Below are 132887 nucleotides of genomic sequence, written 5' to 3'. Positions count from 1 at the left end.
ACAAGCATTTGCCGTTGGTTCATAGGACTTCCCCCTAGCATTACTAGACATTCCTCCACTACTATGGACATTGGGAAACAGTCCACAAGGAGGATGATGATGATGGTTACTACTGTTTCCACTACTACTTACCACTATTATCAATGGGTTTCATTATTGTTGTCATAGTTACTGTTTTGATAATGATTGTAATGACAATAAAAAAACATTGAAATTAGGTACATTTAAAATTTACATGTCCAATTAAAATCATGTAGCCTATATATTGTATATTTAAAATCTTGAATATATTGTGTGTTCCACATCCGTAGAATAATATTTTGTCTCTGCATTCTGTTCTTGACGTCAAAACGTCTCTATTAGATACAAGTATTACCTTCAGAACTGCTTTTAAAAAAACGATTAATAACCTGTTTTAGGCTCCACATTTCATTGGTTTTTGTTTGTTAAATACTCTGGCTGCATCTCCAGCAATACAAACTGGCTAGCCTGTCCGTCTGATTAATTTTTTTTTGCAGTGGACAAGATAAGAACAGCTGGCCCCGTGTTGTTTACGCTCGATGGCTTTATGGCCCATTGCACATTGATTTGCAAAAATATTCTTTCCTTCCCCTGTTTGGCTCTGGTCAAGCGGGGTCACAACCCCGTTCCCCGTGTGCTCGGAATAAATATAGACTTCCAGCAAATGAGCAGCGAACGCACGGACCTCTGTGCTGTCCCTTTGTTCCCACCCATTGCTTCCTGCTGTCCCTATATTTACATTCACCTTTTTTAGATCGCTTCGATGACAGTTGTTTCCATTTTCACGTACGGTCGGATATTTACCAAAGGCAAAGCGTCGCTCTCAAGAGGGCACAAAGGCAGTGCCCCGACTGGGAATCGAACTGGCAACCTCCGAGTTTCGAGCCCAGTTCCCTGCCCATTGCTCCAAAACTAACCATGCACAGCCAGTCTACTGATACCCTCTGTGTCTCTACTGAGAACATTATTCATATTCTTTGTGTGGGCAGTTGGTTTAAAATGAATGAATGAAAAAAGTACTTAGATGCTTTTGTTGACAAAATACCTGAAAAAAGACAAGTGGGCAGGTTTTATTTTATTTTTTGTTGTTACTTTTTTGTTAAAACCAATGAAGATTTTACTGTGCATGCTTGAAGGGAATTGATATAAGAGTCTGCCATTACAACAGGAAATTTTAAGATGAAAAAAAAAACTTCACACGTGCATGTGTGTGTGTGTGTGTGTGTGTGTGTGTGTGTGTTATGACCGGGAAAGCTGAATTGTTCCCGGTATAAATGATCATAATCACTTGCATGTCGTGTGGGGCAGGTTGTGGTCTGGTTGAGCTGAAAGGAAGGAAGATAAAGCAAGTGACACACAAGTTGTTTCCATTAAGTTTCTGCTGGAATCAGTTAATAATAATAATATTTATTTATATAGCACTCACCAAAACAAAAGTACAAAGGTTTGCCTCCCCTACTACATTTCTGCGAAAGAAAATATAATTATTTCGTTGTGCTTTGAGAGGAGACAACCAATATAGCAAATTTGCCCTCAGGAGGTGAAAGAAATCTGTTAGCTGCAGTAACAGAAAGTGCAAACGAGTCTCTGGGTCATGCTTAATCGGAATTTAATTTAATTACCAGCCTTTTCAGTGTTTCCAGTCAGAATACATTTTTTTATGCGCACAAGCAAGCATTAATCTTCTCGGGCAAGACGTAATGGGCTGCCAAGTTTATGCATTTGGCACCAATCGGGCCTCCAGATCTGTAACGGAACATTATCATTATTATTATTGTTTATCAAATTAGCACTTTCCAGTCAGCATCTTGCTGGTTGTTCGGTGCTGGGGTCTCCAAATAACCTTCCCTCGTCCTCTCCAGCCACTTTGTGATGAAAAACATGTTGTTCAGGTGTGCACCATATGGATCTGACAGGGACGTCAAGGTGTTGATTTTGGAAATCGAATTTTTTTCTTTACTCAGAGAGTCATTAATGCTTGGAACGGTTTTGCTGGAACATGTGGTTGAAGCAGAATTCAGAGACTGATGGTATTCAAGGTCAGGCTTGATACTGCACTGGATATGCTGTAGTTTTACTTGGCTATTTATTTGTTTGACTATTTATTGACCTTTACTTATTATTTATTGTGTTTGTTTTATTGTTGTTTTATTTATTCTATTGATTTTACTGTTATGAGTTTTATTGCTTTTTATTGGGTTTTATTGTTTCTCTTTATGGATTGAGTGTTTTTATCGATTGTTTGATGTTTTTTATTTATGGTTTGATTTATTTTTTATTGTTGATGGTTTTTTATATTGCCACTTCTCTAAACTTCTTTTTTTTTTATCAAGAAAAACAAAAACAAGACTAGCCTGGATCCCAGACCTCTTAAGCACCTGGAAAAGTGGAGCTACAGTTTTGGTGGATTGGTGTCCAAAATTTCGAAGAGGAATCATGCAGATGGGGCTTCACCAGGAAAGAGAATCATGGCCTCTCTCTCTCCTTCTCTCTTGGTCTCTCCCTCTCTCTACCTCTCTTCTTCTCCCTCTCTTCCTCCCTCTCTCCTTCTCTCTAACGCCCTAACTGAATGCTCCATCCACACCTGCTGCGTTTGGCTCTGGTTTGGCTGTGTTTTTTCCCCCCGTCAGCCAAAGTCAGATGCCGTTTCGCCGAATATTTCCTGTCGGGTCAGGTGCGGTGTGTGCACGGAAAAGCTGGCTTACTGGAACACAAGCCCACGCTGCAGAGAAAGAAGTGCTTGGGTTTCTCGGGGTTGCCAACTATCCATTGCCGGAATACAATATATCCCTGTGACGCACTAATGACGTGCTACTAAACCACATTCAACACCGTCAATGAGAGTCAAAGTGTGCATATTACTATTTAACTTGTTGACGGGGGAGGGGGTGGGGGTGCTGTATATATCCATCCACTTCCTAAACTGCTTATTCCTGGTCAGGGTCCGGGGGAGGGGTGAGCATGCAGTGGGTGAGAGGCAGGAACACACCCTGGACAGGTCACCAATCCATCGCAGGGCACACACACCATTCATTCACACATTCATACCTACACGAAATTTAGTCTCCGGTTCACCTACTGCATGTCTCCCTCTCTCTACCACTATCCTTCTCCCTCTTTCTTGCTCTCTCCCTCCCTTGCTCTCTCCCTCCTCTTCCTTTCTCCTTACTCCCTCTCTCTTGTCTTCTTCCTCTCCCTCTCTCTCTCTTCCTTTCTCCTCTTCCTCTCTCACCCTCTCCCTCTCTCCCTCCACCCCCCCCCCCCCCAAGCTCAAATTCTAATTAAAATGTGTTTGTACTGTGGGAGGAAACTGAAGTACGGTGCGGAACCTCCACACAGAAAGGCTCTGCGTCGGGGTTCGAACTCGCAACCTTCTTGCCGTGCCGTGACATTTCCCGAGAGTTCTCCTTCAGAAAACAACAGACATCACAAAGGCTGCTCCTGCACATGGTGCAGTTTAAATCCATTAAGTACAGTTGCAAAGACTGTGTCAAATGTCCACAAGATGCACACGAGGAGGACACTGTGTCTCTTTGTTGTTTTATTTTTTTGGTAAAATGCTCAGAGGGAATTGATTACACTGGGCAGTTGGCCGCTTTGTTCCCGTAGACGGTGTTGACGTGAAGACCTATCTTGGCTCTGCTCAGATTGCCCGGTACATGACAGGATCAGTTGTGATGCACATTTTCCACATTTTTTCCCTCCCCAAAAAACAGGAAGTTCCTGATTAGGTGTAATTAGATGGCCTCATAGCGCGCTGTCTGCCAGCCCACTCCCAGTATCTTCCCTGTCGAGGGGGCGGGTGGGAAGGGGGGGGGGGCAGCATGAGGGGGGGGCTGTTATGAATCGGCTACGATGACAGCGTACCAAACGGCCCTGCCCTTTTCCACGAAGGCCTCAGAAATCTTTCTTCTGGTCCAGGTCTGGAGTAAACAGACGCCATCGAAGCTGCCTTCAGGAAGTGAACTATGAACTTTGACCCAAGAGAGAGGAAGAGGTGATGCAAGTGCACGCAGGCCCGCTTTAGTAGCTTTTGGAGACATTTTTTTTTTAATTCTTCAAAAAATTATCCATCCATCCATCCATTATCTATACCTGCTCATCCTGGGCAGGGCTATGGGGGATGCCGAAGCCCATCCCAGCATGCATTGAGTGAGAGGCAGGAATACACCCTGGACAGGCTGCCAATCCATCGCAGGGCACACACACCATTCACTCACACACGCATACCTGCGGGCAATTTACAGTTAGCCTAACCTGCACATCTTTGGACTGTGGGAGGAAACTGGAGTACCCGAAGGAAACCCACATGGACTCGGGGAGAACACGCAAACTCCACACAGAAAGGCTCAGACCGGGATTCAAACCCAGGACCTTCTTGCTGTGTGTGAGGCGACAGTGCTACCCACTGCACCACCACAAAAATATATAATTAATAATGCATAGGCTAATCTTACTTTCAGCTGGATCAATTTCCTGTGGCACATGCTGCCTAAGACTGCTGTTCTCAAAGAAAATAATTTCTGATATTTTGTTGATAATTCCAATATTGTTTCATATGCGACTATCGAAAATATCCTTCATCACACAAATATCCTGCGTTTCCAAAACATGCACTAAAACGGAACTAATATTTACAAAACACAGACAGTGAACTGCTCCTTTAAAGACAGTTATAATGTAAAATTTCTACCCATGCGACTCCGAATTCCAGTTTTGCTATTTCTGGTCAAAACAAGACGAATATCCTATCAAGACAGAGAGAATTTCCATGTTTTTTTGTTTTTTTTTGCAGGACATGCTTCATTTTTCAACGCAGCCTCAGCGTCTGGTGACTGGGGAACAGGGCGCGGGTAGAGGGGCAGCGGAAACGCTCACGAGCCGAGAGTGCGTAAACTCTTTTGTTATAACTCGTGGAAACCGCCTGATCCCTGCTTTTTTTCGCTCCGTTTTCTTTCTTTTTTTTTAAAGGTGCGCCCCGCAACCGAGCACAACATTTCCTGTCCAGTAGCCGGACGGAGAGGAAACTCCATGTGCTTCCTGGATTCGGCGGTGGCACAGCTGGCGGGGGGTTGCCAGGGAGAAGCGGACTATCAAAAGCTTCGGGTGGGCTGCTGACCCAGCACAAAGAGGAAGGGGACTCATCCTGCAGTGCGGCGATCTCCCTATTCGCCCCGGCCAGCACAGAATCCCAGGCATGCGCCAGGCTGCGCGCGGAGGAATGTCCTCGCGGGCGCGAGATGAAAAAAAAAACTGCAAGGTGCCAAGGAGCGAAATCCCGGAATTTTTGTTTAACATAAGACAGTTTTATGGCACTGTAGGGGGAAAGGCAAAGGCAAACGACAAATGAGTCGTTGGCACAAAATGTGGCCATTCTTATTGTTTTTTTTTGTTTTGTTTGTTTTGTTTTGGTTTTTTTTTTTGGAAAAAGGGGAGACTAGGTTAATTAGCTGGAAACAAGACCGCTACTAAATTTGGTTCAAAAATAAACAATGAAACAAATCTAAAATAATTATTAAGAGGCCTTTTGCAGTTTACACATTGCAGCATACTGTTCTGTTTGACGTTTTTATTCAGCATCAGCAGTCAGACAACAGTTGAACAGCAGTCGTGCATACAAGTACAAAGAACATCATTTTCCCCCCCTGACTGTGAGTTTTACTCCTACCCCTCGCCTCCTTCTGTGTTGCTGTCGCCTGCACAGCTCGCGCATTGTTTTTCTAGCACCGCTGCTGCTGCTATGGTAAATGTGGTGCAACGGCAGACCCTCCCTCTTACCCCGCAGCCTCGTCTCTACTTAATAGGCGCGCGAAACCCCAGCTACCTTCAGAAATCTCTTTCACCACAACTGCTGCGCTAACAGTGAAGAAGACCGTTTTTTTTTTTTTTGTCGCGCGCGTTTATGGATCGCAGCTGACGGAAACTCGGGAGAGAGAGAGAGAGAGAGAGAGAGAGAGAAGGCCATTAGGAGGGCAAGTGCATTCTTTGTGACGCGAGAGTGACGTCAATGCGCGAACTGTCAGCCAAGAAACGAGGAGGAAAGCCCCGGTGTGGCCGTGGGGCATAGCCGTGCCTGGCGCATTGCTACATCAGCTGTGAAATATACTTTGGCCACGGAGGAGAGGCCAAGGGGGGGGGGGGGGGGGGGGGGGGGGGGGGGGGTGGGGGAAACTCAAAATCTGCTCCTGCTTTGCAGCAATGAACTGCGGAACAATGAGAATGGGTTTCTGAGACACTGCGGGACAGGACTGTGAGAATATAGCTTCTGTGAGCTCCCAGATTCTCTTAGACACCCTTTGGATGTTCTTTTGATACACAGGCGCAGTTTAAATGGCTGTTTAAAAGAAAAAAAAAAAGGAAAACCTTGGGCCTCTCCTTACAGCGTGACAGAGCTGTTTTGCAACGCAGATATTTGTATGAAAATTATATGTAGAGCTGCAAGCTGTAGAGTGTTCATTTCTTCATAAGCAGTTTTTTTTTTTTAGACATGCAAGTCGTTCAGAATTCGGGGGGGGGGGGGGGGGGGGGGGGGGGGGGGGGGGTGGACTGTGAGAACTGTAACTCTGCATAGACTGTAACCCTGTAGGCATACAGGGGGCATTTCTTTTTTTAAAGAACAGCTGTGAAATGATCATTTCTGGTTAATTCTATGGGGAAAATACTTAAGACTGCTAATCAGTATATCAGTATATCCCAATCGCAGCATGAAACCCCCCATCTTTATTATGTGAAATCATTTCTAAATTATTTTTTGAAAATAATTTTTATTTAATACATTTTTAATTAAATAATGTCACGTCGCTTTATGCCAATTGAATGGCACAATGAAATGCTAACTACTAACAGGTGTGGGAAAACTGACTGCTGTACTCTGAAAGCTGTACTATGAATGCTATTCTCTGCCTGCTGTATTCTGAATGCTATAGAATGCTGTACTCTGACAGCTACCATCTAAATGCTAAATGATACTCTGGGTTATACTCTGATGCCTCGGACAGACTGGCCTGTATTAAGTTTGGCAACAGTGAAGAGTCTACAAGCCGCTATTGAATGTTAGACTAAACTCAGAGAGAGTAAACCTCATAAGTTTTATTCCCCTTAAACTCATGTAAACTATTGTTATGAGTTTATGTAGGACAGAATATTTACTGAGACCTTGGTCATAGCCCTTCTTCCTGAGTCGTGGGGAGTTCAGAACAGGTCACCGACTTCAGACATCAAAACCACTTTCTTCTCATTACTAAAATCAAGAGGACGCTGCCGGTGCAGACGATGTGGGCGTTGGTATAAATGTTAGTCATTAAATGTTATTTTACTATTCATTCCAGGCATAATCGATATAAATTAGTTACTAATGAGTGACCTTTGCAGATTATGGGGTTTTTTCCTGGAAACAGGAGAAGAGCAATGAATGATTCAATGTGTTTTTGTTAATCCCATTTTGGAAAAATGCGTCACACACCAGTCAAATTGAGCTTCTCATGTACCCTTGACACAGAGGTGCGGAGGTTGGCGAGCGATGTGTAATTTTATGGTTGTTATGAAATTAGCACCGGAATTTTAGCAAATGTCAACGTCAGGGCGATGGTGGGATGGTGTAGCAGGAATTAGCATCCCACTAATCGCCATCAGCGATTCTGTTGTCATCACATACCAGAAGACTGATTACAGTGACGGTGATGTCACAGTTGTCTTGTGACATCGCCATCGCTGTCGCTGTGATGTCACAGTAAGCCTTGCTCTGATTTACCATCCGTGGCGCTGGACACAATACTTCAGTCCATGTTAGGAAATGTGCCTTGTTGTCAGTTCTGATTTTGGGGGCAGACGTTATGATCACACTCCTCAGAGAGGGGTTTGTTGCGATAATTATACTTTTATTTGTTGATCTATTTGTTAACATTATTACAAGTTGAAAAAAAAAAAAAAACAGGAAACAGATGTGCTGTTTGTGCCTCTAAGGCTTGTTGCCAAGGCAGTGTGCCAACCCCAGTCCCCAGGTTATCCCTCATAATCTTCATAATAATATTCCATTTCAGTGTCGAGTATTTTCAGCGTGTTCCGAACCCAAGATGGGCGTTCCAGGCCACTCTCAGGCCACAGGTGAGAGAGACTGGTTAACAGTGACCCCCCCCCCCCCCCCCCCCCCCCCCCCTGCCCCGTACGGTCCCGTCTTGGCGCAGGCACTGGCACCGCGCTCCGGAAAGGAGGCAGCAGCGGTTGATTATCCTTCCGCTTTTGGGACGGTCCCACCGTGGACGCACACAATAAAAGTCAGCGCACTGTGGCATTGCCCCCGGGCTCCTGCTTTGTCCGAAGTGCCCTGGCGATGTGGCACGCGCCGTCTCACCACCACATGACCTCCGCGCACGTGCATCGTGCATGCTCACGGTTCAGGGTTACAATTAATTTTTTTAGCCTGAAATTTTATCTTTTTTAAAAAAAAAAATTTTATGTATCCATTCTCTTTCTCTCTTTTTTTTGTTGACAGAAATGATATTGTTTTTTTTTTCTTTTTTTTTTTTAAATGCCTCCTGAAATCTGGAAGGCACGAAATTATAGACGAAGACGTGAGCTAGAAGGTTCTAAAAACGTGCTGCACGAGTGCACGCTCATCACTGAAAAAGAGAAAAAAATAATAAAACCGTGGTTTTAATTTATTTCATAGTTGCGACTGAACGTGAGGCAATCATCGTTACACTTGACCAGACGTTTCAAATGGTACCCACATACCCATACAGACTCTGAGCACCTATCGCCTGCCTGTGCATCATATGCAGGCAGGTAAAGTGTAACAGGACACCGTAACAGTGTCTGCCAAATAAATGTAATGTAATGTAATGTGCATGAATAAGGCTCTCTTCTCCAGCCATTACACACACACACACACATACACACACACACGTGCGCGTTCAGGTCTGGCATACCCCAGATGAACACCAGTGTGACTGCCATCTCATCTTATGTACCAGCTGGCTACACATTAAAGGAAAGGCTCCCGCAGGGCTAACCGCCATGGGTATTATGTGAGAGAGTTTTGGCATTTGCATAAAGATTCCGAGCTGCTTTCGGTCTTGCCTGTGAACGTATGGCGGGGGAAGCACCCGGCCTACAGGCGAAACTCGATGAGAAGAGCAAAAAAAAAAACAAGTAATGGAAGCCGTGTCTGTCCAAGACGACTGAGCATGCTGAACAGCGAAGGGTTAAAGGTCAGGCGGGGGGTTAGGGAACGCTACGCTTCAGGGGTCAGAGGTCAGCATTCCCGTAGGAGTCAGGACGTTCTGTACTTGAGCCGAAAATGGTTAGTTCGGCACAGAACACCCATAGTCCTCTGTTCTTGTTCAGCCTTGCGCATTTCACGGCCCAGCAGTGAATTACTATGACACCGTACTGCACAACCCAATCAAAAAGGACTCATGGATAAACAACCAAAATTTGGGTTGCTGCATAGTTACCGTGTGATGAAGGTGCAATCACTTTGAGAAATAACCACTGCTCAACCCATTAAGGTATGAGATCACAAACATGTGATTACGATGTACCTTAACTGAACATTCTAATGCTAATGATGTAACAATCACTGCTGGTACACATCTGAAAGCAATGGAGTTCTAGAACACTGACTTGGAATTTTGATCCCCCCCCCCCCCCCCCCCAAAAAACTACTCTTCAAAGGGTTAAACTAAATTGTAATATCACACAGGCACCCCCCCCCCCCCCCCCCCCCCCCCCCTCCCCCCCCCCCAGTCATCCTGCATTGGGGCTGTTTGAATCTGGGTGCCATTAAGGAGCAACTGTATGACTGCCTGGCTTGTTCTCTTGAGTCGGGTTTCAATAAAGATCTTCCAAGCCAGAAAATAACTAGGAGTCTTTGTACGTTACTCAGGATGCTCCACCGGGTTTTGGGGATAAAGCAGGAAACTCACCTTCGTTACCCCCCCCCCCCCCCCCCCCCCCCCCAGATCTTCTGCCTGCTTTTCTCTGACATCACGACACAACACATGCCATCTGTTTTTTTTTTAAATGAATAAATTCAAAAATGTGTGCTTCAATGTAATCATCTGCAGTGGGAGGTGAGGAAAATTTAAAAAACTGATCAATTAAAAATTAAAATGAATACAATTCGGATTGCGTGTGCAGTGAAACTGGGTGGTACTGTGGGCTGACAGTGTGGTATAATGGTTAGGGAACTGAACTCAGAGGTTGCAGGTTTAATTCCCTGGCATGCGGGCCACTGCTGTGCTACACAGCATTAGTGTCAATTCAACTCTTAACATACGTACAATTTAAGTTGCTTGGGATAAGGGCATCAGCTGGGTGTGTGAAATGTGCGCATGTGTGCCTGTGTATGAGGCAAGATGTGCAGTTTTGCACTGTACTCTATCTGACTTCTGTAAATTTTCGAGCTTTAGAACTCCTTTATCTCTCTCTCTGCACGCTCAGGAAGTCACCCACACACACACACACACACAGAGGCGCAGACGGAGAGCAGGCACGCGCCCGCCCCTTTACTACTCATCTGATCGCGATTTACGTCACTGGGGCAGCGCTGCGGTTGCGGTTAGCTGTTTCGAGGACTTGCATGTCGGATACCTCGCGTTTTGGCTTTTGCACGCGCATATCGGCAAGTGCTAAGTTATCAACGGTCGATCTGAATCATTTGGGTCTGTTGTCTGCTTTTTTAATTTTTTAAAAATTTATCTGCAGGCGCATCGCCCGGCTCGTTCCCACGGAAAGTCGCAGCTGTCTCCGGCCAGTTTGAGCATTGCCCATGCACGTGTGTATTGCCTACATATAGAAATTTAGTTCCAAACTGACTACAAGCATGCGCGTGCACGCGCACGCACGCACACAGAAAGATGTGAAATGAGCACTCACGTTCCCGTTTGATCATATTCTAGTGTAAGACCTGTAGACTTTTAATAACACAAGCGGCAAGACCTAATTCAGAGATTCATTATATTCCTTTGATCCTCCTCACAGAGATTCAAAAGAACGTTTTTCACTCCCTTGGAAATATATTAGGGAAATGGGGAGCCGACAACGGCCCATTGTTCATGGAACAATGCTCGTAACAGTCCAAAGCTACGAAGGAGAGAAACTGGGGAGAAAAATATTGATTTAAAAAAATAACGACCTTGTACTTTTCATGTTGCAGTATTACAGTGTGCGTGTTTCTCCCACATCACACCACACATATTGCCTGGACCTTTAAATCACGGCTATGGTTACTGCATATGGGGTGTCAGGGGGGGGCTATTAGTTATTAGAAACACTGCCATATATTCATCTATAAGGCCGTTCTTAGAAAGTCACCCATATATATATATAAGTTCAAAGTTTTTACCCACACAAAATACACATAATTTAAGATCTAATATTGGACTGCATTTCAAGGTACCTAATGTGCGGACAGAAGCCGGCAAGAGGAGTCTGTTTTATTGTGGCCCCTGGTCTTGGAATGAGCAGCAGGTTAAGCTCAAGCTTGGCACACTCATTTCCTTGGCTGCCTATAAAGAAAATCTCAGAAATCTTAATTGTTAATTGCACCTGTTTTAATACTTAATCCGTCATGTCATGCTGGTTACATGTATGTATCTCTGTCACTCTGTTTGTGTATGTATCTTTGCATGACCCCTAATAGTTGTGTCTGCTTTGTACTGTATTGTATTTTATTTTAATGTGCTGTTTCCTTGTAATATCTTTTAACTGAGCTGCCTTCTTGGCCAGGTCTCCCTTGTAAAAGAGATTCTGTCTCAGTTGGACTCTCCTGGTAAAATAAAGGTTAAATAAAATAAAATAAATAATGTTATTATATATATAAAGCAACCTCTTGGGTGCAAGAAAGCAAGATTGATTGTTGTTCTTTTTTTTTGTACTTCACAGAAAGACTTGACCCAATGGAATTCCATGGAAGCCTGTTCTTGCCTTTCCACAGTTTCCCCACAGGAATCCAAAAGCTTCGGCAATTACCCAGGAATGCTAAAATCCGGATTTCACGGTTGACGTCAGCACCCCCTGCTGCACACACACGTGTCAGACCCGTGCCGCGACGAGTCTGATTCCGCGCCGGGGCTGGGCGATAAATGAGACCCTTCCATTTTCAGTTCAAATGTAAATCGTGTGCTAGACATGAAAAGCAAAAAAGAATGCTTCTCCAGCTTACAACAGTGAGTTTTTATCCAATAAGAAAATTAAAGGACGGCTTTTTATTTGCTGACAAGTTTCAGCATTAAAACGTATGGCTCAAAGCTGTGGCACTGTGTGCATATGCCTATTTAACTTGTGGTCCCGTGAGATGTAGAATCTGTTACGGGACGGGTAACACTGACGAGAAGCGAGCTATATCTGTCAATGACGACAAAATGGTGACCTGTGGCACACCCGGTATATCACTGGGAGGAGCTGCCGCGTTCACTTACGGAAACTTCACCCAACCTCGTGTGTCACTGCTGTGGACTTAAGATGCACAACATGACCATGACAGAGCTCGAGCACGAACCACTGTTGCAAGGCAACGCGGCCCAGTTCACGAGCGCCACTGCCTGAGAGTTCTATGCAACTTTTTTTTCCTTTTGAATGCCTTCCAGACAGCCCATTAAAATGACTGTGATTGACTCTGTTTTCTGAATTGTACTATCAATGGCCTACTGACTTACTTCTGGTAGCCTAATGAAAAGCTTTCAGTTAGATATTTATCGGTAAGTAAAAGAACACGCAGTTCCAATCCGTCCAAATTCTGTTTTCCAGCTATTTTAGTTCCAGAGTTTTAGGGCGCTGTGTCTTCTCCAAGGAAAATGATTTCAAGGCATTATCCTGTCACCGTGCCCACGTGGGCTCTCAAGTTAAAAAAAAAAAAAAGAATAAAAAAAAAAGAGAAAAATGACAGAAAAGAAAACTACGATGTCTAATGACAGGATTGCATGCAAGCACTAGGGTGGTGTGATAAAGCCACGGAGCGCGCGCGGCCCCCCGTAGGAAGGAAGGAGTCACCCGGCGAGGGCGCGCGCTGACTGGAGACCCCGGTTTAACGGCCGAGCGAGGGGAGCGGCAGGCAACCTTCCAGCACAGTGGAAAGGGCGGGGGAGAGATCTGTCTTCGCTGACGGGAGCGCTAAACCACGCCAGCGCTTTGTATTTAAAGCGTTGCCGGTCTACCCTGAAATAGACATGCGCACAAACCTATTCCTGGAAGCCAGCCGCTTGAGCACGCCTGATCACCACGGCGCGTGACAAATTACCGCACACGGCTGCGCATTTTAAAACTAATAAGTGATAAAAAAAAAATGAATTCCTGCCCTACGCCCTTGAAATAAAGCTGTTTAAATCGCACAGTCTCCCCTCTGTGTGTCTGCCAACATAAAATAATTATTAACTTGATATTACGGTGACGCAGACACACGTGTGTTCAGGTCCGTGCAGGTATACCACTGTGTATGTGTCTTGACTTGTCTCGCACCGATTTAGTAGCTGAAAAGCAGTCAGGTTGCAGGGCGGACGGATGTCGATGTGTACACACACAAACGGTATCTTTCTTTCAATCTCCCTGAAGAACTACCTAGCTCGGAAGGGGGGGGCATACCCATTTTTTGCTACTGTTTTCATTATGACTGCATGCTTGTTTCCGCTGGGGAGAAATGTCTGTCTGTAGCATTAGGTAAGTTTCAGATGTTTTAAACCAAAACTGTACAGTAGCCTTGCAATATTCTTGCCGACTGGCGGTGTTGCCTGAGGCGTACAGTATTTTACAATGCTACTACGTTGCCTCGTCTTGTTTTTGGTGTCTGTAAACGTTGGTGTGAGGGAACGGATAAATGAAGGCGGTTTGTTGCCGAAAGTCCAATGGCGAAACCGAAAAAGAAAACATTTCCTTTGAGTATTAAACGAAACTAAATGTTTAATCTTCGTAGGAATAATTATCATTTTGTGAAGACATTCGTTCTGTGAAACCAGACGTAAATGTCGTTTTTATAGTTTACTGGGCATGCTTTCTTCAAAAGCTGCTGCATTATCGCACAGTATTATTTTATTGTCAGAGGAAGCGACATTTAGACGGCTTTCTCATCGGTGCAGGTTTCATTTCAACCCTGGGGAGACCACAGGAGAAAGGGAGACATGATACACACCCCACTCCGTCCCCCTAAACTTGAAAATCATTTGTCATTGTCTCGGCCATGTCTACCACCAAACCTGCGCGTATGGGTTTTCTCAATCGCGGGTCAAGGCTTTCGATGCAAACACTGCGCAGTAGAGACCGCTGAATTGATTTAAGCACTGTGATCTGAGGATGGGACGTGTGATTTAGTTCACAGGACAGCAATCTCTTGCTGAGGAGTTGCCCGAACGCTCGGCAGTTTAAACCCCATGCTAAGGTCTGCTGGCCCAACCGCGACTCAGTGTGGAGGGCAGGGGAATCGCACAACAGCACCCTGAAAAAAACAGATTGAAGCAATTAGATATGGATGTGCACCTGAATGAGAGTTACCTCTATAGCAGTGTTCGAATTACGGGCGGAATTGGACCCCCCCCCCCCCCAGAAGAGGTCAAAACAACATGTTGGGGCTTGTCGAAACATTTATATATCCTTCTTACCTGTAATTGTAAATATTATAATATATTTCCCATCAGTGATGTTACTATGTTGGTCCCTAGTGACGCCACTGATGGGAAATATATTGTAATATTTACGATTACAGGTAAGAAGGATATATAAATGTTTTGACACCCCAACCTGTTGTTTTTACCTCTTTTGGGGGGGGGGGGGGTCCAAGTCTTAATTAGGGGGGTCAGACTCAGACCCCCCCCCCAATTCTGCCCATAATTCGAACACTGCTCTATAGTAAAACGAAAATATAGCCAAAAACAGATAAGCAAAGAAACAGAAAAAAAAGACGCCCCCCCCAACCCCAACACAGGCCACTAGTGTGCCTTATTAATAAGAAGCTCTTTCTAAACTGGTATTCCTTTTCAGTGATTATTCAGTTGGTCTAATTTCTACAGATGCAAAAGTAGTTTTGAAGAGCTGTCAGATAAAACTATATGATGTATCCTTTAAAACCTTAGAGTTTTATTTTGTTCATCATTTTATTTTTTTAGCCGGTAACATACGTAATGGATGCAAATTGATAGGAAAGTTTATGCCTTGAATGGAATGTGGTATAGCTGCTTATTTTTTCTGGTAACACTGTTGTTTACCAGCAGTTTGCCAGGGGGAGTTTAAATGTAATATTTTGCAAAAAAAAATTATATTTTGCTGAGCGTGATATATGTGACTCACAGTGATAATACTGTCCATGGTTATGCTGAACTATTGAATGGTTTCTGCTGTTAGATTTAATTTGACTTTGGTTCCATCTACAGGTTGGAGTCAGTCACGACAGTCAGTCGTTTCTTATTTACTGGCCCGTTAATGCTTCTTCTCAGTGGACATTGCACTCGTGTAATGAGGAGCTCATTTGTTAGGTTCTAGCCTCGCTCGTCAGGCCCAGGGCCTTGCAGTCCTATGAGGTTGGCTAGGCTGACAATATGATTGGTAAATGGTAAATGGACTGCATTTATATAGCGCTTTTATCCAAAGCGCTTTACAATTGATGCCTCTCTTGCTCAAGGACACTTCGACACGCCCAGGGCGGGGTTTGAACCGGCAACCCTCCGACTGCCAGACAATCGGTCTTACCTCCTGAGCTATGTCGCCCCGTGATTGCTAAAAGGAGTGTCCTCTCACTAAAGAAACCATCAGAAACCTGGGATATGCTTTCGCTAATAAACCAAGGTGAAGTTACTTCTTATGACCTGCAGTCTTGTGTAGATAGGGCTCCTATGTAATTCAAGCCAACTCAACCCTCGGCCTTGCTGTCCAAGACTTGCGTGAACCAATCGGATTGCGGTCTCTTCCTTTCCAACCGCGTGGTGTCTGATTGGGTGAAGTGATGGAGACGTCTGAATCAAATTTGACAGCCATGTTTTTGAAAACAAGATTCAGATTCACTCATATTTAATGTCCCTTTCAAACGGATTTCTGCCACCCCTTAACTCGACCCAGAAGCTAAGGGGTGGCAGTTGCTATCCCCTGGAACCCAAAATGGCACCCCTGGTCCCAGGACTGAAGATAAAAGTTAGCATCTGAGCTAACTATACTCTCTGCAGTAGGCCTAGTTTGAGCCAAGCAGGCGGTTGTACAGGGTGATGCTCTCCGGTCTGTAGTGCTCCCCTGTCCCCAGTTAGACATTTGAATGAATGAATGAATGAATGAATGAATTCAATGAATCGTTGCATTTGTACAGCATTTTTCTGTATGCTCAAACTGCTTTTCAGTAATTAGGGGCGACATAGCTCAGGAGGTAAGACCGATTGTCTGGCAGTCGGAGGGTTGCCGGTTCAAACCCTGCCCTGGGCGTGTCGAAGTGTCCCTGAGCAAGACACCTAACCCCTAACTGCTCTGGCGAATGTGAGGCATCAATTGTAAAGCGCTTTGGATAAAAGCGCTATATAAATGCAGTCCATTTACCAATTAGTGGGAACTCACCTTTTACAGTTCACATTTAGCTCATGGCGAAGCTGCCATTCTCTGACTTACAATCCGTTCGTACGTCTGGATATGCATTCTGGCCTTACACCCAGCCGGCCAGCGGGGGATGGGCTCCCCCTCTGTGGCCGAGCAGGTTTATTCCCATGGGGGAGTTTTTTTTTTTCTCACCACCATCTGAGGGGTTTTCTCCCCACTGGGGAGTTAAAAAAAAAAGAAAAAAAAAAAGATTTAACCTAATTTGCTTGATTATTTCATGTGCTTGATCATTTGTTTTTTTTTTTGCCCTTCTGTTACATTTTAGAGTGCCTGTAGAAATAAAATAGATTTGATTTGAAATATATGCCGAAGCAGTCTGGGTTAAAAGTCCCTTTGCTTAAGGGCACAACAGCAGCATGTCCTCCCGGGCGGTTTAGCCCGCAAGCTCGGAGCTGCTAGCCCGCTTACATAAACATTTGCACGTCGCCTCCAAGCCGCAAACCCAGAATACCCCCCAATGACTCAGAAGGCTGTGCGTTAGGACTTTACTTTCCCTCCCCCACAGCGTGCTCTGTAATGAATGTGCTAGCATTCGTGCTGAAAACCCTGCATTCACACCGCCCCCCCCCCCCCCACCCCCTTGGTTGTCAGACATTAAAATGATGGCTGATCATATAACTGTCACAGAGTTCATGTGAGTACCCAGTCAGGATCAAAAAACGTAGTGTAATCCGAACAAAATTTGCACCATCAGAGTTGATTTAGCGCCAAACATTTAGCGGTGTATTGGAACAAATGAGAAGTCTGCGGTAGCACCGCGGGGACGAGGTAGAGGAGAGCAGCTACGCCAAGACCTAAGTATTTGCATGAAGGCGATTTGTATTCCTGTCCAGCAGGTGGCGCCAAAACCACATGACAAATGCCGCAGTGGTTCTTGAGTATGATTCAATATATCTTTGAAATGACTCATTTTCACAGTGTTTTTTTTTGCTTAGTTCCCCCTTTGGTCGCACAAACATTTATATCTAACTTAAAATGAAATACCCATATGACTGACTTGAGAGCTTCAAATGTGTAGCTTTTATTTTTCATGTTTTTTTTTTTTTCCATTTTCACTGTGGGAACAATTTAAAAAAAATGTTGTAATGAACAGTACCACAAGGTTGTAATGAGCGAATTTACTTTTTAAATGACCTTTTAAGGAGTTAAACTATTTAAACCAGTTAAACCATTCATGTGTTATTTTGATACAGTTTTAAGCATATTTTATGCATAAGGATAAAAAGCATAACAAGTAATTCGCTCTCTATTTTCACTGAAAGTTGCCACTCTCCTGCAAAATGGCAATGTGAGGTGAAATGTCAAAGTAGATTTGTTGTTTTTTGTTTAAAAAATGTTTTTCAGTTTTACTGAATCTTTTGCTGAGTGTGTGCGTTTCTAGGCAATTAATAAATAATAATATATTATATTACATTATATTATATTATAAATATATTACCTTGTTGATTAAAAAAAACCCCTGGGTGGAGAGGCAGAAAAATATTTATGTATGTATATGTTTGTCTCAATTTTTAATCACTGCATATTTTCTTTTTGTCCAGTTATAGTCTCCTGTGCTTAAATTTGAACTGGAGGGCATTTTTAAAACTATATTTAATGGAAAATAAAGAATTCTATTCTGTTATTCTATTATTATGTAATAATATGATTATAGGATTTTAATATAATCTATAATACTTTGGTATAAGCTTATTTTTCTAGTTTTTTCTATATATTCTCATGTTTTTAGTCATAAAGTCAGTTTTTATTATTGGAGATAGCTGTCATAGACACTGTACTAATGGGCTGCTTGACCAAAGACCAGAAAAAGTAAAGAACTGAGAAAAATAAATGTTGAATTTTAAATTTTAACCTTTAGACCCAGTAAAACTCAAGCAAACATCTCATTTTATTTTTGTACATACTGTAAATATTTTATTATTTACTTACCTGTATTCTGCATTTTCGGCTGATACCCTGTTTATTTATACTCTTTTAGCGATTCGGTTTTTGTATTATGAAATATATTTTACTGCCGTGTAAAAAGTTTGAGCACTACATATTTATATGCATTATGAAGTGTTTTACTGCAGTTTAAAAAGTTTAAGCATTACATGTGTATCTGTGTAATGAAATATATTTTACTGCCGTGTAAAAAGTTTAAGCATTACTTGTTTTTATGTGTTATTAAATATATTTGACACAGAACGGAGTGCTCATGACACATCAGAGTGAAAAGTTCAGAAGAGGAGTGTGAAAAAAAAATCCCTGTTCACGTTTGTGTTTATAACTGAACCCAAAGAGAATGGGTGGGAAAGAGTACATCTGCATATACATTACCTAAAGTAAAACCCTACTCATTACAAACCATGAAAATCTCACGGTGAAATGCACACAGTGTAAATTAACAGCGTCTAAATTAGTCTGCTGGGGCTATACTGAAATGTACTCTCCCCGAGTGAAATGTGCTAAATGCGAGTCTGGAAATTTTTTATTGTGGTTCTTGCTTGTTTTCCTCGGTCCTCAATGTGACGGAGGAGTTTATCTTTGCTAAATCTTTGTTTGTGGGGAAGTGCTGTTAACATTACATGTACGTTATGTATTATTTGCCAGGTGCTTTCATCCGAAGTGACGCACAATAAGTACGTGCCGAAGACCATCAGAAGAAATACAAATGCAGGTCAGGTAAAGTACAGTTCTCACGAAGTAGCGGCTATCCTTGAACATCCCATCTAGTTCACGCAGTAAAGCTTTAGCTGAGTCAAACATGAAATGAAATGAAAGTTCTTCCTGTTTTACAGAACATCACATCCCGGTGAGCTGTTGTGAGATGACTAGGGGGGGGGAATGACGGAGTGTAGCTCAGTGGGTAAGGAACTGGGCTTGTCACCGAAAGGTCGCAGGTTCGATTCCCGGGTAAGGACACTGCCGTTGTACCCTTGAGCAAGGTACTTAACCGAAATTGCTTCAGTATATATCCAGCTGTATAAATGGATACAATGTAAAAATGCTATGTGAAAGTTGTGTAAGTCGCTCTAGATAAGAGCGTCTGCTAAATGCCTGTAATGTAATGGAATGTAATGTAATGGAATATAATATGCGCTTTCGAGAGGGGTCGGACTCAGACTAGACCAGCGTCTGACGGGACGTTGTGTCGGGTCTCCATGACAGTAGAGCCGCCTGTCTCGTCAGTTTCCTCCCCCTCTCTGAATATAAAGTGCCGCTCTGTGAAACTGGAAGCTGGCCAAACCCTGTGTGGACTCTGTGCTGGTCCCAGTGGAAGACAGAAAGACCTTTCCGTTAGAAACGTATGGCCTCAACTGTACATGTGTGTGGTTGTTGAATCCAGAGTAAGACTGAATACTGTTTTGAAAACAAAAAGACTAAATTAGCTGATTAGTCTAGATATATTTTTCTTCCTGTCCCATTCATATTTTCCACTGGTCTTAAATGAATCATAAATATACCTATTTGTTGTGTTCTTCAGTCACTCTAATCAGTACATCTTCGTTTATCATCTCTGAGAAACCACATCCTCTTGTGCCTGCAAACACTTCTGCATGGAGCGGATATTCTTGGTCTACCCTGACAGGAAAGGGTTAAAACACCAAATGTCTGATTGATTTCATCTCCTTCAAACCCCTTCTCATTGCGGTTGGGTTCTTCGACGAGGAATTCTTTGCGATAGAATATTTCCATTTTTAGATGTTATTTGCCAGTGTGATCACATTTTGTTTTTTGTTAAATGCTAAACCTTTGCTCTCCATATAAGACTAGAGGCCCTTGATTATGGCTGACCTGTAGAGATGTGCACATATTTTCTTGTTTTAGAAAAAAAATGGGGCTGTACCTTTGAAATGGAAAAAAAAACAGATACTTGACTAGTCCGAGTTTTGCATGTTAATATCGTTGGTTATGTTATATATATATATATGATCATTTGCAATGGAAGATAACCAAGGACACTAAGATGCCAAACTCGGGTTAGTCAAATATCTGTTTTTTTCCATTTCAAAGGTACAATCCTGTCTTTTTTTTATATATATACATATATATATAATATATGTATATCAAATATAGTGTTTAAAGATGGGACTCACATATGGCTCTCACAGCCTGTAGAGGCCCTTATCTGAATGAACTTAAATGAAATGGATTGAAACGAAATGAAATGGATTGGAATGGAATTAATTGAAATGGAATGGAATGTAAAATGGAATGGAATGCAATTGAATGGCATGGAATGAAATGGATTGGAATCGAATGGAATGAAATGAAATGAAACGGCTTTCTCTTTTGACAGTCACAGACGTGTCTGAGGCAGTGCAGAATGCTTCTCGGGGGGTCACTACTGGGCTTCTGTGACAGTTTGGCATCCTGGACCCTGAAACCTTCCGGCTAGAGATGCCCTTGATATCCCATGATGCAGCGCTGTGGCATAAGGGGAAGGAGCTGGTCAGAATATGGAAGAAAAGGGCAGGTAAACTTTCAAACTTTTTTTACTTTCCTCTGTGGGGGGTAAAAACTAAATGCTATATACTGGAATAAGGCGGAGTTCTGCTCTTCCAAACCTTGTGTTTGGCACATTAGTGTGATCTTTGAGCAGGTTCAGCAATAACCAAAATAAAAAATTAAAGACACAGCAGCCCTCCAGTACTGGAGTTAAACTTGCAGACGCTGTGGCTCCTCCAGGACTGGAGTTAAACCTGCAGGCACTGTGGCACTGCAGGACTGGAGTTAAACCCGCAGGCCCTGTGGCGCTGCAGGACTGGAGTTAAACCCGCAGGCCCTGTGGCGCTGCAGGACTGGAGTTAAACCCGCAGGCCCTGTGGCGCTCCAGGACTGGCGTCTGACAGCTCTGGGCCCGTGGGAGTGTGTGAGCTGAATCACTTTCTCTTTCCCCGCTTTGCAGTCGCCGGCTGGCCCTCTCCCTTTTTACGAGAAAGCTGAGCGCGGCCCTCGCGCCGCTGAGATCAAGCGCCTCTGACGTCAGCGCTCTCTGCGTGGGCGGCTCAGCTCCGCTCACTGAGCCTGCTGGGTATTTCCTGTGGACACCGAGGCAGGGTCAGGTGTGCTGGGTATTTCCTGTGGACACCGAGGCAGGGTCAGGTGTGCTGGGTATTTTCTGTGGACACCGAGCGAGGGTCACATGACTTATGTGCTGTGGACTCAAAGCGCTGTGGTGGTGGCGTGTGTGTGTGTGTGCATGCATGCATACATACATGTGTGTGAGTGTTTTTTTTAAATGGGTGAACAAATTAGGGAGCAATGTCCCAGCCACCCTTTGGAAATAGAAGATAGATGTAAAAATAAGATATATATTCCTAATGCAAGAGTTGGGGCTTAAAAGACTTAATTATTTGTTTTAGGATTTATCATTTGCCTGTTTGACTCATTCTGCTCAATGCATTTGAGCACTTGGCTAAACGCAATTTGAATAGTCAGCCCGGTCAGCTGACTGTTGCAAGCAAGAAGCTTAGCCCTCATTTTCGTACCGTCCCTGAGTCCCTCTGCGTGTTAAGTGTGCCTCTCTGTGTCCTATATGTTTGTTCTGAATTTCTCAGCTTGTTCCGGAGAAGTGTAAAAGTGACTGTAGGGTGCTCTGGGCCCCTGAACGCTGCAGGTCTGTGGTGCGGCGCATGGCATGCGTGGGTGGGTTGCGGCTGCAGTTGCGCTGCGCAGCTTCCTGCAGGGCGGCGAGCAGCGGGTGATTTCCAACGCTGGGATTTAAAACGCACCGCTGCGAGAGAGAGAGAGAGAGAGAGAGAGAGAGAGAGAGAGCGGCCATTCCCACATGACTCACACACACACACATACACATACGCGCACACGCACACACATACGCGCACACACACACACACATGCATACATGCACACACACTGCACGCGTACACACACACACAGACACACACACAAACGCACACACACACGCATACATGCACAAACACACTGCGCAAGCACACGAGTACGCACACACACACATACATGCACACACATGCGCATACACACACACACACGCACACATACATGCACATCTACACACACACACACACACATACAGAGTTTGTGGTAACTTTCTTGATTACCCACTTCCACTGTATTGTGTTACCCACGCCACAGTTTTCTTTGTACCAAAGGATTATTATTTTATACAAATATAAATAAGCACAAAAGGCCAAATAAATTCATGCCCATGAATGAGAGAAGCCATTCTGAGAGAAATGCAGACGGCAAAGAACCGGCAGCTACTGTGATGTTCAGACTTTTCATTTGTAATTTTGGAACTTGACAGGAGAGGCTTTGAGTCATTCTCCATGTCAGTATTGGTCTGAGTTGTTTGAAGTGCAGAGGGGTTTGTTGTTGATTTAGACAAGCTGATGATTTTTGCCTGAGTTAGATCTGTAGAATGTGGAAGATTGAAGAGCCAGCCAGTCAGATCTGTAGAATTTCCGTACAGTGCTTTCACATCTGGTCCGCGAACAGTCATCGTCCGAACGCCATATGCATTCGACGACTCCTCCCGTCTCTGAAATGACCAATGGCTGAACCGTGTGGTACAGTGAAAGCCCCTTCCGACCACATATTTACATATTTATCTGTTCAGCAGAGCAGCCTAAGAAGGAACAAGCTTTCATGAGGCCAATGGCGTCAGTATGCTTACTGATAGCAGGGTGCTGTTAGTGCCATACTGTGGGGTGGGCGGGGGGGGGGGGGGTACATGGACCCCCCAAGGCTAGCCAGGGACCCCCCTAAGGTGCCTTCAGTGACCCCGTTGAAAACGCAGGCCACAGTGCAAATTGAGTTGCAGGCTTATATGGTTATGCGGGAGTAGTTAGTCTGGTGCGGTTGTGGTCCCGCCGGGCTTGTGTGTTTATCTCAGTGGGTCCCAGAGTGTACGTTCCAACCTGGAATTGAATAGAATCAACTCTGGAATTACACGCTGTGTCCTGTAGAGGGTGCTAGTGTCACATGTTTTGGGAGGCTGTTTGCCGTTCAAATAAACTTCAGTTAGAATGTTAGTGAATAATTTGCGCTATTAACTCTAATAACAATGCTGTTCTGGAACCGTTCTGGTCATGTTTCATTGTCTATCACAGTATAATGGACAATATATCATTGAAATCACATTCAATCAATGGAAACAACTTTTAATATTGGATGGGTTTTGTTTAATCTATACTTGCATCAGCATGTAGGAAAATAACGTAGGGGATTTTTTTGTCTTATACAATTTGTTTTGCCGTTGTTGAAGGTCTGACACTGAATAAAAGTTTCATAATGAAAGAACTATACGTACTGGGCTATAGAAAGTGGGAGGCGAAAAAACAGGTTCTGAAGATGTTATGTTATGAAACGGTGACAATGAGGCAAGATTAGTTCAGATAAACTTCGAAGGAGGATGAGATGGAGAGCGAGAAAGAGAGAGAGAAAAAGAGAGAGAGAGAGAGAGAGATAATTCACCTGTTTACCAGGGAATACCCGCGCCTGAGCGGCGTTTTGCATACTCGGCACTTTGCATTGTAAACGAGCCCTTCTCAGATTTAGATAGGAGTGGACGGGCGCCTGGCTGCTGCTGGACTCTGGCCAGTCCGCACCCGAGCCGGGCCCCCGTGTCGCGCACGTTTATTACGCGTTAACGATCGCAGAGCCGTCGCCCGGGTGCGGGTATGCCGTCCCACCAGGTCACGGCTCGACGGGGCGGCACGCTCAAAAGCGCGGGTCACACCGCTACGTGGGCACAGCCATTTACATAGATAGTTTTCGTTCTGCCGCTTGCGATGTGCACACACTTCAGGGGGAAAATGTCCCGCTCATTACTGGCGCTTGGTGACGTGTCGTGTAACGTGCTGCAGAGTGCGACGACTCTTTGTAAATCTTTAGTGTTTGCAGCGCTCTCTCTCTCCGTATCGCGTGCGGAATATCGCCGAAACCTGCTTTTCTAGAACGGATCGGCTCCGCGGAGAGGAGCGGCGAGCGCCCTGCGGCCGAGCGGCGAGCCGCCACGCGCACCCCATGAGCCCCGCGGGGCGCGAACGACCGTGAGGTCAGAGGTCGTCTGTAGTTCCGGGCCGCTTGTGATGAAAATATTGGGGGGTCATTTCATTTGAGCTTGAGTCTCCGGAATCTGTTCTGGAGATAATGCAAGTCTGATCACAATGGACCCAGCAGTGATCCACTATGATCCAGCACTGATTCCTGTCGATTCCAGCAGTGATCATGTGTGACCCAGCACTGATCACAATGTATCTCTGCGGTGATCCAATCTTATACGTTTCTCTCAGGGTAGCAGGAACTGTATGGGCCCAGCAGAGACTCTTTTTCCGTGACAGGAAATGGAAATACTCTTGATGCATCTCTGCCATCACTTGATCATTTCCCCTGTGGGGGGGGCGGGGGGGGGGGGCGGAGGAGGGGGACACCGTACTGTTAAACACCAGGGAGCTCATCTGTACTGTAAGTCAAAGTGCCACAACGACAAAAAAAGTGGCAGAATCAGCATCTGTTTTCTTGAGAAACGGCACTGAAACTCACCTCCCCCCCCAACCACTCCCCCCCCAAAAAAACCCCATGAAATATGATGATTCTGCGCTAGTTGTGTCTGTCAATCAGACCATCCAGAGGGTGGGCACCGCCCTGCCACAGTTCTGATGTGTTTCAGGAAGTGTGTCTTTATTCAGATATCGGTGTGAATTGCAGCGCAGCGCGGGCCTGGTTCTGCTTTGTGTGTGCCACGCGCCGCGAATCGAAAAACCATTCCGTTAGAGGTGATTGGACGGAGTGCGACGGCGATCGGCACGTTGTCTGTCCTAGGACCAGAGGTCCTGCGGTTCCACGTTAAGGACAGCCCTGTCGGGGTCTTGTGATTTTGGAAATTGGCCTAAATGCATTTTTTAAAATGCGCACAAACGACGTTCTTATCGCTGGTTATTCTCCTGTTGATTCTCCTGTTTTCCGCCCTCTTCCTTGGTGAAAAAGATGTAAATCTGGTCCTCTTTTAGGAGGGTGGCCTGTACAGTGTACATCACGCGACGCATGACAGGTAGATGACTGAAGTTATGCTTGTCCACACGATGATCTCACCTTTATCTGATCGCATACAGTCAGTGTGTCGCTGTAAATATTTATACATCAAACATAGGGCTTCATGGAGAGCTATGAAGTGTGTGTGTGTGTGTGTGTGTGTGCACGTGTGTATGTGTGTGCATGTGTGTGTGTGTCTTACACACTTGCTCCAAATAAATGCCCTCTTGCAAATGACTTTTGAAGATTTTTCTTAATAGGAGAGGAAGAACTGCATTCTGGGTAGAATAAAGTTACCTGTTTAGCAGTTCTGTCTAAGAAGTGCTGTCTCGCCCAGGAGTGACTTGAAAACACTGCATTGTGATTGGACAATATGTCTTGTTTGTCATGTTGCATGTCAACAACACACCATTTTATAATGGTCTGAAAGAAACCTGTTTTTTTGGTAACCTGGTTGACAGGTTCAATGTGGCATCCTCCTCTCATGAGTTTATTTAGTGTATATCAGCAGTACAGAAGGACCTGTGAGTATGTTCCAGTGCTTCTAAGCTTTTAAACCATGACTGCTGCAAAAATCTCTATGGCATGACTGCAGCATTAACAAGAATAAAAATAAATTTAAAAAAACCTTGTTTATGTTGTTCTTTTTTTTTTTGGATAATTGCTTAAAACCAGTGCCTTTGGCGTATAAACAAAGACCATTGAAGCAGAACAGAAAGGAATCTTCCTTACTTACACACAACAGTTACATGTTTACTCTTAAAACACACATAAACACACATGCACAATTGCTGTCGATATCAAGACGTTATTATAGCTGAAAGTAAAAGTACATGCTGCAGCAGTATGATCTGATGCACTCCTAGCATTAGTTTAATCCCAATCCTAGCAAAAACTCAAGTTGCATGAACAAATATCGGCAAACATTGATTTGCTTTGAGATTGAAATTCGTTGTGCTTCCATATTGGTAAAGAAACATATTTAGTAAAGACACGTTTTAACATTTTGCTGTCAACTTAGGTTTGCCGACAGATTTTCAGAAGTTCTGTTTTTGTTAATTACTGTATGGAGGGCACACGCTTTGTGCATGAATAACTTGGCTTTTTGGGTTTTATTTAGATGAACAGTACAGTACGCGCCGATCATTCTACAGTGGCCAGAGAAATATCCCGGCAACCGCTCGTGTGACATCGGGTAGCAGTGGCCGGTGACTTAGTCGGAGGAATGTTTATTTACCGTTATTCATCAACGTAGCGGAGAATCAGAGCTATGGGAGACAGGCCTACGTGTCGGGCTCAGGCTTATGACATCACCCAGCACACCAAAATGGCCCAACGAAATATACCGTGCATCCCTTCCCCTCGACGACCGCGATTGCCCTGGAAGTAAAATAAATTTCCACGAGGAAACCCCCCTGTTCTCGTCCTGCCTTTCACAGCCGCACAGAACACCCTTAGGATGTGAATCCGATAGCTTTAGCGCCGAACAGCTCACAGCTCTGTATTCACACTGCAAAAACTGACCAATTGTATGATACTCTTGTGTTAAAATGATTTTTTTTATTTTGGCAAACTGCAAAACTCTGTATGCCGCAGAGTTATCCAGCATCCCTTTAACAGTTTTTATCTGTAACTGAAGAGTGCGTATGCTTAGGCCTTTTAAAATTAAAGTCTTAGAACGGACAGGAATGGCAAAGTTTCATGTTAACTGTTTTCTTGGTGGTCCGTTACTTGCTTTTCAACAATCGCGTCATCTGCCTTTGCAAATTATTATTAACGTTTATTTTTGAGGTGAAAGCAGGCTTCTTGTGGCACGGAGAGCCAAACCGAAAAAGTTGTGCGGTCATTCTCTGGTCATATGTATTTTTTTTAGGCACCTTTTTTTCGTTTTTAAACGCGAGGATGCCGTTTCCTGTGTGCACCAGTGCAGTGCCTGGCACTGAAAGGGTTAATCATTTCCCTCTCCTGGTTTTAGTCACACGGCCGGCCTGGTTCAGGTTTCTGTCCCGGTACGTGATGCTGAATCGGTATTTTTTGGTGTGTTGTCTGGGGAGAAGTGGAACAGGTGACTCACCATTTGGCAGCCCAGTCATCGAGCGCGGCGCGAAAGAAGTCCGTTCTGTTTGTTTAGCCGCCGTCTTTCTTCTGTGTCTTTACAATTGTATTTGCATATACGTTTACACAGAAAGGTGTTCCCGAGAAATAAATAAAATTATAAGAGCAATTTAAAAAAGAATTTAAAAAAAATATATATTTTTTTTATTTCTCTGTAAACCTTGTTTTGTCAGCTGAAATACTCCATTTGCCTGTCTCGTTTGAGTTGAGTTCATCTAAAGGTTTCAGCTAGAGATCATCAACATTCTGTTGCATTGCAAACATAACTTTCAGCATAAATCAAGTAAGCCAGTTATTTTTCACATCCAAAGGTGAGGTTATTAATATAGTCACCATTTTGATTGCAGCACATATTGGTGTCATAGTTTAATTTTGTCAGTAACAATTCTGTCACCTGTTTAAAAGCTTTTTGCAGGCATTCCTAGTGCAGCACATCAGCGATTAAGCAAGAAGCGAAGCTTAGTGGTAGTTCGTTTTATGTATTGACATGACGACATGCAGTACAGTATATCACGTTAGTATATATCACAGTATGTGCAGTACTGTGCAAAAGTCTTAGGCACCCTCGATTTTTAAATATATAGTATATATTTGGTCTTAGATGTTTATTTTTTGTTTTCTGCATTAGTGTGTCAGTAGAAAAGAGCAAATTTGAGATTTCCAAACATGAAATTTCCAAAAAATGAAATTTTACAGATACATTTTTGTATTTTGTTAAATAAAGTAATATTTTAAGTAATAGACTACTTTTCATATAAAAATGTGATCATGATGATTTTCTTATAAAACTGCCGGACGGTGTACCTAAGAGAATTGGTGTAGTTTTAAAGGCGAAGGGTGGTCACACCAAACATTGGTTTTATTTAGTTTTTAACTATTTACTGCTCTTTATATTATTTTTTCGATATTTATAACCTTTTAGTTCATTATTTTTGAAAGCATCTTAGCTGTACAGCATTTTTTTTTACAGGTGCCTGAGACTTTTGCACAGTACTGTATGTGTATCATGTCATAGAAAATGATTCAAATACATTTTTTCAGGCTTTATGTTCAGGGTGCGAGCATATTTTGTAAATTTGCACCAAAATATGGCCTAGTTTAGTGAAAGAAATTATAGTCCCTTTAGGTGCTGGTTTAGGGGTTTTTTGTTGGATTTTTCTTTTACTCTCTTTTTACAACCACCCACCAGATGTGATTTTATTCAATTCGTGCTCAGGAAGAACGGATGTCTGTTCCTTGTTCATTTTTTACTGAAAGAATCACTAATTTCCATCGCGTTCTGTCAACATATCCCATGGTCCTCTTCTTCAGTTGTGGAGTGACAGTGCGAAAACAGGCAACCCGTGTTGATTTTGGTGAAAACTGTAACAGTATGCTACAGCAGGTGTTCAAGTTGAGATTTCCTTTTTTTTCATTATTCTTCTTCTTCTTTACTAATCTGAGGGGCCAGTCCAGGTGGTTTCCTGACAATGACACTGTCGAATTGCCCAGAAATAGAAAGCGCAGTTTTTGAATGAGTAAGTAACTGTTCTCGCAAAGGAAGGGTTAATTTATTTTGCAGTATCGAGAGCTCTTGCTGGGCCGTTTGAAATGCAAGCCTGCTGAGTGAGATTCATTTAGGTATATCTCAAATATTTGCTCTCTCTGTCTCATCGGATTCTGAGTGAAACTGAGCTCGGTGTATTTTAAACTGAAATTCTGTGTCTTGTCCTTCGCATGCAAAATTATATCTGAGTGCAGAGCAAAATGTGGAATCGCAAAATAAGAATGAATACAAAAAAAGGATTGTAATAATGGTGAAATATTATTAATACGTGCTTTGTTTGTGCAGTGGAATTCATTAACAAGTGTGACACATTTTACGGACCTGTTTGAAATATCAGTTTTATGAATAACTTTTTAGTCATGATTCTGAATCAGTTGCTTAGCAATCATGATTACTACGGCTAACATTTTAACACATATATTTTACAATTACATTTTTCTTTTAGAAATTTGTGCTTACACCAATAAATTAATAACAATAATTTTAAGTTCCAATTAATTGTATGGCAGGCTGCATTGCAAAGACTGACATACATCTTTGACTTTTAATATTCTGTGATAAAACAAAAATGCTTCCACACAATAATTAGCTTTCTATAAGTAGTTTTTACCTCAAATTATCCAGTAAAATCAACTGGTGTATGTAAGAAATTCTGGCTAAATGCCTTTCCTTACTATCCAGGGTACTGCTGCAGTTCCCTACCTCAGATTTGAACCTGCAAACCCAATTCAGCTCCACAAATAGCACTATAGCTCAATAGTCCTCCAGATGTTTTATTTTATTTGTTATTATTTCCAGTTGAAAGTACTTTGTTGTATTTGTAGTTTGAGAGACTGCAGACCAGCACACCTGTCCTCTAAACGCATGAAGGTGCTTCTCTAACTCACCTGTCCTCTAAACGCATACAAGTGCTTCTCTAACTCACCTGTCCTCTAAACGCATACAAGTGCTTCTCTAACTCACCTGTCCTCTAAACGCATACAGGTGCTTCTCTAACTCACCTGTCCTCTAAACGCATGCAGGTGCTTCTCTAACTCACCTGTCCTCTAAACGCATACAAGTGCTTCTCTAACTCACCTGTCCTCTAAACGCATACAAGTGCTTCTCTAACTCACCTGTCCTCTAAACGCACGCAGGTGCTTCTCTAACTCACCTGTCCTCTAAACGCATACAGGTGCTTCTCTAACTCACCTGTCCTCTAAACGCATGCAGGTGCTTCTCTAACTCACCTGTCCTCTAAACGCATACAAGTGCTTCTCTAACTCACCTGTCCTCTAAACGCATGCAGGTGCTTCTCTAACTCACCTGTCCTCTAAACGCATGCAGGTGCTTCTCTAACTCACCTGTCCTCTAAACGCATGCAGGTGCTTCTCTAACTCACCTGTCCTCTAAACGCATGCAGGTGCTTCTCTAACTCACCTGTCCTCTAAACGCATACAAGTGCTTCTCTAACTCACCTGTCCTCTAAACGCATGCAGGTGCTTCTCTAACTCACCTGTCCTCTAAACGCATGCAGGTGCTTCTCTAACTCACCTGTCCTCTAAACGCATGCAGGTGCTTCTCTAACTCACCTGTCCTCTAAACGCATGCAGGTGCTTCTCTAACTCACCTGTCCTCTAAACGCATGCAGGTGCTTCTCTAACTCACCTGTCCTCTAAACGCATGCAGGTGCTTCTCTAACTCACCTGTCCTCTAAACGCATACAGGTGCTTCTCTAACTCACCTGTCCTCTAAACGCATACAGGTGCTTCTCTAACTCACCTGTCCTCTAAACGCATACAGGTGCTTCTCTAACTCACCTGTCCTCTAAACGCATGCAGGTGCTTCTCTAACTCACCTGTCCTCTGAACGCATGCAGGTGCTTCTCTAAATCACCTGTCCTCTAAACGCATACAGGTGCTTCTCTAACTCACCTGTCCTCTAAACGCATGCAGGTGCTTCTCTAACTCACCTGCCCTCTAAACGCATGCAGGTGCTTCTCTAAATCACCTGTCTTCTAAACGCATGCAGGTGCTTCTCTAAATCACCTGTCCTCTAAACGCATACAGGTGCTTCTCTAACTCACCTGTCCTCTAAACGCATGCAGGTGCTTCTCTAACTCACCTGTCCTCTAAACGCACGCAGGTGCTTCTCTAACTCACCTGTCCTCTAAACGCATGCAGGTGCTTCTCTAACTCACCTGTCCTCTAAACGCATACAGGTGCTTCTCTAACTCACCTGTCCTCTAAACGCATGCAGGTGCTTCTCTAACTCACCTGTCCTCTAAACGCATGCAGGTGCTTCTCTAACTCACCTGTCCTCTAAACGCATACAGGTGCTTCTCTAACTCACCTGTCCTCTAAACGCACGCAGGTGCTTCTCTAACTCATAATCCTGTCGTACAAAAACGATGAACTTGTACTTGTTTGAGATGCATAGGGTTCTCATATCTCAGTACACAAGTTCGCACCCTTGTTGAAAAATGTATTTTTTCTGCCTGTTGGTAAAACATTTTTTTTTCATCTTGATTGATTTTATTGGTTTAAGTCACTGTGCTGTACGCAAGAGGGTTGCCAGGTCGTTAAAGTTAAGTTATTTAGTGAGTGGCATGGGGTGTGCACAAGATAGTTGCCAGGTAGTTAAATTTCATAAATGGTGTCTGCCATGGATCTCTTTGTCGCTATGGTTTCTGAGACACTGAAGACACATTCCTAGACTCTAATGAATATTTGTCTTTTTTTAATTAAAATTTTTTCTTAAGTTCATTTTAGCTGTTACTGTCCTTGGCAAACTGTTTTCCTTTATTAAAAAAAAGATGTAAATATCGACTTACTTATTTGTGAATCTGTATGATATAATTAATCTTTTTTTAAATTGATATATGGTAGTGAAACTATGTCAGTGGCCCAGAATTTTAGTTAAATGTTCAGCAGAGAAGAACCAATTATTTATGCATCGACTAAGCAAGCCTTACGGTGCTTGATTCTTGATCCTTCATAAAAAAAAAAAAATATGGCTCTCAATAGTATATTTCACCACCGTCAACAAACGCCTGTGCTGTGCTGAAAGAGCTCTAAGTTGTGGAGCGGGAGAGTCTGAGGGATCTGGGCCCGGCCTGTTTTTGGCGTGGTTTGCTTGCCGTGTTTGTTCTTGGCAAACTTTCCTTGTCAATGGATCAGTGAGTCACGTAACTCTGAGAGGCTCCTAGCCTGGCGGGCATGCTTCAGACGAGCCCGGCGTCTGCGCTCCTGTCTGCGCGCGCTAGCTACATCTCCACGTTTAAATTAAAATTAAAATAAAATAAATAAATAAATAAAATTTAAACAAATCATTTTTGAAATTACTATTTTGTGAAGTTTTTGGCTGGACCACAACAGCGGGGCCAGCCCTACAAACGCGAATGTCTGAGTGCCTGAGTGACCTGAGTGAGTTATGAAGTTACACCATTGGTCGGCCGGATCACGTGTGTTAGGTCCAGCCATGTACTACGTTTTAACCTGGTCTTGTTTTTTTTTATTTTTTTTATTGTAAAAGTGTTTAAGTACTAAGAGAGCAGTGGTTGGCTGTACCCACCTCGCTATCACCAGAAAGCCATTATTATTTTTTAAATTCACTTTTGCGGGTGAATTCATAACTTGTTTTTTTTAATGCAAATTGGTTGGCACTGAGTGAGCGTCCTTCACGACGCTCTTTTTGAGTAATTTCTCAATTTAAGAGTCTCGGGTGCGTTTTGGTATCTTATCTCCCCTCTCCTGCTCTGTTTTATGAACCCTCATAACCGCACGGGGAGCGGCGAGGCGGGCGGCGCACCTGTCCCACGAGCGAGTCTTATCGCGGTCGCGCGGGGGCCCGGGTGCCCCTGCCCCGTGCCCCGTCCCGTCCCCGCGCCCCGTCCCTGCGCTCTCCTGTTCCTTCTCGTCAGTCACACCTTGGCGGGGTGCGCTCTCTCTCTTTGTTGAAGCGTACTCGCCGGTCTTGTTAGACGCCTCGCTCGGGCAGTGTTCGGGAAGGGAGTCACAGTGCCGTCCCCGCCTGACGGGAAACCCGAAAGCAAAAGCTTCGCCCGGTTTTAAGAAGTCGGAGGCAGTTTTTTCCCCCGAACCGAACGTACAGTAGGTCCCGATAAAAACGGAGATTGGCGTCGTTTTAAACACGATTGTCCTGATCGGAACATTGGTGTTTTGTTTTATCATAATGCCGAGAGACGCGTTATCTTTGGGAGAGGGGTAATGTGTCAGTATTGCGGAGAGATAACAGACTAATGTGATAACGTGCTGTCTGTGTGAAAGTTGAAAGGGTCAGGATTCCTCACAAAACCATCAAATCCCTTTTGAGCCGGGCCTCAGATTGATAGGGCTGGCTACCTGCGGTCAGCCACTTCAGGAAATGGGGTCAGATGTGGGGGCAGCAAGTGCCCCTCTGGTCTTACGAAGTCCTCCGTTGGCCAGTTTCCTGCCGGCCCCGAAAAAAAGTGAAGTTGAGACGAGTTAATGTACCGTGTCATTTCTGGGAAATGAGTAACCTTACTGTGTGTGTGTGTGTGTGTGTGTGTGTGTGTGTGTGTGTGTGTGAGTGTGTGAGTGTGTGAGTGTGTGTGTGTGTGTGTGTGTGTGTGTGTGTGTGAGTGTGCGTGAGTGTGTGCGTGCGTGTACATATGTGTCTTTGTGTGAGTGTGTGTGTGTGTGTGTGTGTGTGCGTGTGTGTATGTATGTGTCTTTGTGTGTGTGTGTGTGTGTGTGTGTGTGTATGTATGTGTCTTTGTGTGAGTGTGTGTGTGTGTGTGTGTGTGTGCGTGTGTGTATGTATGTGTCTTTGTGTGTGTGTGTGCGTGTGCGTGTGTATTTTCTACATGTTTGGTGTGTTTGAATAGGTCTACATATGATGTGAATGTGTGTGTGCGCGTGTGTGTGTGTGTCTTTGTGTGAGTGTGTGTGTGTGTGTGTGTGTGTGTGTATGTATGGGTCTTTGTGTGAGTGTGTGTGTGTGTGTGTGTATGCATGTGTCTTTGTGTGTGTGTGTGTGTGTGTGTGTGTGTGTGTGTATGTATGTGTCTTTGTGTGAGTGTTAGAGTGTGTGCGTGTGCGTGTGTATTTTCTACATGTTTGGTGTGTTTGAATAGGTCTACATATGATGTGAATGTGTGTGTGTGCGCGCATGTGCGCGTGTGTGTGTGTGTCTATCTATATCAGGGAAGCCAGGACTAACTCCCTGGTGACAGAAGGACATATTTTTTCCTCAGACAGTAAAACAAAAACACAATCTTCTCCAAGACCGTATCTCCTGCACTTAAACACAGACCCACGGACACTTCCTGCCTTTCACACTTCATGACCCCGCTCTGTCCCGCTGATAGCACTGTCGTTGCCTTGTGGCTTGTCTCCACCATCTGTCTCCGTGGAGACGATTGGCGGAGAGTTACCTATAGTTTACGACTGGCTGTTTTTCTCTGGACACCCATAGAAACATTTTCACTCTCTTTTTTTTTCTGTGAGCTGGTACTTTTCCCAGGTCTATCCTCCACTTTTTGAAGGTTTAAAAAAAAATTTTTTTTTTTTAATCGAAGCACAAGAATGTAGGAAAGTTGGGGGGGGGGGGGGGCGGGATTGGGGGGGGGGGTTGGATGATTTGACTGGAGGATGACCTGGAGCCAGAAAAACCCCCGTGACTGCGGGTTATTGGTGATAGAGTGGGAACGGGGGAGCTGCTTTTTTGCCTTGCAAATGTTCATGCAAATAAGCGGCATTGTGTGATAAGCGGGGTCACGTCTGGAGTGGGAACGGGGAAGGACAAGACCCCCCCCCCCCACCCCCCCACCCTCCACCCCCCCCCCGCCTGTCTGAGCCTGCCCCACCATCCCCGCTCTCTCCCTCCACTCCCTTCAAGGAGGGCCTTTTGCTATGGAAATCTGGTATCTAAGAAATATGTGCTATTTACATAATTTGCATAAGATTGAGGCGGATAAGAAAAACAATGCAAAGTAGAAGTTGGCGAGGATTACTACTACTTCTTCTTCTTCGGTTTGTTCCTTTTTTTTTTTCCGCCCCCTTCCCCCCCCCGCCCCCGCCAGCTCTATGACTGCAACCTAGCTCCCGAGGCTGTTTTTATTGCATCAATCCAAAGCTGGAGTAAATAGATAGAAACGCCCCCCGTTCGTTTCCCCTTTTCTTTAAACTTTACGCTCTCTTTTTTTTCACGGGCCTTGTGAAACCAGCCAGCTTCTTTCACCTTCCCGACGCCATCTCTCTCTCTTTGACAGTGCAGTTTTTTTTCTTTTTTTTCTTTTTTTTTTTTTAAAGTTTTTGTTTTTTTTGTGTATAATCCAACTGCTTCATTCATTCAGCCAGCCCCGGGAGAATGAAACAGTGAAATGTTTTGAGGAAGTTGTAAAAAAGCAGGAGGGCAGGCCAGGGAAATGTGCAATAGAGGATTGCTTTGACCATTGTTTATTTTAAGGACGGGCGATTCCTCATTTTTTGCACGGGCCCTCTCGCGCCCGTCCGTTCCTTTTGCGCGCGCGGTAGCTGAGCGCTCGAGGACCGCTCACGGCGGATGGATACAGGATTGAACGGGCCGAGTGGGTGTGATGCGGCTCACACGAGTCGTGATATTTTTTTTTTCTCTCCTCTCAGTGGAAAGTTTCAGTCTCACCTGTAGAAGCAAATGTTCAGAGGTGTAAAGAACGATTTGCACATCAAAACATAACACTGCTCACTGCTGCTGAACAGCTGCCTGATTTCAAAGTATTAAAAAAAAAGGTTGGCCAGGAGATGCTTGTTAAAAGCTGTTTGTAATTGATACACATTAGTTGCATTAATATCCAGGCTTATAAAAGTGATCATTTTGATCAGTGGCGACTTATATGTTTATATTTCGTTCTGCTGTAGCCCCAGTGGAGGGTGAACCTGTCTGCTCATTAGCTGATGAACACCATGGGTCTCCATATCAGCTACATGGTGCTAGCGCCACTCTGCGCTACCAGGTCCCTGTCCTCTGAACTGTGTGGATCTCTCTCTGCTGATTCGGTAAGACTGTTATCATTCTGAATCTGAATTTTAAAAAAAAGATGAGTCATATTATTCTTCTCTCCTCTCATCTCTCTTCTTATTCTTCTCTCCTTTTCGAAGTTTGTTCTACTGAGTTCAAATGCTAAATGAGCTGTGCGATATCATGTAGAATAGTATTGTTGAGGACAGTGCAGTATAGTGTAGTGTAGAATAGTATGGTAAAGTACAAGGGTTGTCATTCTCCAGGCCTGGGATTGGCTGATGTGCATGCTGGTTTTTTTTTTTTTAGTGTGTTTCGGTCACCGATTGGCTGAATGTGTCTCACGGCTCAATTCCAAGGCCTTGATTGGCTGCTGATTGAAAGGAAGACGCAGCGGCCAGGTGACACTGCGACCCCCCAGGAGGGTAACCGGAATAGCTCTTTTTACTTCAGTCCATGTTCCAGATTTGTGAGGGCTGTTCCGGGTTTTACTGAGCGCAGTTACGCAGCTGGCTAGGTAATACTACTTCCTGTAATGTAATATAATGTAATGTAATACTACTTCCTGATACAAGGCCCTGGACTGGAGTTGCTGACACTGTGTCTAGGCAGGAGTTTGACATTCCTGTTGCAATACTATGTCATTTCACTGCGTTCAGCATCTTAAGCGAGTTTTGTGAAAATCGGTGTATAAATAAAATGTACTGAATGATGATGATGATGATGGTCAGGGCCAGCTGAATATTTTTTTGACGCAACTTACAAAGCAAGTCTGCAGAGGTGTCACCCTCACGCCCCCCACTCCCCCCCCCCACACAGTTTTTAGCACAATATTGATCATTGAGAATGATGAACATAAATTATAAATACAGTTCATTAATGTCAAAATTTTAAATTAATGTAGAATTACCTGTGTTACCTGTGAGAATTACCTGTGTGAATAATGTCATAGCTGTGACAGTTGCTTATGAGAATTAGCTTCTGTTACCTCTGATAATGAAATGTGTCACCTGTGAGGGTTACCTGTGTTGCCTGTGAGAGTGACCTATGACATCAAAGTGACCGCTCTTTCTTCCCCCTCACTGCCCCAGTTATGCAAGCTTGTGGCTGTTCGCGTACGGAGGCGCCAGACGGGCCTGCGCACCGTAGCATCTGAAGCATGGTGAGAATAATGACATAATGGAGGCCAGGCTTAGCTAGCGAGTTTGTTTACGTGAGTCACCTTTGCACAAACACACATGCTGCGTGTGAGAATGGTGGTGGTGATCGGCCAATAGGATGGGGGGGTTAGCAGTAGCCATTGTAAATACTGAGCAACAAGTTCCCACACGTTCAGAGAGAGAGAGATTAACCCGAAGACCAGCGTAGAAACAGCAGTGGTGGAAGTTAACGGCAGTAAACAGCAGTTCCATTAGCACGGCATTGAAAATGAGCTGGTTCAGTCACACTGCGCTATAGTGCTATGCATTGTATGAATGTTAGTGTTAATCAGTTTAACCTTCAGGGTCCAGGTTGAACTATGCGGTTGTTCCCTGCACTTTGACCGGTACTTCTCTCTAGGATTTTCGTCACACTTGTTCCTGGTTATGGTTATACACTTTGTTGTACGTCGCTCTGGATAAGAGCGTCTGCCAAATGCCTGTAATGTAATGTAATGTAATGTGATGATATTCTGTTTGTATTTTTTAGGAATTTAACACCTGAAATGTTCAACGCTGCATTGATTACACGTATAAATTAACAGATAACTGTTCATGTCTCTTGTTTCTTGAGGAATGTCCTCACAATTCTATTGACACGTCTTGGGATTTCTTCTGCTGCGCAGATCGCTCAGTCCAGCGTTCATCCATTTCTCTGTGATCTGGGCAATCAGTTGGCACAGTGGCCTTGACAACGCGGAGCCAAGAACCTGCTCAAAATATTCTTGACCAATAAGAGAAGGTGACTGAGAACCGTCACTGTAAGATCGCTTTATGATCTGACAGCCTGTTTCAGGGCAAATGTTATTGAAATTGTTTTGGCGCAAACTGTGTAGCCTTTAGCGTTGAAAGTTAGCATAGCCTTCAGCATTTTTTTACCCCCTGAAAATTCACTTCAAGTTTCAACTTGGTTAGTGCCTTCAACAATCAAACAAACAACCAATCGTGTTACACACGGCAGAGACCAGTTACCATGTTGATACTGTAACCTCGTGATACTGAAATCATGACACATGATGATGAAAAATGATGACTTAGATAATGGAGTTCTCATTGTCTCCACTCAGTCATCCATAAAGCACTGTTGTTTTCATAAAATATGAGATGGAAGTGGCAAAACAAACAGCCGGAATCATGTTTTTTCCCCCCTGGGCTCTTGTCTTTTGCGCACGTAGGGGCCTTGTGCTTATTGCTCCAGCGAAGTTTGCCAATGTTGAAATTATTTAAGCCCCCCCCCCCCCCCTCCAATTAATACAATGATAGACCCGTTAATAGAGTGCTGGGTGGTTCATTCGGTTAAGGCACCAGGCATGGAAGAGCCCCACAGACTCGGATCGAATCCGGACCGTGCCGTTGGGCATAATAGGGTGAAGTGTGATTGGAGGATCCGGTTGCCCAGGTTACCGGAGGGTTCAGTCGATTGCGGCACTGCATTCCATCAATGTCTAGTGACCCCTGCTGGTCGATCGGGGACACTGCACGCCGAAGCCGCCGCGTGCGAGACGTCCTCCTCAGACTCCGCCCGACGCGAGCTTCGGGGTTTTGTGCACCGCGCCGTGAAAGAGAAGCGGGCTGGCGGCACCGCGCGTTTTCGGAGGGGAACGTCTACGCCCTCCCGAGCCGCCTGTTCCAGGTCACGGTGGGAATTGGATGTGCTCAGCCTCACGTTTGGCGCCAAATTTATCAAAAAAAAAAAAAAAAGAAAAAGGTAGAAAGAAAAAAAAACGCAGACATTTGACTATCTTGTAATAAAAACTTTGTTTAAAGTCTGAACAGTGTGTTTCACTGCAGGCCAGATGAGTGTGCATTTGCCTGTTTGCCTCAGTGCAGTGTTTCTGCAGGCAGGTGAAGCTGACGCGTCTCTGGGAGCTGGGGCGCTGCTCGCCTGGCTTTCTGCTCGGGCTGAAAATGATCCGTTTTGTAACCAGTTAACATGGTGTTGCAGAAATACACACACACGCACATGTGCACTCACACACACACACACACACGCACGCACACACACACACACGCACGCACACACACACACTCACACACACATTCACACACTCACACACACAGACACACACACGCACACACAGACACACACACACGCACACACACACGTGCACTCACACACCCACACACTCACAATCACACACACACGCACACACGCACACAAATGCACGCACACACACACCCACACACTCACACGTGCACTCACACACACACACACACACATACACACACACAAACGCGCACACACACACATACACACACGCACACGCACACAAATGCACGCACACACACACCCACACACTCACACATGTGCACACATACACACACACACACGCACACGCACACACGCACACACACACACACACATACACACGCACACGCACACACACACACACAGAAACACACGCACACACGCACACACACATACACACACACAAACGCGCACACACACACACAGAAACACACGCACACACGCACACAAACGCACACACACACACATCACGTCATCCTCCCGTGTAGAGCTCGGGGAGTTCTCCTCCCAGCAACACAAACAGAGCGCAGTTTATCAGTGAGTTTATGGAAATGACTGTGGGTCAGAGGCGGCATTCATTATAGCTGGGGAACGCGCGCTGCGTTAGCTAAAGCTCGGCTATACCGAGCACGCTAGCACTCCCTGTCTTAAGCACACCGTCTAACTACACACACTTTTAGCTAACGGTTCTGTTGCGATTGCTGTTCGTAGTAACATGTGCGGTGTGCGACGTGTGTTTATGCGCGAGTTTTCTCAAATAAGGAAGGACTTGCGTCGATTTCACATCCTCATAATTACAGTGGAAAAGTTGTGTGTTAACATCCACTTACTGGATTTGTTTGTTCACGAAGCGTTTTTTTTTTTTTTTTTAACACCACGCCTCTGCGCTCTCTGCCGGATCGCCCCGAGTAGCCGGCCGCTGGTTTTGAATCCGCGGCGACGGGCGAACCTTCGCGGACGTACGGGCACCTGCCGGTCCGACCGCTGCTCTCTCCCGCGCGACAGGTCACTTTAAACGTCCGCCTCGCGGTCACACGCTCTCCCTCTCTCTCTCTCTCTCTCTCTCTATCTCTCCCTGTCTCTCTTTCTCTCTGTCTCTCTCTATCTGTCTGTCTCTCTCTCTGTCTGTCTCTTTCTCTCAATCCCTCTCTCTGTCTCTCTCTCTCTCCGTCTCTCTCTCTCTGTCTGCCTCTCTCTCTCCCTGTCTCTCTCTATCTGTCTGTCTCTCTCTCTGTCTGTCTCTTTCTCTCACTCCCTCTTTCTCTCAATCCCTCTCTCTCTCTCTCTCTCTCTCTCTTTGCCCCGAGTGCATTGCGCCAGCGCCTGTCCTAGGAAGTGACCTTCTTGTGTTCTCATTTGCCTTCCTCCCCCCCCCCCCCTCCGTTACTGATCTTTCGCTTCCTCCCTCGCTCCCTCCCTCGCTCCCTCCCTCCCTCTGTCTCTGGTCAGCTCTCGCGCCAGGCTGCGTCTGCCGGACTCATCCGTCCATCCGTCCGTTCCTCCGTCCGATCCGATCCGATCCGGTCCGGTCCGGGGCTGGGCTGGGCTGGGCTGGGCGTACCCGAGAGCGGGTTTTTTGGAGGTGACCGGTCGTAGCTTCGCTTCCCTCTTTGGCACGGCTGGGGCCTCCTGACATCACCGAGCGACACTGACGGTCCGGGGGCCACGAACGCCGTGATCCCGGCGAACAGGTAGGATAACCGTCCGTGCCGGAGACTCACCTGTGGGGGGCACGGGGAGGGGGGACTCTGCGGGGGGGGGCATCAGTGGGCCTGCTGTTTGACCCCATCAGTGTTGGAATGTGCTGTGTTATTTATTTTATTTTGTGTGGGTTTGTGTGCTACCTTGTGCCTCTGTGCTTTTTTTTTTTTTTCAAACGTAGTCTGTTTTTATGTGTTGTTTCTTGTGCCTGCGTTTTTCTCAGAAGCGAACGTCCGTTTTATCCTTTGTGCCTGTTTGTTTACTGTTATGAGTAGCCACAGTTTTGTGTCGAGTCTTTGAGTCTTCCACTTCATATACAAAATATCAAATTTTATACTATTTCATTTCATTTTGTCGTGTGTGTTGTGCTTCTGTGAAAAGAACGTAGCCTTTTGAAGTTACGTCCTGTGGACTTGGACACTCTGAACACGGCGTTCAGGGAAATGTGTTCAGCTTTGCTGTTATAAGATACCGGGCTGCCTTCTCCCGCGTGGTTGTTTTGCGGACCGACGGGCTGGTTCCTCCTGCGCTGAAGCTGACGGCTAGTGAACTCCCCCGCTGGGACACGGACAACGTGTTGTGTGTGGAGACAAATATTCCGTCCCCCACACGACAAAGCTCCTAGTGTCGAATCGGCTCTAATAGGGTTTATATGAGCTCAGTCAGGGACAGTGTGGATTCTGAGTTGGGAGTACTTTATCAGAGGTGAATGTACACTGAGCATTTTTGCTGTGTGGGTTACAGGTATTGAAGGGCGTAGATATTCAGACTGTGACGGTGCTCTGCTTTCCGTACCGTGTGGACGAATCGTCCGTGAGCTCTTCACACGTCCACTGCTCAGCAGAATGGCTGGGTGAGAGAGTTTCAACATCAGGGGATCATTCACTGACTTTCGCTGTCCGGGTGACGCATCAGAAACGGAGGTGACTCGAAGAAACGGCGTCCATTCGCGTGTTAAAATCAGTTTGAAAAGCTGTGGGAAGTTAACTTTTCGTGTGAATGACTTAAATCCCACTGCATTTTTCGCCCCCCAGTGTTTTGAGTGAGAGGCTATTGCTGAGTAGCAGAATATAGCCTCTGTAGAACAATATAACAGTGACAGTGGTCAATGATGTTAATAAACAGAGAGACGTCCATGGCGTACAGTATCAAAGCCCTGAAGTCCGTCAGTGGCAGTCATCTGTTAATAATAATAATAATAATAATAATAATAATAATAACAACAATAATAAAAACTGGAGTTATTAACTCCGGAGTTTCTGACCGGGGGTGAGGTGGCGAACGTTGGTGGGTCGGAGGGAAGCGGGCCGGTCGAGCGGTGGCCATATCCTTACCCCCGCGGCTTTCAATTCAGTGTTCTGGAAGGATTCTGTTCCTGTTAAAAGCGAAAGTGGCGACAACAAAAAAAAAAAACATGTAAAAAAAAGAAGGAAAGTAAAGTGGAGCTACACAAATGAGACCCGAAAGAAAAAAAAAACAAAACAAAAAAAAACGGTCAGATTAATTTGTCTGACGGGCAGCGAGCGTAGCTCATTTTTTCGGTTTTCATCTGTTCCTCAGAAGCTTCGGCGCTCCAGAAAAAAAAACCTCAGTTTTCCATACGAGCTGTAAACGAAGCAGGAATGTGGGTTATCCCGTTTTTTTTTTTGTGTGTGTGTGTGTGTGTGTGTTTTTTTTCCCGGCATCTTCTCAATCGTATGATTTACATGTCGGTGTGACTGACTGACGGCTCGGTGCAGCACGTGCTACACGTCGCCGTCGCGTCCGTAGCATGTAGGCTGCGTTTGTGTGTCATTTAAAGCCGCACCGTTTTGGGTATTGAATTTGTATGTCTGAGGCGTACAGCGCAGGACAGGCATGAAGATGTACTAATGCACTAATGGCTGCAGCGTTTTTCAGAAAGTAGGGAAGCGTTTCTGGGGCCTTTTTTGTGTCTGTTTGTCCCTGTTCTGCTTTTACTGACATCATTTACTGTTGTGATGGACGCTTTACTGTCTTATAAGGGGGATATTCCGTTCATGGCCTGACCTACACAGATAAGTTATAGTACATAAAGTACAAAAACGTTCAGTAATATATGGCAGTGTTCAGTACACACAAATGAACACTGATCTGGTGAGCACCCCGGGGATAAGACCCTTAACCTTTTTAAAAAGTGTGATGTGATCTTTGGTCCCACGGTGAGTCAGGATCTCTGTTAAACACCTCCCTTGCAGGACGGTACCTCCTATAGGGCAGTGTCCCCATCGCTTGGATTCCACATTTTTAATTTCACCCAAAACTTTTTTGAGACTCTTCCCCATTATTACTTTAGAAATTCTTGTACATATTTACATTGAAACTTTCCCTGTGAATATTTCCACATTTTCTTCTGTGAACTTCCACATTTGAGGAATTCCCCCATGTCTGGCAGATGCCGTTGTGGTGTGGGGTGGAATTAACTGACAACCAGAAGGACATCAGTTCAAATTCCTATCACTCCCATTGTACGCTAAAAACATGCTAAAAGTTTGCAGGTATAAATGAAAGAGACTTGTTCTCCTCTGTATTTGTGAAACGCTCTGTGGAAGCTTCACAAAGAGGTTTTGTGTTTTAGTGCCTCAGGACATGAAACCAGGAGCTTCAGACTACATGAGCCGGGAGAGGAAGGTGGGGTGCTGGGCGGGGGAGGGGGGGGGGGGGGGGGGGATTGTGGGTGCCAACGCGTCCCACACGTATGACAGGGAGCTATGACGGTCACATTAAGTCCTGCGCCCAGTTTTAAGCCTCGAACCAGGAACCGTTCAACGTCACGAGGCTGTAGTGGTATCATGCTGTGTCGTCTTAAGTGGTCTCCCCGGCCAACTGAAAACGATTCCGGAACGTTGGGGGAGATTCCGTTCTAACTGCCGTCCGGTTGTGGCGTGCTGTTATGGCAGGAGCTCTCTCGAAGCATTGGCATTGGCATTTTTGCCATGTTTGAATAAGTGTGGAATTGCAGTTTAATGCTGTCTATTTATTCATTTGTTTCTTTATTTGTGTATTTGTTGGGGGACCGATACAAAACACAGACACAAAAACAAGTGTGCAAGGCCATGTGTGTAGTATATAGCACATAGGCGAGCCTAATCTTCAATGCTCGTTTAGGCATATAAATAAAGATCTGTGAAATTTTGTTACGCGGATGAAGGATTTAAATTGTGTTGTCACATTTTTGGTTTTGTTTCACCTGTGCCTTGTCTTTGCTGTTGACGCCTCAGAGTTGTAGAAGGTGTTGTTGATTTTTTGATGGTCTGGCTTCGCCCCAAAAGGATGATGTAGCTCCATAAACTATGCAGTGTACACTGATAGTGCCTCCAGTTAAAGACACTCCCATGCTGAAATCTTTCATCATGATTCTGCACAATGTGATTATATAAGGACATTAATATGAGGTTTGAATATTGAATATCATTCCTTAAGTTAATCCTTCATTAGCATGCAGTAGTTGTTAAATCTCAGCTTATATGAGGACTTAAACATTACTAGGAGGTCTGAAGATTGAATATCATTCCTTAAGTTTGTCCTCTTTAACATGCAATAGAAAGGTTACGTGTCTGTGACCTGTCATCCTGTGGTTTTATTGCTTTGAGTTGAAGTGTTTTATAATTTAATGGAAGGTTTTAGAAATCTTTGAGATGTCTGTGTTTTTGTGACATTTTGAAAGAAACATCACTGCACACGCAGACTTACGAGCTGAAGTAAACAGTAAGCAGTGTCCTAACACAATTAAAAAGAAGTTGGAAGGTGGTTCATTTTCAGTCGACCTGACACCATTTTTGCAAATTTATGAGTTTTTTTTTTGGTAGCGGTGTGCTGTGCCTCACGGGTGCTTGGCGACACCTTCCTCTGATGCGTTTGGCTCACGGATTTTGGGGGGGGGGGGGGGGGGGGACAATTATTCCGAGGCGAAACCCGAAATTTAGGCATTCCTCTTTCCTTCTCCTCTCGGGCTCTTTCTGTTTTTTCGATTCCCGTCGATCCCGTTCGCCCGGGCGCCGTTTACGAAAAATCCGTCGCTGAGCGTGCCGCACCGACAACTTCCAAGGAGGTGTGTGGGGGGGAAATAATAAATAAATAAATAAATAAATAAATAAATAAATGGGGGGGGGGGGGGGGGGGGGGGAGGGAACGGGGAGCCTCCCACGTGCTGGCTCGCGCTTCTGCGTCATTTACGGGAAACGCGCCGGCGTTTTGGCTCAACCCCCGACGTGCCCCGACTCGCAGCCCGGGCCGGGCCGGGCCCGTGACTGAGCTCCTGCGCGGCAGGAGGACCTTCGCAACCCGAATTTCAGGATTCCCGACACGGATCCGGCTGCGGAGCCGCATACCGGGGCCCCAGACTTTCCCACGAGAAAACCTCGGAATGACGGCATTCCTGATCGGAAGGTTCTCGGGAACGGCACTGCGGGCCTGCCACACACAGGTGTGCGTTAGCGTGGGGTACGCATCGCGGTGGGAGTCATTAGCGTGGGGTACGCATCGCGGTGGGAACCATTAGCGTGGGGGTACGCACCGCGGTGGTGGGCTGGTGCTGGTCAATAAAATTATGACACCTTCCGGAAGACCCTCTCTTATTCTGTCGCTCCCCCTATCTCTCTCCTCTCCTTCTTTCCTCTCTTTCTCTGTCACTCCCCCTATCTCTCTCCTCTTATTCTTTCCTCTCTTTCATTCTCTCCTGTTTTTTTGCCTCTCTTTTTTTCCTCTCTTTCTCTTTCTCTATCTCTCCCCTCTCTCCTTCTCTCCCCTCTATCCTTCTCTCTTCTCTCTTTCTCTCTCTCCCTCCCTCTAGATGCTATAGACCGCAGTACATCATTTTTGTTCTTTTTTGTCCAACCTTTGGGTTCGGCAAGGGAAGCGACGTTGACTCAGCTAATCACTATATAATAAAACTCTTTCAAACTGTTTCCTAGTTCTGGCCCTTTTGAAAAATAAATCCTTTCAGGGTCACCTGTTGTTCACAGATGCTCATTTATTTCTTTCCCCTCTTTTTTATTTTACAAAAACAAGTCTGAATGCAACTTCCACCTGATGTGAAAAGTGGACACGGGGAAGTAGCGTTCGGGGCAGGAGTCTGGAACAGGGGGGGAGAGGAACTCTGACAGGAGTAGTTTTTGCTTTCTGCTTCAGGGATCATGGAAGTTCACCCTGCACTATGGAGGGCAAGGTCAACTCTCTTTTCTTTTTTTTCTTTCTTTCTTTCTTTCAATTCACGGCGAGCACCACCCAATCCTCCCATCATCCCCGCGGCACGAGGTGCTTTCGTAATTTCGTCTGGCACGGGCCATCCGATGTGGCCCAGTGTTCCCGTCGCTGGGGTGTGATGTAACCTCGGCGCTGTGGCTCCTCCCACTTTGGCTTCGATGCTGCCCGTACAGTACTTTCTCGTTCTATGGGATCACCCACGTTTTGCCAAACCGGTTAAAGGCTGTGGGGGGAAAAGATTTCCAGTGCACTTGTACTTTCAGTTCTTTAGCTACTTGTTATGTCAATTTGTTTAGGGGGGGGGACGGGGGACGGCGATGGATCATCTGGGACCCTTCCTTTGCTAATGCCCAGTGAGATGGTGAGCGGGACCAAAACCTCTCCATTTCTGGAAGGGTGGGGGTGCTGTGGTTAATTTTTGTGGGCCATGGTGCCCTGGTGCCCCCCCCCCCACCCCCACCCCCCTCGATGGTGGGATTAAAGAAGCAGAGGTTGGCTGCACATGCTTCTCAGGACACGCATGCTAACGTTAGCCCTTCTAAATTGATGCAGGATTCTGTGCTGATTGGACAGACCATAACAGGCCAAACTGGGAAACATGAAATAGAAAATGTGCTGAAAGTTGTTCCAGCAGAAGAAAATGAGTCACTGAAGGTGATGATTTATCGGCTTCTCTTTCTTCAGGGTTTTCACTATAAAATATCTTCTAAAATGTGTATCCTTCGAGGAATTTGAGATCATTTGATAGTTAACTGCTTAAATTATTGTCTAGAATTTAGCATGTTTCATGATCGGTACTTGAAAGGTGCACATTCTCAGGTTATGATCGTAACAGTTGATAATGTCAATATTGGGAAATGTATATTACGGTTCAAAAAGGAAAAAAAAAAAACGTGCAAGAGCAAACTGAAACAAATGTAAACAGCTCGACCATTTTCAAACATACAAAGGGTTTGCGGATGGCGTTCAGTTAGGTTTCGTTTACCCAGAAGTCTCTTCATCATTTATTTTTAAATTTTTCCTGTCAAACTTTGACACAAAAATTTTATGCTTCCCCCACATCCGTGCGAGATCCTCCCTCACCACCCCCCCCCCCCTCCCCAGTCTGTCAACTCCACCTCACCCCTTTTTTAAAAGTCCTGTTTTTCCATCTTTTCCCGTCGCGTTTCGCCAGACCTGTTCTCCCTGCACGCGGTGTCACGCAACACGCCGCGGTGTATTAATAGGGCGCCCGAGCAGGACGGGACCTGCCCGAGCCGACGCACGAATCACCTGCGAGGCGCACGGAGCGTAGCCTGCGACGGTCCGCCCCCCCCACCCCCCGCTACCCCCCCCCCCCCCCCCCCGCCCCACCTGCCCTGACTCACTGCGAGCCACACGGGGGCCTTCCTGTTTGTTTGCCGTTCCCTGAGAGTTAAACGCGAGCGGGGGGGGGGTGTTGGGGGGGGTTGGCTGTGACGTGTGTCACCCTGCTTGGGTAACGGCCAGATCCGCGTGCTTTCGCGTCCGGGGTGCCAGATCCTGCCTTTTCCTCCTCTTTCTGGGGAAATGCGACTTAAAATAAGTTCATCCGGTCTGGCTGATCATTTAAACACCAGCGGAGTGCACCGTGCACCTTGGCTCGTATGAAGGCTTTTGGAGTTGATTTAAAGCGCGGAAGATGTGCTGGGAGCGCTTTTGCTTCAAAGCTCATTTTCTCGAGGATTGGACAGATGTTTCAGAACACCTGCTTTCCACATTGTACAGGAGAATTGACTGGTCTGTGTGTACTGTGCATCCTGTGGATAGTTTATAAATATGGTTGATGTTCAGTGTTAAATTCACTCTTGCAGAGTACATTCACTCTTACAGAGTACATTTTACTGTGATGAAGTGCATTTGACTCCTCTCTGCCTCCTCTCCCATTGTAACACTGGCCATTTTCCAGTGTACCTGCTACAGACACCCGATTGGACGGTTGTATTATGATGTCAGTATGGCTGTCGATTCTAGAACTTACTGTTGCCGTGGTACTGATTCAAAAAGAGGGTTACCGGCTGTTTTCAGTGGTCCTTGTATTCCTGTTGTGATGACTGGTGCGCCGCTATGTTAGGCATGACATGCAGTGGAAACATGAAGGTTATGATTCACATTTTGAACCCGGGCAGGTCTGAATTTTTTTTTTTTCTCAGCTTTGGAACAAGATGTCGCACCCCGGGGTCCTGACTCACTGCGGTCACTAAAGGTCCCGTTCTCCAAGGGTCCAGGGGGCTCCCCTCCCCCCCCCCACACTCCCACTGTCCTCCTGGGCCTGTCCTCCCTCCATCCTCCTCCTGGGCGTCCCCCCTGGACCCTTGGAGACCACAGTGAGTCAGGACCCTGGGGTGCGACATCTTGTTCCAAAGCTGAGAAAAAACCCTGCCCGGGGTTCAAAATGTGAATCATAACCTTCATGTTTCCACTGCATGTCATGCCTAACATAGCGGTACACCAGTCATCACAATAAGAATACAAGGACCACTGAAAACAGCCGGTAACCCTCTTTTTGAATCAGTACCACGGTAACAGTAAGTTCGAGAATCGACAGCGCCGCTCTGACATCATAATGTCGGTGTGGCGCCTGTAGTTCGTTGGTCCGTCGACGTCAAAAGAGAGCTTCGCCAATTTTTTTGGGTTACGAATTTTGATTTGTAAAGTAACCGACTTCCCGCCTCTGCCTCTTTGGCGTGTCGACTCAACGCGTACTTCAGATCGGCACCCTGAACCAAAGTGGCGTACCCGAGCCCTCGTACGTACTGAATCCCTGTGTTCATTTCTCCATGTTTTTTTTCTGATGCTACAAACGCTTCAGAAGCCATCAATAGTCTTCTGCACCGACTGTAAAATAAATTAGAGTTTACAAAGCAGCTGAAGTGCACTGGGGAATAAACACAGCGTTTTGGCTCACTCTTCTTATTCCGATTGCCGCCCTTTCCTGCGTCAGTCTGACAGTTCGGGTTACTGCCACGGTGACTGGGCTGGTGAAGTGTCTTTGTGTTGGGCAGGGAGGGGGAGAGAGGTGTTGGGGGGGGGGGGGGGGGGGGGGGTTGTTCAGAATTTTGGCTCCAGTGTGCTATGTTGTCAGAAGGAGGAGACGGAGTTGGGGACAGGGAAGTTCCGGGACCCCCCCCTCCCCCCCCTCCCCCAAACGCTCACGCCCACGCCCATCGCCGCCCCCCCCCCCCCCCCCCCCTCCAGCGGACCGCACACAGGGCGTGTCTGTGCCCTACCCGTGGTCGGCATGGCTGAGATCAAAAGAGCGGGGAGGCTGAGCTCTCTCACCTCTCTGTCTGGTGAAATTTGTTTATCCCCCAGGTTTCCTTTTGCCTTGCAAATGAGGCTGGGCCTGACCTGCAGCCTATGCTGTGAAGAGAGTCCCTCTCTCTCTCTCTCTCTTTCCCTCTCCCTCTGTCTTTCTCTCTCTCCCTCTCTCTCTCTGTATCTCCCTCTCCCTCTCTCTCTCTGTATCTCCCTCTCTCTCTCCCTCTCCCCCTGTCTTTCTCTCTCTCTCCCTCTCTCTCTCTGTATCTCCCTCTCTCCCTCTCTCTCCCTCTCCCTCTGTCTTTCTCTCTCCCTCTCTCTCTCACACACCACACACACACACACTCCCTATCTCTCTCTCTCTCCTTCTCTCATACACACACTCACCCTCCCCCTTTCCCTCTCCCTCTCCTCTCTCCCTCTCCCTTCACCTCATCGCAGTCCTTCTGGAACACAGTCTGCCCTTCCTCTTTCCCCATCTCTCTCTCTCTTTCACTTTCCCTTATCGCAATCCTTCTGGAACGCAATCTGTCGTTCCTTTCTCTATCTCTCCATCTCTCTCCCACTCCCCCTCCCATCTTAGATTCAAAAATTTTTTTTTTATTGGCCGGAAATGCATCTGTAAATACTGAGTACAGCAATATGTTTAAACATTAAACTTGGGTTTCCCCTTCTCTCTCTCCTCCCCTCTCATTCCTCTCCACCACTGGCCCTCTCCCATTTTCCCTCTCTCTCCTTCTCTCTCTTTATCTCTCTCTCTCTACGCTATTGTTTGTTGTGCCTATGGGCCAGTTTATGATGGCACAGCTGACACCTGCCTCATTTCTCAATCAGCTTGTGTACAACTGCTGTACTCAATAGTAGGCGAGTAGGCTGTTTTGGACACAACCCAGCTCAGTTAACTGGGGTTATGCCGGGTTGTGGAGAGGGGAGGGGAGGGGAGGGGGGTGGCAGGTTTTCGAACTTGTGACCATGAGGCTACGGGTTCACATCCCTAGTGCCAATGCAGTTTCACCTTGTCGCTCTCTGGCCTGGTACCTGACCCAGAATGGCCTTGGTAAAAAAGGCCCTGCCTTGTAAGATGGCAGTGTTTGTAAAGTGTGGGTTGTGGGACCTCTGGGCTGGGTAATTAGCATCCGCTAACCAGATCAGCAAAGGAGCATGGGATTGGTCTCCATCAGTCCCAGGACAAGATGGCCACTCTCTGTGGTGTGGGACGGAGATCTGGATCCAGGCTGCTCCTCCAGGCTGGTAGTTTCCCAGGGTTTAAGAAGGGGGTGGGGGTGGAGGCTGGGGCAGCGGGGGCTGGGGTGGGGGGGGGGGGGGTGGTTTTATCATTTGTACTTTCTATATGAGAGCACTATGTACATTAGTCCCCACTCCTTCCGCGCCCACCTCCCTTCCCTCTCTTCTTTTCCTCAATGGCTGGCTTCCTGTTGAGCAGTCGTCACATGACTTTCCAAAGCGGCTGCCATGGCGACGCGGCCTGACGCCCTCGCTTCGTTTTGTGTTGAGTTTGGGGTACGGCGGCGTGACCTCGCATTCTTGGTGAGGCTGGCCGGCAGACGGACAGGTTGCTTGTGGAAGCGCATTAGATTTTTATTAATTCATTCTTAATGCCAGTTTAATGAGGGTTTAATGCATTTGAAGTTAATTTTATTCCTTGTTATGAGAAACTAACCAGCCAATCGCAGTTCGGTATTTTGAGGTTCAGTTGCCCGTTTGGCTCTTTCCGTGCTGGTGATTGGTTGGTTAAAAATGTACATCAGACTCATACTTGACCTTTCTTCCAGACCCAAGCAAAAGGAGGTGCCTTGTTTGGCTGCCTTTAAGATCTTTGTTGTGTTGCAGGTGTGTTTGTGTGTGTGTTTGTGTGTGTGTGTGTGTGAGAGAGAGAGAGCGTGTGTCCTGTATGACTGTTATCTCCACGGATTTCACCTGCATGGCCTGCACCTGCTCTTTATGACTCAACCTGATTGGCTGATAGACCTGCGGCGTGTCTCTGCTGTACAGTGAATGCCTGCACCACCACGCCGCCGAGGATTGTGGGAAAAAATTATATAACTGGAGGGAGCCAGGCCACCTGCTCCTGTAATTACAGTGTGTGGATACATTGTTCTACTTCTTTTACTGTTTGAGGATTGCGAAGTAGTGGATCATTTATTTAGGCTTTTACACAACATCCATTGTTGTTTGTTGACCTCTGTATCACTATCTCAGAATGCCTTTGATAAAAAGGAAAAAGGGAAGAGGAGTGTTCAGTCAGTCTTTTGAGTCTTTGTTATTTTATTTTCCGGTTATATTTCTGTTCTGCTTTAAATCAATAAGATATCTTGTCTTTTAAAAAAAAAAAAGAATGCAATGGAAATATTTTCTGTAGACCTACGTGCCATTTGCGTGTATGTGCATCTGTGTGTGCACGTGTCTGTGTGTGTGTGCATTGTTGGTATACTGTAGGCATCCGTGCGCTTTTGGAAACCGAAAATTGCCTGTGATCTTAATTTTCCTTGGCAGTGTGCATTTCCATTGCATTTAAGTGACGTTTCTTGTCTCATTTCTCGTAAGTCTTCGCTGCGCAGGCTCAGAATCTGATCAAACTTTTAAGACATGATTGTGTGCGATTAAGGCTTATTTGTTAAAGGCCCAATTTCTAAAACCGCGCTCGTTCTTGTTGCATCCCTTGAGCAGTTTTCTCATGAGAATTGTGCTTGTGTTCCTCCGTTCTCCCGGTGCTGACTGCATTTCCCCCTTAGTCATGGCGAATTGGTTAACCCATTTTTTTTTTTATCTGTTTGCTGCAGATGAGACCTTAGCAAGAAGTGGCATTGTGTGCTTGTGAAAGGAAAACTGTATGAGTGTGTCACATTTCAGAAAATTAGTCATCTGCAGGTATTGCACTTGCTATTTTAGCTTAGTCAGTGACCAAGCTACATGCAAGAAATGATAATGAATCTGAACTAGTGCCAGTCAATCTTCGTGGATCGCAGTTTCTCAGCACGTTTCCTGCACTAGTATTTCAGAAGCCAACACTGTATATAGTTTATAGTTTTGATGATCATCATCATTATCATTTTACCACCTTAATTATTTGCAATTTGGATTTACTTACTACTTAATGAAATGCATTAAAGAAAAAAATTGCGATTAGTTTAAATACAAGTTCTTTAAGCGGCGTCTGTTTCAGTGATCTTTAATGCATAGCCAAACACCCAAGCGAATATTTACCCGGAGTAATGTGCTCGGTGTAGCGGTGAGCGTGAACCCTCTCCAGCCTGGGCCCTCAGAATAATGCGTGTTTCTCAGTGAAAACGCTCGCGTTTGCCCCCCCGCTCTCAGACGCTCTCAGACGCTCTCAGACGCTCTCGGACGCTCTCAGACGCTCTCGGACGGCCCGGGACCCGTCTGCGATGCGCGCGGTGAGCCCTGTCGTCTTTCCTCTGGCGTGCCGCGTCGCGTCGCGCTATTGGACGGACGGGCGTCCGTCACTTGCGCCGGGGGCCGGTTCCCTTCTCCTGCGCCCGAGCTGCCCGGAGTCTCGTCGGCATCGCTACGGCAACGCGTGGCGGGAAGAGTCCCTCGAGAGTGAAAGAGCGAGAGAGAGAGAGAGAGAGAGAGGGAGAGAGACAGAGAGAGAGAGAGAGATACGGAGAGGGAGAGAGAGGGGGGGAGACAGAGAGGTTGCGGGAGAGAGAGAGACAGACAGAGAGATAGAGAGATAGATACACAGACAGAGAGAGAGACAGAGATATACACAGAGACAGAGTGAGAGAGAGAGACAGAGAGGTAGAGAGAGAGATAGAGCGAGACAGAGAGTTAGAGACGGAGAGAGACGCCTGGCCAGGCGTTTGTATGGGCAGGGATTTCGGGGGGGGGGGCGGGATTCCGTACCCAGATTCCAGGTTCCGGAACTTTAACCAGTCCGGGCTGCGGCGGCGACGCCCGGCCCCCCCCGTGCCCCCCCGGCCCTGCAGCCTGCACGCGCTCGGACTTCCTGTTCTGTGGCCGCGAGCCGTGATTCCCTGGGGCGAGCCTCTCCGGCGTTAAAAACGTCTCCTGGGTCCTCTCTCTCTCTCTCAGGAGGAGTCCGCGCTCCAGGGTTTCGGAGCTTACGGCTGCCCCGCCGGCTGCCGGTGCACAAACGGTAAGGACCCCGGCTGTCCCGGGCTCTGCCTGAACACCTCGCGTGTCCAAGCATTGCTCATTACCTAAGTTTTAATTTTTTTTTAGCAATAAGCTGCACAGGTCAGAGAGTGGGGTGCGGATTGGGTGTGCGGATTGCGTATGTTTCTAGTCCAGGTATCGCATCATTGTTATCGAATCAAAATTAACATATTTTATTTTTTGTATTGTAATATATTTAATATTTTAGAAAAAATAATATTTTAAATGTATTTTATTCATTTCCCAACGTGGAGCACCCTGTTAGCTGTTGGAGCTGCAGTCTGTTGTGGAGAGATAGCTCTGGTTGCTTGCGACGCGCTAGTCCGCAGCGCTGCTGTGTTTTGGTTACGGTGTTTTTGGTTGTTTCGGCGTGAGCATTAGAGTAACTGGAGGGCGAGCGAATGATTGTCCTGTGGTGAGGGCCTGGGCGTTGCGAACCCCACCCGAAATTCAGTTCCTGTGGGCATCAGCCGCGACACTCCGCCCACGCCCCCCCCCCCCCCCCCACTCTTTCTCTCTTATGCACTCAAAGGATGTAGTCCCCTGTGGCGGGGGGGGTGGGGGGGGGGGGGCGGGGGAGTTCACCAGTGGCAGTAAAAACAGCTGTCAGAGAAAACAGTGGGAGAAAACAACACTACTTTTTTTTTTTTTTTTTTTTTTTTTCTCCAGACACGCTCCTCTGTGCTTGCCAGCCTTGGTAATAACAGACACTCAGCGTCTGGGGGTTTCTGAGGTGTCAGAGGGGGCCCTTTGAATACCTGTTGGATTGCTCCGTGCTTCGAGGGGGTTTGATGGGTTTTGCATGCGGCGGCCGACACGCCCTGTTTTCCCCGCTAGCTCGAGTGGCTGGCGTTCGTCTGGAGCCCCCCTGACGCGCCACTTCCTCGTTTGAGGAGTCCGCCGCGCTGCTCTGTGCGTCTTCGGTGTGCGTGTGGAGGACTCGCTGTTAGCGTGCTCTTACTGCACGGCGCACTGCGTTCGAGTGTTGGTGGTGGGTGGGGGGGTGGGTGGGGCGGGGGGGGGGTGCGGGGAGGCGGTCAGGGGAGGGGTTCGTTCAGAGGTGCAGGGTGAAAGTGGTGAACCCCTCCCCCCTCCTCCCTTCCTCCCCGCCCGGGTACTGATGAGGAAGGAGTAACAGGGACTCCCCTTTAATGGCGGTGTTGATGGGACGGGCGCAGGGTCGCCTTCTCTCCGGCTCTCGCTTGCTCGGGGTGTTAGCAGCTGTCTGTTGTGTTGTTGTCTGTGTTTAGGTACTTTCCCTGGTCTCAGTTCCTTCTTAAACTCCCTGTTGTTAGCTGATTTTTTTTTCCCCCCTCTTCTGCTGAGCTGGTCTGAGAGAGACCAAAAACTTCCACTGATCTACCTCCATCAAAATACTGCTGGTACAGTGCGTGTGTGCGTGCGTGTGTGTGTGTGTGTGTGTGTGTGTGTGTGCACGTGCGTGCATGCGTGTGTTTGTGTGTGAAGTTGATGGACGGGTAGTTGTTGTCACGGATCTGGGCACTCATTGATGGTGCCGAAGGATATGACATCATCAGTTCAATCAATCAGACTTTATTTATGTAGCAATTTTCATACGATCAAATGCGATACAAAGATGCGTCCCATAACAAAACATGAGATAAACACAAATATAATACAACGTAGAATAAAGCAAAAGAACGTTGTGCCCACACAGAGTCAGAACTGGAGTGAGGAAACACACGAGATTCGTCGTCCGTGATCTCGTGCTCAGTTCCTTAATTCTTCGGTGGAAAACAACACAACTTTTCAACTGAAAGCAGGCGAAATTTGGACTTGTGTAAGCGAGACTTGAATTGAATTGAATGCGTTTCCTTCTGTTGAATGCGAAGTTGAACCACCACGCGAGCAGCAGACGCGAGTTGATCTTTGTCGTCCTTCGTCTCACTGGCTTGACTGGAAAAACCGTTTGGTTTGCTCCACAAATTAAGCCTGCACAGTTATAAACCCTAAACCACGGCCTGGTTTTTTTTGTTTCTGCGTGTGTATATTGCCTCATCAGATTACCCTGACTGAGCCGTGCGTGCTATGGGTGCAGACCTATTTCTCTCAGGAATGCCTCATTTCCCCCGATCGTTGTGCTCTGGAGCGTCGGCCCGAGGTTTCGCAGAGGAGCCCCTCGGCGGGGGGCCTGTGTCGTGCCCGGCCCAGATTTTTTGTTTTTGTTTTGTTTGCTCTGAGGCGTCAGCGGCGGGGGACGTGCATTTGCATCAGCGTCGGCCCCGCCGCTGCTCCTCGTAACACTTCGCAGAGAAAGTGCGCTTTGCATAACCCAGCCAGGTTCCCTTTTTCTCAGGAGAGCTCCGATGGTCGCTCGTCGTCGTTTCGTCGTTCCTTCGAGCGGAGGCGGACGGATTCGCGCCTGCTCCGGCGGACCGTGGGTTCTGACTCATCTCGTTGCCCCGTCGCACCTACGAGCCCGAGCGAGAGGCGCGTGAGCTGTCTTTCGCTCTCCCACCTCACAACGGCTTCAGAACAATCCTGCGACGCTTTGAGGTGTGTGAGAAGAACTCTCCTCTTTTCGGATGTCGAGCGTGGACCGGTGACGTCCGTGAGCGTTGCGGGGCGTCTGAGGACGGCGGTTAACCCTTGACTTGCTTGAGCGGGTTGCCGGTTTTCTCTTGAACGTTTTGAAAGTGCACAGTAGTGATTTTTTACATTTTTTTTTTTTTTGGGTTTTTGGTTCCCTGATTTATGGGAAGCTCGCGGTGAGTTGGTGAGAGGGTTTCGGCTCGACCTGCGGCTCCTCTGGCCAGGATTTCGGTAAACGGGGTGACTCAGATGTTCCATAGATGGAAAAAAAAATGTTCACGGAGGTGTGCATCACATGACTTATTTAAAAAAAAATCAGAAGCTGGAAAAAATTTGGAAAGAAAAAAAAACATGGCTACTTCATATATACCCAGTGGAATACAGCGTAGTGTAGGGGTCAGGGAAACTGCAACTTAAGGGTTGCAGGTTCGATTCCCAGGTGAGGAGCTGCCGTTTAACCCTGGGACAAATTCATTCCTGTGTTTCCGTGTCAGTTCTGTGCTGTTTCAGTAAATATCCGACTGCATGAAGTGCCTTTAAACATGTAGGCTTTGTACATGAGAGTGTATGGTAAGTGAAAAGAGAAAAGACTTCCACAGTTTGACAGACACTAGGCCTTGTTCTCAGAGAGAGACTTGTCACGGTGTTGCTATTCACTGAAAACCAGTGTTGCAGTCCTTATATATCAGTGCATGCGTGCACTAGGTCCGTGTGTCATGCTATCCACAGCGTTGCAGTCCTTATATATCAGTGCATGCATGCACTAGGTCCGTGTGTCATGCTATCCACGGTGTTGCAATGGGAACAGAAGGGTGATGCACTGCAGGTGCATGTGTGACTCCGTGGTGCCGTTTTGGGTGTGATGCAGTGGTTGAGAACAGCGGTACCTGAGGACAGAAATGACACGAATGTACGCACACATCAGTCATTCTGACGTGCTTTAAGGAAAAGAAGAAAAAAACCACCTCTTTGTTGTAGTGGACAGTGAAGCCCTTTTGAGAAATGGGGGGGGGGGGGGGGGGGGGTTGACGTACTGTCGCTGTCACTGTCGAGTTTTTCGGTTTTGAAACTTGTGGGCTCACTCTGCACGCGTTCTTTATGTGAACAGGAGGCCCCTTATTTATTTTTTTGAAACAATGTCTAAGGCTTTCCAACTACTCGGTCTCTCTCTCTCTCTCTCTCTCTCCTCGTGCACATTCTCACACACACACATGCACACACACACACACACACACACACACAGAGCTGAGGGTTCAGGATGTTTGTGGGGGTTCGTCAGGAGGATGACAGCGCTGACAGTGCTGTCGTTTCCTGGAATATCAGTCTCTCAGAACTCAGATCATCCACATTAGCAGCACGGTGGTGACTAATTGTTCTGTGCCATTGTTTTCCCACACCCCCGCCTCTCTCTCTCTCTCTCACACTCTCTCTCGCTCTCTGCCTCCCTCCACCTCCCCCTGTCCCTGTCTCTCTATCTCTCTCTCTATCTCTCTCCCCTCCCTCTGTCCCTGTCCCCCTCTCTCTGTCTGTCTCTTTCCATCGCGCTCTCTCTTTTCTCGCTCTCTCTGCAATCCCACAAGTGCTTTATCTCTACTCCCCTGCTGCTCTCTCTCTCTATCTCTCTATCTCTCTCTCTCTCTCTCTCTCTCACTCTTCTCCCCCCCCTGCCCTGAATCCTCGTGGTGGCTTGGCTGCTCAGGGCCTGTGACCCCCTCCCTTCCACCCCCCCCCCCCCCACCTCCCAACACGGGCGCTCCCTCCCTGCCACAAACACAGCTTTGGTTTCTGCCTCTGGGTGGGGGGGGGGGGCCAGGGGGGGGGCCCAGGGCAGGAAGTGAGCTCCGGGGTCTTACTACCCAGCGGTGGGGCCCTGATAAAGTTGTGGTCCCCTTATCTCCCCGCCCAGGTCGTGCCCCCCCCCCCCCCCCTCGCTGCCTGCCCCCCCCCCCCCCCCCCCCCCCCCCCCCCCCCCCGCTGCAAGCGCAGGTCCCTCAGATGCGCTAGCCTCGCGCCGTCGCGCCATTAGCCAAGTGTTGTGCAGAGATAATGGTAACTGGTGGTCCGGGCGTTCGCCAAGCCGTGAGCGAGCGGGGAGGCTGCTCCTCTTGACCAATCGCCTTTTTCTGTTTGGTTTTTACTTTTCGCTTTTATCTCTCTCCTCTTTTTCAACCTTGGCTATTGTCTGTGCGTACATGGCGGTGGTGGGGGGGGGGGGGGCGTGCAGGGGGGGGGAGCGTGCAGGGGTGGGGGTCACGTGCTGACCCAGCTTTTTGTTTTGTGCCTGATCTTCATTTTCGGGGGGGGGGGGGGGGGGTCTCTCACACGACGGCCGATACCCCGCGGTAGAAGCAGGCCCCCGATATGTCAGAGCGCGAGAAGCTTTCAGCCAAAATACAAGCTTGGTCCGGGGCGAAATACCTTTCCCAAACGAGGTAAATCATCTTCACTGACTGAGGTAAAAATCTCTGACACGTGTGTGGTGACACTTTTTTCTGACTGATATGCAGGGCCTGTTCAAAAGGCCAGGTCCTCCTGAGAGTGAGCGGTACCCCGACGCGATTAATGAGCAGACGTGTTATCCTCTACAGGGTGGATCCAAAAAACACCTATGAGGGGACCGACAGGAACCGACAACAGATGACCTCCCAGCCACGTCCCCCGGGTTCCGGAACTCCACCCACCAAATTTTTGAATTTTTGTCCCACGCGGCATCCCGTACACGTGGTTTCTGGTCGTCATTCATTGGCCGTTGGTGGCCCTGCTTTCAAAGTCTTCTGTTCGGGTTTTCTGACCAGGTTTTGCTGAGGCGCCGATAATGCCTAGGAAGACCTGATCCGAACGTGACCTGAACAAGACAAAAATCTGAACAGAAACGGGTTCTTCTGGTAGGCAGCGTGCCCCATTTCGGTTCAGTAACTGAGCTGGTTTGAGCCAACGTGTCCCTTCAAAAGTCCAGAAGCCCAGTCATCCAAGTGCTCAACCATACTGCTTAACCGGAAAGGTGCCCCTGCAGACGTAAACAAGCCAAACCTGTAACAATTAACACACACAAGAAAACAAAGTCGCTACACAAGATATCTGAAATTTGAATCTTAATTCAACCAAGGGCACCAGCTGGCATTAGTGCAGACTCTTTGTGGAGTAAGGCTTCTGTGTCCTTAGTTCTTTTTTTTTTGTCAGTTTTTGTTCTTTTTTTCTGTTGGCGATCATCGTGCCGTTCTATTTTCACACCTTGAAGCGAGAGCGCGTAAGAGAGGTGTTGTGACACAACGCATCTTCGGAGCCGTGCGCTTTAATCTCTTTCTCTCTCTTCTGCTCTCCTCCGTCTAACACCCTGTGCCTCCTGTTGCATCACTGAATCATAATGGTCGATTTCAACACACACACACACACACACACACACACACACACACACACACACACCGTGTGACACAGGAGGCCAGAGAGAGAGAAACCAGGGGCTGCGTGTGGATTTATTGCCTTGTATCGAGGAAAAAAAACATCATCGTTTTGGGGCTTGTCAAAGCCACACGTTTAGAGAGAAGTGTGTGGTAAGCAAAAAAAAATAAAGAGAATTACTCCACCCTCTCCCACCCAGACACACCAGTTATTGTTCATAAAACTCCCCTGTAGAAGATAGAAATCTGACTCCCCTTGAAAAATAATGTCCGAAGTAACTACCCGTAGCGTACGTTTGGAAACGCGAGTTGTGCGTGTAGCAAAAAAAAGCGAGTTTGTTCCATTTCATATTGCACCACGGGTGTCATGTTCAGTAGCTGATTTACAACCCAGGAACCTGGCCGCGCTGGTTGTGAATAAGTGACTTGGCCCGCAGCCCTTGAGCTGCTGGAAGACGTCTCTTTCTCTGTGAGGTGGAACTATATAATTGCGCTGCTCGATATTGTGTTGTTGTTGTTTTTTTTTTTTTTTAAACTCCACCTTTTGCGGTCTCATTCTGTGTAAACAGTCGGCGTTGAGGAAGTGACTCGAACACGCTCGGCGTGTTTTTCATAGGTGTGGGTAACACAGAGGACTCCGTGCTCTAAACCAGTTAATTCACACCGATTTTAAAGGGAAGTGCACAGTTCTGCTTTGTTTTTTTTTTTGCTTTTTTTTTTCCTCTCTCTCTTTGTGTTTCTTTGTTGAGCTCGCTCACATGTCGTCCGACAGGCTTTTTTGTGTTGGGTCCTGTGAAGCCGAAATGGGCTTTTCGGCATTGAGCTGCCTGGACACCTTTAAACTCTTTTTTTTCCACGTGGAAAATGAAGCGGCATCCGTCGTGTCCGTGCCATGCTTCGCACCCCATTGCATGCTGGGATATAATCAATCTGAATACCAATCAAATGGGTTACCCTGGATAGTGGTTTATTGCCAATGAAGGTTTACCTGAAGGCTTTTCTGAGGCGGGGGGGGGGGGGGGGGGGACGTGCAAATGCTCAGCTGACCCAAACCCAAACTCACTCAGCCCTTTGCTTTTGGAAACTCAAAGTTTGCAGTCACAGGTGCTACAGAAATCCAAGATGGCTGCCTCATTGTACTTAAGTTGTGTCTGAAGTTGTGTCTATTGATCTGAAAAGCCCATCACTGTGGAACTTTAGTTCGGTGCTGGTGCCGACCCCGGCCCTGGGTCTGAACTGCTGGGTCTGTTTTTATTTATGCTAAACACCTGAACTGAATTAAAGTGGCTGATTATACAGTTAACTCCTCTCAACCTGGTTTACTGGGTCTGGTTTGGTATAGCTGACTCCCCCAGTCAGATCCTGATTGAGCGCGCTCTGTGGGCCCAGTGCTGGGTTGTTGGTTTAAGTAGTTTTTTGGAGAGTCTTCCACCTTGTGATGACTCCCACCCTTCCTTCCTCCCAAAGAAAGTAGGGGCGACACAGCTCAGGAGGTAAGAGCGGTCGTCTGGCAGTTGGAGGGTTGCCGGTTCGACCCCCTGCCCTGGGCGTGTCTAAGTGTCCCTGACCCCTATTTGCTCCCAACGAGCTGATTGGTACCTTGGCATGGCGGCCTTTCACCGTTGGTGTGTGTGTGTGTGTGAATGGGTGAATGAGAGGCATCAATTGTAAAGCGCTTTGGATAAAAAGCGCTATATAAATGCAGTCCATTTACCATTTACCAAAGACTCCTCCTCTTTCTCTCCGTGACCCCTCCCCTTCCTCCCCGTGACCCCTCCCCTTCCTCCCCTGTGCTCCCGTAGGTGTCGGCCCGCATGGATTCGCCCGGCGAGCTCAGCTTCGTCTCGGAGCACGACTCCGACTCTGACTCCGACTCCTCGGACTCCTGGTGAGTAGCGACGCTTTGCGCATCTCACAGGTCACACACAGCATTTCCCTTGAAGTTCATGCTTCACCCGTAGGTCAACAAAACATTTAACTGCGTCACAGGTACACACTCAGAAGCTCCCTTAAAGCACTGCACTGCGTATTCCATTAACATTTCTCCTCCACAAATGTTTGCTTGTTTGGTTTAAAATCAACAGTTTGTTGGGTTTATTTTGGCAATTGCTGAACTTGCCGAAGATAAAAGCTAACACATTTATTTTTTTCTTCTCGTGGGTAATATTGTAAAATCCCTAGAAACTGTTAAAAGGTTAATTCTGTATTTTATTTTTTTTTTTCCAAAAGTGTTCCAAAATGTAATGAAGGGGTTAATATATATTTTTTTTGCATACGTCCTCGTAAGTGCAGGTAGAAAAGTATGGGAGAAGGTTGCCTTGGCGATGGACGCTCACGTCGCCATGCCGCCGCTAATTGAACCGGCCGTAATCAAACTGAGTAAAGAACATAAAACTCTGACTGATGCAATCCAGGGGGACCGATAAGAGCCTTATCTTTTCCGCGGGGCAGGTGTTTTTCGGATATTACCCGCTCCTGTTACTTCGCCAGCCGCTCACGGGAGATCTTGGACGCTAAGGCTCCAGGTCCCGTGATGACAGCATTCCAGCGAAAGGCGATTTCGTTGAGCAAACACGTCGCTTCGATGTGACGGCTGAGCGACTGCACGGGCAGGGATGTGTCTGAGCAAACGCACGCGATAAGTGTCCCAGCATGATAAATGTTGTGTGTAACTTTGAGAGGTCAGAGGTCAAAGTTCAATTGTAATGTTGTAATGAATGAACCGAAAAAATCCAAAACGAATATAAATACTGACATATGAACATGGTCATTACTTTCATGCTAGATCAAGGAGGCTTGTTCAACTCCCTGGGGGATGATGGGTGGAACAGAGAAAGGCAGTGGATGAGATGATCTTACATTACATTGGTACATTACATTACATTACATTACATTACAGGCATTTAGCAGACGCTCTTAGCATAGAATTCACATTGCACCCATTTATACTGCTGGATATTTACTGAAGCAATGAAGGTTAAGTGCACCTTGCTCTCAAGGGTACCTCAAGGATACAACTTTGAGAGGTCAGAGGTCAAAGTTCAATTGTTTCAAGTTCAAAAGTTCAAAGTTCATCCTGCCAGGGAATCGAACCTGTGACCTTCAGGTCACAAGACCAGCTCCTTACCCGCTATACTAAAGAGCCGTTTTTCAGCACGTCTCTCTTCTCTTCCAGCGCTCGCCGGCGGAGACAGAGGAAAAAGAAGAAGGAGGAGGAGGAGAAGAAGAAGAAGAAGAAGAAAAAGGTGAAGACGAAAAAGTCGGAGGGCGGTGTCGCCCCGACGCCCGCGCCCGCGACTGCGGCGAATCCCGCGCTTCCCAGCGGCGGCTCGGGCCCGACGGAGACGCCCCGGATTGCCGACGGCCCGACGGCGGGACAGACAAACGGGGCCTTCGAACACGACACTGAGGGCTGACGGCAGCCCGAAACACTGGAAAAAAAGCCTTTTAGCGCATGCAAAACCAACAACGCGACCAGTGATTGGCCATCGTATTCGTTTCGGACCAATCGTTGGTTGCGTTACTAGCTTTTTTGTGTGCTAAGAGGGTTTTGGACATGTTAATGGACTTGGTAAATTGGTCTGCTACTTGGGAAAACCCCCTTTGATCTGATTTGGAAAAACTGCCAAACTGACAGGACGCTGTGGGGTTTAAACTGAAGATTCCCTCCCCTGCGCAGTTCAGCGAGGCATTCTTTCTCCAGAACTTTCTCCAGAACTGGTTCCTGGAGAGCTACTCGATGACTGATAGCTGCCTCGAAGTAGGTGAACTAAACCAGGAAGAAGCACGGGAGAACGGGATTGCAAGGAATGTCGAACTGCTTTGGGACGTCGAATCACCTGACATCCTCGGATAAAATCATGGACCTCTGCTGGAAACTGCATTTGCCTCTTTAGCAAAAACAATTATGCTGTGTTACATTGTAGAGCTCTTCAGCAAATTAAGCCAGAGCTGTTTAACAAAAACTGCACAGACACACACACCCACCCAGTTTCACACACACACACACACACAAACACCCACACAGTTTCACACACACACACACACACACACACACACAAACACACTCACAGTTTCTCACACACTCACACTCTCAAACACACACACAAACACACTCACGGTTTCTCACACACATACGCACTAACACACCACACACACACACACACACAAACACACTCACAGTTTCTCACACACATACGCACTAACACACCACACACACACACACACACACACAGTCACATATGCACACTGGCCATTCACTATAGCCATGACTTATACCATGAAGTGAGAATTTTTTTTGTGTGTTAAGCTTGAAAGGCACAGGTAGACCAGATAGATGAACAGCATGAATCTCTGTTCTTTACCTGCCTTTGTCACCTTACAGTAATTCACCTGACAGCTCAGTCTAATTCAAACAGCAGCTTTGAAAAGCCCCCCTTCTATATGCACAGAGTTGAGGTTTTACATTCTGGCTTGTCTGACACATATGGTGCTGGTGCTGACTGGAGATTACACTTTGAGTTTGTGACAAAACTCTAGTTCACAAGACACGTGTGAAGCTCTGTCGATAGCTGCTGGATATTTCAAGAGATTAGACTGAGGACAGCTTTTTGTGTGATACTTTACATTATTTTTTTAAGGTTTCAAATTAATGGTTTGTTTTGGTTCGTCATGATTATTTTTTGTTATGCGTCGTTTGATTCTTTTTTGCCACAAATAAAAAAAAAATTTGATACATATTTTATAACTTGTATAAACTAATTTGTATCTGCTTCCTTTCTAAGTACTGTACAATATGATTTATTCCTGCAATTTGACTGAAATTTCCTATCTCGAGAAACATAATATAACTAAAGTTTTACAGTGGAAAATTTCTTTTAATATGCAATTTACCAAGTGAAGTCTGACTTAATGAAAGTATTTTTAAGACAACTCAGGAGAATCCCTTTGATAACAAATTTATTTGAATGGCCAAGTGTCAAGCAGAACCATTGGAAAACACTTCACTGAATGTGCAGTTTGATTAATATGAAGGTCGTTATGAGAGTGGAATCCTGCCATTACATGCATAGCTTACCTGTCCTAGACACAGGTCTGGATTCAATTAACATTCCTCCTGTACTTTGACTTTTCACATAAATGCAATCATTTTGCATTGTGAGTTAATTTTGGTGATCCCTTAAATCGCCAAACCGTGTTTTTAGCGAAGAAGCTAATTTGCCGTCAGTCGTGAGTTGGCGTTGAGGACAAGGTCGACTGAATTGCGGCCATTTTCTCTGCACGGCGAAGAGGCCCAGCATTTACCGTGCATGCGACTGCTGTTTGCACGTAAGGAGCGTGTCAGCAGCGACACTTTCCATTTGAGAATCAGCAGAGAAGACCACAGACCGTGCTGCGATTCAAATGCTTTCTGACTGCGCAGTTTCACCAGTGCGATAAAACGAAAAGCGACATGTTGCGGGAAACCCTTCTGCGTGTACTTAATTGTAAGAAAAGAATCATGTACATGTACACGCACACGCACACACACACTGGCATACACACACACACACACGCGCGCGCGCGCACACACACTGGCATCCACGAGAGTAGTTAAGAAAGTTGAGTGCGTCCTGGTCACAAAGAAACTTTTGAACGTACAAAGCCCTTAAAGGTTTGGCTTACGGACTGCGAATCGCAAACAGCTGAAATGGAAGGCAGCTTGTTTTGTTTTATCATCAAAACAATTTATTTCCCCCCAAAAAACAATAAGGCATAAAGAAAAGAAAAAAAGGAGGGATAGAGATGGTTGGTTTTTTTTGAAGGGTGGGGGGCAGTCGGGTGGGGGGGGGGGGCTGTAGGGGAGGAGAGAAAAACAGTGAGGAAAGTGTGGGGGCTATTGATGAGAAGTCCTCGATGACAAGTGGCCTAAATCTGGCGGCTGGGCCCGATTGTCTGGCGCTGAATTGGATGTCAGGATCGTTTAGGGTTAACAATGGGCCAACGCACGCCACTCTGGCCACAGGCAGGAGACCGTGGCGGGGGCCGCGCGGGGCCCGTGGGGGCCTGTGGGCCAGTTTGGGGGGGGGGGGGGGGTCCACCCGCATTCGGTCCGTCCTTCTGCTCTATTTCCCCAGGTGAATGGGTTCGAGCCGCCGCCCGTCCCGCCACCACCGCCGCCGCTGCCGCCATCGCTTTTGCGCGCGCGCGCGAGAGAGGGGGAACCCAAGGCGGGAAAGAGAGAAAGTTTGCGCCGCGGTGGGTTGTTTTATAAACAAGCTGTGCTGTGGGACGGTGCCCGGGACAGGCCCCCCCCTCTCCACCCCCCCCCCCCCGCTCAGGCAAAGGGGTCAGAGCGGGAGGAAACTGGCCAGACTGAACCCCCCCCCGCCCCCCTCCCACACACTTCCCGCCTATCTGTGTACAGCCAAAGTTGAATATGAGGTGAATGGGAGATGTGGATCATAATAACAATAATCATATTACGGCATATTACGACCCACTATTATAATTATTGTTATTACCACCCACTTCTCCCATTCAACAATAAAATAACAAGTCTTATTATTAAAATTTGAATTACTGTCAATTATTGTCTGATTATTATCAATGATATTATCCCCTTTATAATTAATAGAGATTCATTTTTTTATTTCTTTATTTTTTATTTAAAATTCATTTATTTAATATTTTTGAAAGCTATTTTCCAGGTCTAGTTTTTTTAATTTTATTTCTAAATTTCCGCCCCTCCTGCAGCCCTCCTGTGATTGGGCCGCAGGTGAAGGGCGCTGGATGAGGTCACAGAGTGCTTCCTTAATGGCTGCTGATGAAGCTGTCAGAGTGTGCTTGGGCTCCGCTTTACTGTACTGCTGCAAAATGCACCCTGGGATTTCATTTGGCCCTAAAGTCTCCTGAGGGGTATCCCAGCATGCTGGGTAGCTTATCACCTTCTGCAAAGCTTGTATAACTTCCAGCAGATTAGATCTTGGGGAGGGGGGGGGATCCTGTCAGTCCAAATGCATTATGGGTATTCACTCACCCTGATGCGTTCAGATGTCAGATGACCTCACTGGTGGGGTATTTTAGGGGTTGTAGGGTGGGGGATTTTGGGGGGGGAGGCAGGGACAGAACAGTAATTCCCTCAAAATTTATTTTGTTTTCACATCAGTGTGTGTGTATTATCAGAGGAATCTTCCAGAAAATGAATATGTTCACAATCTGAATTTGCTTGAGACTCTTAATGTCTGAAATTCTTCTCTTTTTTTTGATGCTACAAAACTATTGAAAAACTATTAATTTTTTTGCTTGTTTCAGTTCTACTTTGTTATCTAAAATTACATTAGACTGAAATATCATCGTGGGGACTGTGCAATATTTTTTGAGCAGTATGTTTAACAGTAGTTGCAATGTGAGAACCTGTTCTTCAGATGCACCCACAGCCACCATAACAGAACAGAGAGAGAGAGAGAGGCAGGAATAATTAGAATGAATTTTAATGAGATTTGAAAGCGTATGGAGTAAGTCAGGAGTTGGCTGTGGCCGTGTAGATCAGGCTCGTGTGCAGATAGACACTGAAGCATATGCCCCGAGACTGTGAAAGTGCCCTTGTGGCAGTAGTGCCCTTTGTGTCACCATCATCTTAGCATGTTGGTGAATATTAAATCCCCCCCTCCTCCCCTCTAGATTACACACAGGCCCCCCACGGCACCACCTATCATGAACCCCCCCCCACACACCCCCAGGTCCTGCATCCTTCTATAATACACAAGGATGCAACTCTTAATCTGACAAAAGATTACAGAGAGAGAGAGAGAGAGAAAGATAGATAGAGTCAAGATGGGAATTGTGATCAGGATGTGGGCCTAAGAGAACCCCCCCCCTACCCCGAACTGGAGCAGGAAGTAAGTGAGATGAAATAGATGGGGGGGGGGGGACATGAGTAAGTGAGAGGGAGAGAGAGACAGAGAGAGGAGAGAGGCTCTTAATTTAACATGCATTTAATTAAGCAAGATGAATCATGAAGTGAACAGGTATATTAATCGTTCTGCTGTTCGCCAAAACTGAAAATCTGGTGTTTCCAGCTCTGAGAGAGAAAGAGAGAGAAAGTTAGGGAGGGAGGGAGAGAGGGAGAAAGAAAGGGACTGAGGGAGAAAGAGAGAGAAAGAAGAAGAAGAAAGAGAGAAAGAAGGGGAGGGAAGGAGAGAAGCAGGCTAAGAGGCCCCCACTTAAAGAAGTGAGGTCATTCATGAAAGGAACAGCATTTATGTGATTAATTCATGTTCATTCTTTCATAGTTAGTTGAAGCTGAAAATCTGGTTTCTCCGACTGAATGAATTATAATACCGGCCCAGTATTATCCTATTTTTTTTTTTTTGCATGTTGCACTCATGCATTTACTTGTTTATTTGTTGAAGATGAAAAACACGATATTGTCGTCATAACAACCAGCAAGCAGCACACTGAATACATTCCCAGTATAGAGTTCTGTACAATTTCCCACACTTGTCCCCATATGGGCTTCAGCACATATTTAAAATCACTGGAGATGGTTGGAAAAGATGTTTTTTTTTCTCTCAGTTCGAGAAATGCAAGAAGCCCCTCCATTGAAGACACATTTAAGTACCACAATTCTGCCTGCAAAAGAACAGGTTTATTGCGTGAGAGAAAGACAGGTGTTGAGCTGAAGATCAGCTGAGGCTACACACAATACTCCCAACAATACTTGGTATTAACACTGCTGAAGCTCTGGCCCTTTCAGTTCAGACCTGTACATTACTGTAATGAAACAGAAAATCTTCTGTGCTAGCTAGCCGTCTAAAGTCAAGTATCTTTTCGTCCGCTGCGCTGATTATTAAATAACGTTAAAAAACCTATTTTCCGACATCCTGCTGTTTACATTTATAGACGTCTTCACTCATAGCAAACTACTTTGTATTCCAATTAATAATTACTTTCAACATTGGGGTAGGTCATCCTGAGCAGGTAGGTTAGCATTGGCCAACACTCTCTCCACAGGGAGGTGCCTAATTGGCTATGGTGAGGGCCAGAGAGGAAGAGTTGGAGTCGAAACGTCCTCCGTGTTGGAGATACGTTCACGTTTGTAAAGGTGTCGGTTTTATTCCTGTACGGAAAACTGAGTGGCTGGATATAAAAGGACACCCTGGCATCCAAGCAACCACTTTTGTCAAGATATTTACTGAGCAAAAACTTTGTGCTAAACTTGTATCCTGTCGTGTTTCAGCACTGACGAGGCTAGACCCCTGTCACACTACCCCCATTTTAGGAGTGAATTTACAGTTCAGTCTCTTTTATCTAAGTCGTACACATTGTTTGATAAATTTTTTCTTTCTCTCAAAACTCAGTCAGTAGACATTAGGCCTGCCCACCCCCCCACCACAACAATGGCCTTGTAGCTACACCCTCGAGACAGCTAGCTAATCAACACCTTTCCACGATTACTCCCGACTGCAACCGTCCTGTACACTTATCGCCTCGATCAGCGTTTTTGAAAAACAAACCACACGTGACCCCCCCACCCCGCCGTGCCGGGGTGCTCAAATCCTTAAACTCGGAGCAGAGGGCCAAACCCTTGCAACCCCACTATCTGCGAAGGAACATCTGCCGTTTGAATCTTAACAAGCGGAGGAGAGCTGACTCGGTTTATTTTTTTTTGTTTTGGGTGGGGGGGGGGGGGGGTCGGGGTTTGTTTACACTCGTCTGCGCCCCCCCCCCCCCCCGATTATCTCCCGCCGTACGCGGGGTCTTGTCGTGCCGTGCTTGAGCGAGATACCGCCCCCCCCCCCGACAGCTTTTTGTTGGGCCTTTGATTAGAGACTCAAAATGGCTGCTGGTTTGCTGTGCTTCGCTCGCCCGTTCCCCGGACACTTCGAGGGCGAGCATTACATTACAGGCATTTAGCAGACGCTCATTTCCAGAGCGACTTACACAACTTTTACATAGCATTTTACATTGTATCCATTTATACAGCTGGATATATACTGAAGCAATTCCAGTTAAGTACCTTGCTCAAGATGGCAGTGTCCTTACCCGGGAATCGAACCTACGACCTTTCGGTTACAAGCCCAGTTCCTTACCCACCGTGCCACACTCCGTACGTGGGTCTGCGTTCATGGGTGCGCGTTCACGCGGTTAAAGCCCATCTTCCGGTTCAGCAATGCCGGCCTAGCATTCGCCGGGCTTACTTTTTCCAATCGAGCCGAGCAGAGGTCAGAGGTCATGAAAAAACAAAATGGCGAGGCCCTATGACAGCGTAATAAGGCACCTGCATGTTGTTTTTTGGGGGGAAGGACCTCAAACATTTTGAGAAAGATTAATGTGTTCAGAGGCAACAAAAGACATTTTTGAAAAATGTTGAACGAATAGTTGTCTGTTTTGGTAACCTTTTTTGTAAATGCATTTGTCAAGATTTTCTCGTTCTGTGGTTCTGCTTTTGCGGTTCTAACTTTTGTTGTTAACTGTATTTTTTCATAGGGCTGATTGATCTTCCAGGAAAGAAAATGTTTTCGATATAAAATGTTATTTTTCTATGGTTTCTACTACTGTTATGGCAGCTGCAAAGTAATAATAGTTTTTTCTTCTGAAAGAAATTGTGGGAAGCGCTTGACTGATGTAAAATAACTGCTCACTCTGGTACCATGTGCCTTACAAAAATTCCTTAAAGTCTTATATCTTATAATCTGTTAACAACCTCACATAAGATTTCCTAACTATCATTAACAGTAATAGTCATAATAGTTCTAAATATAATGATTTGTATTAGTCTATAGATTTTATATGGGAAATACTACTTAGAGATTGTAATAAAAGTATTTACAATATTAGAAATAGTTCTAATTGTAACAATTACTGCTAGTGTGTGGATTTATAACTTGAATTACAGCACATAGAGACACTAATACTGTTATTTAATAGCAATAGTTAAATTTAAATACTAATTTAAATAATTGCTAGTAGTTTTGAGCAGTAATTCAGCTCCACCTGTTTATTAGGAAAAATTACCACATAGCGTTTGTGCAGTTTTCTTTGTCATGATGAAGGCCACAGTAGATTAAGCAGATACAGAAGCATTTTCCTGTAAGATGTGTCAGATCTTCTCAAACCACAAAGACACTGCTGTGTGTGTGTGTGTGTGTGTCTGGGAGTGGGTATGTGTGTGTGTGTATGCATGTGTGGGGGGGAGTGTGTGCGTGTGTGTATGCATGGCTGGGGGTGTGTGTGTGTGTGTATGGGAGTGGGTGGGTGTATGTGTGTCTGGGAGTGTGTGTGTGTGTGTGTGTGTGTGTATGCATGTGTGGGGGGGAGTGTGTGTGCATGTGTGTGTGTGTGTGTGAGTGAGAACGCACGTGCATGTGAGTGTGTGTATGCGGTTGAGTGTGTGTGTGTGTGTGTGTGTGTGAGTGAGAACGCACGTGCATGTGAGTGTGTGTATGTGGTTGAGTGTGTGTGTGTGTGGTTGAGTGTGAGTGTGTGAGTGTGTGTGTGTGTGTGTGTGTGTGTGTGTGTGGGGGGGGGGGAGTGTGTGAGTGTGAGTGTGTGTGGTTGAGTGTGTGTGTGTGTGTGTGTGTGTGTGTGTGGTTGAGTGTGAGTGTGTGAGTGTGTGTGTGTGTGTGGTTGAGTGTGAGTGTGTGAGAGTGTGTGTGTGTGTGTGTGTGTGAGTGAGAACGCACGTGCATGTGAGTGTGTGTGTGTGGTTGAGTGTGAGTGTGTGTGTGTGTGTGTGTGTGTGTGTGTGTGTGGTTGAGTGTGAGTGTGTGAGTGTGTGTGTGTGTGTGGTTGAGTGTGAGTGTGTGAGAGTGTGTGTGTGTGTGTGTGTGTGAGTGAGAACGCACGTGCATGTGAGTGTGTGTGTGTGGTTGAGTGTGAGTGTGTGTGTGTGTGTGTGTGTGTGTGTCTAGCCTGATTCCCCTCTCATGGAGGATCCAGAGGCCTGGGTACCTGTCTCTGGCAGGCAGTAACAGCTGTGGCTGTGGATATCTCTGACCACAAGCGCACAGAAATGAGGAAATCAGGCTATATTAATCTATCCACGCTCTGTGTGTTTGAACAAAGCCACTTCTGCAACATCCGCCTATTAATTTATTGTGACAGGTCCAGCAAACTGAATTTCTGAGCCAATCCACTTGCGACAGAGGAATTCTTTTTTTTTTTTTTGTTTTGTTCTAATAAAGTAAAATTCAGACAGTGTGTACAAGCTGTGCCCTATAAGACATGGGAAGGACATAGTCCAAACAATATGTTGAAGTTTTTCACATGGATTACTACGAATATGATTCTGTTCATAAGCAATTTCAGCTGTACACATTTTTTTAACAAAAATCTAGTTGGTGGGAACAGCTCACTTGGTAGTTTTGCTACTGAATGAGATGTTCCTCCTTCAGTTATCGGTGCGTTAGTTGCTTTTTATTTTCCATTTTGTTTACAGTCACTTGTTTCGTTTGCAGCCTGTTCATTTCCAACACAAACAGCTAGGGCTGTCGTTGCGGGTGAAAGTTGTGTTGCGTTCTGTTACGGAATGGTGACCAGCATGGTCGGAACTTCGCGTAGCCCGGAATATGACATCACAATACAACTTTGTTCCACCCGTCTGCAGCTGAAATGGGTCGTTCATCAGCATGCGATTCAGCCAAAGACCATTTGAAGGAATAGACCTGATGTACGGCCCTTGATCGAATTCACAAGAGGCAACACTTCTGGCACGCTCCATATGGGCTGATAATGATTCTTATTACCATGAAGATTAGCCTGATTTTAGTGTTGAACAATGCAACTGCATCTTTCAGAACACACACACACACACACACACACACACAAACACACTCTCTGAGGCAGTGTTTTTGTAAGTACCGGTCCTTGCTCTGCACACTGAAGAGCCATTTCTGCCACTAAGACCTTCACACGGTGCTGTGTTTGCATAGCGCAGCTCCAAGCAAACATTAACTCTTTTTTTTTCTTCTCCAAAGGCGTTAGAACACAAATATGTGATTAGAATGTTCTTAACTGAACATTCTAACATTGACGTAACAATCGCCCCTGGCAACTGTGCTAGCAACGGAGTTCTGGAACGCTGACTTTGAGTTTTGGCAAAGACGTTCCAGAGAACCCTACTCTGATGCGCGAGACCGGATCCGTCAGAAACAGAGACAACGCACGAGAAAGACTCGGCCAGCGTGAGGCGCTGCAGTCTCGTGAGGGTGAGCGGGATTTTCACCGGTCTTATCTTTCCCTGCCAGGAACCCCCCCTCTCCCTGCCGCCAAACTCAAGTATACATTTTTTTTTAGGTTTTTTCGCCACCTATTTCTGTCTCAAAGACAAAAGCTGTTTACCACTCAGTCATCACACTGGTAGACACTGGACCTGGTCACAGTAACAGTAATTAATTATTAGAGCAGTGTCAGCAATAATGCAGTAGTAGTGTAATCATATATGTAGTGGTGGTAGAGATGAGATATCACAGTAATGACAGACTGATAATAGTAACTGTTATAGCAGTGTCGGGGTATCCAACCTTATCCAAAAAGTTCCAGCGTGGGTGTAGGTTTTTGTTTTAGTTCACACTGAGACACCTGATTTTACTTACGAAGGCCTTGATTGAGGACCAAACAGGTGTCATAGTGCTGGACTAAAACAAAAACATGCACCCAAACTGGACCTTTTTGGAGTAGTGTAACTGTATTGGCAATGAAAGGTATTAGTGACAGTAGTAGAGATAGATTAACACAGTAATAGCAGCACAGACTGTTAAGTATGTAGGGAGTCATAGTCGTAGTAGAAGTAGTGGTGATAATTAAGATTCGTAGTGGCGATGACATCATTACCAATAGTACTTTGGAGTAAAGGGTCTATAAATTTTTATTATTATTTTTTATTCAAGGGGTTCCTTCATGAAATCGTTAAAAAGCTGTTATTTAAACAGAGTTTACCACCAAGTTTTTGGCACAACACAAATATCTGTGGAAATGTTGGATTTTGTTTTTCAGCAATAACATTTTAGTATTTTAGAAAAGAGAACAAATGAACAAAAACCCATGTTTACATTTAGGAATTTAGATTAAGACTTATAATACTTTTACCTTTAAGCATTAAACAGATGCTTTTATCCACAGAAACTTGCATGAGTGTAGACAAAAAGACTTGGGCAACAGAACACTGGCACCAAGCCATAGGTGTTACAAATGATAGTAGCTCTTAAGCACTAAACTTCCTTACAAGCAGTACTTACACAAACCTACAAATTAACCCTTTGAGGGGCAGATTTTTTAGAATGTTTTTGTTTCACAAGTCAGTGTTCTACAACTCAGTTGCCCGTAGTGATTGTTTCATCATGTTCAGTTAAGAACGCTCTAATCACATATTTGTGACCTCACACTTTAAAAGGGTTACAGTGAAGCCCCTTAGTGGGTGCTAAGAGGGAGAGTTTAGAATGTTGTGTTTCAAACAGCGAATGGGGTTGAGCGTGGGTTATGGCTTTCAGTGTACCGTAGTTGGGGACAATAAAGCAGTGAGCATTGTTGCTCTCTTCAGAAGCCTGGTTGTTACTGCCTTGGTGTACTGTGGGTACTTTTCTTTAGCGAGTGTCACGACTTCATGAAAAAACCATTCTGAGCAAGGTGAATATCTCGGCGTGGTTAAGTTCGTTATCGATAATCGGTTGCGTTTCTTTTCCGTGGCTGGAAAACAATCCAAAATGGATGCAAGGGAGGCCAGACATGTCGCATGCATGCGACATGCTGATCTGTGCTTGTTTTTTTAAAGGTTACAAAGGCTTTCTGGTCTCTCAACAAAGACTGGAACGGGAGAGGCGCACCTGTGACCTAGTGTTTTTGTTGTTTTGCATCGCTGTGAGGGCATCCCCTCCCTGCTTTCTTTAAACACACACACACACACACAGGGTCTGTCTCTCTGTGTGTCTCTCTCTCTCTCCCCCCTCTCTCCACCAGCTGTTGATTCAGTCAGTGTCTGCAGGTGCTCTCGCCTTGGGGGCCTGGGGATTGACACTGTCCCATTCTGAAAGTCTGCTTTGGCTTCTTGATTTCCCCACACAAACACGCACACACACACACACACACACACACACACACGCACACACACACACCCGCACAACCAGTCTGACATACACATATACACACACCTGCACAACCAGTCTGACATCCAGTCTTTGGCGCACACACACACACACACACACACACACATACACACAAAGATGCTGCACAAGCTATTGGATTATGAAAGTCTGCCTCACTTTCATAGTTTCCCCACATGCATGCAAACGCTCAAACATTCACGCACACATTCTGACTGCACGTACACGTACTCTCAAATGCACACATACACACACAGGCACACGCATGCGCACACACATCCACATACACACACATCCACACACACGCGCACGCACACACGCACACACACATGCATGCACACACGCACACACACACACGCGCACACACGCACACAGTACACACACACACGTGAACGCACACGTGGGGTTGTGTGTGTACAGTTCCCTTCTGGAAGGCTGATGGACAGTGCTCAAAGCACCGTGAAGCATATACAGTCTCCACGCATGACTGGCAGGTGATGGAGCCAAGCCAACATTGGATCATCCAGAACAAAAGCACCCCCTTGCACCCCCTGACCTCCCCCCCAACAACCACCCCCCCCCCCCCCCCCCCCACTCACAACCCCCACAACCTCACAGTCAAAATTTGTTTTAGCCCACAACATCTTCATATCTCTACTCCAGGAATTGAACATAAAATGAAAATTGATAGTAAAACTGACTAATGGACTGATAAGCAAATGCCTCAGTTTCTATTCTGTCTTACTGAAACCCATTTCTGATGTTCTAGGACACAAGATCATGGCCTCCATGCTTGTTCTTACACAGTAAAATGTTTTGAACCCAGTGGGGTTTTTAATGAGGCCAAGAAGGATCAAGTATACTCATGGATGTACATCCCAGGGGGAAGCGGGGTACACATGCTCCTCCCAACAACTTTGGGAAAACACCTAAAGTCCCCCTAATATTACCATGTTGTTTTTTTTTGGGGGGGGGGGGGGGATGGTATTGTTAGTGCCCCAACAAAAAAAAATCCTAAGGGAAATTTCCTGTTTGCTATCACAGAGAACCACAGATTCTGCTGGTTTGTTTTTTGTTGGTTCTTCGTACTTAACTGACCACTTAAAGCGGTTGAGCTAACTGACCTCACCTGGTTTACTGGGTCTGAACTGGGTTTGAGCCATAGCTTCACAGCACCAGCGGCTCATTGGATTCCGCCTCAAGTTCCTTTGCCACCGCACAACTCCTCCACCAGCCGTGAGCCAAAATGGACGCCTTCGAACCCCAACGCTGGTGTCTGATGACATCCCACACAGGCACGAAAATGGCAACCCGGGAGCCGAGAGTCCCGGGGAGGGGCAGGTGGCAGATGGGGATGTGAGAACACGGACTTTTTAAATATAGACCGCCAGGCTTTTCTGCCGCGTCTCTTGAAGGAAGTGCTCTCCCTCAAGAGACTGCAGCGGACCTCATATTTGTGAGGGTGTCGAAGTTTCGTGTCTCTGGCGCTCGGGGGAGGGGGGCCGGGGGCACAGCGAAAGGCATCCTCCGACCCCCGCCCCCCCCAGTAAGGAAGTCATAAAGGGTCTGTTCTCCATGACTTTCACTGTGATTACATTTTTACCTTCTGAGGCTTCTGCCAGATGCTCTAACCCCAAGGGTGGCTTAAAACGGCCCACGTTCTTTTTTAACACGCGATCCATTAGAGCAGCTGGACGTCTCGCGACAAAGCAATTTGAGGTGAAGTGCCTTTGCTCATGGGTGCAACAGCAATGCCTCATTTGGGAGTCGAACCCGCAGCCTCACATTTACAAGCCCTTATGCTATGGTGCTGTCTTTATATGTGATGTGCTGTGTCTTGGACAGCGCTTGTGCCAATCATTAAAAAGAAAAAAAAAAACCAGACAAATTTAAATGGATTTCCGCTTTTCTGGTTTTGCACCAGTACGGAAAGACCAACAGCATCAGCCAATACTTTGACGCACATTCCCCAGTACAGATGAGTTATGGATGAGCTATTGATCTTTGTTATTATTACCCTGTTCGTTCCAGAATTCCTGCTACGCTAACAAATAGATCTCCGTGCCCTACGTAGCACAACTCATCTAGATTATCTTCACTGTGTGTTACAACTACTTCCAATTGTAATTTCTGGTTGGTTGATACACAGTATTTCTTTCAGGGGCAGAGAGCAGGAAGAGTCTCCCATGGGCTGGGCTTTGACGGAGATGTTATTAACTTGTTATTAAGGCAGAAGGTAGGCATTCAACCGCAACGTCCTCCATTTTGGCTCTAACCCTAATCCTGACCCTAACCCCGGCACCTCCTATGTCCACAGCTGCATCAACCCCATCCACGTCCAGGTCACGAAGACGGAAAGATCCAGAAAACCCCTGGAAGAATCTGGAAAAGCCCTAGCCCCAGACAAAGGGGAAAAGACGGTTGGAAAATTTGCATTTTTATAGCACTGGCTGATATGACTTTGGTGTAATGGTCGCATATAATTATAATGTCTCAGACTTCCTCTATCCACCCCGCTACTTTTAAAGTGAGATTGACACGTGGCCAAAAACTCACATATTCATATTCATGTTCTCCCCCAGTCACTAGAAGAACCTTTTCAACAGTGCACTTCAGCGTTGAACTAATTGCTTTTGAGCTGATTTTTTCGAAAAAAAAAAAAAAAAAAGATTTGCATGGTGAAGACTTGGAATTGAAAACCCCCCACTTGGATCAACTACCCATTTGGAAAGTGCTACGGTTAAAAAAAGACAAACAAACCAAAAAAAAAAACACAGGATGTCATAATTCACAAGATTATGGAAAGTGAACTTTAATTTTCGGTGGATTCTAGTTCAACAATGTATGCAGAAAGAGAACAGAACCTGCAGAACATCAGCTCGAATACCTTCCGAAGCCAGATCGTTTTTACACTGGAGAGAATAAAACTGAGACGTAATTTCAAAACACACTTTTATTTACAAGGCAGTACCCAAAGTTTGTATAAAAAGATATACACTGGAAGCTAGTATAAAAAGGCAGCGGAAATAATACATTTCTTGGCTAAGTGTTTATCATTTGCTACAAAAGTTGTAAAAAGCAGATTATAAAATTATATTTAAAAAAATTATTTAGAAAAATTATTTTTTAAAAACTGAGTATCAAAAACGTTTTTTCCCTGGAACTAGTTTAGTGAAAATGTGGTCCCTCAAACCAGTGTTTATGAAAATATTTTCTGAGAAACTAATTCTCCAAATCTAGTGCAGACATTTTTTCTTTGTAAATTTTTAGTAAAGCTCTATTTGAAGTTTATCTGATTTACTTGCTAAACTTTTAGCAGCAACTTATCCTGGTTCTTTTGGCATTTATGTGGCACACAGGGCAAACAAAGGACATTTGTTCAAACAAAAAAATTTGTTTCTGTACAGTATTATTAAAAAGCAAGCTGAAAAAAAACAATACCAAAAGAATAAAAAATAAAATAAAATAAGCATAGACACATGAATATGGTTTAAAACCAGGACTTTAAAATACAATACAGAGATCATACATATAGATATATTTTTTTAAATATTTCCCAGTATTAAATTTGGTCTGTAATAATGCTTGGGGAAAATACTCTCACAGCGTTAAGATACTGTTACATGGTGTATGGCTTCTGTCAATATTAGTGCATGACAGGCGAAAGAAAATTAATAAGACAATACTGGAGTGAAACACTGCTTGTTTTGCCAATAGATAAACAGTTTTGTGGAAAGTAATAAATTATTCAGGTTGTTCTTTATATTAATATCCATAAAAATACATTGAACAGTTATTATTATAAAAGACGTTTACCTAGGGAATTTAGGCATGTTTTTTTTAATTCCATTTAAAAATAAAGAATAAACAAACAAACAAAAAAAGAGAAAGAGAAATCTTTGGTTGGTTGAAATCCAACGAGTGTAAGCACAGGGTTAAAATGCTAACGTGCTTCTCCCAACTGTTGTACCACAACAAATAGATTCCCTGCCGTGTCTATCAAGAGACGCTGCAGAGGGAAGGTTGATGTTTTAAAATCAACGTGAAGTGTTTTTTTTTTTTATGTTCAGTTTCCTCAATTGCTTTGGGTTTTGTTTTTTTTGTTTTTTTTCCATAGGGGTTTCACTCAAGCCCTTTTACATGACTAGCGTCCTGGTAGAGAAAGTGTTCATGTATTTACGCGCTGGTTCCGACACCAGCATTTGATCCTCCGTCTTCCCACAAGCCACTGCTTCCCAGGTGGACAGCTGCTTTGATTACACAGGGAGAGAGAGAGAGAGAAGGAGAGAGATAGAGAGAGAGAGAGAGGGAGAGAGAGAGAGAGAGAGAGAGAGATAACATCACATGGTCAACTTTGCATAAACGATTGTCCAGTACTGCATATATCACTTCTGTCCCGGGGCTGTGTCATTAGAGCTGGCTTGAAAGAACACCAACGGTATACACACATTATGTAAATTCACTTTTTTTTGCAGTAGGAATAGCAATAACACCAAGTTATACTCCTGTGAAGTGAGGGCAGTGTGTTTGTGTCACCCAAGAAACTGGGATTGTGTCGGTATGAAGACAAGTAGGCAAATTTTGAGGAAAATGCTACGGCAAAAAAACATTATGTGCACAGAGTAACCACCTCTCCCTTCCACTAGAGTATGGCCTGGTGCAGCTGCTATTGCTAGCTTTAACCAGCATAACTAACACTGTTTATTCCTTCTCTTCGGAGGACGGAGTGTAGCACAGTGGTTAAGGAACTGGACTTGTAACCGAAAGGTCGCAGGTTCGATTCCCGGGTAGGACACTGCCGTTGTACCCTTGAGCAAGGTACTTAACCTGCATTGCTTCAGTATATATCCAGCTGTATAAATGGATACAATGTAAAATGCTATGTAAAAAATGTTGTGTAAGTCGCTCTGGATAAGAGCGTCTGCTAAATGCCTGTAATGTAATGTAATGTAATGTAATGTCTTCGCGAAACTTTCCCGTCCCACAGCAGCGTCGTGCGTTACCTGCAGCGGGCTCCCGTGGGCTTTTCGCGGGACGTGGCACGCTTTGATGAGATTGTCTCCGTCCTTCTCCGACCCCGCCATCATCAGACCCGAGCTCGTCAGAAGATCCTGCGGGGAACCGAAACAGCTCGCTGTTAACCCTGACCCCCCGGCTACAGGACACACAGGCTTTCCAAAGACTACCTTCACCACAGAAATAAGACAGAAAGACCTGCGGGCATGTCCGGTGGATTGACATATAGATAAATATATCAATGCGGAAAGGTTCGGTAGATAGACATTTAGAAATGTAACTGCTATTGTCACCCATATATAGACAGACAAAAAGACAGACAGACAGATAGACCTCAATTAACCTTGTGTGGGGAAAACCAGCAAATAGGGTTCAACATTAATTAGTAGAACACCGCCGGTGGGAGTCATTCTAAAACTCTTATTATGACACCATGACCCGGAGGTGACGGCTGAGAGGGAGAGGTGAAAGGTCACGCACCGGCACGTCCTCCATGGAGCCCGTGGACTGGAAGAGCTGGGCATGAAGCTCCCCTTCTTCCCACTGGAGACAGTGTCTCCTCTCGCATGGAGACCCCACCTGCAGGCACACCGAAAGCTGGTCAGAACCCCCCGAAAATGGGCCAATCAGGGAGTTGGTCAATCACCCGAGAATGGGCCAATCAGGGAACTGGACAACCGCCTGTGTACGGGCCAATCAGGGGTACCAAAAAAGGGCAGGTTCCCCCCTGAGGCCTCTCAGAAAGGGGTCTCAAACTCCAGTCCCAAGGGGCGGAGTCCCTGCTGGTTTCCATGGTTTCCTTTCGATCGGCAGCCATTTTAGGCCGTGGGAACGATGTGCGCAGCCTCTTTAGCCAATCGGTGGCTTACATGAAGCACTTAAATGCAGAGGGCCGTCAGAAACCAGCAGACCCAGCGGCCCTCCTGGGTCCGAGTCAGAGATGGGCTCTCGGGTTTTCGGGAAAGTACCTCCTGTTTGATCTTCTTCAGCGCCGGCTGGGCGTCTGCTTGAATCCCAGCAGAGATCTCGGCCTCCATGGGCTCCTGTTTGATGGCCTCCGCCAGGTTCGGCTCCAGGTGGGAACTCTGAGGCTGGAAAAGTCCGAAAAATTCCCAGTGAGCCGCGGCCAGGAAATAGTAGAAGAAGAAGTAGAAGAAGAAGAAGAAAAACAACAACCAAAAAAAAAAGGAAAAAAAGAAAGGCAGAACAGAACAAAAATCCAGGCGGAGAAATTGAATACGGTGCCACCCGATCCTACAATCACTCAATGTCAGACAGGAAGGCAGGTGTACTGTTGTGCGAGCGAGTGGAAACGCCTTTTTAAAAAAAAAAAAAAGATTAAAAAAACCGCGTATTGTTGACCATCACTGGAAGGTGATTGGTGGCGGTGCACTCACCAGCATTTTTAGGGAGTTGAAGTTGATGTCGTGGTGCGCCAGTGCAGTCTTGAAAGGGGTGGGGGTGCGAGGGGACGTCTCCATAATCGACCTTCGCAGATTTGGGGTCCTGAAACTGAAAGGGGGGCGGATAGGGGGTGGGGGGGGGGGAGTTTGGGTGAACTGTGCAATCGAAGATCAGCCGGCGATTTCGGCAATTTGGAAAAGTTCAGTAGGCCGCTCCCTCGAGGAACTTACATGTCGTTCTCTTTCTGGGGTTTGAGGGCGTGGTCCCGGTGTAAGGGGGAAATCAAGGATTTCGGGGTGCACCCAGGCCCGGAAGACAGCGAGAGGCCGTCCATCCCTGAGCTGTCCTGAGGCCCTGATGTGTTGAAAAACTGTAAAAACAATTAAAAAAAAAAAAATAGAATTATGAATAAACACAAATAAAATACACAGCCGAGAAAAACACTGGTCAAGACAGAAAGGAATAATTTAATGGAGTAAATTAATAGGCCACTAACACAAGCTGAGTTTACAGGAAAGGTATTTGTATATTAAGGGTTAAATTGACAGCTGTTCTGGTGTTGTGGATCTTTTTTGTTGCCTTCCAGAGTGAAATTTATTATGTGTGATCCAATACTTGATATAATTTTTCGTCATTATAAGTGATTATGTAATTACTGTCACACACCACACAATGCACATCAAACCAGATGATATTACTGCCAACCAGGCTGGGACAGGAGAACAGGTCTGACAATTTCGCTCCAAAAACTCGTACCCTGCTTTACACAATTCCCCTCGGGAAAGAGCAGCTCGTCTCACAGAAACTCAACTTGCATTTGTATATTGAGATTTGAAAGAAAAGAAAGAAAGGAAAAAAAAAAAGACGACTACGCATCGTGCTACGTGATTCAGTCAGAGTGGAGAGAATCTGGAAGACACAGACGATGGAGGTCAGAGGTCAAGGCCGCCTCCTAAGGCGAAGGGAACGATCAGAAAGGGGGACAGCGAATCAACGAGCGTCCCGAACGACAGAGAAATCAAGACGAGCCAAAAAACGATTAGTCATTCGCCTCCTAAAATGGTGATTAGTTTCTCTACTGGTTTGTTGTCAGCCGATTGGCGGCTGCTGCCGGACTCTTAGCTACCTGCGACGGCGAGAAGGGGAGGAGGTTTTTGATTGGGGAACACTTAGGGGTGGAGCAGACGAAGCCGGCCAATGAGAAGAGGCCGCCGTCGCCACGCGGCAGGTGGCAGCCGCTCCCTGGGCCAACGGGCGAGGAGAAGACCTTTGCGCCCTGACCAATGGCGAGTTTGCCTAAGCCCCTATTGGCCGGCCTGGAGGCCCTGTGCGCGGCGCTCTCTCTGGGCTCGAGCTCCGCCCCTTTTCTGGGCGGGGTCTCGAGGGTCGCCTCGCCGCCGCTCACCTCAACCCAAGAGGTGGAGTCCTGAGGGAGGGGGAGGCACAAAGCGTTGAGGGCCAGTTTGGGGATGGGGATGGGGGGGGGGTGGGGGGGGCGGAGGACCAAACACACCAGAGCCTCTGTGCCAGTGCTCCGTGGTTTTTTTTTTTTTAATGTGCGTTTCTTTTCAGCTACTTTACTTGGGTGTGGTTTTTCAATCCAAACGGGAGCACAATGTGAACAGCTCTCCACCACAACACGCAACTTTTCTGTCCAGCCATGACACCGAAATGGAATCTTTTCAGCCATTACACCGAAATGGAATCTTTTCAGCCATTACACCGAAATGGAATCTTTTCAGCCATTACACCGAAATGGAATCTTTTCAGCCACTTTACCAAAATGGAATCTTTTCAGCCATTACACCAAAAATGTAATCTTTTTTAATGGATGTCAGCAATCCACATCTCCACACACATCGCCCTCAGAACCCCCCCACCCCCCTTCCCCACCCTGCCCCTCTGAGAGGAGAGTGGAGGTCCGTGTGAGAGGCGGGACGGCTCACCGAATCGATGACGCAGTCGATGTACTCGGGCAGGGCGGAGTGCGTCCCGCTCCGGGCCGAGGACGCGCTCTCCTCGGGGAGGCACCCGTGGTCCAGCGGCGGAGGGGGGGCCGCGGCCCGCTGCTGCTGCTCCCCCAGGCAGGAAATGGCCACGCCTTCCCCCAGCGGCCCCCCACCCTCGATCATGGCCGCGCGAGCCCAGCCTGCATAGCTGGGTATCTGTGGCTGGGGGGGGGGGAAGGGGGGGAGAGAGAGGGAAGGAGGGAGAGGGGGAGAGAGAGATGGGGAGAGAGAGAGAGGGAGTGGAAGAGGGAGAGATGGAAGGAGAGGGAGAGAGGGAGAAAGTGAGTGGTAGGGAGAGGGAGAGAGAAAGGGAGAGGCGGAGAGAGAATGAGAGGGAGAGAGGAAGGGGGGGAGAAGAGAAATATTACATGGTCAGCTTTGCAAAATGACTGTCCATTACTTCATAAATCCGAAAAAGAGAGGTGAAGAGAGAACAAGGGAGAAGGAGCAAGAGAGAGTCACACATACTTGAGCTTATTTTACAGTTTCCCTTACCAATATTGTAATTACATAATGTTCCTTATTTAAAATACTTGTTTTTTTTTCCTTCTCTGTAAAACTACTTTCATATAATACTCCGGCAATATTTACTGCGTGTATTATTGTCAATAACGCACGTAACTGACCTGAACTGAGATGAAAGAGGGCGAGAGTAAAATACAAAGTAAGAGCGCAGGAGAAAGAGACAGTGAGGGAGAGAGAAAGACAAAGGGAGGGAGAGAGAGAGAGAGAGAGAGAGAGGGAGAGGGAGGGAGAGAGAGAGAGGGAGAAGCAGAAAAGGAACTTGGCCCGTGAGGGGTTGCACAAGCAAAGGAGCCAGCTAGGACTTGAGGCAAGATAAGGCGATTGCATCACCGCAGCAGTTTGCATGCGAAACACCCTCCCAGATGTTTCCTTGCATTAAATGCCACCCCAGCCCCCCCCCTCCCCCCAGCCCCCCTTCGCGCCGGATCCCCCCCCCAGGTTTTTCGAGGCGCCCCGTAAGACCGGCTCTCGGGTACGCCGTGTTCGTAACGACGACGACGGGCCGCGGACCGCTGGAAGCGCGCGGAGAAAGAGAGAGAGAGAGAGAGAGAGAGAGAGAAAAAACAAGGGAGGAAGAGGAGGCTTCTGTTCCCTACGCAGCGGCGGCGGCGGCAGCCCTCGGGAGCGCTGACTGGTTCAGCCTGTCGTTCCGCTAAAACCCGGGGCTTGTCAAGCTACAGGCTGGCCTACGTCTGCGGGCAACGCAAGCAGGGAGAGATGCAGTCTACATCCAGTCACATCCAGGGTTCACCGGCTTCACTGAAGCACACAGCGCTGGAAAAATATCAGGTGTCCGGTGTGTGACCCAATCACGCACGCGACCTTCGACCCACAGAGATCTGTGCTGACTGGTGCTGTCGCGTTTGTCTTATAGCCGTCCGGAGATCTTCCGAATTAATCGAACATTTCCGACGTTATCATGTTGCGGTCAGAGTAGACAGATGTGAAGAAGTTAACTTGTGACAATGATTCTATCTGAAAACTCAAATGCGTAACCGCAAGTGCTACTACTACTACGCAAGTAGCATCTCCTGAATGTCTGGCACTGTTAAGACAGAAGCTTAATAAGAATTCCAACCCAAATATCAGTTTTTTTTTCAATACAAAAATAAAAATTTTAATCTCAGGACATCCCAGTGACTCAGCCTTCTCTATCAGAGAACTTCATGTCCACCAGCCCTGTTCAACTTCTACCCCACCACCTCTCCCCCACCCTACCCCCCCCCCCCCCTCTATAAAATGTAGAAATTTTTATCAGGGCCTAATCCATTGCACAACTACAGCCACATTGAAATATGCTATTTCACATAACGGCGCAATATCAGAGTTATTTAATCAGCAATTACATAGTCTGTGGTTTTTGGGGATGGAGAGGGGACGTGTTACGGGAGGGGGAGGGAGGTGTGACCTCTGACCCATGACCTATGACCCATGACCCCACGATGCCACACCGCGGCGGTGGTCTTACCGGTAAGGGTTGCTGGCCGCGCAGCTCGTGTTCAGTGGACATCAGCAGTAGCTCTATCTCCTTCACCCTCTTCTCCTTCTCTGGGTCCTCGTCGTTATAGTGTCTCTGAGAGTTGAGAGAGAAAGACCAAGATGAGGTGTGCGCTTTAGATGTTCTCTCCTACAGAGGTCAGAGTCGAAGTGACACACACACAAACAGGCACGTTATGACTGAGCAGCGAGGATAACCCAACATAAGCAACACAGCTTTCTTGTCGTTTTTTGTTTTACTTTTGTTTCTCGTGTTTAATCCCCCCCCCCTTAGCGCTAAGGGAAGCTGACGTTAGGCTCTCCACAAACTGCAGCGTGTGAAAACCCTGTTTCCCCTCGCTAGCTCTGAGAGTCTGAGAGCCAAGCCTCACTTGTATAGCAGCAGCTCCATGCTGGGGGATGTTCAAGATGTTGACGTGCAAGGACACAGGAAAGGGCACCTGCAAGAGCCAATCAGAAGAGCAGAAGAACGCGCACGTAGTTAGTCCAGAGGACAGCTCAGCAGACGGCGCGTCACGTGGAGTTCTATGGGTCCAGGGCGATCGTGATTGGCTTCTGACTTGAAGCACACACTGTGACATCACAATGGTGCGAAAAGTCCCTCCCCACCAGCAAACGTGGCTGTGGTCTCAAATGGTCCACTAGTTCCCTATAGTTCAGCAGACTAACTACACGATTCAGACAATTTGCAACAGATGGCTGACACCCTAGTGAGTCCACTTTACAGGGAATTAGTGGACCAGCCGAGGCACAGCCCGAGAGTTACGGAGTTCGGAGCGAGCCGTACCCGTTGGCTGTCGACCTGGAAGAACTGATAGTCGGGGCTGATGGGGGACTGGGCCGGCATCTGCGAGGAGGGGGAGGAGTGGCCAAACCCCATGATGTGGTTGGCCTTGGCGTAGCTCGCGGCCAGGGCCGGCTGGCCTGCCTTGGCGGAGTGCTGGAGGTACCCTTCCTGCTCCACCTTCCTCCGCATGGTGGAGTTCCAGTGGTTCTTGATGGCGTTGTCAGTCCTGCGCGAGAAAATGCGTTCGTTTGAAACGAAATCCCCTGCAGTACTTCACGGGGCTTTCCCAACCCCACTTTCCGCATGACCCACAGGCCCTTTTTGTTTTTTAAAATCTACTCTGAGACCAACAGCAACTCTGGAACGTCCAAGACAAATTTCTCCTGGAGAATCCATCCATCCATCCTATCTATCTTAGGCTTATCTGATCACCAGTCTTGACTATAAACACTATTTAAATTAAAAAATGTGGTGAAACTGGGTAATGGTGAGAATCGGACAACACAAGCCACTCACACTGTGTTGATATATAAACAAAGTGACTGAAAGATTCTGGAGTCAGGAGTGAACATCCAGAAGAAGGGCTTTCCTGGATGTCTCTCAGATGAGGGTTCAGGTGTAATGGTAAATGGTAAATGGACTGCATTTATATAGCGCTTTTATCCAAAGCGCTTTACAATTCATGCCTCTCATTTGCCAGAGCAGTTAGGGGTTAGGTGTCTTGCTCAAGGACACTTCGACACGCCCAGGGCGGGGTTTGAACCAGCAACCCTCCGACTGCCAGACAATCGGTCAATCTACCTCCTGAGCTATGTGACACAGAGGGAACTGAACTGAACACTCAATCGAGAACCTCAGACGGAAAAACTCTACGTGCCTTCAACGCATCCCGTCCATCGGAATGGACAGGGAGAAGCGGCCGAGCTTTCTTCTCCCAGAAATGCCCCACACTCACCGTCCGGGCAGCAGCTTGGCGATCTCGGCCCATCTGTTCCCCAGCTTCTCGTGCGCCTGGTAGATGATGCGGTCCTCTTCCTCGGTCCAGGAGGTCTTCTTCACCTCGGGGTTGAGGTGGTTGTGCCAGCGCTCCCGGCACTGCTTGCCGATCCGACCCTTCAGGTGCTTGGCGATGACAGACCAGCGTTTGGGTCCGTACTTCTGCACCAGCTCAATCACCTGTGGGGGGGGGAGGGTGCAGAAAGAGGGGCGTCCCATCAGGAAAATGCTCAGTCGGGGGGGGGGGGGTTAGGACAATTTTGGGCCCTCTGACTGACAAGGGCCCTCAAGAAATATTAGAACAAGATTTTCTGGGGTGGTGGGGCCCAACTTGAGATCTCTTCGTGGGGTTCAAAAATCCACAGTGGTGCCCCCGCCCACCAGGACAGCTGACATCACACCCTCCCCGCTTGCCGAACATTGACTCCTCCTCCTCCCAAACAAGTTAAACCACACTTGAACACATATACTGAGGCAGCAGTGGGACCAATGGGTTTTTTGGAAAAAAAAAAAAAACCTATAAAATATGCACATTTCCTTAAATTCAGGAACACATGACTACTGTGCTGAGAGGGTACCGACAGTTTCATGCTCCAGTCAGTCAGACAGACAGACGGGTTAAATGACTGCTCCAGGATTAACTTCTGGACAATGATTTATCAGAGAAACCCCCCCCCCACTCCGACCCCCCCTCTAGTGACTCTTAACACTGAGGGAGGGGGGAAACTGCTCTTCGTGGCAGTCTCGCACTCTTACCCGCTGGTCTTCCTCCTTAGTCCACGGTCCCTTGATGAGTTCTGGGTTCAGCACCTTCTGCCATCGATGCTGACATTGCACGTCTGTGCGGTTCTGTTAATAAAAATTAAAAAAAAATAGAAAAAGAAAACATTTTAAAATGCGCACATTGCCGTTGGTTCCTTCAAGCCAGTGTTCAGAGACGCGACGCTGATCCCGCTCTTTAAACCGACTCCCCCCCCAACCCCCCCCCCCCCCCCCCCCCCCCCCCCCCCCTCCAGCAGCGAGATCAAACAGGTCAGAGTGCCCTGGGGGCGGAGGAGCCTTGGGGAGGCCTGCCAAACATCCTCCTGGCGGAGGGCCTTACAGGATGCCCCCCCCCCCCCCCCCATTCCACCCCACCGTTCTGGAGGAAAAACCTGGTCGGCCGAGTTTTCCTTAACGGTTTCTACGGCGAAAAACGGGGTTACCCTACTCTTTTTTGCCCAAGGCGTCATGCCTGCCAGTCGCAGGTTGGCAATGTGAGAACTGCAGGTGCCCGGGCAATCCTTGAAGGCGGGTGCAATTAAGAAATGAAACACCCACACGGTTTCTGATTCTCATTATACAACCCACGATTAAAAAAGTCTTTATTTGGAGAAATGAAATCACAGATTCTAGAAGGTACCCCAGAAGCAGGTGCACAAGTGCCCCTTACGTAGGCCTTTAAAATAGATTCATTCTCTCTTTCTCCTTCTCTCTCTCTCTCTTTCTATTTCTCTCTCTCCCCCTCCCTCTCTCCCTCCTCCCCCATCTGTATCGAGTCCAAGAGCACCACATCACTGCTTCCAACTGAACGACATCATTGGCAATGTTTTCACACCTATGCAAATACACAGGGGGGTCACCAGCCAGTGTGTGACTTGCACTTGCACACAACATTCAGCCTTTACAAATATGCAAATCACTGGATGAGTGCAGGGATGAGTAATGGAGAACCTCTTCTGTGAGCAATGGCTCTCCCACCTCTTTGCATGCACGCCCTTTTCTGGTCCACCATCCCCTTCCACGCAGCCCCCCAAAAAAAAAACTCAAGCAAAAACCTAGTGGTGAAACTTATGAGAGGACCTCATGGAAAGAGATAAAATGCTGTTGAACAATTAACAGCAATATAACATTAACGTGTATGATAATATTGTTAAAGATGTGCCACTTACAGGAAGGAAGCTGGCAATTACTTTCCAGTCCTCTGAGCCATGGTTTTCAACCAACTTCTTCAATTTCTCATCCTAAATGGAAAAAAAGGGACCAAAAACACAGAATTTTACTGAATATTCAAAAAAAAACAAAAAAAAACAAAACACATTCATAAAAACCATTAAGGAATAACAGTGAATGCACATGCTTACTTCTATGAGTTACCCACATGACTGCTGATTGATATAAAAAGAGTGTTTTCCCACGGAACACTGCAAGCATTTATTCGTGTTTCTGACTGAAATGCCTCACAGAGGTCCACGTTTTCCAGTTTTTTTTTTTTTTCGTGCTCAGACAGCGCCTGTGTGTTTTGATGTTAAACTGCTTCGAGTGAATCGTTTTGACCTGCCACTCTAAATGGATACCAGGCTATGGGGCGAAGGTTGTGCAATATTAGTTCAACAGCCCACCCCCCCCCACCCCCTTGTTTATTTGCGTTTGCTTACTTCTTCCCGCGTCCATCTCGTTTTGCCGAGGTGACGTTTCCCCATCTTTGGCAGCGGCCCATCGTAATCGTGGTCATACATCTCGATATCGTCATCATCTTCCTCACTACTGTAAACACTGTAAAAGAAAAAAAAAAAAAGGGCGAACTCAAACAATGGCAGAAAACCAAAGTCAAACAAAACCTCTCCCCTTTTCTTTTCTATTCTTTTTAATTTCTTCCAGCCTTCCGCTAAATAAGCAGCGATAATTTAAAAAACAAAACAGCGAGTGACAAAACCTGTAAATCTTGCAGGATCAGGTGCAGGCAAAGTGAGGTGTAAGGTACATATTTTGGAAAAACTGGTTCTTATGTTTTTGGTTTCCACAGATACATCGACAAGGATTGGCCACGTTAATTATTTTCTCATGACTTGTACATGTTGGGACCTGCACATGTATTGTTAAACAACAGGATAATCACTCCATTTGGCTGACGGTCAACCAATCAGGCTTCTAAACAAAGTTGACTATGGAGGATACTCCGTGCCGGATATAATGTCCTTTGTGCACAATGGTTATAGCCCACACAGTGCTGGAACAATCACCGATCTATTTCGCTGTACTCACAGTGTAATGGGGAGGATGGAACCCTGTCGACTGTGCTCACTATCTCCGTGAAATGCAATGTATAATCTTACTACGTGTGTGGTTACGCATGCACACATCTACTTTTATTAATGTGAAGTATATGCAGATCTTAATATTTGAATAAGCTTTTTAATGCTTCGTATGACTAGAAGACTGACTGAACGGTACATACACGCGCGCATTTTCTCACGAAATACATTTCAGACTTTTCAAAATGAATCATCTGTGGCAAAAATAAGTTGATTCTCAACATTAAGAAAACCCAAATGACAATTTCAGAAAATGTATGAATATGGAGCACTGTAAGAAGTCAATTTTTTTTTTTAAAGTTCGCACGCTCTTACGTTAACGTTCATAGCCACGAGATTTCACATCAGTCCCGTGGCGCACCGAGGGTTGGAAAAAGTCCAGTTAAAAAACAGCGCACCTAGCGCAAAAAAAACGTGAACGAGACGGTTCGCATATTATATAACATCGAAATAAAATCCAAAAGGAGAATAAAATAAACTAGTGCACAGTTCCGCTTCTGTTATAGTTTCAATGAATTGCCTCATCTCTCGTAGTAGTACAACGCTCTGTCACTGACAAGCGTAGACTACGAGATACTTTCAGCACTCCGGCTTTCGACGTTCCACACATAGCCTACTCTCATTAGGACTATCCGACCGTCAGCTCAGAAGTGCGCTGCACGGACAGTCAATCAACCTCTAACAACACATTTAATAATTTATCGTGCTACGCATATAGCCTATATAAATGTGTCACAAGGCAGTTACAATTTGTTTAACGTAATTAAAGTTGCCTAGGTACGAGTAATGATGGGAAACGCTTTTAAACAAGATCGAGTAACATCATGGCCCGAGCCTCAAAGTTTAGCACATTTGTGATCATAGGTTCTGACAGAACACAAAATTACAATAATATCTAAAAAAAACAATGATGCACTGAGCAATTTCTAAGACATTTGAAGCCAACTTCTCGCAGTAGGTAAGCATAACGGAAACATTTAGCATCGAAGCAGGCAGTGACACGATATCCGCTAACTTAAGAAATTTTCACAAATGCAGTTTTAATTTTTTTATATTTTAGACTCATTACATTTTCTGTACGTGGGGAAGTGAGGTTCTGAAAGCGAACCTGTCACCTGACGCGCGCCACCTGCTTCCATGCAGAATGAATGAAATTTAAATGAACCTGCAGGCACTGAACATCGTACCGCGCTTCGCTTACGGCACCTGCCATATGCGCACTTGACATCTAGAGCGTACAAAAAAATAAAAATCAAGAAAATACAAATGCAGTGAAAACAATGAAAACGTAACAAAGTTTCATTCATCTTGCGCGTACACTAACGCAGTGACACTAATGTAGCTGGACGGTAGCAAACCGCGCATGCATTTCATCAAATAAATAATACGAATACAAACGCTTGCATAAGCACGTGCGTCATAAAACCTTTATATATAATTTTAACTTGTGTACATGTAAAACATTTTAAAATATATATTTGGGGAAGGTAAATCCATTACTGTACCTGTGTCTTGGCCGCCTAGCCATCATTAAGGTAAGAGGGCAGGAGGCAGTTTCTGCAAGTGTTCGGCTACAGCAACTCTCAGGAGGAGGAAGCAAGCTGACATTAAAGAGTGAAGGAGTAGAGCACTGTAAACATCCCATGAAACAAAGAATTTTGGGCCCCTCCCTCCCCGCTGAATTTGGCGCCCCAGGTTTGCGCACGCGCACATCGCGCGGGTCGGCGGGCAGGGGCTGCGGTGCCTAGGGACCGAAGGCGGGTTTTCGGCTGAAGTCCCCGCTAAATGCAATTATTACTAGTTATTATTTCTTGCCTCTGGCAGCGGTGGGGGTTGCTGTTACTGAGGACAATGTAAACAATTAAGGACTGAACTTGGCACGGGCAGCTGCCGCGATTTGTTTGGCGTGCAGGTTTTCGTGCGTCCGCTGTTGCCTGTTGCTCTGTTTCAACCAATTACTATAGCTACTTTCAAATATTTGGCAGGCTAGCTACGTCTCCCTTGCCTTTTCAGTACTTATGTGTTGCAGTTTCATATACCAATATGCTCGTTTATATGTTTGCTGTGACATTTGATACTCGCGGTCCTGGCATTGCTCTATGTATTATTTTACTGAAACAATGTTACTTTCACTTTATCCGACTCTGAGAGAAAGTGATCTCTCATCACTTAAAATGTGGATGTTTGTTTAAAGGTTGTAAGACGTTACATCTTGGTATGTGTAAGTTATTCTTATGAGTAGCCCATTGCAAATCTCGAGGTGTGGTATATCACTAGTCGTCGTAAGTTGTTGACCCTGAATTGTATGGACAGAACAAAGACTACGAAAGTGTTTTCTCCGACCTATTTCCCCCCATTATCCATAAATTCATTGCTAAATACCCCGAAATTACCTTTATGACACTGTCCTGAAAATATATATATATATGTGTGTGTGTGTGTGTGTAGTCCTACATTTGAAACAATATACGTTGTATTGCCAAACGCTGCCAAACCTGCTCCGAGAGCTGACAAATAATAGTCGAAGTTAAGGGAGAAAGCGTGCGTGCCACCTGTCTCCTAATTCGAATGTGTAAACAGGTAGAGGGCGCCTGTATCGCTTAATTTGGGGAACTTCATCTGCGGATATTAAGAAATTAAGTCAGAGTTTACACCAACATCGCGTAATTTTCGTGGACATATTTGTCTCCCGTTAAAATTTGCTCACGCTGTACATACATGCTTTCAGAAACGCACGTTACAGTGGGGAAGCCCTTCGCGCGGGCATCGTGTTATTCCAATTGCAGTGTAGTGTATGACCACAGCCAATTATTGACTAGCGTCCGAGAAATAATGTTCTTCCCCATTGTTTTTTTTTTTTTTTTGAGCTTTCAAATGCGTGCGCTGGTATGTATCATAATTTCTTCCGCTACCTTACTGTTCCAGTCGCATGCAATTATATCACTTGGATTACTTGTTTGAGGTCGCTGCTACTCATGCGAAGAAAGTTTTTCAACATATAGATCGTGCCAGAGGGCAGTTATTTAATGTGACGTGGGGATGAGTTCAATCATGGAATTGTGTTTTTTTTTTTCTTTTTTTTTTGTGTGTGGTTGATAACGATGATGTAAAGGATTTCTAAGGAATCCCAAGTCTCGGAGAGACGTAAAAAAAGTCCAAACATATTAATAGCCCATAACTCGTGATTAAGAGCCACAGAATATAACTTTTTCTGACATTAATAATTCCTCATTTTAACGATGTACCATGTGCCTGAACTATTTTTAAAATTTTCAGTAACGATTTCTTCAAGCAATTGCGCTTCAATTCTAACCACTATACTAGTATGTAGGTACAAGCCATTCAAATATTAAGCTGCATTTTGTATGTATACCTTTTACTGGGGTATAATAAATCCAGTCATACTTGGTGAGGGGAACATGAAACGTAACTACAATGTGTTTCGTCCTTATATTTAAGTAAGAAAACCCTGCCAGAATAAAAATTAAATAAAACAAACAAAACAAAAAGTTTAAATGTCTTCATATACAGATGAAATACACACACTTGCTTGGACGTGAGCAAGGTAAAGCAATGTAATAATGGTTGAATGAGTTACTCAAAGCTAAGGAAATTTACTAGTAATAACTCTAACATTGTTCAATCAGCTCCAAAGGAGACATTATATACGGTGTTAAAAGTGCTCGTACGGCACTGATTTTCCACTGAAAGTTGCACTGTGTATATACCATAGGATTACATATATTTAACATCGTGAATATGATTATATCTGTTACTTATTTGTGTTTTTTAATGGTGCTGAAATTTGCGTGAATAACACCTGTTCAGGTAAGGACAAGAACACTGACCCTGATCCTGCGATAGCTATGGGGCTTCTGTCTGAAATTACTCAGATCCAACCTTCTAAATCCCATATAAGGACAACAACAGGCTGGGTTTTTTTTTTTTTTTTTTTTTTTTTTTTCTGGAAGGTGTTTCAAAACCTTCAGCTCATACCCACACCCCAGGTAGCATCTTCTTGATCAAATGTTACTGCAGGCACTGTTAGAATGTTTATTCCTAACTATTCGAAAACATGCCGCAGAAGATCGAAGAATGAACTGTCCCTTCGGCTCTTCTGGTCTGTGCTAAATGTTCACACTCCACAGGTTTTAAAATGACATCATTGTTCAATATTTGTATATTCAAGTGCGGCACGGCTCCAGGGACGGGAATTCAACTTTCTCACCGATATAAAAAGAGAACCTGTTTTAAGCATCGGTTCACTTGCCCGTGTTTAAATGCCCAGCCAGCTCCTGGGAGCGAACTGCGAAAACCGAACGCCTGGCAAAGCTGCAAATCGAGTATGCAAATGACGCCGGTAAAATTACTGAGGGGTATTGTGTGCTCAAACTTTTGTTTCAGTGTATTTGCATGGGAATGATTGAGGTGAGTTAAGATTCAGCGCGGCAAAACACTTTCTGAACGCTGCGGAACACTTAAATGATTCCATAGTGCTTTAAAAAAACATTTTTAACTATTAACCGTGGCCTGCTTATCACAGTAGGCTATTCTGGTGTTTTTAATGGTCTGGAAGTAGTACAACTGTAGTTGTTATTTTGCGAGATATGTAATCAGCTTTTATATATACAATAAACTGAGAGGAATTATTTGACGCTATAAAAATATACATATATATTTTGTCTGGGGTCTATTGACTGTTTTGAAAAATATGAAAATAAAGTTGTTGGGTCATCGGGAAACTAACCGCATTATAGTGGCTTCCGTCAAAAAATATTAAGTTGCATTAATATGCCTTAATAATGTTTCTTTTGTGTTTTTTTCCCTAGTTTTTTGAGGCAGGAGCACATTCTGTGCCTTTACATGCCTGGAGTGTCTGAAGACTCACCTGTTGTCAAGAAAAACAGAACCTTTACATTCTTTCCACTCTAACAATAGAAGGTAAAAGGCCGTTGTTTTCGAGGGGAAGAGAACTCTGGTCAACCTCGCTCGGTCCACGGGGCACAGTGGAGTACTCAGACACAGGCTTCTGAAGGCCTATTTAGAATCTTGAGATCACGAGACCCACAATGCTTTGCAGCTTTGATTGCGACGGTGGGAACATGCAATGCAGGTTGCTGAGCAGGATCCACTGTGGCTGGGTCACATGCCCAGCATGGCTGCCTGTCTGAAACTACCTGGACCTCTCTAACTTGGCCGCTCATCGACTGCAGGCACCGACACATCCTAGGAGATTTGCCTCGCTATAATATTTGTTTTAAATATTATAAAATTGTAAAAATCTGTGTGTACAGGCAGGTTATCAGTCTAGTGGCACCTTCTATATTTACAATACGAATGCCCGTAATGTTAGGTTAACATCAGGCTTACTCATTATTAATGGGCCTGTGTGTTTCCTTGGTGATACAGCATTTTTTGTGTTTCTGTGAGTTACACTGATGTTCTCCACTTCCATAGGATGCTCAGGATAAGAGTGTCTGCTTAGTGATTGTTATGTAATGTACTGTCTTATGAACAACCTGGGAAATAAAATAATGTTGACATCCAGACCCCATGGGAAGGAATACATGGTCGGGGTCGCAAACCACAGAGACAACTAGGAAGGTAAGAATCTGGTCTTGTAACCTAAAGGTCACAGGTTCGATTCCCGGGTAGGATACTGCCGTTGTACCCTTGAGCAAAGTACTTAACCTGCATTGCTTCAAGTACATGTCCAGCTGTGTAAAATGTATGCATATATGCATTTATGTAAAAAAAAAAAAAAAAGTTGTGTAAGTCGCTCTGCGTAAGTGTCTGCTAAATGCCTGTAATGCAATCTAGAGTGACTAAACACATTTAGCATTTTACTTAACATCCATTTATACAGCTGGACGTACTGCATACTGAAGCAGCTGAGGTTAAGTGCCTTGCTTAAGCGTACACAGGATCGTCCTACCAGGGAATCAAACCAGCCACTTTTAGGTTGCAAGTACAGTTTCCTAATCATTATATGACTCTGCCCATCTAAATAAAAAATAAAAACATCTTCTACACCAACTACTTTTCCTTAATGGTTCTTCATGGTTGAGCTTCGGTGCTGGCCCTATAATTCTGTGCCACCTCTGAGATTGTGCTTTCTCACACACAAAAAAAAGAAAATAAACTAAACTAGAGACTTGTTGGCACCTCACACGCTCTCATACTTCACCCAAAATGTGTGGCAGAGCAACAAGTTATGGTTGCATGTTGTCGGGCAGCAAGAGACACCCTGAGTATTCTTGCTTTTGCACCTGAGAGCCAGACTTTCATCCTAAATGTCCTCCCTAAATGGATTTATGGGCAAACTGCGTCCCCTGCCATCGTTCTCTCCAGGTGTAGATTTGTCTACAGCGCAACCGCGTTGACAAAACAGGTGCACCTGAAGCCCCAGTGGAGGAAAAGACTGAAGAGGATTTTTTTTTTTTTAAACGAAAAAAAAGGAAACAGCACGCATCGGCAAAGTAGGGCTAATTAAACATGCAGGGTGAAATGTTGCAGAAGTGTTGCATCGAAGGGGAAATGTCATCGTCGCCGTTCCATGTTGGGCAAATAATCATGTGCAGAACCTAATCAGATGTGTTGGAAAAAAAAAGAAGAAGAAAAAACGCAATCTGCGTGGTACGCCACAATTCCAAAGTGCACAGACAACAGCTGCTTTCCACCACACAGGGTAAAGCCTGCCCCAGAATGGGGGGTTTGGAGGGGGGGGGGGGGGGGGGGGGGGGGGGGGGGGGAGGGGGGTTCCACCCACAGTACTCTTAAGTGTCAGACTAAAGTGTGCCTACTCTGTCTGGGTAGAGCGTGGAGAGGTCTTGTCATTGCTAAACGTTGTCTAGGGCTTGGCGACAAGCCTGGCTCAAATAATCATAAGAAACGCTTTACTGTAACCCTTTAGATGTGTCAAACTGGCTGACGAACTGGCGGGCTGTGCTGTGTGCTGTATGTTTGTACGTTTTTCTTTAAATCCACGGCCTTGAGAACAAGGCGTGTGGACTTTTCAGCCAGTCGGTGACTTGAGTAAATCACTGACGGTGAAAAGCACCCCAAAAACCCATCGCACCCCTGCTTTAGGCAAACGATGCGATGACAGTTGTGAAGATTACTGAATATTTTTAACAAAAAATCTAAATGAAGAAGACTACACCCATACACACCAACTCGGTGTTGTAGCTCGTTGTCATGCCTCCTAGTTTGACTCACCGTAAATGCCATAACTTTCTACCAAAAGCGTCTGCCTAATAAATGTATGTAATGTGATGTAATGTAACGGGTGTATAATAGTCACTGGATCCAATGATAATGTGGCTGTGGAGGATGCTGTTTGCAGCGCAGTGCTGTATAATCGGTGGCTATGATTTGAAAATAAATCAGCTTATTTTCACCTGCGTGGCCCGTGGTGGTTAACACCTTCCAAAATATTGCATGAAAAACTACAGGAAATGAAATCTTTGTGGGTTCAGTCAAGGCCCTCAACATTGGTAACCCCCAGAGGTCAAACCTAGGGCACGTAACATCTTATCAAGATTTATGAAATCACTGCAGAAATATTATTATCAGCATTTCATAAATGTGTATTTTGAAGAAAATCAGTCATTGGACATATTGTCTGTTGTATTCTTGATCGAGGTACTTAACCTGCATCGCTTCAGTATAAATCCAGTTGTGTAACAAATGGATGCAAAGTAACTGCTATGTAGAATGTTGTGTAAGTTGCTCTGGATAAGAGTGTCTACTAAATGTCTGTAATGTGATGTAACGTAAGAGCGTGTTAACATGAGAACGATGTATCTCTGCACAGCTGGGTGGCGAAATAAAGTCACAAAATGATGCCTGCCTGTCAGCAGGCTCAGGCTCAGGTGACATTCTACTTGAACCCTACGACCCAAGCCACAGCAATGATTCATCCTCATTTAGTGTTTTTTTTTTTTTTTTTTTTGTATTGTTTTGTTATACGTTTTTTTTCACTTTCTTCGTTTCCTTTTTTAGGTAAGCCCATGTAACCATTGGCAACAGAATAAGTGATGTCATGACTGTTTAGATGTGCTCTGGTCCTGACCTTTAGCACCTTTAGAAGGGCTCAGCCTGTTTGCATGTTCTTTTTGTGAAAAATCAAATAAAATCAACTTTCTGTTTTCCTAATCTTTGAACTAAGGTAATCTCATTTTATGTTTTGACACATGACAGCGAAGCACAACACGCAAAACATGCAGCTTAATACATAAAAAGAATCCAATACATACAAACAAACACACCAGAGTCAAAGCACATATAAAAAAGAGTAATTGCACCAGTTTCCAGTGGGAGGAAAAGGGCACTTGTAGATCTTATCAAGAATATGATGCACAGTTTAGTAGCATGGGGTAAAGCTTGTTTATGTGAATCATCGTGAATGATTCATGGATGTATTAATATAGGACTGTTATTTCCTATCTCAATAAGGGATAATTTGTGATCTATTTTGTTTTAGCTTAGAGTCTACAACAAAACCAGGATATATACTCAGGTGTGCAATGAAATGTGAGAACTGTAAAGTTTAGCAATCGTAAATCTGCTCAATAAGAGAGACAGTATGCAGTGTGACAATTGACACCAGACAAACAAATGGGCATTATATGTTTGCTTTTTGAATTGAAAAAAAAAAATGGACAGCGCAGTATTCTTAAGAAAAGAAGTCAGTACCTTTCCCAGTGCGTGCAGAAAATGCAACTAACATAGGCTACGTGGAATTAAGAAACGTCCGACTGTGTGCTTCATTTTTATAGCCTGTCAGAGATCGCTAGGTGCCCACATTTGCAAAATGTTGAGACAAAATTTCGAATGCACAGGACCGCCACGCATAAGACATGTGCTGTCGCAGATAATGCGCATGCGTGACGCACGGTGCGGCCCCAGGAATGGAAACAAAACATGGCGGCTGGGGAGTGAAACATAAATTACGATAGCAGCCACTGCCAACTGTCTAATTGATTAAAACCACCTCTCAAAAGGAGGGGGGAAAGAAAATAATTCAAAATGTCTCGACACAGAAATGTCCGCGGTTATAACTACGACGAAGGTAGATGCTCTGGATTGGTTGTATGTGTCTTTTAAATCCCAAGGCCTTGAACGTTAGTCTAGCTAGCTAACTAAGCAAGCTGAGCTACTCTGAAAATAATTGCTGTCGTGTCTGTTTCACCGGCCAGAGTTAAGATTTCACTTGGTAGTCGCAGATAAGGCAACAAAGTAGCTGGCCAGCTAGCTAACGGTATATTATTCATCTCAAATGTATCACCGTTGATGTTAACTGTTGCAACCTAGACTAACGTAGCATTTCTCAACGCAGTAGAAAGCCTGTTGTTTAAAACAGTACAACTATAGCTAGCTAAGTTATACCGCTAGCTAGCGAACTGCCATAACCTAACAAAGCTCGGGCTTTAGTCTAGAACTTAAATCCAATTACTATATGACCCTAAATATGCCTAACCAACAAGTATCGTTGTCACTCCAATGGCTTGTCCGCAAGATGGGAAAATTAACAGTTGTTTTGATAATGTTAGCTCGAACTTAGTTAGCTAGCCCAATGAATAGAGGTGAACATATGTTCAGATATGCTTACAGCTAGTCTAAATTGGCCGGCTCGCAGCTACCAGAATATGAATGCATGTTCATATTCTGGTAGCTATGTTGCGTGTCGTTGTTTGCGTGTTGATTCGTGTAAACGTTACCTAGCAAGCAAGCCAATCATCTCAACTTTGTGTATTTGAGCAAATGCTACCTCGTTTGTACAGATTTCGATGATGACGACATATATGGGCACTCTGTGGACGATGACTACTGCATCTCACCTGCCACAGGTTTGTGTGACACGCGGTTTCTTTCTACAATTGCACAAATAACAGCTGGGTATATGTCTTGCCGCAAGGGTAGTACCCAAAACTTCTGCAGTGATTTAAAGTGACTAGTTATTTTAGGTATCCACTTCAGTTCCTTGACTCTTTTGAACTCTTTAGATGGCAATGGTAGTTTCACTTTCTGTGGCTTTCATGGTCCTTGAGAAACCGAAGCATCATGCTAGTTGGAGCTGCTTTTTTAGGGAGCTGCCATTCTCGTGTTGCTTTGACATACTGCTGTCATTAATATACATTAGGGGCCAGGTAACTGGAAATGACTTTTGTCTGCAGACAGTAGGCCGTGTGCAAAGCACTGCACACTTTACAGTGTGTAGAGGTTTTATTTGTCCCCAGCATGAATATATTACCTGCAAAATGTCCGCCCGCCAGTCATTTACGAACGTTTTTAAACCGATATTTTCGACTCTGTAGCGGCCCAGTTCATTTACTCCCAGCGCGAGAAGCAGGCAGCCTTCGCCGAACCCCTGGAGGAAGAGGAGTACGAGGCGGAGGAAGAGATGCCCACGTCCCCCACCGTCAACCACCTGAACCTCGCTCCCCTCGATCAGGGTATTTCATAAAATGATTCAGTATATATATCCAGCTGTATAAATGGATGCAATGCAGTGCTATGTTTAAAAAATAAAAAAATAAAAAAATAAAAAAAAGTTGCGTGAGTCACTCTGAATGCCTGTATTGTAAATGCGGGCGGCAGTGTAGCACAGTGAGTAAGGAACTGGGCTTGTGACCGAAAGGTCAAAGGTTCGATTCCTGGGTAAGGACACTGCCGTTGTACCCTTGAGCAAGGTACTTAACCTGAATTGCTTCAGTGTATATCCAGCTGTATAAATGGATACAAAGTTGTGTAAGTCGGTCTGGATAAGAGCGTCTGCTAAATGGCTGTAATGTAATGTGGTGGGTGTTTTTACGGGCTTTCTGCAGGGAGGCTGTACTCCTGTCTGGACCACATGCGGACGGTGCTCGGCGACGCGGTGTCGGAGTCGGTCCTGATGGAGGCCGCGGTCGCCGCCGGCTTCGATGCCCAGAAGGCGCTGGACTCCGTGCTGTCCGAGGAGAAGGAGAAGGAGGCGGGCGCCAAAAACCAGCAGGAGGCGGGCTTCGCCTCGCGGAGCGAGAAAGGTACACGACTGCTCACGCCGCCGACCGCAGCTCTGCCCGACCCGGCAGCGGACGGGCGCGTTGGGTCGCGGTCACAGACGTGCTCAGATGAAACAAAACAAAAAAACGAAATGATACACTGCACCTAAAAACGAAAATGATTTGCTACACCAAAAAAACAAAATGATACGCTGCACCAAAAAACCTAAATCATACCCGGCACCAAAAAACCAAAACGATACACTGCCCCCAAGAACCGAAATCATACCCTGCACCAAAAAAACCAAAATCATACCCTGCACCAAAAAATCCAAAATCATACCCTGCACCAAAAAGCCAAAATGATCTGCGGAAATCAGTGAGCTGCCAGTGGAGTATAGTAGCTCTTTGAAGCTCCATAGTACCCCATCGCTACCCTTCCTCACAGGAGATTATGTGGAAGTGTGTGTGTGTGTAGTTTGCAGGGAGTTTAATACGTGAGTGGCTGTACGGTGCGTTGAGATTTGACTGGGGAGCAGAAAGGAAAGACCATCAGCTGTGGACCAGCGATGCGTGTGCTTAAAATGCCCACCTGAGGCCCCACACAGGGCCTGCTAACGCGCTAACGTGCTTTCAGTCACGTTCCGAGCCGTAGTTACATCAGTGAAGAGGCGTGACTTTTGGAAACTGACAGAACTCAAGGCCCCCCCCCCGCTGGCTTGTACTGTACGGCGCGTTGCGACACAGCCCCCTACACACCGCTCCCCCAGGTGATCGTTGGCCCCCCTACACGCCACTCCCCCAGGTGATCGTTGGCCATCGGTCCCGCGCAACGGCTCACCATTTTCCAGCGTGACCTATTTTTCTTTGCATGTGACCAACGGGTCATTGCATCAGTATTTGTGTCTTGAAGACCTCGCTTGCGTGGACCACGCTCACCAGCGGGCTTTGATCTGAGCAGGCCAACATCCTGCATCGCCGCGCCGCTGAGCTTAATTTACACAACGTTCGCGAGAAGCCGGTAGCTTTGATTGTGAGAAGAAGCGCGCGTGCCATTATTAGTGTTCACTGTAAGGTAATTACGCAAGCTTGGGTTGTAGTTTCACGGTCCGTAGTTGGGTGTGTCACAGTTGTTTGTATTACCAGTTGATGTGCTGAAATAATTTTTTTAATTATTACTAGAAATGACCTTAAAAAAACAGAAAGAAAAATCTCTAAAAAAGAAAAGAGTAAATGTTCTATGTTTTGGAAACTGTATATTTAAGAGAGCATAAAAACTCTTATAGAGTGCTGGGGTTTGAACTACAGGCTGCAAAGAAGACGGTCAGCGATGTGTTTTGTCCTCAGCCTTCATCAGGTTGAATTAAGATTTCTTTTCAAACATACTAGGTTTGCTTTCTTTTCTTTTTTGAGATTTGCTTGCTGTTTTGAGCACCATTTTCTTTTACCACTCCTTGTGATTTGGTAGAAATGACTTGGTAGAAAACTGTTCAGGGATGTGAACTGTGAAGCTAGTGAATGTTTGTTTGTGTAATACGCACCCTGTATTTGTAACCAGTAAGAGAAGACTGGCAGATTCTCACTGATATGTCCATGGTCAGAGCTGTTTCCTGAGAGACCGGATTTTTCTGTTAGTTAAGGTTTTAATTCGTTAGTTTTATTTGGCGTGTATTTTGGGGAGCTGGTGTAGGAGTGTTTGCTGTCTGTGAGTCCCATAACGCGCGTTTTAACGAAGTGCCCTTCTTCCCCTCCCCCGCCCCCTGCCGCGATGCACCGCCCGCCGGCTCCCGGTCGTCCCGCTGGGCCCCTTGCCGTGACGTTTCTGGCTACTGTAAGGTAAGGAGCCATCTTTTCCTCATGTGTCACTCAAACTGGCGCCGACGTGCACGCGCAGGCCACCGCCGCCGCTCGTCCGCTAGCCGCCGCGAAGCTCAGCGATCTCTCAGCGCGTTCTGGCTCGGAGTCGAGAGCGTCTCCGTTCTGTCTCGAGCTCGACGCCGGCGGCTGCGGTGGCGTTCGCTCGGCGTACATGAACGGAATGCGCGTGCCGACCGAGGCGCTTGGGAGCGGAAACCCCGCGCCCGCGACGGGCGACGGCTACACGGGACGCGGCCTGGCCGGGCTCACGAGCGAACGCGGTCGGGACCCTGAGAGGGGCGGGGCTTTAACGGGCCGTCATGTGACCGGCTTCGGTTCGGCACCAGGAAGCGGGCCGTTTGAACTGAAAGGCAGCCTGGCCGAGCTGATGACCCGGCATGATCAGAACCACGGCGGAGGCGGAGTTTTAGGGAGTCACGCGACTGGCTCCGGCGCGCCCCCAGGAAGCAGCCCGTACGGAACAGGAAGTAGCCCGTCCCTGGGCCTCTCCTCCGCTCCGACGGCCTCTGGGCTCCAGAGCGCCGCCTCTCTCGGTGCTTTGGCCCCGCTGAACGGCACGGCTCTCGGTTCCAGTCCCCTCCTGAGCTCCCTGGGAAGTTTATCGCTGGCGGACCTCCAAGCGTCCGGCACGGTCGGCGCGCCCCCCGCACCCCTGAGTTTCGCCGGCCCTCGCCCGCCCCCCCCGAGCCGCCCCATAGACGCCCGTGGCGGAGTCAGCGACCACCAGGGCAGCCCGTCGCTGGCCGACCTGATGCAGGAGCACAAACACAGCAGCCCTGTGCTCTACAGCTCCCTCCCCAGTGTGCAGAACCAGCCAGGGAACCCAACCCCAAAGCTACCGTCGCCTGGGTTACTGTCGTCGGGGTTATCGCCGTCTGAGTTACCGTTGCCTGGGTTACCGCCGCCTGGGTTATCGCTGCCCGGGTTACCATCGCTTGGGTTACCGTCGCCTGGGTTACTGTCGTCAGGGTTATCGGCGCCTGAGTTACGGTTGCCTGGGTTACCGCCGCCTGGGTTACCGCCGCCCGGGTTACCATCGCCCGGGTTACCATCGCTATCAGCGCTGGCTTCCCAGCATGAAGCCAAGATGTGGCCCGTCCCTGAAACGGGGCCACTGTCCTCACTGTTGCTAGGCGACAGGCAGGAAGGCGTGTGCCTGTCAGGAAGGGGCGGCGACCTCCGGGGGGGTGAGTCCGAGGCGCCCGAGGGTAAGGGCGTCGGCCCCCGAGCGCGGCCCTCCTCGAACCCGCACCCGAGCATCGACCTGAGCGCGCTCGTCCTGCAGCCCGCTCCGACCGACCAATCGGCCGCCTCGCCCGCCAGACGGGCCTGTCGCCGGGCGGGGCCCTCCCCGTCGCCGTGTCTCCGACGCAACCCCCGCCGGCCCTCGGTGTTCGCCCGCCCCTCCGTGTTCGCCCTGGCGCTGTCCGCGCCGTCGCCGGGGAAACGGCGGCGGGCCCGGAGGGCGGGGACCCACCGGGCGTTCCTGTACGCCAAGCAGATGGAGCTGGTGAAGGCCCGAGAGCAGGGGCCCCTGTTCGACATCGCCCCCTTCCACTTCCAGACCCCCTCCCCCGACGACGTGGTCCGAGCCAATCAGAAGAAGGCGTTCACCCGCGACTAGCGTCCGTAGCGGTTTGGTGGGTGGGCGGGCGGTATGCGGGTTATTAGGCCGGTTCCAGCAGTGTTCAGATTTTACAGTTTTACTCGCAGTCGTTATTGCAGGAGATGTCTGCACTATTTTCCAAAATTTTCAGTGTCCCATCTTTTCAAGATTTCTTTTGGTATCCAAGGAAGTATTGCTTTTTAAAGGGATTGTGTGGAAAGGGGAGAGAAATATTTTCAGTATTTTTCCAGTTTGTTCACTCCCCCCTTCCCTACGAGAGGTGTCAGAACTTTTGCCGGACTGCCGTTCTGGATTTACTCTGAGCTGTTTCTGTTGACGCACCTCTGCCTGTCAATTAGAAGAATGTTTGCCTTGCGAGTCCATTTGAAAGCCGGAATTGGAGTTTAAATGGCAGGACTGGTTGTTGTGCATGACAATTATTTTAGACCTCAAATCAAGGAAACCTTTACTGAATATTTTTGCCTTCTTACAAAACCTCAGGATCACTGTGAAAACAATAAGTACTGATTTTTATACTGTGTTTTTTCCCCCTGCATTGTACTTATAACTGATTATGGTCGTGATGTGATCTTTCATCACTTTTAGAGTCCAGTTGCTCTATCCTCATGTAGTGGTGGAAGCCAGAGGGACTTGATTTTTAATGTCTTACTTTGTTCCGAAAAGCCTCATTTTCCATTAACACTTTGGGGGTGGGGAGGGAGGTTGAGATTTTACTTTACCCCCCAAAGAACACTTAGCATCTCTTACAGACAGTAATGATGGAGCACTGAGCCAGATAGGAGGGGGTCAATGAATGCCTTTTCACCACAAGTTGCAGTGTAACCATGGTGAACTTTTTTTTTTTATTTATGTACTTTTTTTTTCCATGAAGTGATGTTTGGCTGGTATATGAAAAGGAGATGGAAAGAGAGAGAGAGAGAGAGCGCAGCTCACAGGGGTTTGATGAGAAAGAGGATGCGTGTTGCAGGTGCGTTGGCATTGGAAATAATGAGCATCGTGCACCCTTTTGGTTTACCACCATGAAAGGCTGGTATTTAGGCACAGGGACACCTGGAGATTTTCCCATATACAAACGCTCAAGACCAAAGCTCTGAATCTTTCTCATACACACACAAACGCACACACGCGCACGCACACACACACATGCGCAAGCAGGCATTCACACACACACACACACACACACACACGCACAGTCACACACACACAAACACACACACACACCCATGCGCACGCAGGCATTCACACTCACACACACACACGCGTACACACGCACGCACGCACACAGACGCACACACACACATGCGCAAGCAGGCATTCACACACACACACACACACACGCACAGTCACACACACACAAGCACACACGCACGCACACACACACATGCACAAGCGGGCATTCACATGCACAGACACACAAACACGCACGCACGCACGCACATGCACTCACGCGGGCATTCACACTCACACACACAGACACACAAACACGCACGCACGCACACGCACGCACGTGGGCATTCACACACACACACACACACACACGCACAGTCACACACACACACACACACAGCCGTAAACTTAAAAGTACTTAAGCATACACTTTTGTGTATAATGGACTTTAATTTTGTAAAACATTTAACTTAATAAACATTTTGGAACTTTGTTGGATTTGCATGTGCATCTTATCTCTAAATACATGCTTTGAGTGAATATGACAAAATATTTTAAATCTGTTTTTCATAAGAATCTCCATTTCTTGTCACATTGCATTCCTGAATGTCTTTTGTAGAGTATTTTAGCTGTAATAATTGTATTTTGCGGGCTTATATTTTTATATTATATAGCTAGAAATGTACTGGTGCTCCTTGTCTAATTTGTTGATGATTTGGTGTATCGGGATTGAGATTTGTGTAAATACTGAAATAAAGTTTGCCATACGATCTGTTTTGTGAGGACTTGTTTAACCCTGTAAGGTGCAAGATCATAAATATGTGATTGGAATGTTCTTAACCGAACATTCTAATGCTGATGTCACAATCGCTGCTGGTGACTGAAAGCAGCGGAGTTCTGGAACTCTGGCTTTTTGAAAAACATTCCAAAATAACCGACTCTCAAAGGGCTAAGTGTGTAGGTTCTTTCTCTCTCGGGGTTCAGTGATTAGGACGCCCTGCGTCAGCTTGGGTGAGGTGGTGATGTGCAGCCCAGTGGCATGCCGTTCACGACGGCAAGGATGACTCTGTCTGGCCACTGTTTTCTGGCCTTTAACTTTCCTTTTCATGAGGGGAAAAAAAATGAGCAAACTCTTAGCGATCTGCCCTACTTATTTTTGTCTCACGAAAGGTTGAAACGGTGACGGAAGAAACATCTCAAAGTTCTGCTCTGGGTCTGGCCTGCTTGCGTTTTACTTTCAGAAAAAACCTTTTCCCAGCCCAGGTTTCTGTAGGTTGAGGGCAAATCAGGGCAAAAGGAGAGACGTTCGTTCAGCTTCGTTCTTTATACAGAGGCCAGCCCAACCCCTCTGTGCACCTTTTTGGCGTTCAGCATTGCAAACACCCATAGGCTGCGTGGCAGAGATCACTGAGCGGTGTTTGGACTGAAAAGGGGACTTTCAGAAAGCACACAGATTTGGAGAAGGAGATCAGTATCTTCCAATGCCGCAGAAATTTCAGAACCAAATCTCGCAAAAAAAGGGGCTTTGCTTTTGATCTGGGTTTAAGATGCTTAAGACTTAAGAAGTCTCATCTGAAGCGGACTTGTTTATTCGCGTTTTCTTCCTTTCCTTCGCGATGAAAATGTTTTTTTGATTTTTGATTTTAGTGTGTGTGGAAGTGTGTCGGGCCTGTGATTTGAGTGAGCGAGCCTCTGGGTCGCCCCGGGACCGGGTCGCGGGACAAGCTGAGTTGCCCCCGAGCAGGAAACGGGGGGGGGGGGAACTTCCGCCTCGCCGTGATTCAAATCCCTTTGTCGGCGTCGTTTCGCAGGTCAAGAAGGCGGCGGGCTCGTCGCTAAAGCTAATTGAATCTGTGCTCAATAGAGAAATGTGTGGGCTATTGCAGGAAGTGGTGCAGTGAAAATGTCAGCTTTGCAGTGCTCTGTGTACCATCTCAACACCTCTCTGTCTCTCTCTCTCTCCCTCTCTCTCTCTCTCTCTCACTCACTGTCACTTGCTCCCCTTTCTTTCTGTTTCTCTTGGTCTCTTTTTTTTTAATTTTTTTTTTTAACCGCCTACGTAGGAAAAATGTGATCCTCTCACAGGCCCTGAGCGATGACACATTTTTTATTTTATTTTTTTCTTCTCTTCCCCCCCCCCACCCTTCTCTTTGTGCCTTTTTGGACGCCATTAAATTCTGTGGGCTGGAGCTCTCCGTTCTTCGCGGTCTGGACCGTCGCGTATGCGGTCTGTAGATGAACTGACCGTACCTGGGGTCCGGTTAGCGGGGGGCTGTGCGGGTGTGGTTTTGAAATCTTCGCATGCCCTCCACGCGAGCTCATTCAGTGACCTTTGCACTTAGTCCCGTCCGTCCCGCCTTGTGACTTGTCCTGCCACGAAATGGGGTTTGAACCCGGGCCTCGCACACCCACTCAAAGGCTCCGAAGACGAGCGCGTGACCGGCCCGAAATCGCCCCCCTCGCTCAGGGCAACGTTGTTATTTTGAAGTCAAGGGCCGCGTCGCCCATGCAGACAGTGTTGTCACGGCAACCCGCTACCTTAGCCTTGGGCCTTAGCGTTACTGCACCTCACTGTGCGAGCTAGCCGAGCTGCACCCGCTACGCTTCCCGTCCACACGGCTGCTCTTTCGATTTTACACGCTTGAGTGGAAGGGGAGGCGTGGGGGTGGGGGGGAGTGTTTCGGGAGCCTGTCGAACAGGAACCAGGGCTCGCCCTTCCTTGGAACTTGGAACTCCCTTTGGAAACTCATCTCCCAAGTACGAGCTTTGGCTGTGCAGCCCTGTCACCTGTGCTCAGGTATGAGCTTTGGCTGTGCAGCCCTGTCACCTGTGCTCAGGTATGATCTTTGGCTGTGCTCAGGTATGAGCTTTGGCTGTGCAGCCCTGTCACCTGTGCTCAGGTATGAGCTTTGGTTGTGCAGCCCTGTCACCTGTGCTCAGGTATGATCTTTGGCTGTGCAGCACTGTCACCTGTGCTCAGGTATCAGCTTTGGCTGTGCAGCCCTGTCACCTGTGCTCAGGTATGAGCTTTGGCTGTGCAGCCCTGTCACCTGTGCTCAGGTACGAGCTTTGGCTGTGCAGCCCTGTCACCTGTGCTCAGGTATGAGCTTTGGCTGTGCAGCCCTGTCACCTGTGCTCAGGTATGAGCCTTGGCTGTGTAGCCTTATCACCTGTGCTAGCATACAGCTCCCAGTCACTGCTAACAGGCTATAGGGTTGGAGTGGGAACCAGGTAAACATGCGAGACAGTGCCACAGCAGAATGGATGGTGTCTGTAACTCTTAATGCCTCTGGCACGGTCGGCACAGGCTAGGCACAGACGCATTATGGGATATTTGACATGGGTCATTGCTAGGACTGCTTGTCCGTTTGTGTGTTTTAAAATGCATCAGGACAAAGACTGATTGTAACGTATAAGCACTGATTTGTACGGCACTGCATCTCTGTGTGGGACTGTGGATGTACACCAGCTTGGCATTCCACAGCAGTGAACATTCAAACGTTTTTTTAGCAAAGATGCGGGTAGTTGCCAGAAAGGGTAGAAACGCTAATATGAAATCAGTTCGTATGAAGTTGGACCACCAGGTGCAGCCTGGATAGATGCTATCTGGCATGGCATAGAGCCTGACAGCATATGGAATTCCAACGGAGGGGCGGGGCAGAACTTCACAAGAAAGTCGGTTGACTATCGTGCCTTGTAGATGGAGAATGCCGTCTTGGATCCTGTGCCAGGTCTGGTTCTGGTCTAGCGACTCAGGAGGCCTTGCCAGAAGGGATAACAATGTCGTCATGCTCATCAAACCATTGGGCGATGCCGCATGCTGCATGCTGCGGTTTTGGAGATTTGTCATCCTGGAAGACGACGCCCCACCCGGCAGGAAAGGAATGTCATAAAATGGGATGGAGGTGCTCGCTCAGAGTCACTAAGTATTGATTAGCATGACTTCTAAAGGGAAAAGGTGCACCCAGACCATGCCAAAAAATGCACCTCAGGCCACTTTAGAACCACCAGAACCCTTCGCTGGTGGAACTTAACCCCTCAGGCCCGTTGGCTTATTTAGGTGGGTTCCACGCTTACCGTACTCATCTGTTTTCCAAGAACATAGCGAAGGATAAGGATGATTCATCTGACCATATCGCAGCTTTTCACTCCTCGCTAGTTGCCTGTGCTTTATCAGTGTTTTTTCCCCCGCTACGTTCTCATAGCAGTGCAGGGCCACCGCCCACCGCTGCAGCATTTTCTCGAGCCAGGTGCATAAAAAATGATTACATTTCTCGTCCATAATCGTATGTCACAGAAAATATTAAAAAGGGAATTCCGCCACCGTTATTTAGACAGGTGAACAGGTACGGTAGTACAGAGCCGAAGGGATTCGAAATGAATCGTGTGCGGGAGTCTGGAACTGTCGTCCATCTTGTGACGTTAGGTTCGTACTTTGATCTCCTCCCTCGTGGAGCGGAGAATCGGTTATAATCTGATGGTGTGGAGTGCTTTGGTGAATTAGTCATCGTGTTAATTAATCGAGGGAAAATGGCTGACAACGGGTGGAGGCCGATATTCAGCTTAAAGGGACTTTTCCCGCCTTATCAGGTGTCAGCTCAGCGGCCGCCGCCGCTGCGTTATGAAAACGCTAACAGAGGAGGAAGACGAGGGGATCCACTGCACGTCCCGAACTGGACCAGTACACTCGCAGAATAAAGTATTCTTAATAAAGTACGGTAATGCCGAAAGTAGCAACCTTGTTCGAGGGCTCGTAGATTTCGTAAAACTAACGCATTTTATGTAACGACTACATACTGTACAGTAGAATAGTAAGAGCCTGTCCACCGCTGCAAAGTAAATTTCTAGCGGAGACACCGTTTATGCACCGCTGTGCTCTGCTTGAATTCCAGATCTCCTCGCTGGGTTCATTTGTAAGGCTTCATGAAGACAGGTTGACCATGTACTGGAGGGTGTTGGACCTCCTCTTTCAGGCACTGGGTCTTACCTATCAGTATCTGGCATGGCGTAGATCCTTGACAGCATATGGAATACCAGCGGAGGGCCAGGGGGCCATTTTCACTAGAAAGCCAGTTAATTGTTTTAAGGAAGTTGTTGACGGAGATGGAGAATGCCGTCTTGAATGTTGCTCCCAGATCTGGTTCTGGTCTAGCGACTCAGGAGGCCTTGGCAGAAAGGATAACATCGTCGTCATGCTCATCAAACCATTGGACGATGCCACATGCTGTATGCTGTGGTTTTGGGGGATTTGTCATCCTGGAAGACGACGCCCCACCCAGCTGGAAAGGAATGCTCTAAAATGGGATGAAGGTGTTTGCTCAGAATCGTTAAGTATTGATTAGCATTGACCTTGCCTTCTAATGGGGGATGGGTGCACCCAGACCATGCCAGGAAGATGCACCCCACACCACGTTAGAACCACCAGAACCCTTCTCAGGTGGAACCAAGCCCTCTGAAATGTAGGCTTCTTTGGTTGGGTTCCACACTTTGTTGACAACACGGTGACGAATGATTCGTCTGACCATATCACATTTCTCCTCTCTTCGGTAGTTTGTTGCCTCCGTGCACTCCTTGAAGGCCAGATTACATAATTGGATTCATTGTGAGGCTAGGTGTAGACTGGTGATCATTTGCTGGAGTGGAGGCATTTTCATCATCAGGCTCTGAGTCAGGAACTATTGACTCAAACTGCAATCAAGCTTAAGTGGTTTAAAACAAAAAAAACAGAGCATTCTGGCAGTCCAAGCCTAGGGTTCCCCGCCCGTGAATTAGCAAACTAATTTTTGCTCTTTCTTATGGTCGCCGACTTGAGTATGAATTTTGTGTATTTGTCATCGCATACTCAACCAGTTCTAGTGAAAAGAAGAAGCAGTCGATATGTTAATATTGTGGTAGGCTGCCGTTTCTCTCTCTCCTTGATCGATGTGAGAACGCTCGGGATGACTCATCTTAAAGAAAGGTGACACGGCAGGTATTCCGCATGAGTTATTGGCAGGTTGTTCTCAAACCGCCCCCCCCCCCCCAAAAAAAAAAAAAAAAACTGGGATTAACGGGGAGCGAGGAGCACGTCTCGCAGACAGGAGCTCAGAAGTGCTTCCTGATTGGCTGCGGTGTCCCTGCCGCGCGTTGATGAGCCCTTTGCCGTGTTTAGATGAACCGCGCGTCCTCAGGCTCATCGCCGCTATGCGCCACATCGCCGATTTATTGAGTCTTTTTTCGGAAATTCGTGCTCTGCGGAGGTGTTACTGAGAGAGGGGGAGAGGCCGTGTGAAGTTAACGAGCGAAGCGATTTTTAATTAACCGAGACTTGCCGTTTCCGGTACGGGGACGGGGACGGGGACGGCTGGTGTGAAAGTGAGAATGCCGAAAGCTCGATGAAACGGATTAGTGATCCCGCCTCCACGTCGACCGCGTGGTTTCGCCGCGCGAGCGGCGGCTTGACCATGTGAGCGCAGAGTACGTGGGTTGGGAGGTCCGGCGTCATAGGCGTGCGGCGGGGGCGTGGGGGCGTGGGGGGGGGGGTAGCCCTGGAATGCTTGTTTTGTCAGAAACGCGCTGGGCGTGGGGCTCCTTCCGCGGTTCTGTTCGCTTTTTTGCTTGTTTTTTTTTTTTTTTGATGAGGCTGCGCTCACCGCTTTGCTCTGTGCTACAATCTCAGCATCTCTGCACCTGTTGGGTTTGAAGACTTTTCAAACAGTTCAACCAGCCCAGCACAATAAGGTCATGTTCAGATGTTACTTACCGTACGCACACACGCTCTTGCACACACACACACACACACACACTCTCGCACACATACACACACAAACACGCACACTCACACGCATACACATACACACTCACATACACACACACACGCATTGAAACACACATACAAACACACACACATGTACACACACATACATACACTCAAACACACATGCATACACTCGCACACATACACACACACAAACACACACACACACACACACATACAAACACACACGTACACAGACACAGACTCACACACACACATACATACACTCAAACACACATGCATACACACACACAAAACACTCACGCATACACACAGACACACACACACACACACACACTCCCATGCGCACGCACACACACACACACGCGTACACACAGACTCTCACACACACACAGACATACACTCAAACACACATACACACAAACACGCACACACGCACAGACACGCACGCCAGTGCACCAAGATCTTTGTCTTTCCTGGAACAGATGGACATGAAAATTGCTGTATGCAAATGGCTGTATTTTCCCAGTTCATCTTAGTTGCTTTGGAGTTTAGGCCTCAGGACATTAGCCTGGATGAAAACCACACTGTAAAATTTACTGAACAAAAAAAAAATATATACTTTTTAGCGTAGAGTAAGAGTTTAATGTTCAGTTCCTTTACCAGAAAGCTGGCTGTACTGAAGCTGGTTTAGCAGTAATCTGTAGTAGTAATGTGTAAACTTTAAGGTTGAAAAGAGTCTGGGGCTTTGTTGTATTCAAAAGTAAAAAACACTTCTTTTTTTTTATTTTTTTTTTTAGGAGTAGGTAATTAATGTGGATTGACACATGGATGCAGATGTGACTTAATGAATGTTTGAGTGTACGTACTGTACATAACGCGAGGGACTTTCCCGAGGGGGAAGAACGAAACCGTGCCAGAACTGCCTCTGAATGGCCCCTCCTCACATACGCAAATAATGTTTTGAAACCGATAACGCGCAGTCCAAAATCCTTCCCATCTCTCCCTGGGCACTTCACACAGCTGCACGTATCACTGGTGGAGTTACACGGAATCCTGGAATCCTGAAATTCGGTCCCGTAAGGGCGCCCAGATCCCTGCTGTCTGCTGTACTGCAGCGCCCTCTATTGGTGGATGTTCCACAGCCACAATTCTTTAAGGTTGTTTGTTCTGTGTGTTACTGCAGGGGTAGGAAAATAGACCTTAGCTCTGCTCAGCGATTCTACTCTGAGTTTCAAAGTTACGAACAAACAATTTGGAGGTTTTTTTTTTTTTGCAGAAATATTTGCGGTCGTCTTTTCGTTCGCTATTTCGCGGTTTTTGATAGTAGCGCGTGGCTGATAACGATAGCGGCGAGAGGTGTTTTTTGAAAGCTCGGGCTCCCTCGCCGGCTGATAAGCGAACGCGCGCGGATTCCCTCCCATTCTTTGGGCGCTGGCGATAATGGCGGCCTGTATCTGCGGGGGGTCGATAGAGCTGCCCCGTCTGGCCAATGGTACCCCGCCGTGCCCGATAAGGCAACCGAATTCTCCGTTCCCTGGTCTGGCAGGCCAGAGCGAGAACGCCGTGTGTCCGTCCGTCCGTCCTGCTCGCGCCGCCCGGTCGCCTTGACGATCCGTCTGGGAAAGAAAGGCGAAGCTCCTCCAGCAGAGAACCCATATTTTCCATTTTCCCATAATCCATCTGCACGGGTGTCCATTTTTTAATTTTATTTTTATAATCCCACTGCAGCAGTGTACGTTTTTGAAGTTTCCCATAGTCCCACTGCAACAAGTGTCCGTTTTTTTGAAGTTTCCCATAGTCCCACTGCAACAAGTGTCCGTTTCTGAAGTTTCCCATAGTCCCACTGCAACAAGTGTCCGTTTCTGAAGTTTCCCATAGTCCCGCTGCAACAAGTGTCCGTTTCTGAAGTTTCCCATAATCCCACTGCAACAAGTGTCCGTTTCTGAAGTTTCCCATAATCCCACTGTAACAAGTGTCCGTTTCTGAAGTTTCCCATAGTCCCACTGCAACAAGTGTCCATTTCTGAAGTTTCCCATAGTCCCACTGCAACAAGTGTCCGTTTCTGAAGTTTCCCATAGTCCCACTGCAACAAGTGTCCATTTCTGAAGTTTCCCATAGTCCCACTGCAACAAGTGTCCGTTTCTGAAGTTTCCCATAGTCCCACTGCAACAAGTGTCCGTTTTTTGAAGTTTCCCATAGTCCCACTGCAACAAGTGTCCGTTTCTGAAGTTTCCTATAGTCCCACTGCAACAAGTGTCCGTTTCTGAAGTTTCCCATAGTCCCACTGTGACAAGTGTCCATTTCTGAAGTTTCCCATAATCCCGCGGCAGTGACACTCGTCTCGGACGCGTTCCGCGGGGCCTGCGCCCGGCGGACGAGGCCTGGCGGTGCGTCCCGGCGGTGCGTCCCACTCACGGTCACCTCCTCGTTCGGCAACGGGTGCGAGAGCTCGCTGCGCTCCGGGGGAGGGGACTGAGCTCGGCTCCGCGCTGTAGCCGAATATGAGGAAGCTTCCGGAACGGGAGCCCTGGGGAACAGGAAGTGGGGGGAGGGACCCTGGGAGGCGAGCCTCAGATCATCCCTGTCTCCACTTCCTGCTTGTCCGTCGCTGTGTCCGTGTTGCAAAGATACGCGGTGCTGTGAAAGCACAGTTCGTTTCCTGTACATGACCAGTATATACAGTATGTGCATACTATACATACTATAAATAGTATGCGAAAACAGTCGATTGGTTCCTTCATTTTGTTCTTGGAAAATAATTTTGAACTCTTTTCTGTTCATAAGTATTTTATTAGATAAATCACTTGAGCATTATTATTTTTTTTTTTAAATCATGAGCTGCAGTGGAAGGCTCCTCAGGCCTGAGTCCGTTTCAGTGTGGGGCAGAAGCAGCGTTGCTGTTGCTTGGCTAAACCGGAGTAATTGTTTGGAATAAATCCCAGTGCACAAACCGGCCTTCCAGGATCCTTGCGCGTCCTGTGACAAGGGTCATTGTGTTCACGGCTGAGCGAATCTGGCTGCCGGGGAACATGCGCATGTGATTCTAAAGTCAATATTACGGCAAGGTGACATAATCTTTATGCAGATTCTGGGTCTGGCGCTCGCCACGGTGACATGAACCGTCATAAACGTGTGATTGTTCCGTTAACATATTCAGGAGCCGAATATCAATGGTAAATGAGTAGGCGCAGGAACAATCCACAACAAAGTAATATAACGTTGGCATAAAGAAAATTATGACTTATCCAAAATTTACACCCATGAATACAATCTGGTTACATTTAGTTTTTTTGGGTTTGAATTTTGGATAAGGCATGAATGGATGATTTGATGCAGCCTAAATGGATTGAGTTAGCATCCAGCTGTGTGGAGGGCCCCACAGTGCAGTCTGGAGTGTGTGTACTCGGGCTGAATGAGGGTGATTGCTGAGTATATTGGTGCTGAGTAGCGAGTCACAGAACGCTCGGTGTTCCGGAACTGGCGTGTCACAAGTGCGACGGCAGCAGGAAGGCTCGCGGCCGGGGTTGGGGTGGCAGTCTTGCTCAACATCCTCCTCTGGGGTGAGCTGGTTCCTGGCTGAACGTGGTCAGCCCTGGAGGCTGGCGGGTGTGGAAATACAGAGCTGGGGGTGGGGCACAGTGCTGGGGGGGGCGTAGGTTTTCGTAAATCTGAGTCAAATTTACATTTGAACCATAACTGGAAGAATGAGCAGTTTTGCATGGTTTCCTGGATAGATACTGCAGTGTGATGGACGTTCCTACATCTCCCACGGGCTTGTAGCCAATCACAGTCCTGATTTTGGGGCACACTTTCAGATGGGCCAATCAGAGTCCAGATTAGCAGTGACTTGGGGCCCCCATTCAGATAGGCCAATCACAGTTCAGATTGGCAGTAACATTAGGCACATGATTCAGATGGGCCAATCCAAATCCAGATTAGCAGTGGCATAGGGCTCACATTCAGATGGGGAAACCGTTGAAAGGTGTAGCAGGTGTGTTTCTCTTTCTGCAGTCTATTATTAAAGAGACTGATTCCATCAGGTTCTCATTTCTTTGTGACTCTAGAAACCTCCCCAGAGAAACTCCCCAACACTTACGTCAGCCCAGGCCCCGGAAACCCCCACAAAGCCCTGTTTTATCTGCACACACATACACACACACACATGCACAAACAACACATACACGCGCGCACACACACACACATATATAAACACACATACACCAGGCATGCATGTACACACACACACACACACACACACAGCTTGCACTGCTGCAGTCCTCTAAGGCAGCTGCAGGAACTTGCTCCGTCTTTATTAAAATCGTTATAGTTAATAAGCCGTAGACAAAGATAATTTGTGGTCTGCGTGTGTTTTTCTCAAGTGTCTAGTGCTGAAGACGTTATCTCTGCTGTCACTTAGCTCTGTCTGTCAGGGCACTTTTCCACACGGTGGTTCGCAACCCAAAATGGGTTCAGACAAAGCCGTGCTCTTGCATTTTTAAAATAACTGGAAGTCTATTTTTTTTTTTAAAAAGAGGAAAGTTTAAAAATGAGAGAAGCAGTAAGGGAAGATGACCTCGTGATAAACGTATTCTTTTGGGCGTGTGTAATGAAAATGGCTGTCTGCTGATGGCGTGCTTTACCGTTTGAGTTTGAGCAGGCGAGTGGTGGCGAACCTCAGGACGTCATCTTCAGCCGTTTTTGATTGGCCATCGAGAATACATTCTGTGGCTAAACCATTTATGCGCTTTTTGAACCTTGCAAAAACATAATTTTAAAATCAGCTCTTGGCAGGCGCAGGTGTCCAGCGCCGGGTGGCGAGAGCCAGGTGGGGACGCACGCGAGGGGGAGGCGGTTTTATTTTTGGCGGGAAATTTCACTAGCGGCCGCCGTGCGGCTCGCCCGGGGGACCGCGGAGAGAAAGTTAGCGGCGGTGAGTGTTGGATTCGCGCGCGTAGCGGAAGCGGGCGACGGCGCGCTCGTGTGAGGGCGACGGGGCAGCCATCGAAACACGCTTGGACTTTTAAAAAAAATTTTTTTGAAAAAAAAATCAGCAGTCGGTGATAAATCTGTAGTAACTGCTGTGCGGTAACTCGGGGCGACGCTCGGCGCGTGTTCCGGGCACAGAACCCGTAAGCGGTTGTTTTTTTTAACGGTACGTTCACCCTTTTATTCCGGAAAATCCGCCGCCGTTTCATCAAGTCAGAGTGGGGATTGGCCGCTTCGTTGCCAGGGAAACGAGAGGGGAAAAAAAAGAAGAAAACTTCCACCGGTTGCAGTTTTCGCTGGTTGATAGCTGCCAACCGCTCTGACGTGGAAGGGAGTGGAAAATTGTTTTAGAGCGTTGCTTTTTCCACTCAGGAATACAGGCTCCCCCCCCCCGTACCCCGTCCTTCAGCAGGTACGCCGTTGGGCCTGACTTAGGAGAGACACACATCCCTGATCTGGGATTTGAGCCTATGACCTTCCACATGCCAGTGTTGTTACTGTGACATAGTGAGACTATGCGCTGCTGTGCTCAAAGCTAACAGCCTTTGGGGCTGCCTGTGGGGTGAGCTGCCTGTCTTTACAGAGAAATGAAACAGAGACTGTTCTCTACATGGTCCAGCACTGCAGCTGTGTGTGTGTGTGTGTGTGAGAGGTGTGATTGTGTGTGTGTGTGTGAGAGGTGTGAGTGTGTGTGTGTGTGTGTGTGTGAGAGAGGTGTGAGTGTGTGTGTGTGTGTGTGTGAGGTCTGTGTGTGAGATATGAGGTGTGAGGTGCTTTTGAGTGACCTGGCCGTAGCAGAGTACGTGGTACCCCCCCCCCCCGGTACACCCCCCCCGTACCCCGCGGTGTGCGTCACGGGCCCTCTGCGTGCCGGGCTGTGTGGTTGATCAGAACGTGTGCGGAGGCCGAACGAGGGTGGCGGCGAGCGAGCCGAGCCGAGCGCTTCCCGACGCGCGCGCGTGTCACTTCCTGTTTGCGGCGGGGCTGAATGGCGGCGGGTGTGGGCAGTTCGCGCCTTCGCCCGCGGGATGACGGGACGTCCTGACCGCGCCGACCCGTTTCTCTGAATCACTTCCAGTGCGCTGTTCGGCAGTTCCTCCTCGCCTGCTCGTCCAGCCGCTGGTACCTGCACTGAGGCTTCATGGGGCTGTGCTGTGGGAGCCACTCTTATGTTCCCTCAAGTGAGGGCTGGAAGTTTTATTAATTCATTTAAGATTTTGAGTAATGCAGTTCTGAGACGTCCTGGTAATTGTTTGTTTATTTTCCCCTTGTGTTTTTAATTATAAATTTTTTTTTTTGTTAATACATTCAGCAAAAATTAGCATTACAGTATGGCCACAGCACTCGAAGGGTTAAAAAAAAAAAAAAAGAAAAGCAAAAGAATTTTTTTGACCCAGGTCTGGCCAGGTACTAAGTCAACAGTGAAAGGTTCTGTGGTGGTTCTCAAATTGCGTGGGGTGTGTTATCCTGGCGTGGTGATGGGTGAAAACATTTTGATGCTGTCAGTCGTTATTTAATGATGCTAATGATGCTAATGATGCTTCACCCCGTGGTAAAACGTTACTTTTCTGCAGAAAGGCGCGTCTTCCCCCATCCACAGAACTTGAGTCGTGAACCAGTGGTTTAAGTTGGCCCGAGACTGCCGTTAAAGTTAATTTTATTCCCCCTGCAGAAATCCGGATATTGGTATAGACTGTGCCATGGCACACACTGGGTGTACTGCCCATATATGACCCAATACCTTACCATGTACCTTTACATTTGTGTTATAGGCATATATTGTGTGATCTTTAAAATATATTTGTGTGTGTGTGTGTGTCTGTGTGTGTTTTTCTACTACACATATATGCACGCACAGAAGAAGTGGCATGCAAGTCATTCGGCGAGAGCTGTCGTCATTGGCCCGTTTGAAAATCGAACGTAACTGTCAATGAGTGTCTGAGAAAGTTAACCCTTTCCTTGCTAGATTATTTTGGTCAAACGACAGCCCAGATGACATCTTTTCAAACTGCCCCTTATGAGTCAGGGTGTAGGAATGACTTGCACTGCTGACCTCAGAATGGCAGAATGCCTCAGTGGAGAGGCTTTGTAGTTTCACAACACCGATAATATATGTACTTTATAAAAATTAAGTTTTTTCGGTTTTTTTTTTATCGCCGTCATTCAGGATGTGCAGAGAACCCTGTGCTTGTATGTTCTCTCGGGGTAAAGGGAAAATAAACATGAAAATATGTGCTGTTTTGTCTTCATAAAAAATGGGTGCTAAAAATAGGCCGTTCATTCTAAAATGACGCACAAATTTTCCCCTGGTGTTCGAGCGCAGTGCTGGTCTGAACTCCTGCAGGGTGCTGCGGGCTCTTTTTCCAGGCAAGCAAACTCCCAGAAATCTACCAGTAAACTGCCGCTGTCTGCTGACTGGGCGCATTTTAAATTTAAAACGCATTCATCGTTTTTGTCCTTGTTTGCCTTGTTTACTCTCAATAAAATAAATTAAAAAAAAACATAAAAAATGGATACATTACATCACTGAGAGCTGCGGTAGATGCTCACAGATTCGGCTGCTCTGTTAGCTTATTAAACCTTGCTGGCGAACACAATCAAGCGCATTCACAACTGCAGTTTATAATTCTGCCATTTTGGTTCGGCACGTCTTGTAGCCAAAACGACTAGCACACAAAGTATGGCAAGAAGTTCCCCCACTAGAGCTGCAGTTGGTCAGATCAGCACCACTGCAGGGATTACACAGGACCTGTAACATAGAGGGAGGATGAGTCTGTTTTTTAAATGGGAAGCTAACGGAGGATCGATGCTGAAGCTGAAGTTACCTGTGTGATGAATGAGTGAAAATGTGAAGGGGCTGTGGAGGTGTGCGTAGGGGGCACGTGTGTGTGTGTGTGTGATTTGCAGCACGCTGCTGAAATGTGTACAGAGTGCAGAGGTGGCTGTTTGGTTTTTTCTTGTTTTTTTGAAGCTTTAAAGTGCACTCTGTGCTGAAATGGTTCTTATTCAGCAGGGAAAGGAAGAGAGCCTCCCGTAAGTAAGCTCGACTCGGAGGTGGTACCCAAAGTGGCCCGGATGACCGTCTCAGGAAAGAAGCAAACGCTGGGCTTTGACCTGCCCAGGTAAGGTCGCCCCCATGACCTGTTGCATTACATTACATTACATTACCATGCATTAAATTACATTACATTACATTACAGTGCATTACCGTGCATTAAATTACATTACATTACAGTGCATTACAATGCATTAAATTTAATTAAATTAAATTACATTACATTACATTACAATACATTACATTACACGCCATTACATTACAGTATATTACATTACGTTATATTACATTGCGTTACATTACAGTGCATTACATTCATTTAGCCAGACGCTCTCATTCGGAGCGACTTGCGATGCTAGAGAACATAAACTCCAGGCCTGGCCCCAGCTTTCCCACGCCGGCTGGGATGTTCCGCACGTCTGCTCCCACAATGCACCTCAGCCACTGGACCTGAGGGGCGGGCTGAAGAGTTAGGGCTGTGCACGGAGCCTTTTAGGAAATTTAGCCCAAGTTGGTTTATGACCTCCGGGTCCTGAGTCCAGCTGAGTCAGACAGCCCTGGGTGGAGAGCTGCAGTGGAGTGGAGGGTTAGGGTTAGCTGCAGTGGAGTGGAGGGTTAGGGTTAGGGTTAGCTGCAGTGGAGTGGAGGGTTAGGGTTAGGGTTAGGGTTAGCTGCAGTGGAGTGGAGGGTTAGCTGGAGTGGAGGGTTAGGGTTAGGGTTAGCTGCAGTGGAGTGGAGGGTTATGGTTAGGGTTAGCTGCAGTGGAGTGGAGGGTTAGCTGGAGTGGAGGGTTAGGGTTAGCTGCAGTGGAGTGGAGGGTTATGGTTAGGGTTGGGGTAAGGGTTAGCTGCAGTGGAGGGTTAGGGTTAGCTGCAGTGGAGTGGAGGGTTAGGGTTAGCTGCAGTGGAGTGGAGGGTAAGGGTTAGGGTTAGCTGCAGTGGAGTGGAGGGTTAGGGTTAGCTGCAGTGGAGTGGAGTGGAGGGTTAGGGTTAGGGTTAGGGTTAGCTGCAGTGGAGTGGAGGGTTAGGGTTAGGGTTAGCTGCAGTGGAGTAGAGGGTTAGGGTTAGGGTTAGCTGCAGTGGAGTGGAGGGTTAGGGTTAGGGTTAGCTGCAGTGGAGTAGAGGGTTAGGGTTAGGGTTAGCTGCAGTGGAGTGGAGGGTTAGGGTTAGCTGCAGTGGAGTGGAGGGTTAGGGTTAGGATTAGCTGCAGTGGAGTGGAGGGTTAGGGTTAGGATTAGCTGCAGTGGAGTGGAGGGTTAGGGTTAGCTGCAGTGGAGTGGAGGGTTAGGGTTAGGATTAGCTGCAGTGGAGTGGAGGGTTAGGGTTAGGGTTAGCTGCAGTGGAGTGGAGGGTTAGGGTTAGCTGCAGTGGAGTGGAGGGTTAGGTTTAGCTGTAATGGAGTGGAGGGGAAGTTGTGGGTGACGCTGGCAGATGGAAGCTGTAGTTTCTGCTGCGGTGCAGGCCGCCAGACGAGGACGGGGGAGGATGTTGCGGCGGTTGTTTCCACGCTCTTGTATCGTAAACGCGGCCCTGCAGCCGTGTACATCCCCCCTGGTCGCGGTCGGGGAGAACAATGGCCCGTCGTCTGGAGCCCTGGCTGGAGCCGGGAGATTAATGTCATCGGCAGGGGCCCCTCCCTCTCACCACACTGCCCGGCCCTGCACACAGAGATTACACCAGGCCTCTTCATTTTAACCCTTTCAAGAGTAGGGGGTTTTTTTTTTGTTTTGTTGTTGGAATGTTTCTTTTCTTCAGTCAGTGTTCTAGAACTCCGCTGCAGTCAGTCGCCAGTGGCAACTGTTACATCAGCAGTTAGAATGTTGGGCTAAGAACGCTCTGATCACACGTTTGTGACCTCACACACACGCGCCAGCTTAAAGGGTTTAATTGTCAGGGCGCACCAGAGGGAGGTGGTGTGAGCAGCCACAGAGGAAGGGCTGAGAGATTGGCACTGGGGTCGCTAGTGTGGCTAGGCTAACGTAAGGTTCTCCTTGCAGTGGCCACCGTGTGTTTGCTGTCTTGCCCACCTCGAGTTTGAGTGTGCTTCTGCTGTGGGATGCTCTGAGTTAGAGAGCCTCTTCCCAATGAGCCAAAGGTCATTTAAACAGCAGCTCTGAAGGTTCAGGTGGTGCACCAGCGGGAGCTGTGGAGGTGGAGGGTGACCGAAATTCGGTCCCTGGTTTTGGTCTGACTCACCACTGATCTGCGGTTTGAGTGGTGCTTCACTCTTCCCTCCGAAAAGGCTGGTGAGATGGTGTCTGTTTAAATGCCCCGCATCCTGGCGATGAGCGCAGCGCTGCTACTCTGACTCATCACTTTTTTTTTTTTTTCCTGCAGAATGTGTCGAGGTGTCCGTCCCGGGCCCGTCGCGTTATCGGGGGGGGCGAATGCGTACGAGCGCGGGGACGGGCGGGTTTCGACCTGGCCCCCCCGGGGGTTCGACGGGCCCTTTGCGTGACTGGGCCCCAGCGAGAGAGCGCTCTGTCTCTCCGCTGACGCTCGGCTCGGGCAGAAACATCCCCAGCCCTCCGTGGCCTGGGCTTCAGTTTTTACTCACCGGCGTGGGAAGCTTAAGAAGTGACAGTGATCTCTCTTCACCCCCCAGCTTTTCTTTTTTCTGCTTAAATGTCATATTTTGTGTGCTTTCAGTGGGATGTCCCGGCTGTGAAGTGTTGTGTTTTTTCCGTCCCTCCCCTCTTTCTGTTTTTCTTTATTTTTTGGGGCTTTTCTTTTTTCACCTTTTTTCACCTTAACATCCTTTTCTCTGTCTTTGCTGTCGATTTGTGGCCAGTCTACACGCATCGTGATATAATTCTCGAATGTGCGCTCGTATGGTTAAACCTATGAATCATTTTAGTATGTTCTTAGTTTTATTTCAGTTTCTTTGGTTTCGCTAATTGAGCTTCTGAAATTCATGCTGAGTCAAAGACCAATCTAGTGCTCTCCTCCCATTCAGTTACAGTCAGTCAGATACACTTGCCCCATTCAGTTACACCCAATCAGGTGCACCCATCCCATTAATTTACTGGCCAGTCAGATGCACTCATCCGATTCAGTTGCAGCCAATCAGGTGTACCTGTCCCATTAATTTACTGTCCAATCAGATGCACTTGTCCCATTTACTCTTCCATGCGCCAGTGTTTGTCTTACTCCCTATAGTCCATGCAGCACTACAGGAGAGAGGCAGCGTCCATCACAGACAGCAACTGGCTGTTAGGAGGGGCTAATATTGTGGGAGTGGCTAATATTGTGGGAAGGGCTACTGTTGAGGGAGGGGCTAATGTTGAGGGAGGAGCTAATATTAAGTGTGGGGCTAATATTGATGGAGGGGCTAATATTTAGAGGGTGGCTAATATTGAGGGAGGGGCTAATAATATTGCAGAAAGGGCGAGAGCACTTGTGCCCCATTGATCTGTACTCTGGGTTATAGTGCTTATGAGGTGGGAATAGAGAGAGAGAGAGAGAAAGAGAAAGAGAGAGAGAGAAAGAGAAAGAGAGAGAGAAGGCTTTGCTCCTTTCCCCAGCTCCGAGGAGAACGGCATTCTGGGTGCCTCTGCGCGCAAGGGGGCGGCTCCCGACAACGTCGTCGCCGCGACGACGGCGGGGCCGGACACGCCGGCCCGCCCGGCGGCCAGCGAGGACCCGGGCGCCGTGCCGACCCCGGTGAAGCCGTCCGGTAAAGCCAAACAGCAGCTGAACGTGCGGGAGGAGCTGGAGAAACGACAGGGAGGCAAGCCGCTGCTCAACCTGGTGGTGATAGGTGCGCGTCCCACACGCCCGCACATACACACACACACACACACACACACACACACACACGCACGCACATATATACACACACACGCACGCGCACCCACGCATGCACACTCACACACATATATACACACACACACACAAACACACACTCTCTCTACGTTTCAGAATACACTCTTATACAGTAGGATTAATAGGCACAGGTAATTGATTAGTAATGTCTGAGAGAAGGCTGAGCAGACAGTGTGGATGAGCCTTACTCTGGCTGCGTTTGGTACTGACTGTCCCCTGGCCTGGTGCCTGCAGGTCACGTGGACGCAGGTAAAAGCACCCTGATGGGCCACCTGCTGTACCTGCTGGGCCACGTCAACAAGAGGACCATGCACAAGTACGAGCAGGACTCCAAAAAAGCCGGCAAGGCCTCCTTCGCCTACGCCTGGGTCCTGGACGAGACCGGAGAGGAGCGAGAGAGGTGGGTTTGACTCCGCAACCCCCCCCCACACCTTTTCACTCCTCCAAATTTACACCCCGGTAAAAGAGAGCCGGCCTTGTAACCTGAAGGTTGCGGGTTCGATTCCCAGGTGGGACACTGCCATTGTACCCTTGAGCAAGATATTTCACTTGCCGTGCTTCAGTAAAACAACCTGCTGTATGAACTGATACTATATAAAAGAAACTGTCCACTCTGTGGCAGTAGCTGGCAGCAGTAGTAATTGGATAAGAGCGTTTGCTTAATATAAATGTAATGCCTCAGGGGTGTGACCATGGACGTGGGGATGACGAAGTTCGATACAAAGACCAAAGTGATCACCCTGATGGACGCGCCGGGACACAAGGACTTCATCCCCAACATGATCACCGGTGCAGCACAGGTACAATCCCGAACTCTGCACAGGTACATAGCCTTGAACACTCTTACAGCAAGACCTGTTGCTTCTATACAATCCCAGACTCTGCACAGGTACATAGCCTCAAACGCTGTCAGGGCCACACCTACGATTCTGTACTATCAACTGATCTGCACAGGTGCATAGCCTCAAACACTCTTCCAGCCAGCCCTGCTGCTTCTATACAATCCCAAACTCTGCACAGGTACATAGCCTCGAACGCTTACGCAGCAGTTCAGGCTTCACTAGGGAATTCGGAATGTAGCCCCATGCAAAAACAGCTCAGCAGGAGCAGGGTGCATTGTGGGAAGGCCCTCGTGACGCCAGGCTGTCTCCCCGCAGGCGGACGTGGCGGTGCTGGTGGTGGACGCCAGCCGGGGCGAGTTCGAGGCCGGGTTCGAGTCGGGCGGGCAGACGCGGGAGCACGGGCTGCTGGTGCGGTCCCTGGGGGTCACGCAGCTCGCCGTCGCCGTCAACAAGATGGACCAGGTGAGGCCCGTCGTCACGGCAACCGCATCAGGACCACAGCAGAGAGGGTGCAGGTTCCGCTCGTTCAGAACACACTCTCTCTCTCTCTCCCACCCCCTCTGTCTCTCTCCCTGCCCCCCCTTTCTCTCTCTCTCTCTCCCCCCTCTCGCTCTCTCTAATGTCTGTTTCTCACAGGTGAATTGGCAACAGGAGCGCTTCCAGGAAATTCTCACCAAACTTGGCCACTTCCTGAAGCAAGCCGGGTTCAAGGTAATGCCTGTCTCTAAGATTGACAGCCCCCCACCACTTTCACCCCCTGAAAACACCCAGATCTCAGGGATGTTCGCGCAGGACCTGTGTGTGTGTGTATGTGTGTGAAAGAGAGAAAAGGTTTGTGTGTGTGTGTGCGTGTGAGATATTTGGCAGATTGGGCTGTTAGAGTGCATGTTGTGAGCAGAGCCAGTGTGTGTGATCTTTGGCAAAGTGTGTTTGAGCGTGCGTTCATGCTGCAGAGCGTGTGTGTGTGCGTGTGTGCACGCGCGTGTGTATTTATGCTGCAGAGTGTGTTTGAGCGTGCGTTTATGTGTCCCCTGTGTGTGTGTGTGTCTGTGTGTGTGCACTGCAGGACTCAGACGTGTCCTACATACCCACCAGCGGGCTGTCCGGAGAGAACCTGACCACCAGGAGCGCCGTTCCCTCGCTGACCTCCTGGTACCAGGGGCCCTGCCTTCTGGAGCAAATCGGTGAGCCTCTCCTCAGTGCCTAATGACATCAGATAAGCGACTGGCCAATCGCACGCAAACACGGCTAAAACTGAAAATCCTGTGTGTTTTTTTTTTTTTTTTTGCGCATTTGAAATATTCCTTCTCACAGCAGCGTTTCGGAGAAGATAAGGCACCTTTCTCTGAAACTTTGTCAAAAGCGCGTCAGAAAGCACTTCTGCTGATCGAAACTGTTGGGGATTGTGATTTAATTGCACTTTTTTTTCCTCTTTGAAAGTGAAGATGAATCATAGTGAACTCTGTTTGCGTCTCTGGTGTGCAAATTCAGCCCGGTTATCAGCACCACACCTCTTTATGTCACATTCTGGTGCATTCAGCAGTTGTCTCTCAAATCTCTCCCTGCATGTGTTCTCTGTGTGCATACTGCATGGCCAGAAGTGTGTGGACACCTGACATCCAACATCTCATACAGAATTATGGGCATTAATGTGGAGTTGGTCCACCCTTTGCTGCTATGACATCCTGTACTGTTCTGGGAAGGCTTTATACTAGATGTTGGAGCATTGCTGCAGATATTTGTTTACATTCAGCCAGAAGAGCATCAGTGAGGTTGGGAACTGATTTGGCGACTAGGCCTGACTCTCAGTTGGCTTTCCAATTGATCCCTGAGGTGTTGGATGCGGTTGAGGTCAGGGCTCTGTGCAGGCCAGTCAAGTTCTTCCACACTGTTCTCGACAAATCCGTTGTTTATTATTGACCTCACTGTGGTGCCCAGGGGCATTGTCAAGCTGAAAAAAGAAAGGGCCTTCCCCAAACTGTTGGGGAAGCACAGAATCATCTAGAAGATTTTCCTTCGCCGGAACTAAGGGGTCTAGCCCAAACCATGAAAAACAGCCCCGGATCAAGGGGTGTCCCGATACTTTTGGTTTGGAGCGTTAGGCAAGTACACGGTTGAAATCCAGACCCGCACAGACGCAAAGTGCAGTGAAGGTACGCTTGAAACGAGCCTCCAGATCCAGATTGCTTGTCAGAGGCTGTTTGAGTCAGCTGGTGGAGAGTCGCTCTGTGTACTGTATAAGAGGGAAATGAGCGTAACGTAAGAGGCGATACTCATTTGACCCAGATCTGATTAGGCCGCAGCCTTTCTGAGCGTTTGAATCTGCCTGCGATGCGCGGCGCTACGCTAACGCGTGCATTTACGCGTCACAAAAACATTCCATCAAATAAAAAATAAAATTTTTTTTTAAAAAACCTCCGTAAAGACGAGGCTGGCTTTCTCATGGCTGCTCTCTCTCTCTCTCTCTCTCTCTCTCTCTCTCTCTCTCTCTCTCTCTCTCTCTCTCTCTCTCTCTCTCTCTCCCCCTCTCTCTCTCTCCCTCTCTCCATCCAGATGCATTCAAACCGCCACGGAGATCAGTGGATAAGCCCTTCCGGCTGTGCGTCGCCGACGTCTTCAAAGGTACAGCACCTGCCCTCAACCATAACTTTTTTTTTTTTAAATAAAAAAATGATATTACACTCCCCCCCTTCTCCCCCTATTGTATTTTCATTATCCGTCCTCCACTGTCTTTGTCAGGCTGCAGTTCATAACTGGGTCTCTCACAGTATTTTAGTCTTAAATTAAGACTTAAGCACTTTTTCTGTTACGTAAGACAAAAAAAACTATGTCAATGAGGTGAGGGAGTTTTGCTCATTTCAAGATTTGCCAAATGGGGTGAGAAAATTTCACTTGTCCAGCAAAAAGTAACTTAAAGCAAGTGTTATTTTCTACTTGTGAGGGAAAAGGTAAGATCTTAAGTCTCATTACAAGAGTTTTTTTTTGCTGTGTGCAAGCTGGAGGAAGCCTCTTCGTTCAGGCACACCTGTAGGGGGCAGTGTACTGTGATAGTTATAGATAGAGAACTAGGCGTGAAACCCATGGGTTGCAGGTTCGATTCACTGGGGCGGCAGTGTAGTATAATGGGTAAAGAGCTGGTCTTGTAACCTAAAGGTCACAGGTTCGAATCGGTTCCCCACCCTGCCGTTGTACCCTCAAACTCTGTTGTACCCTCAAACTCTGTGGGTCACCGTGGATACGAGCGTCCGATGAGCGTTGCCATAGCGATGACCCCACTCCCCACCCCCCCCCCACCCTGTTGTCTGTTGCCCCCCCCCTCCCGCGCAGATCAGGGGTCGGGGTTCTGCGTGACGGGCAAGATCGAGGCGGGGTACATCCAGACGGGAGACCGCGTGCTGGCCATGCCCCCCAACGAGTCCTGCACCGTCAAAGGTAGTGCCCCTGTCCTCAGTCCCTAATCCCGCTACGAGGTAGGGTAGCGCCCAATCCCTAATTCTGAAGAATTCACGAAGAATTGAAGTCTTCACATTGTGCTTGATTGCAAATGATCACTTGAAGAGAGGTAAAACATGTTATAACTGGTCAAATTAAAGATTGAGGTAAAATCAACAGGCTTCTTGGTGAAACTGGTGAAAGTGTGGAAACACAAGGGCACTAAAACTAAGCATGCTCCAAATAATGAAGACTTTGAAGAGTCAAAGATTTCAAAGAGTCAAACCTGCATTGCATTAACAAGTTTAAGGAGAAAATTATGTGGTGAGAAACTTTTAAGGTCCACCGTCTTGGCACCGAAACGCAGTGGCAGTGCCCTCTAGTGGCCGCATTAATATCCCAGGGAGAACTTCATGACTCAACTGCTGAAAGTGTCGCTGCAGTCTTGGGTGTTTGTTGACAGTGAAATGGATCCAAATTTGGCTGGCTGAAAGGCTGCAAAGACACGAAAGAAAGTTGAAGTTGTCGAAAGAGACTCTCCCTTTCCTGTCCTCCATCATAGTGAGAACTGATGAGTCAGAAAGCGGGCTGCCTGCGTGTCTGCAGCTGTTTGTCTGTTTGTCTGTCTCGCCGCACTGAAACGGACTCCTCCCGTCCTCTCTCTCTCTCTCTCTCTCTCTTTCCCCCCTCTCTCTCTCTCTCTTTCCCCCCTCTCTCTGTCTGTCCCCTCTCTCTCTCTCTCTCTTTCCCCTCTCTCTCTGTCTGTCCCTCTCTCCCCCTCTCCCTCTCCCCTCTCTCTGTCCCTCTCCCCCCCCCCCCTCAGGCATCACACTGCATGACGAGCCAATCGAATGGGCCGCTGCTGGGGACCACGTCAGCCTCACTGTCACCGGCATGGACATCATCAAAATGAAGTCAGTAAAAAAAAACCCCGCCCTTCCCCGCCCGTTTCACTGCCCCACCCGAGGAAACCCACAGTCTGCCGGGCTAGCCTGGCCTCCCCCCGCCCCGCCCCTTTCACTGCCCCACCCGAGGAAACCCACAGTCTGCCGGGTTAGCCCTGTCTCCCCCCGCCCCGCCCCTTTCACTGCCCCACCCGAGGAAACCCACAGTCTGCCGGGCTAGCCCCGTCTCCCCCCGCCCCGCCCCGGCCCGCCCGTGTGGCCCCGCTAGGCTCCGCCCTCAGCGCCTCGATCGACGCCGCGCTCTCTCTCAGTGTGGGTCATACTGAGAGCGTGGAGCTGCTCCTGCTTCCTCCCGTCTGCTGGCTGCTGTCATGTTAGACTGAGCCTAGAGTGCGGTGGCTGTAGTATCGGGTCCCGGGCGGGGTCGGGTGGGCGGGGGGTCGGGGCGGGGCGGTCGGGAGGGCAGGGTGGGGCTCCAGCTGTTTGCACGTGAGCGAGCGCGCTCCGTAATTGTGATTGGCGTAATTCGCGGCTCTGCTCTGCTCTGCTCTGCTCGCAGCGTGGGCTGCGTGTTCTGCGATATGAAGGAGCCAATCAGGGCCTGCACCCGGTTCCGCGCCCGAGTCCTGCTCTTCAACATCGAGGTCCCCGTCACGCAGGGCTTCCCCGTAAGAGCCTGCCCCCCTCTTCTGCCCTCCAGCGCGTAACACACACACACACACACGCACGTGCGCACACACACACACACACACACACACACACACACACATGCACGCGCACACACACACACACACACACGCACGTGCGCACACACACACACACACTGCACGTATTTTAAGTGATAAAATACACTTTTTTGCGGCACATTTTCGGTGTGTTCCCGTAGAGACGCCCCCGTACGCGCGGTCCGCTCTTGACCGTGTTGCTGTGACCCGCAGGTCCTGCTGCACTACCAGACCGTGAGCGAACCGGCCACCATCCGCAAGCTGGTCAGCATCCTGCACAAGAGCAGCGGGGAGGTGCTCAAGAAGAAGCCCAAGTAAGCGCCCCTCTTCAGGCTCTGGAGGGGCGGTGGGGGTGCAGGAGAGCGCTGAACGCGGTGGTGCTCAGGTCCGTGTTCAGTAATGTGCTGAACACAGTGGTACTCAGGTGTGTGTTCAGTAATGCACTGAACACAGGTGGTGTGTTCAGTAACACGCTGAATGCAGTGGTGCTCAGGTCTGTGTTCAGTAATGTGCTGAACACAGTGGTGCTCAGGTGTGTGTTCAGTAATGCACTGAACACAGGTGGTGTGTTCAGTAACACGCTGAACGCGGTGGCGCTCAGGTCTGTGTTCAGTAATGTGCTGAACACAGTGGTGCTCAGGTCCGTGTTCAGTAACGTGCTGAACACAATGGTGCTCAGGTCCGTGTTCAGTAATGTGCTGAACACAGTGGTGCTCAGGTCCGTGTTCAGTAACGTGCTGAACACGGTGGTGCTCAGGTCCGTGTTCAGTAACGTGCTGAACACGGTGGTGCTCAGGTCCGTGTTCAGTAACGTGCTGAACACGGTGGTGCTCAGGTCTGTGTTCAGTAACGCGCTGAACGCGGAGGTGCTCAGCTCTGTGTTTTCTCTCCCAGGTGCCTGAGTAAAGGGCAGAACGCGGTGGTGGAGATCCAGACCCAGAGGCCCGTGGCGCTGGAGCTGTACAAGGACTTCAAGGAGCTGGGGCGCTTCATGCTGCGCTACGTGGGCTCCACCATCGCCGCTGGCGTGGTCACCGAGGTAACGGCCCCGCCCCCTCAGCACCGCAGCCTATCAGAATGAAGCAGAGGGTTTAAAAGCCACGGCATTTTGAAACCGTTATTGATTGACAGCTCACACATTACGTACACATTACTGCACATTACTGTAGCTGTAGTTTTTAAAATAGACTTATCTTGTATTGTAGCTATAATCCTTGAAGTTAAACAAACCAGCAGTAATTTGGGATCTCGTTAGAAATTTGTTTTTAAACGTTTGGCTTTACTGTACAGACAGTTATTAAGTGCCTTTGGTCTTGTTTCTTTTTAATGCTCACGTTTTAGCGTCCGTAATAATAAGGATCTTGCTCAGTCGCCTGGTCAGCCCGGTGTCTTAATCCTGACTTTTCTCCCCCCCCGTCTCTCCTCTTAGATCAGAGAATGACGACACCTCCCTCCACCTCTGCAGAAAACGGACACCGGAAGTGTTTAAAAAAACAAAAAAAACAAACAAGTTACAAAAAAGACAGAAGTGCAATTTCACCCAAATTCATCAAAAGCTTAACCGGCAGAGAAGAAAGCTCTCACCTTTCCTCCGGACGCCAGAAGAACAGAGACGAGCGCAGCGAGCGAGTGACAGCAGCTCCACCAATCAGAACCGCCCTCCGCCGAGGTGGGAGGGGCGTAGCCACGGCAACGCTCGCTCACTCTCCCCCCTCCTCATTGGCCAGTCCCCCACCAGCTCTCTCCTCCAGTCCCCACAGTTCCCCGCCTTCCCGGTGACGATCCAGAGGACTTCTGCTTTCTCCAGTTAATTTATTCATATTAATGAGTAGCTCGATGAGTTTGACTGAATATTTGAGTCCGGGACACTTTACCTGGCGCTTGACTCCAGGTATTTCTATTTGGTTGAAATATTTGTAAATGTGTAACGAGAAGTTGCAAGCAACTGAAGGGAGAAAAGGGTAAAAGGGGTGTAATAGTCACTAAAGACTTAATTAAACAATTAACAATATTCAGTAGGAAATATAGAAATGAAAGACTTCCATGTAAGATCAAACCCATTTTCAATCAGAATGAAATACAAAGGTCTATTGTCTGATTAAATAATCTTCCTTTTTCCTTTTTTATTTAAAAATGTAATTTTATTTTTATTATTATTATTATTATTATTATTAATAATAATTAATAATTACATTTATATAGCACTTTTCCAAATGCTTTACAGTGAAGGGGGAACTCACCTCACCCACCACCAATGTGTAGCACCCACCTGGGTGATGCACGGCAGCCAATTTGCGCCAGAACTCTCACCACACATTAGCGAAGGTGGAGATGGAGAGAACGTTTATTTAGCCAATTAAATCTGGGGATGATTTTTAGTGGCAAGTTTTGCAAGTGCCAGATCTGGGATTTGGCCAGGACACCGGGGAACCCCCTACTCTTAGCGACAAGTGTCATGGGATCTTTAATGACCACAGAGAGTCAGGACCTCGGTTTAACGTCTCATCCGAAAGACGGACTGCTACTTTCAGTGTTTCCAGATACTAGAGATTAATTGGCTCA

General features: G+C 47.0%; 3 protein-coding genes across 20 annotated transcripts; 2 read left to right on the top strand and 1 right to left on the bottom strand.

The window, feature by feature from the left end:
* The first annotated feature begins 13463 nt into the window (after nt 1-13463).
* LOC118230348 (RAD51-associated protein 1-like) lies at nt 13464-63594 on the top strand. 15 transcript variants are annotated; one of them, XR_004765832.1, is made up of 7 exons: nt 13464-13677; nt 19177-19248; nt 19365-19378; nt 20867-21043; nt 40886-41127; nt 61554-61639; nt 62203-62482. XR_004765832.1 is itself a non-coding variant. In XM_035423271.1 (6 exons), exons 4-6 carry the CDS (start codon nt 20984-20986, stop codon nt 63165-63167), a joined length of 387 nt encoding a protein of 128 aa, XP_035279162.1. In that variant the 5' UTR covers nt 13479-13677; nt 19177-19243; nt 19365-19378; nt 20867-20983; the 3' UTR covers nt 63168-63594. The 15 variants fall into 15 exon arrangements, 13 of the variants coding, with proteins under 13 accessions (XP_035279162.1, XP_035279159.1, XP_035279161.1 ...); XM_035423271.1 differs by lacking the exons at nt 40886-41127; nt 62203-62482 and adding an exon at nt 62927-63594 and having other exon boundaries at nt 13479-13677; nt 19177-19243; XM_035423268.1 differs by lacking the exons at nt 40886-41127; nt 62203-62482 and adding an exon at nt 62927-63594 and having other exon boundaries at nt 13479-13677; nt 19177-19243; nt 19365-19479.
* A 14175-nt stretch (nt 63595-77769) lies between these two features.
* Nucleotides 77770-91760, bottom strand: myb (v-myb avian myeloblastosis viral oncogene homolog). Of its 2 annotated transcripts, none has more exons than XM_035424019.1 (15): nt 91645-91760; nt 89483-89600; nt 88997-89068; nt 87822-87914; nt 87025-87245; nt 86070-86295; nt 85654-85722; nt 85254-85358; nt 83198-83422; nt 81482-81621; nt 81245-81359; nt 80816-80938; nt 80328-80426; nt 79835-79942; nt 77770-79081 (listed from the first exon to the last, which is right to left on the bottom strand). In XM_035424019.1, the coding sequence occupies exons 1-15, from the start codon at nt 91668-91670 to the stop codon at nt 78968-78970; spliced, it is 1854 nt and encodes a 617-aa protein (XP_035279910.1). In that variant the 5' UTR covers nt 91671-91760; the 3' UTR covers nt 77770-78967. The 2 variants fall into 2 exon arrangements, with proteins under 2 accessions (XP_035279910.1, XP_035279911.1); XM_035424020.1 differs by having other exon boundaries at nt 77770-79078.
* Nucleotides 91761-99018: 7258 nt separating this feature from the next.
* On the top strand, nt 99019-131819 carry hbs1l (HBS1-like translational GTPase). Of its 3 annotated transcripts, none has more exons than XM_035422333.1 (18): nt 99019-99212; nt 99925-99990; nt 100459-100596; nt 100969-101166; nt 120556-120664; nt 124121-124356; nt 124656-124821; nt 125104-125221; nt 125579-125725; nt 125900-125974; nt 126330-126447; nt 127817-127885; nt 128591-128695; nt 129519-129609; nt 130160-130268; nt 130539-130639; nt 131220-131364; nt 131755-131819. In XM_035422333.1, the coding sequence occupies exons 1-18, from the start codon at nt 99170-99172 to the stop codon at nt 131764-131766; spliced, it is 2046 nt and encodes a 681-aa protein (XP_035278224.1). In that variant the 5' UTR covers nt 99019-99169; the 3' UTR covers nt 131767-131819. The 3 variants fall into 3 exon arrangements, with proteins under 3 accessions (XP_035278224.1, XP_035278222.1, XP_035278221.1); XM_035422331.1 differs by having other exon boundaries at nt 120553-120664; XM_035422330.1 differs by lacking the exons at nt 120556-120664; nt 124121-124356; nt 124656-124821; ... (9 more) ...; nt 131220-131364; nt 131755-131819 and adding an exon at nt 102966-104770.
* Nucleotides 131820-132887: the final 1068 nt, after the last annotated feature.

This window comes from Anguilla anguilla, chromosome 6 (genome assembly GCF_013347855.1).
Source record: "Anguilla anguilla isolate fAngAng1 chromosome 6, fAngAng1.pri, whole genome shotgun sequence".
NCBI lineage: Eukaryota > Metazoa > Chordata > Actinopteri > Anguilliformes > Anguillidae > Anguilla > Anguilla anguilla.
This window is presented reverse-complemented; position numbering and strand designations above follow the sequence as displayed.

Bases quoted from the DNA above. Each gene is read 5' to 3' on its own strand.
- myb (XM_035424019.1), bottom strand. From the start codon at position 91,670: ATGATGGCTAGGCGGCCAAGACACAG. The intron at 87,915-88,996 runs GTAAGTGGCACA...TTTTATTAACAG, and splicing joins TAATTGCCAGCTTCCTTCCT to AACCGCACAGACGTGCAATG. The intron at 83,423-85,253 runs GTAAGACCACCG...CCCCCCCCCCAG, and splicing joins GCGGCCAGCAACCCTTACCG to CCACAGATACCCAGCTATGC.
- hbs1l (XM_035422330.1), top strand. From the start codon at position 99,170: ATGTCTCGACACAGAAATGTCCGCGGTTATAACTACGACGAAG. The intron at 100,597-100,968 runs GTATTTCATAAA...GGCTTTCTGCAG, and splicing joins CCTCGCTCCCCTCGATCAGG to GGAGGCTGTACTCCTGTCTG. The intron at 101,167-102,965 runs GTACACGACTGC...CTGTAAGGTAAG, and splicing joins CGCCTCGCGGAGCGAGAAAG to GAGCCATCTTTTCCTCATGT.
- LOC118230348 (XM_035423271.1), top strand. From the start codon at position 20,984: ATGATGCAGCGCTGTGGCATAAGGGGAAGGAGCTGGTCAGAATATGGA. The intron at 21,044-61,553 runs GTAAACTTTCAA...GTGCTCCCGTAG, and splicing joins AATATGGAAGAAAAGGGCAG to GTGTCGGCCCGCATGGATTC. The intron at 61,640-62,926 runs GTGAGTAGCGAC...CTTCTCTTCCAG, and splicing joins TCCGACTCCTCGGACTCCTG to CGCTCGCCGGCGGAGACAGA.